Below are 121896 nucleotides of genomic sequence, written 5' to 3'. Positions count from 1 at the left end.
TGGAGGCTGCCACATCGGGGGCGGCTGTGTGCCACATCTGGGTGCTCAGGGGCGGAAAGGGCACCACTGGAGCGGCAATCCTGCAAGAATAAGCCCGTGGACGGTAGTCGTGGTGACGACCGTACACACCAGGTATGTGACCCTGGGAGGAAGGAAGCCGCTCTTTTGCTGAATTGTTGGGTACCGTAGCCACTTGGGCGTGAGGCGAAATCAAACAAAAAGGCAACAAAAGATTTTCCACCCGGCCCTCCACCGGGGGATGGAGTGGTCTTTCTACCAGCTCCACGTGAGTAGGTTCCCTCATCCCTGGGTTGCCCGTCTCAGGGGCGCTTCAAGGACCTCCGTGGGTTCTTCGGTGCCGGCTTTGAGACGGGTGGCATCGGCTTCCTGCGGTGGGCTCCACGCCGGGGCCGGGCCGAAGGGGCGGGCTGCGGTGGAGCCGGTGCAGTCACCGCAGGGGGACGCCCTTGGCAATGAGCAGACGGGGTGCGGGATCTTGAGCCACACCAGGGCAGGATGTGCCGGATTGCCTCTGTCTGCTGCTTCACTGTCAAGAACTACTGGGCAAAGTCTTCAATGGTGTTGCCGAATAGGCCCACCTGGGAAATGGGGACAGCAAGGAACCGTGTCTTATCGGCCTCACCCATCTCGACCAGGTTGAGCCAAAGGTGGCGCTCCTGGACCACTAGTGTGGCCATCGTCCGCCCGAGAGACCGCGCTGTGACCTTCGTCACCCAGAGGGCGAGGTTGGTCACCGAGCGCAGTTCCTGCATCAAATCTGGGGCGGAACTACCCTCGTGCAGTTCTTTCAGCGCCTTGGCTTGGTGGACCTGCAGGAGAGCCATGGCGTGCAGGGCAGAGGCGGCTTGTCCAGCAGCACTTTAGGCCTTAGCCGTCAGGGACGACGTTAGCCGCTTAAGGTGTCCACGCCAGGTGGCGGCGCTCTGTGGGCATAAGTGCACCGCGAGCGCCTTATCCACCGGGGGAATTGCCATATAGCCCTTGGCTGCCCCGCCATCGAGGGTAGTGAGAGCGGGGGAACTGCGGAGTCGGGGCCGGGCAGTGAAAGGTGCCTCCCACGACTTTGTCAGCTCCTCATGCACTTCCGGGAAGAATGGCACTGGAGCGGGGCGCGGCTGCTTTGAGCGGCGCAGCGAGCCTAGAAACCAATCATCAAGCCGCGAGGGTTCAGGTGAGAGTGGAGGGTTCCACTCTAGCCCGACGCTCGCGACCGCCCGGGAAAGCATGTCCGTCATTTCGGCATCGGCCTGTGACTGGGCAATCGTCCCCGAAGGGGGAAGCCCAGCTGAGGCTTCTGCGTCCGACTGGACAAGCCCGCTCTCCGATGCTGCGCTCGAGAGCTCATCATCTTCGCGAGCTCTGAACAAGAAGCCAAACTCGCCGTGCGACGAGCCGGCGAACTCATCCGGAAGCCCGATTGGGGCAGACGAGCGTGCTGGGGAATGGGAGGTCCGCGGGGGGATACCCGGCGGAGACGATCACATTGGGGTCCCCAAATCGCCCCCAGTGATAGCCACGCTGACCTCATACCCGTAGGCAGAAGGACCAAGGTGGGGAGCCGCTTTTGTAAGAAAGCAAGCCACGACCACAACGTTGCCATGGTCATGTTCTCGCAGTGAGAACATGAACCATTCACAAATGCTGCTTCCGTGTGGGTCACGCCCAGACACGAAAGACAGCGATCATGACCATCCGAAGTTGAGAGATAACGACCGCAACCAGGAATAACACACAATCGGAAAGGCATCTTTAGAAAGACGCGTCTTTACAAAGACGTTCCATGTGTGCGCTCTTTTAGACAAATATACTCTTTTAGAGGGGAAAAATGCTTTCAGAAAATATACTGTCTAGTTTGTCTGCCGAAGCGCCCGGGGTGTTCTCTGCAGTGCACCAGTGCAGAGGAGGGAGAAGCCGCTGAAATGCGCCGTCAGATCCAGCAGAGTTGAATGAACAGGGATATTCAGCTCAATGAGCATGACCGTTCGGCTCTGAAGAGAAAATCTGAATGAGTGGGTGCATACCAGCTCCTTTTATATCCGTATGTCCGGGGGAGTGGCATGCAAATACCACTCGCCAATTTTCATTGCCCTTTTATCAAAGACCAGAGGTGTCTCGGGCTCCCAAGAGTGACCCCTAGTGTCACTACATCGACACCAACGTCGAGTGAGTGACAGATAGGGAACTGGTGACTTTGAGATAAGCATTTATTTATTTTCTCGAGTTACATTCATGTAACTATTGGCTAAAGCATTTCTTCCAGTAACCGTTCAGACAGACGCGTTTTCACGCTAAAAAAGCAAAACGCACCACAACGAACAGAGCAGAACGCAAGTGTCTCAAGACACGTTTTTATCAGTTGAAGAAGTTCTTTTTAAATTGACACAACATCTAAAAATGCAGCGCTCCCGTGAGAGATGCTAAAAACACAGTGAAAGGTGACGCAGTTGTCAAAAGACGTCCATTTAGCAAATGTTTACATGGAAAACGATCGTAAAAAACACGTTCATTTTGAACAGCCCCTTGTTCACATGACACCGCACTAGCTGAAGTTTCTCATAGTGACCTCTCAAAAAGACAGCCTTTTGTTTCAGTTGACTGTAGGTAAATTTACACTGTATCCAGCGCTGTTTGTTCTCTGTATTCGTAAATATCCCGATACTGTTTTACTGTGTGAGAACCCGCTCCAAATGATTCAGTGAGAGAGCGCTCTGAACAAATTGTACTGAATCACGAATCGATTCAGACCGTTTTTCAAGCTCGTTTGGACAATTCACTGAAAAGAACCGACTCAAAAGAATTATTCATTCGCAAATTGGGCATTGCTAGTTCTTTTAAACAGCCAACAGACACATTTCATGATTGGTGATATATTCTGAGAGTAAATATTTCTCAGGTTAGTCGGAGCGCTCATGGTACGCACAGTGCGTACGGCCGTACAGCTGCAGGCGCCACTGTCATGCAAGACTAAATGGTCAAATGATAACATTTTCACCTCCAACATAAGATGTTTTGGATTCTAATCAGCCCTAACACAACTTTATTTTAATAAATCAAGATTGCATACGTGCGGCAATGGATGTATATTATTTCAAAGGGTGTGGGTGGATGATGTAATAAAGTGGAGACTGGTTGCTTCATTGATAATTACTCAGAAATTATTTTTTTTTATTAAAGCAACATACAGAACAGTTTTGAAAAATGCAAAATGGGGATCCCCACCCAAATTAAATATTAAACGACACTATGTCACAAAATAATAATTGGGGACACATTTTTTTTTTTATTTTGCTTTGCCATATAGACCTTATTCACAGTAGCAGCATCTTTAATTTTTAACGAGAATGACAATGAGGCTCTGACAGTGCTGGGCAGATTACATATAATCTGAATTATGTAATCCGATTACAAAAATCTAGTACTTGTAATTAGATTAAATTACATTTTAAAATACTCTTAATCAGATTACAGTGACTTTTCTATGGATTACATGATTACATATTAATCAGGCAAAGGCTGTAAATTGCACATACAGACCTGATACTAGACATAAGCCATAATTGCACTGAAGATGGAGCAGTAATCAACACATAAAAGCTGAACCGATTGTATTAGTGCGGTAAAGTTAGTTTTAGTTTTGCGAATTTCGTTTGTGTTCTATGTCAAAAATGAACATGAATGCACTTTTGCATTTGTGACAACTTAAAAAAAAATTTTTTTTTACATTTAATCACAAATATTACAGGTCTGATTTTTTACCACACATGGATGGCATTTGTAATACCAAAACTGCTGGAGTAAGAACATTTTAAGTGCCTTTTTTATCTCACTCAGAAACAGACAAATAGCGAGTAAAACACATACACAAAATCATATTAATTGTTATATTTTGATCCATTGAGTAAGTTTCCAGTAATGCATTTATGTCTAAATGGTACAGTTTACTGTGGTCCTACTCGAATACATATGACATCAAATAAACAAGAATAAAGTCAGAAATAATTAAAAAATAATCCAAAAGAAATCAGATTTTGTTACTTTAAAAATTCAATCTAAGAGGTTACATTACTGACTACAATTTTATCAATGTAATTAGTAATCAGTATCAGATTACAATTCAGAAGTAATCTACCCAGCACTTGGCTCTGAGGGATAGATTTAAAGACTCTTCAATGGGTTTTGGATTATTCCATTTATGAAACATAGAAAGAAAGAAAAAATATTTTCAAGAAATGTCTGTTGACAAAAACAGATTTGTGGAGTTGAGGAAAATTAACTCTGATCTAGGATTTTATACAGCTATATAGAGTGCATGTCATTGATGAGACTGTAAGTCTGTTTGTCATGAGCTCGTTTTCATTCCTGTCAAATATCAAATACAGTGAATAAGGTCTATAGCTGGAAAGAAATTTGAGCTGTGGAAAAACGGAGCAAATACATGTGTGAATATTGCCATTGTCACTCAAAGCCACTGATAAGAGCCGCAACAAACACTCATCATAATATTAAAAATAACACATTCCATCGCCAGATCGGCAATTATTATAACACCCACAAATGAAACAGAAACTCATGCTGAAGTACTAGAGATGTTTACTCTGCGTTAGACACATAGACAAAAAATTATTTTTTGTGGTTGTGATGTGGGATTAGGGGTGGCCAGGCCATGCCTGGCGCTGAGTTGAATAATCAGCGGGAGAGAGATAAGTGGGGCTGGAGATGCCAGTTTGAGAGAGAGCGAGAGACCCACGCAGCAGTCTTGTGTGTGTGTGTTTTGTGGTCTGCTGGAAAGCAGTTTTATGTTGTGTTTTGTTCATTGGTTTATTAAAAGTTTATGTTGACTGCTCAGCTGGTTCCCGCCTCCTCCTTGCCCATCTTAAGAACCTTGTTACGTTGGTGCCGAAACCAGGGAAGGAGGAGGGATACGCTGTCGTGGAGTCCTCTCTGGAGAAGGAGTCACAGCCCTCCGCCAGGGGAGGAGCGGCTGTGATCCGCCAGGGGGTAGAGGAATGGCTGAGGACCAGGCGATAGCATGTCCGGTGACCGGCAAGTCACTTTTTCTCTCTCTGTCTCCTCTCTCTCTCGTTCTGTCTCTCCCGCTCACTCTTTCTCTCTTACCTTGCCCTCCCCTCGTCTCGCCAAATGTCGGCCAGAGGAAGGATGGCTGAAAGGGCAACACCTCCCCTCCAGGAAGGGAGGTGGGAGTAAGTCAGGCCGGAGATCTCCCTAGCCTGTATCTGGTAGTGGAGGAGTGTGACGAGGAGGGGGGCGTGGCCGGGCCGTGATGACATGTGCCTGGTGCTGAGTTGATTAATCAGCGGGAGAGAGATAAGGGGGGCCAGAGATGTCAGTTCGAGAGAGAGAGAGAGATAGAGAGATGCATGCAGCAGTCTTGTGTGTGTGTGTTTTGTGTTCTGCTGGAAAGCAGTTTTATGTTGTGTTTTGCTTTGTTCATTTGTTTATTAAAAGTTTACATTGACTGCTTAGCCGGTTCCCGCCTCCTCCTTGCCCATCTTAAGAAACTTGTTACAGTGGTAATCAACATTATGTTACAAATGCTTAACTTGTATTGAACACAGAACATTCCTTTTAAGGACGCTTAACACATGCCATCTCTGTCTCGCTTGCTATTTACAACTTGTTTCATTGCTTCTAGTTATGCCAGGCCAACAGCTTTAAGACTGGACAATTTTTGTTCATCTTCACAAAAATATAGTTTTCTGAGGCAGCTGTTTTGATGGCCACTTTGCCACCCAATTTGATTCGCATGTGTCTGTTTGGACACCTTACCATGAAAAGTACTGAAGTACTCTTATACAGACATTCAGAGTGAATCATAAAGTAGCAAAGATGACTGTTTAGCCGGATTGTTAGCTGATTTCATGACCTCTTCAAAAGTCGAACCCTTACAGTATCCTTACTCTGCCAAAGTAATATGTAGAGGACCATTTTCTCATACCCCTCTCCTTCTTTTCATCTCTTTCTCCTCTTCCACAAAAATCTGTATGTATGCTATAATCAGGCTTCTTTTTCAGTAGGTGTGTTGGGGATGAGCAAAGAAAAATCATTGAAAAGTTGAAATCACTCAGATAAAAAGAAAAGTTCTTTCATCGTGAGGTGTTAGCTGCTTTGATTGACAGTTATCTGTCCTGCTTGGTTGATCTAAAGGAGGGCTGTCATTAGCTTTCCTATACACTGGTGTGTGGATTTACATGAAGAGAGGGAGAGAGAGGTGACCCAGGAGTGTGCAATCTATTTAATATTTTTTTATATTTTGTGCAGCAGTTTGGTCCAAAGTCATGAAAGTTATGATAAGCAATAAACATCTCTATTTTTTATGATCTCACGCTTGACCACTGCACTCCAAATGCATTGTAGCATTTGATTGGATGTGTCGGTACGTGTAAGGGCAGGGTAGTCTCATGCAGAAATTAACTTTTATATAAAGGGGAAATATTTGCCTCCTGGATTTGAAATGTGTTTGCATTGTAAGATAACTGATTTTAGTCATTAAGGTAGAATGTAATGTATATATTGATTCTAAATGGTCAATTGCAACATCCTGCAGTCAAATATTTTTTTATAATGACCGCTAAATTGTATAACTGACCACTGACCTGTTTACAGTTACGGTTTGGCGGTTATATGGGGCCTCCGATTGGATGGTTGCTTGGGGGCTTCGAAATCGTTACACAGCACCTGCCTGTTTAATAACCGGGATAATATACATTCAGATGGTCATTATCACAAAATAAGCTGGCTGGATGATGGAGTACACAGACCCTAATGCAAAGCTTATGTATAGGCTAAATGCAAATGTATTGTGTAGAGCTGAGGAGGGCGGGGCTGGGATGGAATGAGACACACCCGGACCCCAATCAGCCTGATGGGGCGCGCGAGGGATAAAGGCGGCCGGGGACAACAGTTCGAGAGAGAGAGAGTTGCAGGCAGCTGTACTGTGTGGTTTTGGTTGTGTGTTTAAGTTGTTTATAAAATTATTATTTAAGTTGTCAAGCCGGTTCTCGCCTCCTCCTTTCCACTGAACCCCCTTACACTGGTGCCGAAACCCGGGAAGGAGGAGGGATTCCCACGGCCGCCGTCCGCGAGGCGAGTGGGGATGGGACTCCCCAACCACCTGGAGCGAGGGAGCCGCTGCCGGGGGTGGAGGAGTGCCCTGCCGTCCCCCAGGAACGCGGAGGGGTCGAGAGAAGACCGCCGTCCGCGGGGGGAGGAGGGAAGCGACTCCCCGACCGCCTGGAGTGGTAAGGCCGCTGCCAGGGGCGGAGGAGATTCCCCACGGGACGCCGGGAACGCGGAGGGGCGTTCTGTCCGCTGGGGGTCGGAGGTCTGACTCCGGTCCGCCCGGGGAGGAGCGGCTGCAGTCCGCCTGAGAGGGTGGAGTAGTGATCGTGGACCACGCGACGGCGCATCAGAGAACCGGTGAGTTTCTTTTTCTCTCTCTCCTCTCTCTCTCTCTGTCGCTCCGTGTTGGCCTTTCCCTCGCCATTTTGTGTTGTTGTTTTTTTCCCCTCCTGTCTCCTCCCAGGTCGAGGAAGGCGGGGAGGACCTGCCGGCAGTCGGGGCATAAGGCACGCCCCCCCCTCCCCCCGGAGAGGAAGGGTGGGGGGGATGTACGTCATGCCGGGGGCTCCCCGGCCTGAGGCAACGCCAGGAGGAGTGTAGAGCCGAGGAGGGCGGGGCCGGGCTGGAATGAGACACACCCGGTCCCCAATCAGCCTGATGGGGCACGCGAGGGATAAAGGCGGCCGGGGATGACAGTTCGAGAGAGAGAGAATTGCAGGCAGCTGTACTGTGTGTTTTTAGTTGTGTGTTTTTGGTTGTGTTTTTTGTTTAATAAATTGTTATTTAAGTTGTTAAGCCGGTTCTCGCCTCCTCCTTTCCACTGAACCCCCTTACACTGGTGCCGAAACCTGGGAAGGAGGAGGGATTCCCGTCGCAGAGTCCTCGACACTGCCGTCCACCCAGGGGAGCGCCGCTGCCGTCCGATGGGGGACGGAGTAGCCCGACCACCCGGACGCGGGGAACGGCTGCCGTCCGCGAGGCGAGTGGGGACTGGACTCACCGACCGCCTGGAGCGAGGGAGCTGCTGCCGGGGGCGGAGGAGTGCCCTGCCGTCTCCCGGGAACGTGGAGGGGTCGAGGGAAGACCGCCGTCTGCGGGGGGAGGAGGGAATCGACTCCCCGACCGCGTGGAGTGGTAGGGCCGCTGCCAGGGGCGGAGGAGTGTCCCCACGGGACGCCGGGAACGCTGAGGGGCGTTCTGTCCGCTGGGGGTCGGAGGTCTAACTCCGGTCCGCCCGGGGAGGAGCGGCTGCAGTCCGCCTGAGAGGGTGGAGTAGTGATCGAGGACCACGCGACGGCGCATCAGAGAACCGGTGAGTTTCTTTTTCTCTCTCTCCTCTCTCTCTCTCTGTCACTCTGTGTTGGCCTTTCCCTCGCCATTTTGTTTTGTTGTTTTTCCCCTCCTGTCTCCTCCCAGGTCGAGGAAGGCGGGGATGACCCGCCGGCAGTCGGGGCGTAAGGCACGCCCCCCCCCCCGGAGAGGAAGGGTGGGGGATGTACGTCATGCCGGGGGCTCCCCGGCCTAAGGCAACACCGGGAGGAGTGTAGAGCTGAGGAGGGCGGGGCTGGGATGGAATGAGACACACCCGGTCCCCAATCAGCCTGATGGGGCGCGCGAGGGATAAAGGCGGCCGGAGACGACAGTTCGAGAGAGAGAGAATTGCAGGCAGCTGTACTGTGTGGTTTTGGTTGTATGTTTAAGTTGTTTATAAAATTATTATTTAAGTTGTCAAGCCGGTTCTCGCCTCCTCCTTTCCACTGAACCCCCTTACATATTGCTTAGCATATATTTATATTCTTAGTTGTCACAGTAGCAAAGTATGCTGAGAATTATTTTTCTGTAGCCCAACAAAATAACATAATGAAAGCAGAGTCTTCAATGAGAACTTTTTATTTAGTTAAAAGGAGGGGATTGCTAGTTTTGCTACTGCAAGATCAGGAACTTTGTTTTACATCACCAAACTTTGCAGACTTTCTTCTCACATCTTTGTGAAATTCAGCCAATTAAGCCATCTTTATGTTACTTGTTTCTGTTTTTCTTTCTTTTTTTTTAATAACAAGACATAAACTAGGATATTTTCGTAAATAACTATCACATGATAGCCTGATCCAAGAATAATTTCTCCTCACTGAGTTTCTTGGGACAAATAAACTATGACACCTTCTAAAAGACAGTGTGAAAGAAAAATCCTGCATGGGTTGCAGAGGTAAGGAAAGGCTATTTAAAGATAAACTAACACATATGGTGTTGTTTCACTGATATTTTTTTCACAGTGTTGCTGAGAATGACCAGCATTTTACCAGAGTATGTCAGAGTAGCAAAATAAAAAAAATGTAGTGTAAGAAGCAGACTTTGCATTTGGAATAAACAGTAGTTTTGCTTTGCATAACATTATGAATTTTATTATGTGGACCAAAGTGGGGAGCAGAAAAGCTGTCAGTTACAGATTGAAGTAACATATTGTGCAATTATCTTACATCCATAATCTAAGCATCTGTCATGGGAACGTATACACAATCGTGAGAGTGTATAACAGTACAGTCCATAATTATATTACAGTTTTTCCTCAGTTGATTTTATACATTTCTCCAAACTATAGTCAATGCTCTCCAAACAATTAAAAAAAAAGCCACCGACAATTATTATGTCTATGGAGAGTCCTCATAAGGATAGCCGCACCAACATGTGTGTGTGTGTGTGTGTGTGTGTGTGTGTGTGTGTGTGTGTGTGTGTGTGTGTGTGTGTGTTTGTGTATAAAAGAAAGAAAGAAAGAAAGAAAGAAACAGAAAATGTTTTTAATTTGTTAAAAGTTTGTTCATCCAGTCATGAAAGTATAACATCCTGCAGTTTTGTACAGTATGTACTTAGCAGAGTGAATATTATTTTAGATACAGAAACCTGGTCTAGAAATGAGTTGATGCCAATGAAATAAAACAACAGCTGGGCATATTATGGGACTGTAGAGGTTCTAAACAAGAAGGCTTTACAAAAGTCTGACCAGTGGGAGGAAATTACAGGAACTTGCAACATTTACTGTAATACATTATATCCCTTTGAATAACTTAGTGGTAAATGGCAGTCTACTATGCTCTCAAATACTTATTATAATAATGATAATGGTCAGTGATTTTGAATTTTAATTATTATACATCTGTGAAACCAAAAAGAAGATATGAGTGAAAAGTTCAGGAAAAGATGCTGCAAGGTTGCCACTGTATGAAGACGTGAACTAATGAGGTATGGTCTGGTGGAAAGAAAAGCTTTCAGTTTATACTGAAACTGAAGGTATTATGGAAAGCAACTCAAGGAAAAAGCTTCAGAATGTTAAACTCATAAAAAAATATGTGCCATTTTCCAAGGAATTCATGCAACCCTTAGCATGTGGTGTTTTATTGTAAAAACTGACTTGGCTGGGTAGAGATAAATGCTATAACATGTTCCACACTCATGATCTCTCTCAGTCTCAACATCACCACCTTTTCAAGCCTGAAACACCTGCATAGAGAATAGCAATGTTCCAGTTAGATACAATGCTGGCAGTCCAAGATTAAAACTATAAGAACTATTTGGACCACATACAGTAGGTATATGTCTTCAGTGTACTGTAAATACTAATAGTTATCTCAAATAGTAAAAAAATAAATAAAATAATAATAAAATAAAATAGATAAGTGTTCTTTGAACAGTCTTTCATTTACAAAGGACAAAGAAAAGTCAGCAGTGGGGTTGATTCCTATTCTCAATATTATCTTTTTTACATATCAGAGGTTTTGATATGATTTATATGAAGTTATGATTTTTTGATAGCAGGAGTATCAAATGTTTCTTTTGTGTTATGACTGATATAAAAATAATGATCGCCACCTGAGACGCTAAGTAATTAGACTGACATTTGTTATATCGAAATTCCTCTCAAACATGCTGACACAGTAATTCAGCTGATTTGTTCCCTGTCTCCATTGCTTGTATGCCTTATATTTACATACTTTAACATCTCATGACAGATGTAGTGAGGCTGTCTTGTATTAAACATTTTCCATTAAGCCACTTTTAGACCATTCAAAGTCAAATGTAAATTTTTTAACAGCTTGGGGGAAAACAGAATGTGTGCGTTTCTGAATTAGTTAAGCGGTGGCATGTTACTGCCTCTTCAGAGAGATCGAAGCTAACTGATAAAAATTATGCTGAATCCTCAGAGCTCTACTGAATAGCCAGAGTGCTGTGTGAGAAAGTGTTTTGGCGTTTTGCTTTGCAGGATTGCATTTTATGATGGTTAAACACAATTTTTGCCATACATTTGAAGGATTCACTTCCAGAATTCTTTAATAAATTACATATTTCTCGTTATTAGAGGGTACTATTACCTTAATTTCTGTGAAATGTGGGAATGTTTCAGTAAAGTAAGTATAAGATGTGTCTAAATGGTTAGTTTATTTGGAATTGCAGTCACAGATTGTTTTTTCAGCACCATGGACAGGTCCACAGCTCTGAGCAGATTCAAAATATTCACTCTGATTTTATGGCTGTGGCTTTCGGTACACTAATTTCTTAATTTTAGTGATTAGTAATTTAGCTGATGCATTTTTTTCTAATAGACTTACATATACTTATTATATTATAAGTCCTTAAGAGTTCCCCTTCAGTAACCTGGGGTTTGGGATCTTTATCAAGGGTACAATGATGATAGTTCATCACCCCTTGCAGAGTTTGAACAACCTTTCAGAGACCACCACAGATCTTTAATACCACACAAAGTAAGTAAAAACTGAGAAGATTATCAAGACCCTCTAGGTGGAAGCAGTTTTCACTTGCTGTATTGCATATTTCAATACCATTTATCATAGTAGTACTATACTTCTTTGAAGTAGGCCTACCTTAGGATACAATGTAAATACCATAGTATACTCAAATAGGGTAATCACACAGTACCATGGTACTGTATTACTATCTGATGCCATCACTGAACCATGGTATCCTAATGCTACAGAACTTTTTAAAGGGGCTTTACTCTCAAACTGATAAAACATACAAATGAATTACTATACAGTATAGTGTTTGGACTAGGGTTACAAGTACTTCAAAATAATAATTTATTTAAGAAGACTTAATGTAAATCATTTTTGGCTGATTGTCTCTTTTTCTCTGTAAGGATGAGCTGGAGATGGGTGATAAGTGGGCTAACAGACTTATTTTTGATCTGATCCCAAGAATTATCAAGGCCAATATTGCAATTAATTTAATACTGCACTTGTATTAATTTTACATTCATTTTTGAGGATGAAATGGGTAAGGCCTAACTACAGCCATTTAACATTAGTAAGCCATAAAACATTGAGAGCCATCATTGTTGACATTGTTGATATTAAATAAGCAGCCTCCTGTTTTTGTTTATCCTTTTAAAGGGATTTTCTGGTTTAATACAAGTTAAGCTCCATCGTACTTGGATGCATGTGATGGAGCATTGTCCTGCATAAAGATCATGGGCTTCTTGAATGCTGAGGACTTCTTCCTGTACCACTGCTTGAAGAAAGTACTTTCCAGAAACTGGCAGTAGGTTTGAGAGTTGAGTTTCAGTCCATCTTCAACTCGAAAAGGTCCAACTACCTAATCCTTAATGATAGCAGCCCATACCAGTACCCCTCCTCCACCTTGCTGGCACCTGACTCGAAGTGGTGCCCTGTATCCATTAGTGATCCAGCCACGGGCCCATCTATCTGGTCCATCAAGAGTCACTCTCATTTCATTTGTCCATAAAACCTTTGAAAAATCTGTCTTCATGTATTTCTTTGCTTAATCTTGACACTTCAACTTGTGAATATATTCAGTGGTGGTCGTGTTTCAGCCTTCTTGACCTTGGCCATGTCTCTGAACACTTGAAACCTTGTATTTCTGGACACTCCAGGTAGGTTGCAGTTCTGGAATATGGTAGCATTGAAGGATGATGGGTTCCTGGTAGCTTCACATTTAATTCTTCTCAAGTCTTTTGCAGTTAATTTGTGCCTTTTCTTCTCCATGCGTTTTTTGTGCCCTAGTTGACTATTCGCAACAAAATGATTGATTGTCCGGTGGTCACGCCTCAATAGTTTAGCTATTTCAAGATTGTTGCATCCATCTGAAAGGCATTTTACAATATTTGCCTTTTCAGTGTCAGTTAAATCTCTTTTTTGGCACATTTTACCTGAGGTAATGAAGCTGCCTAATAATTATGCACACCTTGATAATAAGGTGTTAGTCACTTTCGCCACACTCTCCCTCATTACACAAATACATACCATCTGAAAATGATTGAATCCAATAAGCATTCAAGTTTATATGGTTTGGAGTTGGAAAATGTGCATGGAAATAATGATAAGATCAGAATACTCATTTGCCTAATAATTGGGCACGCAGTATATAAAAGCTGTTTTATTCTACATGGAGAGGGTACGCACATGGGGGCTGCCATGTCAGAATCACATAACCAGCCGAATACTACTTGCTTAATCTCAGTAACCGTCGTGTTATTTGACACTTTTCACTCATTGATTGAAGTAATTATGGCTTATTGTGAATACCACATTTCTACATTGGCATCTGAAACTAAAAACTATTGTTTTTAAACTATGCTGCATCCAAGCTGCTAGGTGTCAGTGTAAGTCCAAGATGACACAAAGACAAAAGTTATCCAGTGCACCTTTAAAAAAAGCAAAAATCTGGGTTACATTTACACTTTCATTGGAGGTGAATGGGGGCCAAATGTTAAAATACTCACTGTTTCAAAAGTATAGCCACAAGACGTAAACAACATGCATGTTAACATGATTTTAGTGTGATAACATGGCTTACTAACCTTTCCTGTGTGAAATTATAGCCAATTTTACAAATTCATTGCCATGACGATTGCCCTAAAACCCTAAAATGTCTGTAAAAATGAAATGAAATTATGATATAAACAACTTTATGGTTCAAATAATACTTGAGTTGAACAGAAGAATGAATGTAAGTGCTTTTATAAAATGATAAGCATTTACTTCCATTGTAAGTGCCTCACTATTACCTCGATTTTGGCTTTTTTCTTTTTCTTTTTTTCTTTTTTTTTTTTTTTTTTTTTTAATGAAAAGGAGGGACGAGTCAAAATTATTTTTTGAGGTAATCAACATTATGCCAGAAATGCTGCTTATTGAGCTTAACTTATCTTGAACCCGGAATATTCCTTTAACAATGACAGAAAATGAGCATCGTTTAGCACATTTTTATTTAAACTGACATAAAAATATAGGTATTATACTGTATATATTATAGTAAATGTAACATCGTTCGTCGTTGTTTGGTGGAGCAAGATGACGCTTCTTTTCTCCAGCTAGTACTGTTCTGATGTGATGTGAGAAAACATACTATAACATCATGTGATAAAACGTCAGAAGTAGCCTTTCCATATTTAAAGATCGATCCGCCCATTCCTGAGACATTGCTGTAAGTGACGAGAGTGTAACGTGTACCACTCAATCGCTTGGTCTTACTAACGTTGAGTGCATGAGCAAACATGGCTAAGGGAATCTCTTCATGAAGTACACATGAACACTTTCAAGTTGCTTTTAAGTCAAGTTGTTTTTTGAACGTCAAGGGAGCACCAGTTTATCAAAATACTAGATATGAACGCAATTTTTTAGAGGGGGAAGTTCGTAGAAGAGCCACTTCGTGTGATTGTTTCATAGAAGAGGCGCGCGTCTGCAACAAGAACATAGTTCGATGGGATTCAACGATGTTGTTCACTGAAGATATGAGAAGGTCATGGTCGCTGGGGAATGTGAGGAGATACATAAAGTCTTGAGGGAAGAGTACTGTCTGTTATCTCACCAAAAACATCACCTCAGAAACATGAGAGATTGTTTCATGTGGAACTTAGCTAAAGTGATTCTGCTCTGGACATTAGCTGATGCTCAGGTAAGACGATTTGAGACATGGTCAAAGGAAAAACACAAACTTTTAAAGACTTAGTATTGAATATACATAAATTAAGGCGCGTTAATCTTATTTGATGACCAAAAATGGCAACTGAACTTGACAAATCACCGTACATTTTCGTTGTTTGGAAAAGAGCAGCTTTTGGAAGTTGCATTCATAATCCACTCAAAAAATCTGTTTATCTCTAGCTGAAACCACTTAACCTAAGTATGGGCGTCTTAAGTTTATTTTTTGAAAGATGTTATGTGCATAAAAGCTGTACTGCCATTCCCCTAATTCTAAGACTTTAAATGCAAGAGTGGAGGATTTAATAATAGCTTTGGGTGTTTCACAACACTTACAAAGCTCCATAATTAAATCCTTTTTACACTTTATACTAATTAGACTTAATAGAGTTGCTGCTGCATATTTGGAATACATAGAATATGCATGCATGTCTTTTTAAGCTTTCAGTTATAATTGTGTTGTTGACACATTGTTGACACTTTTGTTCAATGACCAATTAATGCAGTCTCTCTAATAAGCACATCTAGACCTTTGCTGAGCTTTAAATAGACAGTGAATGCACACTTGTTGTCTTCATGAATTCTAATGAACCAAAGAAAGTGTGAGTAGTTTTGCTGGATGATTCACAATTTGTTGTCTTTTATGCTTTCTACAGTGTCATAAGCAATCTGTTACAGTATTATACTGTGTTGACACTGTAGTCAGTCTGAACATGTTGTGTTCCTTACAATGTCATCCACTGTACAGTAAAAGTCATTCAAGAACTGCATGAACTCAAAATCCTATGGGAAATCTGTAGGTTTATTTTTTTATTTTTTTAATGAATGTCTTTTATGAAAAATAAAGTTATACTGCAGCATGACACTGACACAGTGGGCACAAGGGAGGCACACTGAGAATATAGAAGTACAGTTAGTTCTGAGCCTCTGATCTTCATCATTTGCCTTTGCAAGTAGTTTGCTCCTGTTAACTAGCACCAAAAATACCTGGAAATTATTTACACTACATTGCAACTTACTGTAACAAGTAAGTTATGGCTCTGGAAAAAATTAAGAGACCACTGCAAAATTATCAGTTTCTCTGGATTTACTGTATGTGTTTGAGTAAAATGAACATTTTTGTTTTATTCTATAAAGTACTGACAACATTTCTCCAAAATTCCAAATTAAAATATTGTCATTTAGAGCATTTATTTGCAGAAATTGACAACAAAGATGCAGTGTTTTCAGACCTTGAATAATGCAAAGAAACAACTTCATATTCATTTTAAACAACACAATAATAACATTTTAACAGGAAGAGTTCAGAAATCAATATTTGGTGGAATAACCCTGATTTTCAATCAAAGCTACCAGTCTTTCACACTGCTGTTGGGTGACTTATGCCACTCCTGGTGAAAAATTTCAAGCAGCTTGGCTTTGTTTGATGGCTTGTGGCCATCCATCTTCCTCTTGATCACATTCCAGAGGTTTTCAATGGGGTTCATGTCTGGAGATTGGGCTTGCCATGACAGGGTCTTGATCCGGTGGCCCTCCATCCACACCTTGATTGACCTGGCTGTGTGGCATGGAGCATTGTCCTGCTGGAAAAACAATCCTCAGAGTTGGGGAACATTGTCAGAGCAGAAAGAAGCAAGTTTTCTTCCGGGATAACCTTGTACATGGCTTGATTCATGCATACTTCACAAAGATGAATCTGCCCGATTCCAGCCTTGCTGAAGCACCCCCATATCATCACCGATCCATACAGACACAGTGGGTGCGAGACACTGAGGCTTCAGGTCTCCGTCTAACCATTAGATGACCAGGTGGAGGATTGGTGATGATCTGGGTTTGCTTTAGCAAGGCTGGAATCAGGTAGATTCGTCTTTGTGAAGGACGCATGAATCAAGCCACGTACAGGGTTATCCTGGAAGAAAACTATGATTGAAAATCAGGGTTATTCCACCAAATATTGATTTCTGAACTCTTCCTGTTAAAACGTTAGTATTGTGTTGCTTAAAAATGAATATGAACTTGTTTTCTTTGCATTATTTGAGGTCTGAAAACACTGCATCTTTTTTTGCTTGTCATTTTCTGCAAATAAATGATCTAAATGACAAAATCTTTATTTGGAATTTGGGAGAAATGTTGTCAGTACTTTATAGAATAAAACAAAAATGTTCATTTTACTCAAACACATACCTATAAAAAGTAAACCCAGAGAAACTGATAATTTTGCAGTGGTCTGTTAATTTTTTTTCCAGAGCTTTATACAGTATGGATGGATGGATGGATGGATGGATAGATAGACTAAAACGTTTTCTAATTTAATTGGTTTTATTCAAGTAAAATATTGTTTTAAACATCTGATCAACCTGACTACAGTAGGTTTCAGGAATGAAAGTAATTTTTAAGGGTCAGATCAAGTACAAATTGCACATTTACACTTTTACAGTCTACGGTTTACTCTCAAACAAGTCTTGCTATCACATGGAAATCAGCTCTTATGAGAATGTGTGATCCATTGGTTTTGACTGCAATACTGATACAAGTTTTGCCTACATTTGAGCTTTTTAAAGATTAAAAAATAAAATTGATGTCCTAGCAACAATAATTGGGCACCTTATCACTCTAATTTTGGATTGCATGAGAGTTGTATGGTTTATTTTTTGTCACATCTGCTATATACAGACAAGACAAATCTTTCACTTGCCACGATGTCATAATTTTCATACCGGTGTGTATCTGCGTTCAAAACCGGTTATAACGGTAATACCGTTAGTTGGACACTTAGTGGTGCTATGGTGTAATTTTCGTTGCTCATTGGCCTACACAATAATACAAGGCAGCTTGATTTCAAACGTTTAATTTATTATTCATTTTAACTAAATGAAAATGAAACTGCAAAAATAAAGTACAATCAGATAAATTGTGTGTTGTTCAACAAACCTCAACCAACACGACACACAGCAAACATAGGCTACAAAACGAACATGCTAAACAATAAATATGTATAGTAGTAACGGAATTTCTATTTATTTATTTATTTATTTATTTTTGTCAAGAAAGAGCATGTCCACCTTTTCAGGCTTGAGCAGTGATCTATTAATCCACTTAATTCCGCGCCGTTTCAGACGCGGTGCTTGTTGCGCAAATGCACAAATATGTTTTGCCACGTTTGCCAGCAGTGGGTAACGCGGCTCGTTGGCTTTCCACGGGATGTCACTCTTTTATGGGAATCATACATTTGTTCATTCCGATAATGGTCTTCTTGGCGCCGAACGCGCCCTTCAACTAAAACAACGCAAGACGCAACAAGCAGAATGCAGGTGTATGGAGGCGCGTTTTGAAGTTATTTTTAAACTAACAAGCTGTCAGGTGTTAAAAAGGTCCAACTAGAACATAATTACATTGAAAAACAGCACTGACGGATGCAAGTACGCTATCGTTGCGAACAGCCCCAACAAATAGGCCTAATGGAAAAAACTACTACCAGGGAGAGAGAAAAAAAAAATTATATCCACGTTTCCTTCTAATAAACACTACCTTTCACAAAAGAACGAATCAATGGAGCAAGTAGGCTATTTTTTCTGTTAAGGGTTTTCTTCCATGTAATGAATGCCTTTTATATACAGTTGTGCTCAAAAGTTTGCATACCCTTGGAGAATTGGTAATATATGTACCATTTTTAAAGAAAACATGAGTGAGCAGGCAAAACACATTTCTTTTATTTCTTATGGGATTCATATTCAACTGTAGGTTATAACAGAATGGCACAATCATAAAACAAACCATGGCAACAAAGAAAAAATGAAATTACCCCTGTTCAAAATTCTGCATACCCTTAGTTCTTAATACTGTGTATTGCCCCCTTTAGCATCAATGACAGCGTGCAGTCTTTTGTAATAGTTGTCTATGAGGCCCCAAATTCTTGCAGGTGGTATAGCTGCCCATTCGTCTTGGCAAAATGCCTCCAGGTCATGCAAAGTCTTTGGTCGTTTTGCATGAACCGCACGTTTGAGATCTCCCCAGAGTGGCTCGATGATTTTAAGGTCAGGAGACTGTGATGGCCACTACAGAACCTTCACCTTTTTCTGCTGTAACCACTGGAGGGTCAACTTGGCCTTGTGCTTAGGGTCACTGTCATGCTGGAAAGTCCAAGAGCGTCCCATGCGCAGCTTTCATGCAGAAGAATGCAAATTGTCTGCCAGTATTTTCTGATAACATGCTGCATACGTCTTGCCATCAATTCTCACAAGATTCCCCGTGCCTTTAGAGCTCACACATCCCCAAAACATCAGTGAGCCACCACCATGCTTCACAGTGGGGATGGTATTCTTTTCACTATAGGCCTTGTTGACCCCTCTCCAAACATAGAGCTAATGGTTGTGACCATAAAGCTCTATTTTGGTCTCGTCACTCCAAATTACAGTGTGCCAGAAGCTCTGAGGCGTGTCAAGGTGTTATCGGGCATATTGTAACCGGGCTTTTTTGTGGCATTGGCGTAGTAAAGGCTTCTTTCTAGCAACTCGACCATGCAGCTCATTTTTGTTCAAGTATCGTCGTATTGTGCTCCTTGAAACAACCACACTGTCTTTTTCCAGAGCAGCCTGTATTTCTCCTGAAGTTAACTGTGGATTTTTCTTTGTATCCCGAACAATTTTTCTGGCAGTTGTGGCTGAAATCTTTTGTGGTCTACCTGACCTTGGCTTGGTATCGAGAGATACCCGAATTTTCCACTTCTTAATAAGTGATTGAACAGTACTGACTGGCATTTTCAAGGCTTTGGATATCTTTTTATATCTTTTTCCATCTTTATAAAGTTCCATTACCTGTTACGCAGGTCTTTTGACAGTTCTTTTCTGCTCCCCATGGCTCAGTATCTAGCCTGCTCAGTGCATCCACGTGAGAGCTAACAAACTCATTGACTATTTATACACAGACACTAGTTGCAATTTAAAAAGCCACAGGTCTGGGAAATTAACCTTTAATTGCCATTTAAACCTGTGTGTGTCACCTTGTGTGTCTGTAACCAGGCCAAACATTCAAGGGTATGTAAACTTTTGATCAGGGCCATTTGGGTGATTTCTGTTATCATTATGATTTAAAAAGGAGCCAAACAACTATGTGATATTAAATGGCTTCATATGATCACTACCCTTAAATAAAAGACATTTGCATGATCAGTCATATTTTCAAAATCAATGCCAAAATTTCACAATTTCTGCCAGGGTATGCAAACTGTTGAGCACAACTGTATATATATATATATATATATATATATATATATATATATGAGAGAGAGAGAGAGAGAGAGAGAGAGAGAGAGAGAGAGAGAGAGAGAGAGAGAAAAGGCTTTACATGCATGTGGTGTCCCTTGTCAAAAATTCCTAAAGGATTGGAATTGGAATTTCTATCATAATTTGGAACCATTCCTATAAGATCTTAAAGGGACTATTTCTTATAGGATCACACATGAAAAATTTAATAAGAGTCTAATAGAAATTCATGTCCTGTAGGACCAGTTCTATGGGATGTCTTTTTTTCTAAAGGATTTTTAAAATGGAATTGAGTCTAATTGGATTTCTATGCAGAAACTTTTATGGGAATTCAATAAGTCTTTTAAAAATCTTAATGTTGCCCTTTTCCACGTGAAATAGATCTGTCCCTAAAGAAATGTATACTTAAACAGATGAATTATGTTAAAATGATGTACACTTACATGAGATGTAGACTCCAGTCATACCAGTGTTCTAGAAAAGGGTGTTTTATTGTACATTGAACAGATAACCCACTCGTGGTGGCTGCCATTTTGAGATCACAAAACCTGCAGTGTCTTGCAGTTGGAGTAAGTGAAGTCAATGAATACAAACTTAAGACAAACTTAAAAATGGAGGCAGATTACTAAGGGACTGATAATGGATTCTTGAAGTGTAAATGACAAATCAAAAAATGTGTATTGTTCTAATTGTTTCTTTATTGTCATAACTTTATCCTTTCAATTTTCATTACTTTTTAACTTTTATTACTTACTATAAGTTTTACTACTTTATTCATTACAGGCTTTTAACAAAAAGAGAACTATAAAGAGCATGCATAAAGAAATGCACTATATTGCATAACAGTAAATACAATGTTGAACAAATTTTAAAAAGCTCAATTCTGACACATTCATTCTGGTGTCTTTTGAACAGCTTGCATTCATTCACATGGGAGATGGCTTTCTTGATGAGCATCACTTCAACGTTGAATGTATTTTTGATGTTGCCTGTAAGTCAAAAGAATAAAGAGCAAATAACAATCCATAAAGAATGATGAGGGACGGGTAGGCCATCCCCGTGTTCACATCAGAGCCCTATATATTGCAGTGCTGTGCCTATAAAACTAGCTATAAATAACTTGTAACTGCTTAAGTCTTAGGCCTGTTTCACACCACATACATAAGCACCATGTTCAGTGTTGGGAGTAATGCGTTACAAAAGTAACACAATTAATGTATTGCTTTTTGCTGTAACGCAGTAATATAACGCATTACTAATAACATTTTGGTAATAATATACCTGTTACAATCTCAGTAACGTGTGTTACAATGCATTTTAACCCGAAATTAAGTGGTGTTTTGTTTTTTAAGATTCACCATCACTGCGAAACATTTAGGCACCAGAGAAAAAAAATCTGAGTAAAAGAGTAACGTTATTTCCTGTTGCTGGAATTCGATGTTTGAGATGATGACTGCAGAGACTGATTCTACATTTGCGAGATGGACATACTCCCATTATTTTCAGTTCGTCAGAGACAAAGATAAGAACATTATAGTCTATGTAATGATAATGATAATCTATGTGCGACACTGAGGGAACTCTCTACATAGAGAAATAGCACTAGTAACTTAAAGAACCACCTGGACCGTTGCCACGCTAACACTAAGTTAACCGAGAGAGCTGCAGGCGCAGAGAAGAGAAAGAATGCTGAGGATGAGAGCGCAGGCAAGACAAAGCAACAGAAATTAAGTTTCTCTCGGTCTGTCATGCTGCTTGAACCCCGAGAAGTGAAGACTCGTGGCAGAGAATGTTGTTGAAGACATGCTGCCTCTATCAACAGTAGAATCACTGGCTTTTAGAAAGCTTGTCAGCAAAATCCCTGTCAACACCAGCAATGACAAGGTAAGCTAATGTTGCCATTAAGACTGGTTCAGTATTAGGTCACTGGTCCATGCTGATGCTATCTACTGTGTTATTATTACAAACACCAACCTAAACAGCGACATAACATTAATGTATATACCTGTATCCAAATATAATTGTACATTTTTTTAAAAGCAGTCAATGCTCGTGTCTGATTCACTGTTTGTTCAGGGGCGTGCAACGGGACACTGTCGCATGGAGCAAGCGCATGTAAAGAGTTATCACTCCTTTTTCTCTGTTTCATTTGACTGAAAACTGTTTGCAAGAATAATGTCGTCTATGAGAATACTGCAAATGATCTCCGATCATCTCATGAGGTGCTGTGAGTTTAGTTTGCTTTATTTCCACGGAGCAGTTCACTCTTACGCATTGTGAACGCAACTCTGCAGGTTCAGTAATATATACAGGGATCTTTTTATTAAAGAAACAAAGACGAAAGTGATTAAATCATAAAGAAATACAAGACACGTTCACTTTGAACCTAAAATATAGTTTTATTTTCTTTAGGCAGCTTTAAATGTATTACCAAAACACAAACACATTCGATAATAACACACATTTGACAGCATTTTTTGGGAATACAAGGGAATTTGTTAGGCTTATTTATTATGATAATTTTTTATTAAAATAATCTTTACATTTATAATTGTCTTTAGTTCTTAATTTGTATACTGTTAGTCGTTTTTCACCTGTTGCCACATACTGATACTTGCGTGATGGCAAATGGGGCTGTTGGAGACGGTAAATGTTTGGATTTGGGGAGGTGGTTATATATAAGATTTTTTAATGACTTTGTTATTATAATTGCTTTTTTCATTTCGTTTAAAGTGCAATTTGAATTTAGAAATGTCTTTTAAGTTTTTGGTGTTTCAATAAATTAATAAAATTTTTAAGCAAAATCAATAAAGCAAAAATATTCACCGACCTTGGGGGTTGACCATATAATCGGATATCGCGATATTTTAAATGCGATTATCATTAAAATATTTTTTTTTTTACATATCACCCAGCCCAAAAGGGAAGTTAAATATTTCATGAACAATTGTAAAATGAAGTAATTTTATGGAGACCTGCACAAACACGTGTACTCAATTCCATATTGCAACATGTTACCTATTAATTTTTGCATATTTGTTTGTTTTTGTGTTTTTGAGTAGTCTATGGACAATATAAACATTTTATTTTACGTTGTTTTTGAAAATAGTAAATTATTCGTTTCTGCGATGGCTCTTTCATATCTTCGTAGTTCTATTTATTTTACCAGCCTTGTTTGGCTGCATGCTACCTCTGTTGTATATTTGGCAGTAACAGGTTTCCTGTTTAGACTTTATTTTTTATTTTCAATTTTCCTGTGTGTGTGTTTAGCCAAGCTTACATTTTTTTGTGAAGTTGGACTGAAATGACTGAGCTGTATTTCCTATGAGGTGTAATAGGCCCAAGCACTTTTACTTTATTTTTTGTATTCTTGCAAAATGTGGCTAGCCCCACAGAGCCATTAACTATAGGTCTAGCTATAAGTGATTTAAATTTTACCAGCCTTTATTTGGTAGCCTGTATTTTAGCCATTGTTTGGCAAATAGCAGGGCTCCTCTGTTTGGCCTGCGTTTTATTTCTTAGCAATTGTAGGCTATATATTTACAGTATCTCTATCATAATTTACCAGATTTTGATCCTTTGTCTGCTTGTGTGATTCTAACAGTGATTGTTACTTATTGTATTGCACCATGAGCCTTCACTGTGCCTATTATATTAAGTTGTTAATAGCCTTAGAGGCCTACACAGTCATTATGCTATACCACATTGCCCTCCGCTGGATGTATAATGAGCTGCAATAAACTCAATTTTAGCATTTTAGAATGCCAAGTCATACTTTCACGGTTATTTTGGTGAAAGTAACTCAAAGGTAACGCAAAAGTAGTGTAAAACATTACAATTCAGAGACAGTAATATTGTAATATAACTAATTACTCTCAAATGACAGTAACTAGTAATCTATAATGTATTACATTTTGGAAGTAACTTGCCCAACACTGACCATGTTAAGTGGCATTGCAGCGTAACTGCAGCAGCAGGCTTGCATTCTGCTTTCACATTGACAGTGGTTTTGTGGCTCTATTCTCTACTTTCTTGAACAGCCAGTGGCTAGGGCCATAACAGCTGCCTACATTCGCTTGCCTGTTATCCTTTTCTGGTCTCACTGAAAACCATTTTAGACACTGCACACACATCGCGAACCAGAGGTGTTTGAAATGTAAGATAGAGTTAAATATAAGAGCAGGTTCAACATGTGCTGTTGTTGGATTAGCACAAAAAATTTATTTTTCAAGGAAATATTTGTATAGAAGACCCACAAATTACAGAAGAAAGTCTGTGCACAGTGCCCAGTCATGCCTTATTTCATACTTATGCATGAGCTTATTTAGATGCAAGAATTTTAATAAATTATTTCATCACAGGAAAGCAACAACAATACAAAATCTTTTATTTATATTAACAAGAATTTTTGTAGCAGTGTTTAAGTATTTGACACTACACCCTGTCTACTTCGGGCGCATCAGTTGATGTGACGCAACGCACCATAACGGCTTGAGGCTGTTTTTAATGGACGTGTCGAAGTGAACATTCCAAACCGTTTATTTGTCTTGTTGGCAGGAGTAGCGCCAGTGCATGCAGTGCAAAATGGAACAGGACACCCATTTACTGTTGGCGTGACGCAATGTGCAGCAACAGACACTTCCTGTGTAAACAGCATCATTGATTATAATAAAACCTATTTGTTTTTGATGTGATGCGATGCAAGCGACCAGTGTAGACAGGGTGTTAGAGGTTTGTGCAAAACAACAATTTGTAATTTATAGTATACTAGCAAATAAAATGTAAAACAAAGTGAATTCTGCAAACAACAACAGGCTTTCAGGGAACTTCTGCGTTCTGGAAAAAGGTTGCTACAGAAAGTAAAGTGATTTCTGGGTTACTACATTGAGTATTTCCTTTAATAATGATCAGAAATTCTAAAAATAATTCTTGGGAGTGAGTTATTTAGAACTTTTACAAATTTTATCGTTGATAAATCTTATTCTACATGAGGAGGGGGAACCACTGTAACACTCAAATGACAATTAATCTACATTAACAGAACCTAAAACCCTAAAGTGTAGCTATAAACTCCTTAAAGGAATAGTTTATCAGATTTTTGTCCAGTCATTTTTTTTACTCACCCTAATGTTGTTCGTTCCAAACTTGTATGACTTTCTTTCAGGGAACACAAAGGACAGGTAAGAAAAATCTTCACACAGCTTTTCGTCATATAATGAAAGTGAATTGTGACTCCAAGCTCTGGGGGAGTAAATGATTTGGAATGACATGATATAATTTCTATTTATTTCTTTTAATTTAATTACACAATGTTAAACATAATAAGCTAGGGAAAAATGTGTAATACTTTCTTCAAATAAAATACAGTATGTTAAAAAGCTATGCATTAATGAGTATGTTGGAGTTTCATAGTATTTTATAGTATGCATGACATAGTTTTGTTGCAGGAAATGTGTAACTTTCTTTCAAGCACAGTGTAATCATAGAATGAACTTACTTTGTCTTGCCTATGTGGTTGAATATTTGGAAGAATTTGACTCTTATCCTGCTGACCTTATTTGCAGTGACTGGTTTAATGACACACTGTACATAAAAGAGAAAGAACAACAAATATAATCCATATTATCATTGCCACTGCATACATCAACAGCCTAACCTACCTCAATGTCCTCACTGCTCTCTGAACCTGAGAAGGTTCTGGGGTGTTTCTGGCACTGCCCCCTCCCTTATGCACCATCCTTTTTTGGCCTTTTTCCTGTTGGACTGGCTGTTCTATACACTATAAAGCTGTTTCAGCATTTCAGATCTGAAAACACCTCCTGGTGTTATTAAAGAAATTGTTCACCCAAAAATGATAATTCTCTCACCATTTAATCATCCTTATGCTGTCTCAAGCTCGTATGACTTTCTTCCGCGGAACATAACCGATGATATTTTAAAGGAGATCTGTCTGTTTGTCCATACAGTGCAAGTGAATGGTGCCCAGACTCCTCAGCGATCATGATTTCAAGCTTGATTACACTTCCCAGTGCTTGACGCGTGCACAGGGCGCTATATGGCACTGTAGTAAGTGTAATCATCAGCTTGAAATCATGATCGCCAAAGAGACTGCTGAAGTCAAGATTTATAGTGAAATATTCGTTACTTTTTTGTCTGTTCTCACCCAAAATCGATTGGATTGTTTCAAAAGGCATGGATTAAACCACTGGAGTCATATGAATTATTAACTTTATGCTGTATTTATGTGCTTTGTGGAGCTTGAAAGTGTTGGTCACCATTTACTTGCATTGTATGGACAAACAGACATCATATCGGCATTAAAATATCTTCATTTTTGTTCCTCAAAAGAAAGAACGTCATTCAAGTTTGAGAGGGCATAAGGTGAGTAAAAGTTAAGAGAATTACCATTTTTGGGTTCATTTTTCCTTTAAATAATAATTAACATGATATGTACAGTATACAAATTCATAATTAATTTTAACCCTGCATTATGCACACTACACTACATTGCACACTTACCAATGTTTACAATATTTGCTGGGCTGGTTTCCTCTTTGTAAGACACATTGCATATACTCGTTTCATGGTGGCTGTTTAAAATGTTTGTTCAGAGCACATCTCATGTTGAGGGATACTCAATCCACTAGATCAACATGAGCTTCATTTTCTTAATAGGATTTGTAAAAAAGAAAAAAATAATGATGGTAAACAGTAATTTACAATATTAGCCTAATTCTGGGCAATTAATGCATTACTCACTCATACAGAAAAGCGCCCAGGTGACTGAGATGTTCATGAGGTGCATAAGAGAAGGTGTATAGATGAAGTTACTGTTTACAAACAAACGCTCCACCCCACCCCTTCCGGGTTCTTTTGGTAGCCCAGAAAAGAACTGCTGTCTATGGGCGCTTAGCTCAAATTGTGCTGAAACTGCCCAAAAAGTACTGTTTGTGGGGTTGAAAAACCCCATTTCCCACAGATTATTGGAGATTAGGGATTCTTTAAATTTCCACCAGATCGCTGTATCAGGAAGAATACCGGATTTTACATAAATTATGATAATTCACGGGTGTGTTAAACGTGTATTCATCTACATGTTACATGTCTGACATAATCATACAGGCTCATTGAACCAAGTTTAAACTTGTTTTGCTTATAATTCAGAAAAGAACCCACATACTTTCTTCACTGTAAACCATAGATATTCCTTTATATTAACTTTTATTAACATTAAAATATTTTTTTACATTCTATATAGCTTAAAAGATTATTAAAACTGCAGCGCTGTCTATTTCCACCATTGAAATCTGCAGCTCGAAAGAACCAGGAAGCGGGGTTTCCTGCGATGTGACAGAGTAATTTCAAACATCTAGTCAGAGGAGTTATGTTGATATGACAGTTATTTCAGCAGTCGACACAATAATGTTTAGAACATGGCAATGAACCCTTTTCTGTTTGTGTTGTAAGTGTCTGACAAAGTTTAACCTATAAACAGTATATCTGTAATTACTAAATACAAAAAACAAACATGATTATTGACGTGATAAAGATGTTACAGTTCAAACAGACAAGCTGTTTACTGAAAATAAATGATATTTTACACACATTTACACATAAATGTTAAGATTGTGTGAAATGAGTTGATACTTACATATTGTTTGTTTTGTTTGCCACTTATCTTCGGAGTCTCTTCCAGTCTCGTCTCCATCGACAGTTACAAGTGAGAAGAACACACGCGCGAGTCAAATGATCCCGTCTACAGTGTGTGGTGCACGCGCTCCTATTATAGCAATTCATTTCCAAATTATTAATTTTATTTTTATTGTTTGTTGTTGTGGAAATAATAATAATAATCATGTAAGATCCTTGCACATATACTGGTGGCCAAAAGTTTGGAATAATGTACAGATTTTGCTCTTATGGAAAGAAATTGGTACTTTTATTCACCAAAGTGGCATTCAACTGATCACAATGTATAGTCAGGACATTAATAACATGAAAAATTACTATTACGATTTGAAAAAAAACTTAAACTACTTCAAAAAGTTCTCATCAAAAAATCCTCCACATGCAACAATGACAGCTTTGCAGATCCTTGGCATTCTAGCTGTCAGTTTGTCCAGATACTCAGGTGACATTTCACCCCACACTTCCTGTAGCACTTGCCATAGATGTGACTGTCTTGTCGGACACTTCTCATGCACCTTACAGTCTAGCTGATCCCACAAATGCTCATTGGGGTTAAGATCCATAACATTCTTTTCCAATTATCTGTTGTCCAACATCTGTGTTTCTTTGCCCACTCTAACCTTTTCTTTTTGTTTTTCTGTTTCAAAAGTGGATTTTTCAGCTGTGTTTGATATAATGGCAAGTGATTTTCTTGTACCAAATTAGCAATTTAGCATGATTACTCAAGGATAAGGTGTTGGAGTGATGGCTGCTGGAAATGGGGCCTGTCTAGATTTGATCAAAAATGACTTTTTTCAAATAGTGATGGTGCTGTTTTTCACATCAGTAATGTCCTGACTATACTTTGTGATCAGTTGAATGCCACCTTTGTAAATTAAAGTACCAATTTCCTTCCGAAACAGCAAAATCTGTACATTATTCCAAACTTTTGGCTGCCAGTGAACATTTAATTGCACATTCCGTAATCCATCCTTTGAGATTAATTTAGGAAAAAGTTAATGTTACAATACAATGGCTTGGTAGGGTAGAGCTGTTAGCAAATTGACGTGGTATTGTCAGGACAGTGTTGCAATGACAAAGTTTCATGTCAATGCGATCCCTTTTGGTTTCTTGCAAATTCAAAAGGCTGGCAACCAAAATGTCCTCCATAGTAACATTGTATATCACTTAATTCTGTGTGCCACAAGGATAAATAATTGGTTTTGTAATAAACAAAATTTTGTATATAACAAATTATAAATAATTTATAGCATCCCGACAATTATAGATCGGTGATTCCAACCTAAATCTTATTGATCACATACTGCAGTTCCCAATAGGAATTTTTAATGATTGCCAATAGGATAAAATGCCCCTATAGCACTCAATAAGAACTGAAAGAAAATCCTTTATGATTTTAAAACTCCCATAGCTCCCTTTGCAATTTCCTATAAATGTCCATTAGCATGACATTATTCCAATTCAATACAAGTACGGTTCCATTAAAAATTTCACACTGTCCAATAGGATTCTAAAAATCAAACAAGATCCTACAGGATAAACCAATATTCTAATAGGATATTTTGATTAGGGGTAATATACAGTTTGCAGTTTTTCCTCACAGTCCTCATTTGAGTCTCTCTCCATCTTCCATCATGAATATGTTTTTACTGGTGTTTTGGAATCACAGTGATGGGAAACAATTATAATGCACTATTTTTGACTAAATATTTGACGAAATTCTCCTGCTTTTGATGGAAACGTGACAGTAGACATGCACAGAGTGGCGTTGATCTCACTTGATCCAACCCCCCCGCCCCCCCCACAGCCGCTTCGGTCATGTAGCGTCCGTGTTATCCCACACAACTCACCAATAGTTGAACCTGATGCGAGTATGCAGCTGGATGCATCTCCAACTCACGCTGAACTTGTTCTCTCAATTGAAAATAGCCTTTGGCCTTCACTAAGTACAATTGAAAGAGAAAATTCTGTCATAAAGGAATAGTTCACCCAAAAATGAAAAATGTTCCCCAGATGTGTGTCTTTACTTCTTCAGTAGAACCAAAATGAAGATTTTTATTATCACATTTCAGCTCTGTATGTCCATACAATGCAAGTGAATGGGTGCCACCAGGCTGCTGGCTATTTAATGGTCCAAAAGTCATATTTAGGCAGCATAAAATTAATCCACATGACTCCAGTCGATCAATTAATGTCTTCTGAAGCAAATCGATAGGTTTGTGAAAGAAAGGTGGATCAATCATGAGAACATTTTCAATTTTGGTTGAACTATTCCCTGTAATGTGAATATGAAGGATCAGGGGCAGACTGGGAAGAAAATTCGGCCCGGGATTTTACATAGAAACTGGCCCAAAAGTTTGCTGTCATTTCTGCACATCACCGCCCCCTCCACATATAGCAGCACTGTTTTGTGGCGCGTTCTGCATAACGCGGCGGCCCATGCGGCCCCATTTCGCGGCCGGCCCACCGGGAAAAGTCCTGGTTCTCATAATGGCCAGTCTGCCACTGTGAAGGATGCAGTGTTGTATTAAGTATCCATTTGTCATGCTTGAGTAAAAGTAAAGATACCTTCATGGAAATTGACTCAAGTAAAAGTTAAAGTAGCTCATGAGAAAATGACTTAAGTAAAAGTATTAAAGTAACTGATATTAAATTTACTTAAGTATCAAAAGTACAGGTAAATTACATAAATTACGGAACAGTTCATTAAACCCATGGCAACTTATTTGATTGGTGGTGCTCATCATTTACTCGCCCTCATGCCATCCCAGATGTGTATGACTTTCTATCTTCTGCAGAACACAAACAAAGATTTTAGATGAATATTTCAGCTCTAGAAGTTAATTCAATGCAAGCGAATGGTGGCCAGACATTTCAAGCTACAAAAAGCACATTAAAGGAGTATAAAGTTATCCATAATACTATAGTGGTTAAATCCATGTCTTCTGAAGCGATTCAGTTAGTTTTGGGTGAAAACAAACCAAACTGTAACTCATTTTCACTGTATATCTTGCTATTGCAATCTCTAGGCACGATCATGATTTTAAGCTTGATTTCACTTTCTAGTGCTTGATGCATGCGCAGAGCCCTAGATGGCGATATAGGAAGTGTAATCGATCTTGAAATCCTGATCGCCAAGAAGACTGCTATTGTCAAAATTTATAGTCGAAAAAGGAGTTATATTTTGGTCTATTCTCACCCAAAAAACTATTTGATCCATTCAGAAAACATTGATGAAACCACTGGAGTCTTATGGATTACTCTTATGCTGCATTTATGTGCTTTTTGGAGCTTTAAAGCTCTGGCCAATATTCACTTACATTGAACAGACCTACATAACAGCAATATTCTTCTGAAAATCTTTTTTTGTTTGTGTTCTGCGGAAAAAAAAGTAAAGTCATACACATCTTAAATCGAATGAGGGTGAGAAACTTATGAGACAATTTTCATTTTTAAACGAACCATCCCTTTAATGGCGCATTCAAGTCACATCAGAATGATCATATTTATGGGATTATGGGGCCAATAAGCAACCACCCAGAACACCCTGGCAACTGAATAGCAATGTGCTGAAACACAGTTAAAACAACTTAACAGCATAGCAACAACCTGACAACCACCTAGAACACCCTGTCAACTGCAAATCAATGTGCAAAAAACACAGAAAACAACTTAGCAACAGCATAGTAACAACCTGGCAACCACATACTGTAGCAATGCGCCAAAACACACAGCAGAGATCACCTTGATAACTGCATAGCATGCCCTAGCAACCATCCAGAAAACCCTAGTTATCACATACTGTAGCATAAATGTGCTACAAAGCAAACACTTTAGCAACCACCAGAAAACTAATTTTGCTTCAGCAAAGACCATTCACATCTTAAAATATAAAAATAAATATTGTTGGACATTTTCATGAATGCTGGTAATTATTCATACACATCATATCTTGTTTAAATGTCAAATGTAAATGCATGTGATTGACTTTTATATTAACAGGTCTCCGGAAAGGCAGGAGACTGATCGCACATAACTTCATTTTTTCACAAATTTCATAATGTTTAAGCCTAAACGTATCAATTTAATTAGTCGAAAAAAATAAATAAAAATAAACCCACATGAGCGGTTTCTTGTCTTCCCCAGAGGAGACAGACGACGGAACACGTAATATGGCGCGCGCTTCGCTTGTGATTTTGATTCAGATTCGTGATTCGCAAAACAATCATTCAGACCGCTTTTTTAATCTTTTTGTTCAGTTCAAAAGAATCAAATTTAAAAGATTTGTCTCAAATGATTCAACGAATCACACATCACTATCGCCGATCTGCATGCATTTTTGCACGTACTGCTGTTATTTATTTTAATTTTTGTAGGTGTTCAGTCGCAAAAGTAAAGAAAGTGTCTGGAGAAATTTATCAGAGTAAAAGTATCAATTTTCTCTTCAAAATGTAGTATTGTGAAAGTCTAAAGGAATATTTATACTGTAATATATATTAAAAAACTGTACTTATGTACAGTAACGTAGTATTTGTACTTCGTTACTATAAACCTCTGGAAGGATGAACTTACTTGTTAACCAAATCATGCTTTACTGAAGAATGTCACAATAGCAGATTTTCAACAGTACAGTTTTCAACCATAAACTGTGCTTGAAGATATTCTGAGCAGCCTGAAATCATGGATTGTAAAAATTAGACGTAACCTTAAGGCCTGTTCACACCAAGTCTGTTGGTCATTCCGAATGAGCTTTTGAATGGGAACAATGCATTTATATGGCTCAATTCACATTGGGACCAACACATTTTTCTTTGGACTGCGATGAAAACTGACTGAAAAATGGACAAGCTTTTTATAATTTTTTCAGAGTCGCTGCAGCTGCTGAATCCAGCGTGTTGGTGGCACTAATCAATGGGCAAACACCGGCACTGGACGTGCAACTGATACACACCCCTGAAAATTATATACTTTAAAAGAAATAGTTGCAGTTCATGAACACTTTGTACTGCAAACATAAAACCGGTCTCTTTTTGACAGTCTGCTTATGGTGTTTTGTCTTAATGTATATTATTTAATATGTTGCCTATATCATTGTGCCTGTTATTGTTACGAGCGTACCGGTCTCTCCCTCACCATCAGTCACCCGCTCTCACCCACCCGAGTTTTAATCACGCGCACCTGCAGCTTATCATCACCTCATTAAGACTTGCACTTAAACCTCACTTTCACACTCTGGCTGTCTCTCGTTTGGAAGGCTGCGTCCTCCGGAGGTCGCATTTATCGGCCGCATACGTCATCGAGGCTGTCTCGTTTCAGAAAAGCAGTAGGACACTTCGAATGCAGCCTTCGAATGCGACCTCCTTTCATGGGAATTCGGAGGATGCATGAGGTGTATCTGTCGTGGGCACTCATAATCCACAATTCTTTTGCTTCAACGGAAATGTCTAAAAAACAATTACGGCAATTTGCCCTTAAATATGATGTTCAACTACAAGGAATGATTATTCCCAAGTTGAAGTACCTCAGTAGATGGGTGCAGAGTATATAATATGTATAATTATATTAATATATAATTAAAATAAAGTATTAGACACTTGGTATACTGCAGCCTTCAAAGGACACGTCCTACCTAGCATGCAGCCTTCGAAATGAGACACAGCTGTTGTCAGTGTTTAGCCTTGTTGTAAGGTACCTTGGACTTCCCTCTTGCTCATCCACAGTAGAAAACTGCTTCTCTGTTCATTACTTTGTCAGTGACCTGTTCTGGAGATATAAGATAAGTTACTTGGAGAATTCTGTGATTACGGCATATCTACTCACCTGAGTTAACCTCACCTGTTTGTCAACGAACTTTTCTGGATATACACAACAAGTGACTCTGAGAATATGGCGTTTCTACTCATCTGTGCTAATCTCACCTGTTTGTCTATGATCTGCTCCAGACGCGCAAGATAAGTGACTTTGTGAAATCCGAGTTTACTGCGTATCTACTTACCTGTTTGAAACTTACCTGTTATACCACGAGTCTCTCTGAATGCTCAGGAAACGTGACTTTGAGAACTCTGAAAATACTTTGTGTTTTGATATACTAACCTGCTCCTCTGTTTATGTACGTGACTCACCTGTGATCCTGTCTGATGTTGAAGTTACCTGTTTGGGCACATGTTGATTTGGAAATTACCACTTATGGATTTGTGCCTTCTGCCTTGGTTCCCTATTTGATCAAAGACTGTCTCCAAAGACTGTGTACCATACCTGAATACATACCTTGCTTGCTTATCTGCTTTTCCAGTGTCCTGTGTAATAAACTCCCACATCTGGGTTCATCTCAAGCTTCTGAGTCAGCGTCTCATTACAATTATATTGTAACTCATGGCATTAAAAATAGCAGCGGATGTTTGTTTACACTAAGCTCATTGTAAAATCTACCATAAAAATCTTTACATACAATATTTTAATGTAGACAAACTAATTGCAGAACCACACTACTATTTTTATTGCAAGAACAATATAACAAACTATTGTGTTTTCTTTTATATTATTTTTAATATTATGCATCATATTTCATAATATTCCTGTTATTCTTAATGTACATTATTCCATGTGTACCTTGTACCTTTTGTTATTATCCAGGCATTAATCCAGGCATTATAAAAAGAGAAGTTGTCTTCGGGAGTCCGTTTGGAATATATTCGTAGCAAAATACATGTGCAAAAAACTATCCAACAGGTCTCCGTCTTTACTCATCTCACTCACATAAAAATCACACATTATATACTCCTCAAAATGCATCAACACCATGGAAAGAACATAATGAAACAGTTATGGTAAATTAAGTAAATAAATGCTTTAACAGCGTTAAATACAGTATATGAATCTCTACCACTGACAGCTGAAGGATGCTGGTCAAGGAGCTCTGTAAAATACTGCGCAGCCAGGAGCCTGCTATAATGTTTGTAGAACAGCAATATTGCCGCCTACTGTACAGGGGTGAAATAATTTTTTGTTTCATTTTTTACAGACTCTGTGTGAATAGACCTTCCGTTGGAAGTTTGAATCGCAAAAGATTTAGTGTGAACAGGCCTAAGACAGTACTTATGACATTACAATCTATTGAACAGACAGCACTTCCATCTATCACAGCCTTGTTTTCTTTCGTATAAATTTACTAAATATGGCATGTACCCTGACCCTGAAGGTCCATTCAGATAAAATAAAAAATTAAGTAAAAATACATATGGCACTACATTACTGGATTCTTCTCCATTCAGCTTAAGTCCTGAACAATGCTCAATTTTTGGACAAAACTATATATTTCTCTGACTGGCTTAGAAAACAACTTTAAATAAGACAGATAGAAACTACCACTCAGATAACCTATTATACGTTTACATTAATTTTAAACTTTTTTTTTTTCATCTTTACAGAAAGTGAATCTTCTAATTTCTTTAACTTCACACTCCCCCTCAGATTTACTGTAATAACCAACCAGAAATGAGACAGAGAGAGAGAGAGAGTCACCACCAACCCTTTGATAACCACATCAACACACAATCTAAGTTTTAATTAACGACCTCTACTTTTGAACCCTAAAGAGAATTAAACTGTCATGTCTGTTTTGATTTTAAGACTTTTTCATCACAACACATGCTTCTCTCATTTACTCACCCTTATGTCCCTTCAAACCCGTATGACGTTTTTTCTGTAGTGGAACACAAAAGAGGTTTTGCTGAATCCCAAGCTGCTCTCTTCCAAGCAATAAATGTGAATGGCGACAGACATTACACCATAAAAGTAGTCCATGTCTGACACATGCTCTGTGATCCAAGTCTTCTGAAGCTTTTCAAAGGCTGTGAGAGGAATAGACCAAAATGTAAGTTGTTATTCGCTGAAAATTATTCTCCCCACCACAGCTCTCAAATCTAATTCATGCACATATTCCAACTAGGAACATTACATTATGAGACATGTGAGAACCAATGGCATTTATTTTCATTGATGTCAAACCTAGTGTGTCAAGATTTAAGATGAGAATGTGATATGAGAGATACAGTGGAGGCTGATATATTATACAAATAATTACTTCGCTAAAAATCATTAGCTATCAGAGATTTTTCAAAATATCTTATTTTGTGTTACACTGAAGTATGAAAGTCACACAAGTTTGAAACTGATGGAAATTTTCATTTTTGGGTAAACTATTCATTAAAAATGTTGGTCTGTTCCTCACATAAAGCTACCATATAGCTTCAGAAGATGTTGAATGAAGGGCACAAGTTGATGCAGAAATTAAATGAGATATGGCTTTTTTGATAGGCGGGTGAAGATGGAGAGATTACAGCTGAAGAACAAGTACAGATGCTACTTGATGCAAAGTTTCAGTGTCTACAGAAGGTCTCCATGGATGGCCCTGCAGGTATGCTTTATCACTGAACATTTCTCTAACATAGTTTAAATATAGGGGCCTTGTCAATTTGTGTATTTGTACACAACCTAAAGTTTTCACCAGGAAAAAGTAACACTCTATTCAGCAAGAGTGTGACATGTTAATATGTAGGACATTATCACCTCTGTCAAAACATGTTTTTCACAATGCTTAAATGAGTCAGCTCACTAATACAAATGAGGCTTGCAGAGATAAATAAAATAAACTGAAACAGACAGCTGATCAGACTTCAAGACCTTTGTAAGGCACAACTCTCTTTGCAGTTTGTTGATTAATTTTGCTGTTAGATAATAAAGCAGAACATGTTCTCCTGGGGAAAAAATGCAGCAGGCTCTGCAGGAGATGACTCATTGTAAAATGGCCTTCCTAGCCATTTTATCAGTAGTGACCAGGCAACTAAAAAATATTAATTTGGCTCACTCCTTACTCCCTTTTATCTTAAAGGTATGGGTTATAAGATTACACCTAATTCAGTGAGATACAAATAATTATGTTCTATGAAAAGGAAATGGTGTACAAAGGACATGTGAGCAGTGATGCATGAATGATCAACTGTGTATACAACATGTTTAGTTTTCAACCTGGCACACATAAACAATTTGCACTAGGAGAGATGCTTAGCATAATTCCACTAATCTTACGTGTCTTATGTACTGTACATGTGTAGAGCTGGTTACTAAATTAGTCCTAAATTTGGCATCATATTAGGAGTGAATGGGATATGTACTGAATTCAACATAAAATCAAAAATGTTTATTTTATTTTATATACATTCTTGGCCTGATTGTGCACGATTTACATTATGTGCAGTTCATGTTATTCCAAAGAAAAAAAATATTGAAAATGTAGCAATATCTGCCGCCTCTGAAACAACTTTCCTTTTTAGCTGATATCATCTATGGCACATTGATTACTTTTAATTAGGGCTAGGCAAAAAATATTGTTCCCTGTCTGTCACTCACTCGACGTTGTGTCGATGTAGTGACACTAGGGGTAACTCTTGGGAGCCCGAGACACCACTGGTCTTTGATAAAAGGCCAATGAAAATTGGCGAGTGGTATTTGCATGCCACTCCCCCGGACATACGGGTATAAAAGGAGCTGTTATGCAACCACTCATTCAGATTTTCTCTTCGGAGCCGAACAGTCATGCTCACTGAGCTGAATTCACACGACTGTTCATTCACTTCTTCTGGATCTAACGGCGCATTTCAGCGGCTTCTCCCTCCTCTGCACTGGTGCACTGCAGAGAATGCCCCTGAGCGCTTTGGCAGAAATAAGAGTATATTTCTCTAAAAGAGTATATTTCTCTAAAAGAGCGGCACACACGGAACGTCTTTTTAAAGACGCGTCTTTTTAAAGATGCCTTTCCTTTGTGTGTTATTCCTGGTTGCGCTCGTTATCTCTCGCCTTCTGACGGTCAGGATCACTGTCTTTCGTGTCTGGGCACTGCTCATGCAGAGACAGCGTTCGTGGATGGTCATGTACTCATTGCGAGGACATGTCCATGGCAACGATGCAGTCGCGGCTCGCCTTCGTAAGAAAGCAAGCCACCCCAGAGGCTCCCCGCCCTGGTCCTTTTACCCACGGTTATGAGGCCAGCGTGGCTAGCACTGGGGGCAATTTGGGGATCCCAATGGGACCGCCTCTGCCGGGTATCCCCCCGCGGACCTCCCATTCCTCAGCACGCTCGTCTGCACTGATCGGGCTTCCGGATGAGTCCGCCGGCTCGTCTCACGGCGAGTTCAACCTCTTATTTGGAGCCCGCGGAAGTGATGAGCTCATCCAGTCGGACGCGGAAGCCTCAGCTGGACTCCTCCCTTCGGGGACGATTGCCCAGTCACAGGCTGACGTGGAGATGACGACATGCTTTCCTGGGCAGCCGTGAGCATCAGCTAGAGTGGAACCCTCCGCTCTTCCCTGAACCCTCGCGGCTCGATGATTGGTTCCTGGGCTCGCAGCGCCGCCCAAAGCCATGCTCCGCCCCTGTTCCTTTCTTCCCGGAAGTGCATGAAAAGCTGACAAGGTGGGAGGCACTTTTTTACTGCCCGGTCCAGATCTTTTCAGCTTCCCCGCCCTCACTACCCTCGATGGTGGTGCGGCCAAAGGCTATTAGGCAGTCCCTCGGTGGATAAAGGCGCTCGCGGTTCACCTATGCCCGCAGAGTGCCGCCACCTGGTGCGGGTGCCCAAAGCCCCCGTCCAAGGCCTGTAGGTTTTCGTCGTCTCTGACGGCCAAGGCCTATGGTGCTGCTGGACAAGCCGCCTCCGCCCTGCATGCCATGGCTCTCCTGCAAGTCCGCCAAGGCGCTAAAGGAACTCCGCCCTGGGATTGATGCAGGAACTGTGCTCGGTGGCCGACCTCGCTCTCCGAGCGACGGAGGTCACGGCGTGGTCTCTCGGGCGGACGATGTCCACATTAGTGGTCCAGGAGCCCCACCTTTGGCTCAACCTGGTCGAGATGGGTGAGGCCGACAGGACACGGTTCCTTGCTGCACTCATCTCCCAGGCTGGCCTATTTGGCGACACCGTCAAGGACTTTGCCCAGCAGTTCTCAACAGTGGAGCAGCAGACGGAGGCTATCCGGCATATCCTGCCCCGGCACGGCTCAAGATCCCGCACCCTGTCTGCTCGTCGCCAAGGGCGTCCCCCTGCGGTGACTGCACTGGCTCCACCGCAGCCCGCCCCTTCGGCCCGGCCCCGGCGTGGAGCCCACTGCAGGAAGCAGACGCCACCCGTCTCGCGGCCGCCAAGAACCCGTGAAAGGCTTCAAAGCGCCCTTGAGACGGGCGACCCAGGGATGACGAAACCTGCTGCTCTGGAGCTGGTAAGCAGACCTCTCCATCCCCCGGTCGAAGGCCAAATCCGCCCCCGATGTGACGGTCTCCAGGGGTCACGAGGACAGCCCTCTTCCTCCCCCGTCCCAGGCTGTTCCGGGGGTGGTCACAAGGAGCCAGGTAAGTGCTTCGATGTCCCTAGACTCAGCACGGCCATGACATGGTGTGGCACCTCAAGCTCCGCCCCGCCGCGAGGCCCCACCTGCCGGTACATCCGACAACGTTGTCCCTTTGGTCCCCCTTGCGCGGAACTTGGATGCGTGGCTTGCGCTTTCCAATCCGTCGCGATGGCTGGTCCGGACCGTCCGACTCAGCTACGCGATTCAGTTCGCCAGGCGTCCGCCCAGGTTCAGTGGTATCCACTTCACCTTGGTGAAGGACGAAAACGCTGCTATCTTGCACGCGGAGATCGCTACCCTCCTACGGAAGGGTGCGATAGAACCTGTCCCTCCGGCCGAGATGAAGAAGGGGTTTTACAGCTCCTACTTCATCGTACCGAGAAAAGGCGGTGGGTTGTGGCCAATCTTGGACCTGCGAGTACTGAACTGGGCTTTACACAGACTCCCGTTCAAGATGCTGATACAAAAACGCATTCTGGCGAGCGTCCGGCATCAAGATTGGTTTGTGGCGGTAGACCTGAAGGATGCATACTTCCACGTCCCGATTCAACCTCGACACAGACCCTTCCTGCGGTTTGCATTCGAGGGTCAGGCGTATCAGTACAAGGTCCTCCCTTTCGGCCTGTCCTTGTCTCCTCGCGTCTTCACGAAAGTCGCAGAGGCAGCCCTTGCCCCGTTAAGGGAAATGGGCATTCGCGTTCTCAACTATCTCGACGATTGGCTAATCCTAGCTCACTCTCGGGACATGTTGTGTGCACACAGGGACTTGGTGCTCTCACACCTTAGCCGACTAGGGCTTCGGGTCAACTGGGAAAAGAGCAAGCTCCTCCCGGTTCAGAGCATCTCTTTCCTCGGTTTGGAGTTGGACTCAGTCTCTTTGACAGCGCGCCTCACGAACGAGCGCGCACAGTCAGTGCTGGCCTGTTTGAAGGCGTTCAAACAGAAAACAGCGGTTCCACTGAAAATCTTTCAGAGGCTCCTGGGGCATATGGCATCCTCAGCGGTGGCCACCCCGCTCGGGTTGATGCATATGAGACCGCTTCAGCACTGGCTTCAGTCCCGAGATGGGCATGGCGCTGCGGGACACATCGTGTGGTCATCACGCAGGTCTGTCACCGTCTTTTCAGCCCTTGGACCGACCTGTCGTTTCTATGGGCAGGTGTTCCCCTAGAACTGGTCTCCAGGCGTGTCGTGGTCACGACGGACACCTCCAAAATGTGCTCGGGCGCTGTTTGCAATGGGCACGCAGCCGCCGGCTTGTGGCTTGTGGACTCAGTCCACAAGCCGAGTTTTCGGAGAGACTCGCTGCCGGCCCAGTACACGTGCTAACTAAGAGTTCTGGTGCTCAGTCCTGTTCTGGGGTAGGTGCTCCGCATGTGGTGGTTCCCTGTAAGGCTAACCCCATGCAATATATATCTTCCACTAATTCGTTTCCCTGTTGGCAAACTGTGTCTTCCTTGGGCAGAGCCCCTCTGCCCCAGTCTCCATGTTTGTAGTAACTCCTCCCCGCGTTGGGTAGGATCTACCTTGAAGACCTGGTGTGCTGGCTACGAGGCACACAGTGGTCTGCCCACCACACACCGCCAGTTCACGTAACACAGTTCAGCCAGTTGTGGCGTTTCATATAGGGACCCCTAGTGTCACTACATCGACACAACGTCGCGTGAGTGACAGATAGGGAACGTCATGGTTACTTGCGTAACCTCCGTTCCCTGATGGAGGGAACGAGACGTTGTGTCCCTCCTGCCACAACGCTGAACTACCCGCTGAAATGGCCAGACCTTGTCTCGGCTCCTCAGCATAAAACCTGAATGAGTGGTTGCATACTAGCTCCTTTTATACCTGTATGTCCGGGGGAGTGGCATGCAAATACCACTCGCCAATTTTCATTGGCCTTTTATTAAAGACCAGAGGTGTCTCGGGGTCCCAAGAGTGACCCCTAGTGTCACTACATCGACACAACTTCTTGTTCCCTCCATCAGGGAACGGAGGTTACGCAAGTAACCATGACGATTTTCCAATTAATCACAGTCTTTATTTTAAAGATCTGATCTTTTCTTAAAATCCCAAGGTTCATCTTTTAATCTGTGCCTTTTAATTGAATGAATCACAATAATAGTGTGTAAAACACGCCCCTAAACTAAAGAAACACCATAAAAATAGTCCATATGACTATGCAATATATTACAAGTCTTCTGATGTTATACAATAGCTTTGTGTGAGGAACAGACTGATATTGAAGTTTGTGTCAAGATTTAAAAATGATGTAGAGAAAATAACAGCATATGGGTATGGAAAAAAATCGAGGGTCAGTAAAAAAAAAGGGTGAAATATTATTTTTTAATAAAAAGTATAATGTTTAAAAAAAACAATGCAAAAACAAATAGAGAGCACAACTAAGGCTACAAAAAAAGTTTCAATGGAGTCTACGTTTAGCGGTTAGGGCTGAATTATTGCAGAATATTAATAATAAGGGTATAGAATACATTCAAACTTTCTATGAATCATTCAAAATGACCAGTTTGAAAGGATTTCATACTGTAATGCTTACATGCGCTCTTCATGATGTCATTAAATGCACTTCAGGTCAGAGCTGTGGTGCAGTTGTCTGTGCACATGCTAGGGGACAACGCTTAATTACTTCTGGCCTGGGGGCTGATGTTGGCATAAATCTGTGGTGTTGGTGACTGGTCTCACTCTGTTGAAATCACTGCTAATAACTGAGTGCCTACAGATGAATTTGTCTGTGTTCTGGACTGATCTGCCTCTCTTACTAGTTCTGCGTTGTTTGTGTTTGCCGCTCGGGTTATCAGCACGCCGGCTCATTTGTCTGATTGTTGTCACTCGTTACTCATTTGTGTCTGTTTGTGTCTTCCCATTCCCTCGCCCTGTTGGACTTCCCTGAGTCTACAGTAAAGACACTGAACTCAGAAAGGTGTTTGACCATTCAGCACATGGCAGAGAGGCAGCCCTCCTCATTTCCCACGGAAATGTCCAGGATGGCATATGTCATCACCCTCCTTGCCGGATTCACACATGACTGGGGAATGGTGGCATGGGAGAATAAGCTGCCTTGCTGTTCATCATTCCAGGCCTCCTCTGATGAAGGTGTTTGACCATTCAGCACATGGGAGAGAGGCAGCCTGCTGTCTCGCAGAGCTTTGTCAAGGAAGAGGTTCAGTTTGCGAGTTCTCCATCAACTTTCAGACTCTTTGGCTACATTCACAGGGTGGAACAAGAGGGCTCAGTGGGACATGTTCCTTGGGGGGTTGTCGGAGGAGGTCAAGGACGAGATTTATTCCTTGGACTTGCCATTAAGCATCGACGACCTTATCAGCCTGGCATAGAGTCGACCATCGCCTCGCTCGTCACCGACAGATGTGCCGTTTCCAGTGAGACTCTCCCAGGAACCAGCACTTCCGCCTTCATTCTCAGCCAAGTCCGAGCCCATGCAACTGGGTTGCACTTCTCTGCCGCACAAGGAGAGAGACTGTGATGTCGCCTGGGTTTATGCGCTTATTGTGGCGGTGAGAGGTACACACACACTGACTGTCCAGTAAAAGCGAAGTGCTCCCCGGAACCAGGGGACTGCGGGTGGGCGCCACGCTTCCTGATCGGTCCCCTTTGCTCCGCACACTTTTGCCAGCTGTCATCGTCTGGAGATGAGCTCGTCACCAGGTTTCTGTTCTGATTGACTCTGGGGCAGAAAGTAACTTCCTCGACACTGATCTGGTAACCAGATGGGGCTTACCTGTTGTTCCTGTTAACCTTCCCATCCCAATCTGCGTGCTCGGGGGCACCTCGCTGGGCCAGATCAATAAAGCCACCAGCCCGGTGAATCTGAAAATTTCTGGTAATCGCGAGGAGGTGGTTGTGTTTTACCTGCTACGGACTCCATCCACCCCTGTGGTGCTGGGTCATCCATAGCCTCAGACGGCACACCCAAAGTCTGTGCCCTAACCACCTGACGCTTATAGCACACAAAATTAGAAATGCTTTCTCAGTCCAGTCAGACCAAATCTGATTGTCTGACTTCTATAGGATTTCCGAGAGCTTTGTTTGTGCTGGTCCAGGTGGAAGCACGTGTTGAGTTCACAAGGTTCCGTGTTGAGACAATGAGTGCTTTTGAGGACTAAATAATCACAGAATTTGCCCAAGTTTGCCAGGTTAGTCACATCAACTCTTTTAAAGATGTTCAGCATTTGGTTTGAGGCACGTAGCAGAAAGAAAAGTGGATATCCATGAGCAGAGCTGTATATTTTTCTTTGTTTACTTAGTTATGTTTGTGAAATACTCTATAACGAGGTTCTGTGCTGTACTTACACTCACTACACATTTTCCAATTTTTTTCCAGTGTGTTTTCTGTGCAGTCGCTCACAGAGACTCACGCGACATTATATAAATTGTTTATTTTCCCATGGCAGTCTTTTATTATGGGATGAGCCGTCTCCAATAACCCCATCCCTAAACATCACGTAATTACAAACGGCTGTGACTGGTGCTTTACATGTCAGTTAGATGGCTTTTCCTGCCTAAGTGGGCGGTACTTTGCCAGTGCTAGCTGAAAATAGCGTCCCCCAGTGGGACTTTTAAGACCGTTGTCAGTGCCCTCAAGACCCTGGTCACACATCGCATTCAACTTCATCACAGGACTTCCTCCGTCCCATGGCAACATGGCCGTTTTGACGGTGGTGGACAGGTTGTCGAGGGCTGCCCATTTTATTCCACTCCCAAAGCTCCCTTTTGCATGTGAGACGGCGGCCGCTGTCGTGGATCACGTTTTCCAGATTCATGGTATCCTGTGGATGTGGTCTCCGTCAGAGGTCCCAGTTTGTGTCCAATTTCTGGAGGGAGTTTTGTCAGCAGCTGGGGGTATCGGTTAGTCTGTTGTCTAGGTTCCATCCCCAGACCAATGGCCAGATGGAGCAAGCCAACCAGAGTCTAGAGGGGATCTTGTGTGGCTGTTAAGAACCCCTCATCCTGGAGCAAACAGCTCACATGGGTGGAGTACGCCTTCAACTCCCAACCGGCGTTGTCTACGGGTCTATCCCCATTTCAATGCTGCCTCAGGTTCCAGCCGCCGTTGTTTCCGGATCAGGAAACCAATGTAGCCGTGCCCTCAGCTTATATGTTTATTTCTTATTGCTGGGTTGACGGGCTCTTCTCAAGGCTGGGAGACGCATTAAAGCTCAGGCAGATCATCACTGCACCTCCCCGGTACACTCTCGGTCAAAGTGTCTGGCTGTATGCCAAAGCCCCTTAAAGTATCCTCCAGCAAACTCGCTCCCAAATTTATTGGACCACTCCCCATTTCCAAGGTGCTCAGTCCGGTGTCTGTCCATCTGAAGATTCCTCACACCCTGAGACGCATTCATCCAGTTTTTCATGAGACCAAAATCAAGCCCGTCTTCTGGTCTCCCCTCCAGAATGCCAACGTGCTGAGGTCCGCACGTCTTGGAGTGCCAGGGGAAGCTTCTTCGGGGGCACAACAACTGTCAGGGTTCTGGGCTGATCTGTCTCTCTTCCTAGTTCTGCGGTGTTTGACAGTTCGCCACATGCTGTTTGACAGTTATCATGTGTCAGAGCGCAAGTGTCGCTGCTCTTGTTATCAGCGCACCGGCACGTTTGTCTGATTGATGTCACCTGTTACTGATTTGTGTTTGTGTATTTATTTCCTCTCTCTTCCTCACCACTTCACTGGTTTGTCTCTCTCTGTTGGTTTTACTAGTCTAATCTCCGCACTCTCTAGTGCTTCTCTAATGAGCTATAGTTTGGAGCGATTTCTCCACTCACATAGTTCTAGCTCAGCTGCTATTTTCAGCAGTTGCTTAGCTTTTCTGGCGCCAATCTCCAACTCCCCGTGGAATGTAGCCAATGGATTGGGAATTATCCATACTCACTTCTCGTGTGTGTTTGTGTGTGTGTGTGTGTGTGTGTGTGTGTGTAATCCTCCTCCGTCTTTAGTCCCCTGTTGGACTTTCCTGAGTCTACAATAAAGACACTGTTACTTTGCATCTGCAATTGGGTTCAGTTTCTTCACCTGTTTTGTCAGAATATGTTAAATAAATTATATACAGTCTTCATCATCAGCATCTTTTGCAGTTCAACAGAAATCATAACTTAATATTCTAAAGAAGATGGAACTGGATATTTGTTACCTCATAACAGATACCAGTGTCATTAGATGAATGTCAACATTCATCTTCTTAAATGTGCTTGAGTGATTAGCTGGTATATTTTCCTCTTTAAAACAAGGGCCTCAATTGAGTTCGATAGAGAATGACAGCTGCCAACCGTGGCTGTCCAGTCAATGCGAAGAATAAAGTTTAATTGCAGAATAAGCTGAATTTTAAATTGTTCTGTTGTTTTAGCACAAAATAGAAGTAGCTAAATGTATCGAGTTATGCATAATGTCACTATACCCACGCACTTAGGCTCACCTGTTTCACATTTACTTACACTAGGCACACTTGTTGTTGCCCCCAAATGATATGCCAGTGTGGGTTACCCCTGGATGCATGCACGGTAGACCACAAGAGTTGGAAAATATCCACACAACATAAAGACCATGCATATATGATATGTCATGCAAGTTTACCTTTACATTTATTCATTTAGCAGATGCTTTTATCCACAGTGACAAATAATAAACAAATAAGCAATTCATTTTTGGGAGACAGTGAAGATACAGCATATAGCAGTGTTCTACTGGGCTATTAGCTTATTTTCTGTTTATTGTGCTACACTTTACTGATATGGTCAGGAGGTATTGAAAATGTATGTGACTTGCATGTTGTGTTGTCATGTGATGCTGCAGGATTGGATAATATCCTCTGAATTTGCTATATTATGACTTTGGGTGAATTGACGCCACTGCTTTGACATTTTTCTACTCTCAGTTGGTGTGTGCACACCTGAGTGGGATGGTCTGATATGTTGGCCGCAAAGCTTCCCTGGAACTCTGACCAAGACACCCTGCCCCATATACATCTATGACTTCAACCATGCAGGTTTGGATCATTTCTTCTCTCTGTATCAACCTTTAACTTTATGTGTCTCTTCTTTTTATTTTTAACATTTATCAATGTAGATCAAACTGTGCCTTGCACAGAAAGTATTTCAAAAGATTTCATTTCAACTTACCTGTAAGAATGGTAGAGACTGAGGAATAATAAAGAGTTGTGAAGTTCCCTTCTCCCATCCCAGAACAAATATTTCCAAAGTAAAATAATGTTAAAAATATCAGATAAAAAAAAAAAGAAAAAACTATGAAGCAATGAAACGGCAGGAGTTAGAAGCAACAAATAATTACTTAAGGAGTATGTATTTCATTCTGAATATAGCCTTTCAATAAAGTCATTGTCAATCTTGCAGGCCACGCCTACAGGAAATGTGACTCCAATGGTTCCTGGGTGCTGGCAGAGAGCTCAAACAAAACCTGGGTCAACTACACAGAATGCATCAAATCCCCAGAGCCCAATAAAAAAAGAGTAAGCCAAGGTCAATAGCTGTATTAAGCGGACAGAGATCACTTTTTATATTTCATGACATGCCTCCTCTTTGTCTCATCAGCAGGTCTTTTTTGAACGATTGCATGTCATGTACACAGTAGGCTATGCAGTTTCCTTCAGCTCTCTTCTAGTGGCCATCTTCATTATTGGATATTTTAGGTGAGTAACTGACTAAGTGTATGTGCGTGTGTGTGTGTGTGTGTGTGTGGGTGGGTTTTGGGTTGTTTATGAGGACATTTGTTTAGGTTACAAACTGGTAATTACAAGGGTATTATGCTAGGGGGCAGTGATAGCTCAGCAGGAGGCAGTGGTAGCTCAGCGGTTAAGGCTCTGGGTTACTGATCAGAAGGTCGGGGGTTCAAGCCCCAGCACTGCCAAGATGCCACTGTTGGGCCCTTGAGCAAGGCCCTTGACCCTATCTGCTCCAGGGGCGCTGTATCATAGCTGACCCTGCACTCTGACCCCAGCCTAGCTGGGATATGTGAAAAAGAAGAATTTCACCATATATGTGCAAAATGTATAATGTGTGATAAATAAAGAAAATTAATTAAATTATAAATGTGGTTTATGATGACATTTCTAGTGTCCCCATAATTCAAATCACATAAAAAATCATACTAAACAATATTTTTTTGAAAATGTAAAAATGCAGAAAGTTTTTTGTGAGGGTTAGGTTTAGGAGTAGGGTTATGGGATAGAATCTATAGTTTGTACAATATAAAAATCATTATGTCTATGGAGAGTCCTCATAAGAACTCTCCATAGTGTAAATTCTACACTATGAGCAAATCAAATAATCAATTTTGTCTTTCATTCACACTGTAATTCCACAATCAGTGCATTAAGTCTAGAAATAGTAAATTTTGAAAAAGATTTAAACAAATAAAACTATGACATAAATTGAAGAAGAAATAGTTATGGTGCACTATTTCCTGGTCACTTATCAAGTAAGCAAACATTGTATCCTTTGAACACTTCCAAGTTCTGATAATTGCATTGTGTGATATTGTGTGATTCTTTATCATTGAATAAATAATCTAAAGAGCCTTTTGCTTAACAACGTCTTTTTTAAGATGCCGCTAAACAAATGTTTCCCATTGTGTGAGCTATTTATCCCTGTGTCTGATGGGCACGAGCGCTGCGTTGTTTGCCTGGGCCAAGCCCACACGGAAGCAGAGCTCGGTCAGACTGATTTCTTTCACTCTGAACACATGAAACTCATGACGCTTTGCTCTCGGCTTGCTTTCTTTCAAAAAGCAGATGCCGCTTCCCTCTTCTCCCTCTATACTCCTTCAGCGGCTCTCGAGGGACTGCACAACAGAGACGCACAAGGCCGGGCTGCAGAGCACAGAGATTTTGTGGAAGATTTGTTGCCGGCGCAAGCTTGCATGCCTCCTCTTCTACATATCAAGCGTCTTTGCCTGTTCAGTTCGCCCTGCGGGTCGAAAAACCATGCTAGTCTGGTGCAGTGGCCTTTACACTGCTTGATGTGCTGCAAGTGCAGCTGCCGCCCATGCTCTTTCCAAGAAGGTGGAAACTGAGCTAGGCCCCAGCAGCCTTGACCTAAAATCAAGTTTGAGCTCTCGGATACTAAATCCCATGGACCATTTTGCTCCAGCTCCAAAGAAGTTCCCCGCGATGTCACTCTCCCAGCTGTTCCATGCCAGGATGTCTGTTGACTCCATGCCAAATGTTTGTCACTTTCCAATAAAGTTGTCCAACCTTGTTGCAATTGCACGAGGTTTCTAACTTACTGTTTTTTCTGGGTTATTCTAAGGTTTTCAGACCCCTGTGGCCACAGATGAGCCTCTGTGTCTTCTGGCCCACTACTTATAAACGTAGCATGGTCTCCCAGGTGTCTCCAGATTGGTGCTGGGCACTAATGAAAACGGCTATGTGCTGCAGTTTGCAAAGCGGACACCTTGCTTCCACTGCGTCCTTTCCTTCACTGTGTGGGTGTAGAATGATCCTATCTTGCGCTCAGAGATACAGTGTCTCCTCGCCAAAAATGTGATAGAGAGTATACCAGTGTGCGATGCACAGAATTGCTTTAGTTGAAGAGGTTTTAGTTGAACCACTCTATGCTAGTCTGCTGTAGAATAAAATTCTCCACCATTAAACTCGTAATACGTCTCGTTGTATCCGCTCACAATTTATATTGTAAGGAATTAGCTTTAATAAGGGAATTATGTTTAATTCACTTATTGGAGTAATATTATTCTCATGGCTTTTTGAAAATAATATCACAAATATTTTAGGTATAGCTTAAGGGCCGTATCTTTGAAAAATCAAGTGACGAGATTATTTATCAAAATATACCACAGTCAAGTTAACTTTAAATACAAACAAGACCTTATTGCTAATCTAAACATAAAAACTAATCTAACACATACAAACATGAAACAGGTTGGTGAGTAAAGTGAACAAAGTAGCTTGAATGGAAATGATCTTTACAGAGAAAATGAACTTTTTGGAGTCTGTAGACAATGCCTTAAGAACCATTGATACTTCTTTGAGTCTAACTCCATTTGCAGTCAGATTACTCAAAGTATTTAAATAATACACCAGCACTTTCAGCAAAAGTCTGGAGATGTACTTGTGTGTCGTTGCGTTTCCTTGCGTTGCTTGGTTCTTTGGCTCTTTGTAGAAAGTTCTGGTTGTTCCATCGATGTTTTGGACCTCTTAAGATGGATATCTGTTGCTGGGATGATGAGGTGGGGATTTGAAGCGAGGCCTTCCGCAAGGGAGACTCGTGACTCCCGTCACGTGTGTGTCGTAGCGCAGACAAGAGAAGGGCTTCCTCGGAGCTTTACTCCAAGCCTTCCAGGACGTCTACATTGCATGGAGCTTGAGGGATGCTGGGGCAAGGCTGCAAGCCACGAGGGTGAAGAGCTGAAGAGGAAGTGAAGAAGCAAGAGAAGAGCGGACGTAGAGAACGTTCTTCCTTGGTACCAGAGTCTTGAGTGAAGACTGGCCGCACCCCAAAGTTGTCCTGAACCAATCAGAAGTGCCTTTCCAGAGTCACATGGTCAACTCTTTCCTTCCTTTTCAAAGCTGATTAACTTTCATTTGTGTAAAGGATTCTTAAAAATTCCCACTCGAAAAAGTGCACATTTAAACCATACATTTTATATCTTGGATACAACTGAATATATAAAAAATTAATTAACATAAACATTCCTGAAATGCCAAAAGAATATCAACGATAGTAAACATGAGAATAATAATAATAATTGAAATGGTAATAACATTCATGACAAGTGATTACAAGAATAATAAAAATAAATCATATGGTTAAAGCAAGGACAACCTTACATGAGGTAGTATGACGAACTCTAAGGTAGATATACATATGAGAAAGACAAGAACAATGTTAGTTCCATGTATTTAAGAGGGTAAAATGTTAGTAAATCCAGCCTTGGAATTTCACAGCTTCATATCTCACTCTCTTGAGTGTAACTTCAAGAAGAAGGGGGTGGGACCTCCCTTCCTTTGTTCTTAAACTGAGAGCTCCAAATAGGATGCCAGATTAAAAGTTATAATGGTTAATTCATTGGTTTTACAACATGGATAATACATTACACATTATGAGAAAAATGATTGTCAAGGTATAGTGTCAGGTTCAGCCTGGGATATAAAATTATCTTGTACGCTTTGTCCAACATGCTTAGAGTCAAAAATTCGGTGCCTTTGTGGATGTTCAGAAGGTCTTGCTGAGTCTGCCCCATGTCACTGTCCCATGGGTTGCAGGGGACTTTCTCTGACCAATGGCCCTTTTGTTTTAAATCATGCTGTTTTAACAGAATGGTTAGTCTCCTTGACCAGCCATTTGGTACTCATTAATTATCTCAAATCAACAACCTAAAGGGAGCTTCAGTCTCCCAAGAGGGGATTCCCTGAGGGGAGTGTGATAAAACCTGAGTCTCCTTTGTTCACTTTATTGGCCAGATGTGGTTCATCTCATTTAGCTGGGCCATGCCAGACTTTAGGGTGCCATTTTGGCAGTCTCTTAGTTTTATGGCTTTGAGGAATAATAATAACACTGTTAAGCATAATAACTCTCACTTTCTTCACACCATACTATGGTGTAAAAAGTGTCCCTTTGCACCACCTGGCAATGTTTTTCTAACGGGTCTCACATGTGAGAATTCACAGTAGAGGTTCGGCGGTACTACTTGCAGTAAAGAGGATAATTTTGGTTGACTACCTACTGTATCTATATAATAATAATAGTAGTAGTAAAATGTTTATTTTATATAGCGCCTTTCTACAAACTCAAGGTTGCTTTACAAATAGCAAAAGAGCAGATCAATTAAGAGTCAGAATAACATGTTTTCAGGTGGGTTTTGAAATCATGTATGGTTTTGAGGTCACAGAGGGATTGTGGGATAGAATTCCATAATGTTGGAGCAGTAGTGCTTAAAGCCCTGCCACCCAGTGATGTTAGCTTATAACATGGGATGAGTAGTAAACTGGAGTCAGAAGACCTGAGTATACACAGTATGCGGTGCATGCCCCTGGTCACCTGAATTGTGGAGCGGACCTGCACTTGTGTTAAGGTACCAGGCCAGGTGAATGGAACTCCATTCTCAAACAGTTCAGAGGATTTGGGAGATATTCAAGGAAGCTAAGCAGGACATGTTTGCCTACCCGGAGACCATGCACTGTCACTTCTGGGACTCCACAACACAGGCTCCGCTAGGCTTGGATGCCCTAGATCACAAATTGCCAGCAAAATGCAAATATGTGTTTCCTCCTGTCCACTTGCTACACCAAGTGCTGTGCTACTAGTCATGCTGAAATTACCAGCCTTGGTTTATGAAGCTTGTAGAGTTGTTGGATGCTCCTTCGTGGGAAATTCCCTTGAGGAGGGATCTGCTCTCAAAAGCTCAGTGCCAGAGCTGTGGAGGCTTCATGTTTGGCCCCTAAACGGGGCTTGTCTGACACACTAGGGTTGTCGCAACCAGTGCTCAACACCATAATGCAGACCAAGGCCCTCACGACAAGGTGGCTGTATTCCTTAAAATGGTGACTATTTGCTGACTGGTATTCCTCCCATAGTGAGGACCCAGCACATTTCCCTGTGCAGACGATATTGTGCTTCTTGCAAGAGCCTTTGGATGCAGGACTTCATCCATGCTTAAAGTGTACGTCATGGCTATAGTGACCGGTCATGACCCATTGGATGTTTTGTCTGTGGGCAAACACCCTCTGGTCAGTAAATTTCTGCATGGTGTGAGACGGCTGAGTCCCTCTCGCGCTGCTACCATCCTGTTTTGTGACTACGTGTGCTTACGGATTCCCTGTTTAAGCTAATGGAGGCGATAAGCTTACCTTCAGACCTTGTCGATCAACAACTCTTGCTTAAAGTTTGGACTGGGCTTGCCAAAAGCCGTTCTCTATCCCAGAGAGGGTTATGTGCCCAAAGTTCTGGCTACCCCATTTAGGGATCAGGTTGTTACCTTGCAATCATTCTATCCTCTTCCCTTTGAGTTGGACAGGGCTAAGAGGCTGCACATGCTTTGCCCTGTGAGGGCATTACACCTGTAAATAGGCAGAACGAGTCTGAACAGCTTTTTGTATGCTTTGGAGGCCATTCAGTTGGAGTATGGCCTCCTCCTGGGCGTGGGTGAAGGGTGTGTCCTTGAAGGACATCTGTCTGGCTACAGGCTGTGCTTCCCCTGACACCTTTGCCAGGCTTTATAATTTGGATGTCTCCTCCTTTTGTTCAAGTTTTCACTGCGAAGGAGGGTTGATATGTCAATGTTCGCTACCCTGCTTAGCTAGTGTCATTACTTATGTCATTGAAATGGTCTTTTGACCATGTTTCTCCTTCTTCGATCCAAACATTCAGGAATGAAGCATTATGGGGGCTGTGTTTTATTTTCAAATGTAAAAATATTGTACAGTGATGATATTTTAAAGGGGATTTATCCGTTTAATTTGTTATTTTTAATGTATTTTATATTTATTTATTTTTATATAATAATGTGCATCTGCCTGCTAGCCAATACTAATTTTAAATGACAAATAATACATTAAAAATATTAAAATATAGTACCTATGCTATTTTCTTGCAACATTACAAATAATGTGGCTTTGAAGTTTGCATGAGCTAATAAGTCATTCCGTGACATTAGATCCTCTATTGGTCAAATGTTTTTTTTTTTTTTTTTTTTTTTTGCTATACAAATTCACAGGTCAGAGTTCACAAAACTTACATTTTAATATGCAGCGGAATACAGAATGTCTTCAAATATTCTTGTGTTTCTTTTCTCGCACATTCTCGCAACAGCCATATTGAATGAAAGACTGGACCTTAACAGCCATATTGATCACATTTATTATTGAATTTTGAGGATGAATTTTCAATAAATCTTTAGGTTCAGAGTTTAACTGATGTAATTGTTGACAGGTAATGAACTTCATTTGCACTGTGTTTGGAATAATGCAAACAATAAACATGTCCATCTAAGATGATATACATTTTTTATTATCAAAAACTGTAATCCAGGGTTAAACAATAAATGTTTTCTGATGCTTTTATTTGTCAAATTTTAAAGAAAGTTCTGTGAGGATGACATAGAACCTCACACTTTATGAAATCTTTTGCTTAAAAAGAATCCAGATTTTTACATGAGAATTTTAATATTCCTTGCAGTCTGCCTGCCAGTTTTTTCTATTTACAAGTCATTTTTATAAAGTGCTAAATATTAAAGAACATACATCAGACCTTCGTGACTTTTGTGAACAAAAGGACGTAGGGTGTTGTGGTATTGCATTTATCCTGTCTGTGTCCTTGATGAAGACGATAACCAATATTGAACAGTCAGAGCGAAACTTGAGATTGACTGAAATCTGTATAATTAGATGTAGTCTAATGTGTAAATGTAGCAACAACCTAACAGTATGTCTAGAAACTATTAACCACAGTATTCAATTAAACATATTTCCAAGAAGGCACATTACCTCTGAGACCTACCACTTTTTCCATTCTCATTCCTTAAAGGTCTCCAATATATATCTGTATGTTTACAGGCGTCTCCACTGCACCAGGAACTACATTCACATGCACCTATTTGTGTCCTTCATGCTGCGTGCCGTCAGCATCTTTGTGAAGGATCATGTGGTGCACTCCAATGCTGGGCTGCAGGAGTTTGATGCTGTGCTCATGAATAACTTCACTAATGCAGTGGATGTAGCACCAGTGGACACCTCACAGTATGTGAGTCAAGCAGTATCTCATGCACCTCAGGAGTATTACATCAAATATTAATTATTTATCTCATGTGGATATATTTTGACATTTTATAATTTATATTAATTTGATATTATGTCTGGGCTCTTGCCTGCTGCTGCTTTCTTTAGGAGGATGTTAGTTCTAGTTAGTTTTATATCACCTGCGAAATAATATATAATATATTGAATATATATATACACTGCGTGCCCAATTATTAGGCAAGTGAGTATTCTGATCTTGTCATTATTTCCATGCACATTTTCCAACTCCAAACCATATAAACTTGAATGCTTATTGGATTCAATCATTTTCAGGTGGTATGTATTTGTGTAAAGTGACTAACACCATTTATAAGGGAAATGTGTGCAGGTTCTGCTGTACGTACAGTTTTATAAATCTGAAAACTGTTGTGCGTACGCAAAATCTGACATTTGTACTTTTAGGATGAAATCTATGCAGAGTTTTATACATGAGACCCCTGTTGTTTGTTTCAGACACACATTGTGCTGTATGCAAAATATGCCATTTGAATTCATAACCAGAAGCACAAATCACTTTAAAATGTCATCCTTAGCAACCTCAATATTGCAGAGAGGCACCACGGGCTGTTAAACAACCCCAGAAGAGCAGAAATTGAAAGGGGTCAAGTTGAGTCTGGAAGAAATGACGTGAGGTTTGACCCCAATTCTAATTATGGTGGAAAATAAATTTTTCTATGTTAATGCAGAGTTGTGCCCCATCTTGACTTTGTGAGGAGGGCTGAAATTGTTGGAGTAAATGCCAAAGCTACTGTATAGGTCAAAGGTCATTATTGCAAGGATCTGTGTGTCAGGCACGAGTAATAAAGGACCCAGAAGTGGAACTGAAGGGAAGTGTTTTTAATTAAAATTTAGGAATAAAAAGGAAAAAACAAGTAACAAAAGTCCAGGGCAATAATCCACTAGGGGCAACCAAGGTAGAGGGTTAGGTGAGCTCAGAGATGGGAGATCAGGCAGGAAGTTGAGAACCAAGCAGAGAGGATCATGGGGCGAGATAGGAGCGGGCAAAACAGGCAAGACTGGAGAGCTAGAGTTGACAAGGCAACAGCACAAGACAATCTGACAAAGGACGACAGACAGAGAGAGGATAAATAGGGGATAAAATCAAGAGGGTGAGGATAAACAGGTGCGAGCGCAAAAATAGAGGAGAAAGCGATAGGAAAACGGGAATCAAACCGGAGTCCTGACACTGTGCTCACAGTTTCATTCTGTGCAGTGTCTCATAAGATTACCAGAGTGCTTTTGTTCCATCTCCCCAAAGCTCATACACAGAATTTGTGTTGATTTATACTCTCCACCCACCACATCGCCTGCCTCAGCAATCCTGCAAAGAGGCTAAAATACTTGGTTGTCCCCATTTGGTGTCTGTTGGATGGGAAATTATCCATTCCCACCTACGCTTGGACTCAAACTGTATCCGTGCCCAATGGCGGCCAGTGCTTGAGATGGACTGACTGCACTCTCAGCTTATTTACCTTCAAACAGCTGCATTGCAGAAGATAAGTGCTATGGAGCTGACATATGAGGGAGGATTTTGGGACCAGTTGTTTTGGATCTGTAGCTGCAGTGCTTATGCTAGGTGCAAACAATGAGCACATTTACATGCACTAAAGAAAACAGTTTATTACAGGGTTTTTGCAGTAAGCAGCATTCTGAAACGTCATTGTGGCAGCGGGGGCGTGGTCGAGCGTCCACCCAGAGAGAGAGAAAGCGGTAAGGGTGCATACACCTGAGCCAGATTATGATTAACACCTTTTTCTAGTTGCAGTGAGCTTGGGGAGAGCGGTATAAAAGGACCCATACCACCGACAAGAAAGGGAGAGAGAGCCAGAGATCTAGAGTCCCGCTGAGTAGTTGATGTGTTAATGTGAAGCTAAAGAGTTAATGTGAAGCTAATGAGTTATTGTGAAGCTATTGAGTTATTGTGAAGCTGTAAGCTCAGAAGAGTTGACAATTAAAAAGCCTTACCTGAGACTGAAGAAACCCGGTTCCCTGTGTCCTTCCTTCCTTGTGCGAAGTTTTGTTAAGGTCATATAAACAAGAACGCCGATTTCCTTAAGCCGTTTAAGGGATTAAGAGAAAGTGGTTTAACACATCGAGGTTTCTCCTGGAGAGCACAACTTCTGTGGCCATGTACATTCATAAGCAGTGTTTATACAGGTTTTTGAAGAGTGCTAAGGTGCATGAACAGACCGGATAACAAACATCATAGGATGGAGCCCAACAACAAGTCAACAAAGAGGAAATAGTTCATAATTTCTCTGAGTACAGTGGGAAAAGCACGTACACTATAAACTATACCCATTTATAAACACCAATGTAAAATATTGACTGTCCCTCATGTTCCGTATATGCGCTTGTACATTGGGGAAATCCCAGAATTTTACATAAAAGGGAAACCCCACTATTGTAGCGCAATTCCGCTGCAGGTTGCGATGCAAAGTTAAGAAAACAAACACAGCAACATCTCTGGAATATCTGGAAATAAGTGAAGCAACGGGGATTAACAATAGTGCAATCTTTCTTGGATGTTTGTTATTTACAGAAGCGTTGCAGGGAAATTACGTTGCAGTGGAGAATGCTGCTTACTGGCCGAGCCGCATGTATAGGGGAATAAAGAGAAAGCCGCTTATACAGTGCATGTAAACGGGAACACTACTTTCTCGCAATACTGTACGCTGCTTTCTAGCAAAAAGCCACTTTCTGGTGTCCATGTAAACGTAGTCACTAGTTTCTCCATACATCTTATGAGGTCAAAGGCACGACTGCTACTGTAAGCTTAGATCTGTTTGTCTTTATCTAACAATAATATGTAGCAACAAAATACTGTTAGTTGTGTTTTGACAGTCATACGAAACACTCACATCAATACATGGCTAGTGCATAGGCAAATTTCACATTTCAAGAAATATGACATTTCCTGTTCTTTCTTTTTTGTTAATGGAATAGTATGATAGCAGAAGCAATTTGTGGTAAATCTTTGCTCTCTGTGCTTTCAATGTCTGGGTCTTTGTGAGCACTATGCTTTTCAGAGAAGCCACCAACTTCAGATGTTAAAAGCAAAAGCTCTCACAATTAGACTATGCATTTTCTTCTTTTTAAGGCCTGGTTGTGTACAGTATAATGTCTATGATACAAAGGAGACTGAACAGATGCATTTTTTACTATTTCATTGAATGCACTGAATTTGAAGTCATTGCATTCACCATTAATTTATATTAGAGACTAACAAAATCCTTCTAGCAACCACTTTTTGTTTCCAGTACTCCATATGGACTAATTTTGATGTCAAGGAAAAAAGATATAGTTCACTGAACAGGATGACCTTTTTTGACAAATTACAGTAGCGAGGGCAATATGGGGTAAGTTGTCACAATCTAACCTTTTGTTTCATGTAACCACCAAAGCAAACATACTCTTCTCTTTAATCTACTCCTGCTTAAATAGCCTATTATAGACTTTTTAGCTAAATCTAAAAAGTAAAACAGTTATGAGGCACAAAACGATTCACAAAAATAGAAAAGGTAACATACACAAATATGTTTTGCCCAACAAATATTATTATTGATAAAGTGTACACATTTATTACACTTAAAATACATGTGATAAACCTGCCCAGATTCAAATGTGACAACATGCCCCAAACTGACTTTCATAAAAAAATACCTTTATCCTAAGAAAACATTTCAAATTTACAGTACAAATCTACCTTCATGATATAGTTGACCCTTACCTTGATTTGTCATTCATTAAAAATATCGTAACTTAAGAGGGTTTTGATCTAGGGGTTTGAAACCAACATGCAAAACGACTGCTAGAAACAATTTGTACTGTCTGACTTTTGACTCCAAATCTTATTGTTACTGAGATATAGCCCTAGTGACAACTTCTCTATGTTGCAACTAACCCCGGTCTTCCCTATTATTATTTCACTTTTTCAGTCAGTTTCATCATTTCCTAACCTTGAATCATTAACTTTTGTGAAAAGGGGTCCCTGATACAAAAAATTGCTTTATTTTCAACCCATTATTCTGCCATCAGAATTGTTTAAAAAAACAAGGTAGGCTTGCTTCACTTTGATCATTTTGTCATGCAGTGTTTGTCATTATATATAATAAGTGGGATCTGCATCATGCAACAGAAATAGGAACTTGTCCAAATTGTATAAGGAGTGAATGTACAGTGTGTTTTTTTTTTTTTTTTTTTGTGATGTGAAGAGAATGGAATTAAGAGACCTCAAGAGACCTCACTGTTAATAATGCTGGATTTTTTGGTCCTTTTTTGCCAGTAGAATGCACTGTATAGTGTATGTACGGCAGGTGTTTCTATTTCTGCAAAAGCATCACTACTGCTTCCACAGCTTGGTCAAAAGCACCTCTTCTGCTTGACAGAGCTACAGCTCTTCACAGAAATGATTTTCTTATGAATAAATTAGAAAATGGTTATTGTGAATCGGTCATTTTGAACTTAAATAAACGTAATGGTCATGAAATCTAATTACATGTAGAGGAGGATTACATTTACATCCAAATGGTAGAACCTCAAATTGTAGTATATGACTACCTAACCAGCTCTAACCTCGACACCAAAATTAACATGAACCGCTTACACCTTGCTGACAGTGTAGGTGTGAAAAAGGCTTAAGAGATTTTTCATCAGCAGAGGGGCAGAGAAAAGATAGAACAAAAAGTTTCAGGTGGAGCTGTTCAGATCCTCCAGGTGTATTGACAACATAATCCGTACCTTGCTATCCTCTGGCACCTCTTTGATCATCTGTCAGAAACACTGAAGCTCACACAGTTACAACTGGTAGCTGACACTTCAGAACGGCGGGCAATTTTACTGGGCTGCAGATGCAGTCACTATCCAATTTCTATCCAATGGCCTTCCTAGAGGAAATGTAAGAGAAGAAGAGTATATTTAAAGAATAGATCACCAGAAAATGGAAATTCTTTCATCATTTTCTCACCCTCATGTTGTACCAAACCCCTATGACTTTCTTTCTTCCCTGGAACACACAAATAGATGTTTAGCAGTGTATTCACACTGCTCTTTTCAATACAATGAAAGCATATAGTGACCAGGAATATAGCATCATATGGGTTTGGAATGAAATTGAAATATTCTTTTAAAAAGTGTGATGCTGTTTAAAACCAACAGCATCTCATTTCCACTCATATGGTACAATGTTTACCACTCTCTCTATGTGCTAAACTTAAAATAGAGCTGTAATTTTGAATGGATGGGAATATTATAGGCACTAATTGTGGTTTATTCAAATCCCTTATGACAGATAATTTACTTGATGAGTCAAGAAATTTTCCACCGTGGTTGGACCTCATGAGCGCCAGTCCATATGAGGGCTTATCTTGTGGCTTTCCAGGTGCTGAATGAACGCGTGGGTGGACGGGACGTGAACGTCAGGCTCTTGTGCGGAGAACAGAGGGGGCTGATAACCGAGGCTGCACTGGAAGCGTGATAACCCCATAGACGATGACTGCAAGGAGTTGTGGGCATACACAACCCAGACTAAATGATCGCTATAAGAAGACGGGTTACGGGAGGCCAGACAGCGCAGGGATTTTCAAGCTCCTGATTCACCCGCTCCGCTTGCCCATTTGTCTGGGGATGGAACCCAGAGGACAAACTCACCGTAGCCCCCAGCTTTCAACGAATTCTGCCCAAAAATGAGACACAAATTGGGGGCCTCTGTCAGAAACCACATCGACCGGGAGGCCACGAATGCGGAAGATGTGGTTGTATGACTGCCACCTCTGTCTCCCTTGCTGTGGGTAATTTGGGGAGGGAAATTAAATGAGCCACCTTCGAGAACTGGTCCACGACAGTCAAAACATCTGTGTTGCCATGGGAGTGGGGGGGGGGGAGACCAGTTGCAAAATCCATGGATATGTGTGACCAGGGTCTAAAAGGGCAGGTGTTTCATTGCGCCGCACAGACTTTAGGCTCCACCTCCCAGGATACCATGCCTACCACTTGAGTGGCGGGTAGAATGGTATTCGGTGGGACGGTGGAGGTCTTGACCTCAAAACATCGAGACAATGAGTCAGGCTTGATGTTTTTAGAGCCTGGGCGATACGAGAGAATGAAACTAAAACAGGTGAAAAATAATGCCCAGCGAGCCTGTCTAGATTTAAAACGTTTGGTGCTACAAATGTACTCTAGGTTCTTATGCTCAGTCCAGACCACGAAAGGTACCTCCGAACCCTCTATCCAATGACGCCACTTGCCCAAAGCCTGCCAGACAGCCAGCAATTCTCTCTTACCAACTTCATAGTTCCGTTCTGCTGCTGTTAAGTGATGCGAAAAAAGGCACACAGATGCATCTTTCCGTCCGAGGAAGAGCGCTGCGACAGGACTGGTCCAACACCAACCTCAGAAGCATCCACCTCCACCACAAACTGACATGCAGGGTCGGAAGTTACTAGGATAGGTGCCGTAGAGATCCGTCTGGGTCATGGCGTGTAATTCCGAATAAACCTCCGACAGAAATTAGCAAACCCCAGAAACCTCTGCAAAGCCTTGCGAGAATCTGGGGTTGGCCAGTCGGAGACAGCTCTGAACTTGGCAGGGTCCATGCACACTCCCTCGGATGAAACTATGTACCCCAGGAATGGAACCGACTGTGCAAGCGCACTTCTCTGCCTTGACAAACAGCCGATTCTCTAGCAGCCACTGAAGCACCTGCCTGACATGCTGAACATGGTCCTGGATATTCTGGGAGAAGATCAGAATATCATCAAGATAGACAAACTCAAAACGATCAACCATGTCCTGAGCACTTCATTTACGAGCCCCTGGAAGATGACGGGGGCATTGACCAATCTGAAAGGCATGACCAAATATTAAATGTGCCCTCTATGGGTGTTAAAAGCCATCTTCCACTCATCCCCCTTCCTGATCCAAACAAGGTGGTCCAACTTCGTAAAGACGGACACTCCCTGCAAGAGTTCGAAAGCTGAGGACATCTACGAAAAGGATAACGTGATGTCATTCAGCCCCCAATAATCTATACAGGGTTTAAATGAGCCATCCTTCTTCTCCATAAAGAAGAACCCCGCCCCTGCTGGCGATGAGAAAGGACGGATGAGACCGGCTGCCAGAGAAACATTGATATACCTGTTCATGGCCTCCCTCTCGGGAGCCGAGAGCAAATACAGCCATCCCCGAGGAGGCGAAATGCCAGGAAGCAATTCAATTGCACATTCATACGGGCAATGAGGAGGAAGGGTCATGGCACGGGACCGGCTGAACACCGCCCTCAATTCATGGTATGTCGACGGTACTCCGGATAAATCCGCCGGTTAATCCTGCAACGAAACACAAGACTGGACAGGGGAGACAGCAGAGTTAAGACTCCAAGCAAGAACAGTGTTAGTTGACCAGTCTATGTGTGGGTTGTGCGTTACTAACCAAGGATGCCCCAACACTACCGGTGCAGATGGAGATTGGATCAGGTAAAAGGACAACTGCTCCGTAAGATTTCCAGATACGAAGGTGACTGGCTTGGTGGACTGGGTGATGACGGACAGGGGCATGCCACTGAGGGTGTGGGCGGTGATAGGTTCATCCAACTGGACCAAAAGAACCCGCCATTTGGAAGCCAAGTTGATGTCCATAAAGTTCCCTTTGGCTCCGGAATCCACCAGGGTTGAGACCATGAGACTGGTAGATCCATACTGCAGCTGGGAGAAGTGTGTGTAATCTGGGTTCTTTGTCCAAGTTTGTTGCACTCACCAGTAACCCCCTTCCTACTGATGAGCGGTGTCTTTTAACTGGACAGGAAGCGGAGAAATTACCAGACCATGCACAATGAAAGCATAATCCTTGAACAAGGCATCGCTACTTCTCCTTATGCGAGATCCGAGTTCTCCCGACTTGCATGGGTTCTGCGTCGGGCCGTGATTCTGGTGACCTGGCCGAAGTGGTGGACTGGGTTGGATACTCTCCCACTTTAATCAATTTGATATCATGGAGTTTTTAATAAATGTTATACCATTACAATTTACATAGAAAAACTTGTGCAAAAACATTAACTAAATCTTACTAGTGTGTAGACATCGATTTGTGCTCAGTGCTCTGAGATTAAATGGAGAGCAAATCAAAATTTTGCTTAAGTCTCATGCTTCTCAATTTTTCTCTTAACAAAGAGACGATCTCTGATGATATTTCTCCTGTGTATCCTCTTGACTTTCAAAAGAGACCAGTGCAAACTGTTTTCAGATTTGCCAAGATACCAATGTCTGCAATCAAATGTCAGAATCAAATTTCGAATCAAATTTCAAATATTTCTCAAGCAAATCCCATTAACAACCAAATTATCTGAGCTTTGGTGTCCAAATTTATTTCATAGCTCTATACCCTTACCATCTGTCAACATTTGTCTAAATTATTGGATTTTTATTTCTCATAAGGAAATTTAAGACAAAAATCTGAAACAGTATTTAACCTTAAAAGGAACACAATTGAAAACTTTAGGTTACACACGTAACCTCAGTTATCTGATAACAGGAGAGAGGTATCTCACTATGGGTAAATGCCTCTGGCATGGCCAATCCTGGAATTACAATAACACCCCGTCTGTCAGTTGACAGACCAGTCACAGCAGTGATGAGGGAGTCCCACTTCCCTAATATAAACCACTGTCATATGTGCCTACTTCATACTCCGCATATATTTTCTCTGTGCAACTGCAAGGAGGAAAGTGTGGTGAGATACATCACTCCTGTTATCAGAGAACCGGGGTTACGTGAGTAACTTAAAGTTCTCTTTCTAACATTCATTCGGTATTTCACTATGGGATATAGCCAACTCCCATATAGCAGATATGTTGTCCGAAGCACAGCAGTCAACCGACGATGTGTCCATAATATAAGAACCCCACAAATTCTTAAAGAATGGATGGGGTAAACAAAAAGCACACTTGTGCTTTTAACTGTTGTTTTTTTGTTTGTTTGTTTTTTACACAGCAAACTGCGCACCCAGATGTGCACACACACCAAGGTCAGAATGAGCCAATGATGGCTCTGTAACATCCAATCTATAAAATCAGATAAAAGTGTGAAGCGACGTCCTACATGCAGCCGCAAAAATGTCCTGGACTGAAATGCCCCTAAGCAGTGCCAACGAGGTAGCCATGCCTCTGGTAGAATGAGCTCTCAATCCATCAGGAGATCGCAACCCCAGACTATTATAACTTAATTTAATAGCCTCTACTACTCAGTGAGACAGGCGCAGTCGTGATATAGGTCTGCCCTTATGAGAATCAGCCCAAGAAACAAAAAGCTGATTACTATTCCTCAATGACTTCATTCTTTCCACGTAAAACATAGTGAAGCCACTCATCCTACGGTGAAGAAAAAGGCGGCAGGTGAAATGTTAGCAAATCCACCAGCTTACAGCAGAGCACGGAGTCACTCACCTTAGGCACAAAGGCTGTATTCATTTTAAGAAACACTCTCGATAAATTCACAGCAAAATGCATACAAGAGTGATGAACTGACAACGCATGTAGTTCACTAACCCACTTTGCAGATTTTAAGGCCAATAATAAAGCTGCCTTTAGCGAAAGAGCTTTAATTCTGCACTTTCAACTAGCTCAAAGGGAGGCTGAGAAAGCTTGTTCAGGACCACGGACAGATCCCATTGTGGAACCAGTGGTTTTGACACCCTGTTCAAATGTATTGCACCCCTCATAAACCTGCAAACAAGCGGCTATTGACCTCCTCCTATTAGACTTCGAATCAATCCGATGCGTTCCTCTGACAGAAATGATCAATTTCAAAAAGGAGTTCAATCTGAGACCCAGGTAGATTATTTCCTGTGAGGTCATCAAACTTTATTTTGAATCCCAAACTCACCAAATGAGAAACCAGTGTTCTCGTATCTATCTCCGCTTGCTGCCGCGACGGCGCGCAGGGCAGTAGATTGTCTTGATAAGCAGACACTCTGAGACCTGTTTTTCTCAGCAGTGTAATCCACACACTTGCTGAAGACTCTCTGTGCTAATGAAAGTCCGAAAGGCACCGTCAAAAATTCTTAAACTACTCCCTGATAGGCAAATCTTAGGAATTTCCTGTATGACGGGTAGATGACTACATGAAAGTACATGTCCTTCAGATCAACTGACATCAAACAGTCTCTGGAACGAATAATCTGAGAGAATGTTTTGAGCATTAGCATTTTGAACTTGTACCTTCTGAGGTGTTTGTTGATATCCACAAATCCAGAATGGGTCAGAGACCTCCTCCTCTCTTGGGGATGATGAAATACCTGAAGTAAAAACCTTGATAGCTGACCTCCAGCGGCACAACCCTTATTGCTCTTTTGCCCATCAAACTGGCTATTTCCTCCCCTCCGCTGTTGACATTAACCCACTGTTGAACAGAGGTGGTTTTACAGTGAATTGCAGCTGATAACCCAGTTTTATTGTAGACAAAACCCAGGAGTGAACTGCGCATGCGCGGCAACTAGCAGCGGAGCTAGGGATTGCAGCTCTCAGGCCAGACAGATCGAGCCAAATAGTCCGTTAACCCACAAAGGCGAGACTCATGCTGCGTCCACAGCTCTGTACGGTTCCTCTTGATGTACATAGGTTGAGATCCTCAATAATGCAGATCTCATTCCACAATGCTGCATCCACCGGCCCCACATCAATTTGTCGGCCAATTTCCTCCATCAACTCAGTCTGATAAGCTGTGAGGAGCGAGGTGGCATTAAGAGTCCTTATGGCGAGGGCTGAAGATTGGTAGATCTTCTGGTAAATGGAGGCTGATAATTTCTCTGTCCATCCTGGCAATGAAGGGGGAGCAGACAAAAAGGCTGCTCGGAGATCGGGGTGAAGGTGATTTGCCACCTATGCCTCGACTGGAGGGGGGCTGGACAACCTCAGCTCCTCCTTTTCTGCACATCCAGTCTAGAGAAAGCTTTTACAGGCACTCTGTGCTAAAAAAGTTTTGTCCCAAAAACAATGGATCTCTGCGACACATGCTGAGACAGCTGGAATTAATTGTTTGACCAGGGCAACACGAGACAATAGCCATTTGCCGTCATACAGATCCCTCTCTGTACCTTGGCCAGTCTGCTGTGACTGCCAGTGGATGGATAGTTTGGCTGCCTTCCTCCTACATATCTCAATAAGGTTCAGCTCTCCCTAGACAGGAAAGGGGGAAGAGCCATCACGCTGCCAGGAGGTGAGGAGGAAGAGTGGGGAGAATGGCATCATCTTCATTCTCCTCGCCACCATCCTCATAAAGAAAATCATCAACGTCATCCCTCTTCTCTTCCCTTTCTACCTTGAAAAGTGCTGAGTCAATGAGGAGAGGAAGATCGGGGTAGACTTCGTCCCTGTGATCGCCCCAGCTGTGCTGTCCCTGCAGCTGGGTGGGGGGTCTTTCTCCGCTGGTGGCAGAGAAAAGTAGCGATCTTCATTATTCAATGCCATGACCTGCACCCTCCTTACCAAAACTCTCCGTACAAAATGGGAACAATGCGGACAACATTCTGGATTATTGAGTGCAGCCTGTGCATGCCTGACCCCCAGACAGGTGAAACATATCTGGTGGAAATCCTTAGGCGAGATCATAGGTCCACAAGCGCACGGACGGGAGGGATACTTTACATAAGCTCTGCCGCTTGGTGAGCTCGCAGTTGCCATGACAGAACCCAAGCTCAAGAACACAGAAGCAGTTCACCACAGCGTGCCACTTGATTCTGTATTAATCCCCTTAATCTGACAAGACGGGCCGATCTGCCACACCACCACAATGTGCCAGAGAGGTAGAAGCTATAAAAGTTCAAATTTCTGCAGAAAAAACAAACGCGTCGCAATGCATTGGTTCACGCCACCCAGAGAAAAACAATCTAAATACAGAAGAAAATACATTCACTTTGACAGTGAACTTACTCGGAAAAAGAACAGCCTTATTCTGCGACGTACCTGAACGGCTCACCTGATAAACTGTTAAGTGACCACTTCATATGAGTCCTGCCGAGGATAGCTTCCAATGATCTTCACGGGGAAGAGAACGAGAATGAAGTAGGCACCTTTAACAGGTTTATATTAGGGAGGTGGGACTCCCTCATCACTGCTGTGATTGGTCTGTCAACTGACAGATGGGTTGTTATTGGTGCTTCCAGGATTGGCCATGCCTGAGGCATTTACCCATAATGAGATACCAAACGAATGTTAGAAAGACTACTCCATTAAGTCTCCTTAACTATGGAAGAGAAAGCTCTGTTAAATTTCTTTTACAACCTGTGCAACATGTTTTACCCAATGTTTTAGCCAAAAAGGGTCAACATACATTGTTGGTCCTGGAACAACATTCCTGTCAAATCATCATAGTCATAACCATGGTTAACATAGCCATAACCAACCATAAAATTGAAGAAAAACTATAAGTTGATAAGAATGTTTTTAAAACCCCAAATCAAAGCCCTGTGCCTATCCCTTAAGTCCAGTGGGTTGATAAGAATGTAGGTCTAGGACCAACAACGAGGTAGATACAGGAACATGCCATATTTTAAATCACATTAAAGTTTCATATATCAGTGATTTGAAGTCACGACCCTCAAAGTGAAGAGTGTAATACTAGTGATATCAAATCAAGCTTGCTTATATAATACCTTTCTTGCAAATAGTCCAATACAAAGTGCATTAAAACATTTAACCTGGGTTGAGTAATACAGGTTATAATGTTTTGGTTGAGGATTTGGGGCTGACAACCTCAAAGGGACGTGATCAGAAGTGTTATATTTTTTAATGTCCGATTTGCTTTGTGCAGATAATCTTAACATAGTGGATAGTTTGGTTGAGGAGGACATTTACTGTAATAGTAAATTTGTTTAGACAGCACAGAGACTGTTATAACTGATACTATCAAAGGTTGAATCTAAAAGTGAATAGCAAGTGTTAAGTCATCTGTGTTACTATCAATCACTGCGTTATTCTCATACTGCCATTTATTCTGCATATTAGGAAGAGAAAAATCCAGCTTTGATAGTATTCTTTGATAATGTTTTGATTCCTACAGATTCAGTTCATTGGTCTGGATATACCGTACTTTATGGTCATTAACCACACGGAGCTGTCATGGCTGTGAGCTAATAGCTCATTAAATTGTGCAGCTCTCCACCTATAGCCTATAGTCAGCTGAATGTAATGAAAGGTTGTCAGTTTGTCACAGTTCTGCTGTCCTCAAGAGTATTTATGTCACTGGCTCTGACATTGTGCCATCGTAAATTAAGTTAGTGAGCCAATTATTCTAACACAAAATCCATGATGATGTGAACTTTTATGTCATTTCAAAGAGAGGATTTAAAGGGATATAGTTCACCCAAAAATTAAAAGTCTGTCATCATTTACTCACTCTTCTATCCTTTCAAACTGTATGACTTTCTTTATTCTGTGGAAAACAAAAAGAGAGGTTAGGCAGTATATATAAGTCAGTGGTGACGGAGGCTAACAGACTCCCTAACATTTCCTTTTGTGTTCCACGGAAGAAAGTAAGTTGTACAGATTTGGAATTTCATGATGAGGCTAAGTAAATAATTTTTTGAGTGAACTAACCCTTTAAGTTTGATCAAAATTTTTCTGCTTTGTTCCTCCTTTCAGATGGGTTGTAAAATGACTGTCTTGCTATTTATCTATTTCCTGGCTACAAACTACTACTGGATTCTGGTGGAAGGCTTGTATCTGCATAGCCTCATCTTTATGGCCTTTTTGTCTGACTCTAAGTACTTGTGGGGCTTCACTTTGATCGGATGGGGTGAGTATATTATGTAGTGACTTTCCTAGAAGAAGCAACTTATGTATATTTCCACCTCTGCTGGGTTTATAGCATTTCTTGCAGAACGAAATTCTGCCGCAGTACATTTAGTTCTGCTAGATATCTAGCTTAATTTATGCATTTAGATATCAAGCAAAATAGCAGACATAGAGTTAAATCTCTCAAGATTAAGTTAATTAAAATTTGCAATTACATGTTGAACTTTTGCTAAAAAAAAACAAACAAACAAACAAGAAATTATCAATGCAAATTTTGTTTGTGTTATGAGAAGTTTGATAAGCTCTTTTAGCAGCTATTTAACACATATCTGAGTCTAATCTGGTATAATGACTTTATTATTACATTTTCTTTGATTTCCATTTCTTTTCACATTTCAGCCAGCTAAACCTTGACAGTAAGGTAATAACTTGTGGGAATGTTTGCAAACTAAATATTAACAAGGTCTCATTACTTGACTTCTTGTCACCCTTCCTGTTTGAACACAGGACCGTTGTGACTAATCCTATTAAAAACCCAGAACAGCAAACTGACCTAGCAGAGCCTTACTGTAGATTCACTTCAATGTATTGGACAAAGTGGCAGATAACAATTGAATAGGATCTATTATGTAATAGAAAAATCAAAAATTTACGAAGCAATAGGACTGTAAACAGGTTTGAGAAACTAAATGTAAATTTTTACCTTAAATATTACCAAAATTCAAATAAAATTCGAATTTTAAAGTCAGCAGATTTTTAAATTGAAGTTGTTCTCTTAGTCCAAAAGGACTAGTGACAGGGTGCAATGAATACATAGAAACCATACAGCACTGTGTTATATTATTTGAAAGCACATTCCTGGCTATTAAAAAAACAACATTCCATTTTATTGACACATTTCCAAATTGAACTACTTTCCTGGTAAAGCGCTTTAAAAACCCATTGCTTAATCTGAGAAACGCTGATAAGATAGCAAGATGCAACGGCCAAAGACCCCCACCTAAGCGGCTGTTCACACCAAACACTTTTGCAACCATTTAGATTACCATTTGTTTTTCTATATAAATATGCACTAGACTAAGGTTCGTTTTGCCGCAGTTTCGTTATTTAGCCTATTTAGTGTCTCGTGCAGGAGCGCTGTGTTTTTTAAATCCCATGTAAAAAAGATAATAAAAGTTTAAAAATGCGTCTCGAGACATCTGCGTTCTGTTTAATTGTATTCGTTGCATTGCGCTAGCCTTTTTTAGCGCAAGAATGCGATTGTTCTTCAAGTCATCATCAGTGCTTGGCACACATCCAGAATTCTAATGAACAGTTTTAGCATTTGAATGTGCATTTTTTTTCTTACATTTAACAGATATTTGAATTTCAAATTTGAATTTAACAGCCTTATTTTCGATCTACTGTATACACAAGAAAACTCATTACTATTTTATTCCTTTTGCTATCATTTAACTAGGTATGTAAATTTAGCTAATTTCTTTTAACCTATCACCGACCATTATTAATCAAGCCTTAAATCAATCACTCATACATTCGTACAGAGGGTCCGAAATTAACACCCCCCAAGCGCCAAATACCAATACATTTTCTATTTGGCTGGTGCATTTCATGGTGTCATATGCCACTGTGGCAGATGCTTTTTTGTCAGTTTGTATCAGCTTGTAAAATAATGTAACATGTTCCAGTGTTGTCATCAAGGGGGCTCTGTAGGTCTTCAGTCAGTAAGGTTGCAGATGTTTACATGGAACGGCTCTAATTAGCTAGTCCCGCTGCTCACTGAAAGTCTCAGTTAGTAGTAGGGAGACCGTGCTCATGTACTTGTACTCATGATCGTAAAAATGCTCCAATACCATCTGACATACGGATGTCATTACGTAAACATTCAGCGCACAAATTAAAATCCTGTTATCTCCTAGTGTGATTATTAAACTACAAAGACTGATATTTAATTATATATATATATATATATATATATATATATATATATATATATATATATATATATATATATATATATATATACACACACATGCACTGATCAGCCACAACATTAAAGCCACCTGCCTAATATTGTGTAGGTCCCTCAGAATGTACTCAGAATGGTGCCAAAAACAAAAACAAACATCCAGTGAGGGGCAGTTCTGTGGATGGAAATGCCTTGTTGTTGAGAGATGTCAACAGAGAATGGCCAGACAGGTTCGAACTGACAAAGTGTATGGTAACTCAGATGACCGCTCTGTACAATTGTGGTGAGAAGAATATCATCTATAGGCAGTAGTTTTAATGTTGTGGCTGATTGGTGTGTGTGTGTGTGTATATATATATATATATATATATATATATATATATATATATATATATATATATATATATATATATATATAAACTTTGCACATGCTGTGTGCTCTTCAAATGTGAGAACCTGCGAATGTGTGGAGCCTGTGTTGTGCCGATGCCGGCTGCTCTTACGAGTTCCTTGGCTCACACTCGTGCTCTCTGTTTGTAACAGATTACTGCGAGCAGAGCACTAACTCACAGAGCAGAACACTAATTCACTGCATACAGACTACTTATTCATTTAATCAAATAGCAGCTGTTTGCAATTTAATAATCACGTTGCGACTGGCTTTTCCGGAGGTGAAAACTTCCGTTAAAACACACAAAAACGCAAAGGGCTTCAAAATAAAAGCTCAATTTAAATGGAAAAAAGTATGTCAGAAATAAATCACTATTGTATAGTTAATTTTCACTGTAATACTACTACTACTAGTACTAATAATAGATCAGTAGTAATTGTATAATATTTAAGCAATATCTTACACCTGTGATGCTCTGTTATGCAGCACTTTATTTGACAAAAATAATTCCAATGTTGTATTTTGGATTGTGCTGTGAGGTTCTGAATAAAACCACCTCATTTGATACAAATAGTACAATATTATGTTGAAAATTAATTGTTCTATTTTCATTTGATTAAAGTTTTAATTATATTCATTTATTCAGACACAATTTTGATGATAAAATAAAAATAAACTGTTGATATGGATTTCAGAAAAAAACAGGTATCAGTATCGACGAGCACTGAAAAGGAAATATTGGTACTCGTTCTCAAAAAAATAGTATGATGACATCCCTAGTTAGCAGTAAATCTATGACATGGCTCTTTTTATGAATCAGTTGGAGCTGACTGAATTAATTGACTCATTCCAAATAAACCAAGAATTGTTACTGTGTTATGTGTGCTGTACTTAAGGCTCATGAAAGTTACTTACCGGTCATTCATATGGCAACATGTAGTTTAAAATACAAATGTAGTTTTGTTGTAATAAGTGAATAATCTGAAAAATTATTCTAAATGGACTATCTGGCAATTACTGTAAATATTTAATAAATAATAAATCAATACAATTCTTTAAAAAAGCAGTTCACTTTAAAACATGCTTACAGTATTGTTTATTTGTCTCTCGTGTCTGTAAACTCCACTTGAAAAATGCAATAAATAATAAAATAAAAAAAAGGCTGGTAAGACATATTACTGGCTGGTAAATTTTTTCATCTAACAGCCACCTTGGTTGTTGGGCTAAAAAGTTAATTTCGGACTTCCTTGAAGGAATTTGATAATTCAGTTCAAAGTATTTCAGTAGATCTCGAAAGCCATCACCGTCCACCACGCAAATGGGCAACATGTCAGTCACAGTCTGTCTCCCTCATGTTCTTCAAGGACTCTTATTTTGATGTGGTTTTTGTGTCATCCTTAGTTTCCCCTGGACTACACTTCCCATAATGCACTGCCCTCATCACTGCCATCTGTTCCCAAACTTCCTCACCTCTCCTCCATTTCCTCATCAGCACCTGTGTATAAATACCCTCCAGTTTTATTCATTCCTTTTCAGTTCTTGTATTGTTACATTGTGTTGTTAAAGTGTGATTTAGTTGGTTAGGAATTGCTATATTGTTATGTTTTGATGTTCCAATCCAGCGTCCACTCCAGCATATTTCCTTATTAAAGACTTAAAGTTAATCTACTCCTGCGTCTCCTGTCTTCCTCTCCATGAACCCAACGTTACAGAAGGACTGACCTAACAAAATGGATATACCGGCAGTAGCAATCCTCCTCCTCGAACAAGAAGACCGTCCAGTTGAGGATCACGTGCATGAGTTTCACCATCTCGTGAATTTGGTGCACTATGATGACCACGCTCTGGTGAGTTTCTTCAGGGCCTGAATAGTACATTGAAGGAGCTGATGCCTCCGTCGTGTCATCACTGGACGATCGCTGACTACGTGGAGGTGGCTCTGCAGCTCACCTTTCACTGTGGGTATGGGGGATGAGGACTTTGTATCTCCTCCCACAGTGGATGCCCTTCAGCCTTCCACGGCTCCTCCTCCAAAGCCTACCATGGTCAACGAGCCAGCGCCCACGCCTGCCACGGTCAACAAGCCCACGCCTGCCATGGTCTACGAGCCAGCGCCCACGCCTGTAGCCTCGACCGTCCCAGAGCTTGTAGCCTCGACCGTCCCAGAGCCAGTACCTATAGCCCCATCTGTCCCAGAGCCTGCTTTCATGGAGCTTATTGACTTTGATTCCATTCCCACCCATATGCCCACCCAGTATACTCCTCCTCCACTGGCCCTGCCCAACATCATGGACACCACAGTTCCGTCCAGTACCCTGGTCCTTCCTCCTCCACTGGCTTCACTCAGGACACTTCCTCCTCCTCCTCCTCCTGGTCAGCCGGCTCCTCCCATGTCACCGGCTCGACCTTCACTCCCTGTGAAGCCATGGTCAAGGGGAACCTCAAATCCTCCGACTCCGCCTTGACCCTTTGTTCCCTCAATCCCACCTCGGTTCTATGTCCTTTCGGCTCCACCCTGGCCCATCAAGCTGTCGGATACTCTCCAGGCACCAAGTTCCCTGGCTCTGCTCCTCGGGTCTCTCATGGCTCCGCTTTCCATGGATCCACCCTTAGAGCCTCCCACGGCTCCGCCCATAGAGCCTTCCATGGCTCCGCCTGCCTTTGAGCCTCTCCTAGCTCCACCCTCAGACTCTTCCACGGCTCCACCCTCAGTGTCTTCCATGGCTCTGCCCGCTTCCCCAGAGTCTCCTCCTTCAGCGGTTCTGCCTCCTGACCCAGTCCCTGCCCTGTGGCCGCCTCCCAGGCCTCCTGACCCAGTCCCTGCCCTGTGGCCGCGTCCCAGGCCTCCTGACCCAGTCCCTGCCCCGTGGCCGCGTCCCAGGCCTCCTGACCCAGTCCCTGCCCCGTGGCCGCGTCCCAGGCCTCCTGACCCAGTCCCTGCCCCGTGGCCGCCTCCCAGGCCTCCTGACCCAGTCCCTGCCCCGTGGCCGCCTCCCAGGCCTCCTGACCCAGTCCCTGCCCCGTGGCCGCCTCCCAGGCCTCCTGGCCCAGTTTTATTCATTCCTTGTCAGTTCTCGTATTGTTACGTTGTGTTGTTAAAGTGTGATTTAGTTGGTTATGAATTGCTACATTATGTTTTGATGTTCCACTCCAGTGTACACTCAGCGTATTTCCTTATTAAAGACTTAAAGTTAATCTACTCCTGCGTCTCCTGTCTTCCTCTCCATTACCCCACGTTACAATGTCCTTCGTAATCATCCTTCATACCCGTTGTGTGATCACCTTTACAATCAGTCTCACTTTAAATATGGACAAAATGCTGGACTGTAGGCCGATGTTCTTAGCCTTGTCGATGTTTGATGTTGATATGGTATTGCATTGTGTTTATGCTACTGCTGAACGTCATTGTTGTACCGCACAATTTGCATCAGGCCATGTCGTCTTCACAGATGCAATAGTCCTGCACAGCACTGTGCTTGGTAATGTACATCATATTTTTCTGATTTCTCTTAAAAAGACTGAGAGGAAGACTGTTGTTTACATGTTATAGTGCCCTCAGTGTGTACATAACTTGGCAAACATGGAAAACCCATCAGCTTTGCTCTCTTTAGTTGTTTGTACATTATTTTATTGTACAACAGTAATATTTTTAACCAGTAGCATTAGTCGAACAAATTGTTAATTGTTAAATGTATGATGCATCCTTACATTTAACATTTTAAAGCATACAGATGCCCAGCTCAGAGATGGCAGCCTTTAAATATGTATCTCATGTATTTATTTGAGAAATCTCCACATTGGAACTCAGCCATTATTCACTAGTGATATTTATCCCCTCCCTCTGCTCTGCTCCTACACTGTGAAACAGCGCAGCGAACGCTCACCACAGTTTGTTTTGAGAGGTTGCTTCCTTTTCAAGTGATTTCAAGTTGAAGTGTTCTTTATTTATTTGTCATTCCCTTTTGATGTTTTTCTCCTGCAAGGGCAGAGATACAGGCCCCTTTTGATATGTAGATTTGCTGCTCCAGGAGCTGCTGTTCACTACATTCTCGCAAATGTGTTTGGCATGACTTATTAATGACCTCTTGGTAAAGTCTGTGAAAGTACTACACAACAATGTCACGCTGATGGTCCAACCAGCCTTATAATTATAGTCTTAATGGAGGAATCATCGCTGTTCAAAGTATATGTGACACAATTATCAACTATTCATTTTGCGGGTATGATTGCTGTACAATTATTTTTATTTGCTTATAAGGGCACAATGCAGATGTGTGACATAAATTATTTACATTTATTTCATAATCTGAAGTGAATTTTTAAACCACGCACTGTGCGAGCCAATAATCAATATAGCAAAGGACCTTTTTTTTTTTTTTTTTTTTTTTTAAGTTATTTAAAGGGATGCTGTAAATGAAAAAATGAAAATTCTGTCATAACTTACTCATGTAAATGTGATTTGATTTGATTTGATTTAAACCCATGAGATTTTCTTTATGTCAAACACAACAGAAGTGTTTGACATACAGTGAAAGTGAATGAAAGATGCTTAATGGCAAGTTTTATGTCAGTGACACTAAGGGGGTATTTACACTTGGTTACTTCATGTGTATTTATCTGATTGCTATCTGTTTGAAAAAGCACTTTCGGTTTACACTTGGACACATATTGTGTCTCTGTCAAACGGATATAAATTCGATCTTCAATTCTCACATTATATATAAATTAATAAAACAGAGTTCACTCCTGTGATTTTGCTAATGCCGGGCAACAAATTTAAAAGATGTGTTTTATTATTTGATTCCAAGTGACTGCCCAGTGCACAATGTGTATTTTTCCCCTCAGGGCTTATCATAGGTAAGATGTGTCTTGCTCGACAGCTGCGCTCATTGTCAGTGTTTAGTTTCAGTTTTGCCAGCCATCTGCATCAAATAAATGAAGAAAAAAGTTCTGTCTCTCCCACAACGTGCATCTGTTCTTAATTTGTTGTTATGTATTGCGTGACATGAGTCCTCTGCAAATACGTGGTAGCAGGTGTAATGTATCACTTACTGTAGGTGACATTGCATGGTTTGTGCTGAGTAAAGTTTACATATGTGGCTTGAAGAGCCAGATGCCTTTACACTTGACTGAGCTTTGTTTGGAATGTGTCTGAAACCACCTCTGGAGGTGAGTAATCAGATTTATATCCATCTCGTATCCATCCATCAATCTGATCAGTAAAAATGCATGAAGTGACCAAGTGTAAATACCCTCTAAAGAGCATTGGTTCTAACTTGTCTTGTAATCGATTGTAATGCACCAAGTCTGAATATGCAAAAGCGCAAATAAGATTTGAGAGCTACGGTGAAGGGCAAGATTTTCAGAGAATAAAAGCTGAATTTTTTGTCTTTTCCACACACAGAGCTATTGTATGGTTTCAGAAGACCTGAAAAAGTCATGTAGACTGCTGTTGTGGTGCTTTATTGTCCTTTTTGAGCTTGAAAGCCCCTGATCACTGTATGTTTTCATTGCATGGAGAAAAGCTGCATGAACATTCTTCAAAACACTTCTGTGTTCCACAGAAGAAAGAAAGTTATATAGGTTTCAAATGATAAGTAAATGAATGTAAATGATGACATAATTTTTATTAGAGGGTAAAACTGTTCCTTTTAGAATGTATGCGTTACAGTGAAATATTAAAATGCTTAAAAAGGAAGAAGTTTCATTCTATTGAATGACATTTTCCTACTAAGAAGTAGGTTGTTATGCTAGTATGCCAGCAGATTCAACTAAGCATGTGTGCCTGTTTAAGCACATAAAAAAGCTCCACTTTCTCAAAGCTGTCACCAAGAAAATGTAGTTTAAGTCAAGGCACACATTATTTCCGCGAGATAATCCCTGACACCCACAGGTACCCCACAATCACCATGGGAACTACTGATTGAGAGAAGAAGACCCTTGGTTGACACACTTACCCTGAGATGCAGCCAGTTTTGCATCTTGGTATGCATGAAATGATGCCGGTATCTCTAAGGTTTAAACCGTGCATCACGTCAAAGGGAAGCAGCGTTTGTATAGTTGCTGAGCTACCCACCATTAAACATGCCTGCTAAAATAAATTTAGAATAAAAACCTTTTGAAATAATGTTATCACATTGACTTCTGCAGATGGTGCTCTCATTTGGATAGCAGTGAAATATTTCATAGTCAAATATTATTATGATGATTTTGCTTTTCCACATTTGCGTACATCAATCATGAATTCATGGCCTCCTAAAACTCCCCTTGTATGAATTGCCTATACATTTCTGCTTTCCGCTACATCACTCTGATTTTCCTATATATATGAAATAAACAAATATACAAATGTAAAAGCTGTATTTACATTAATATTTAACTTTAACGTTTCTTGAATCACTGCACAATATATCAAAGATTGCAAAGATTATTACTGGTAATAGTCCTGTAGTTACTGAGGAATTTTGATTTTGCTTACTTGGATGTTTACCAGCACTTTTAGTTCAAAAGCTGATTGCCTGACTGATTGTGAATTCAAGCAAACCAGTTATTTCAGTTATTAAGACATTTTGCCTGAACGGAAATATTCAGTGTATTTTAATCATCTTTTTTTTTTTTCAATTCCTACCAGACATAAAAATAAGTTATTTTATGTTCTTCCTGTCCAGTGTCCTGTTATAAAAATAAAAAAATAAATAAAATAAAAACATGCTACAGAAAAGGAGGAAACAAGCTCCCCTTTTCGGGGGCTCACAAACACCTGGAGAGGCATTGCAGGTTAAAATCAGAGTTATGCTTTAGTACTTCCTTAAAAACTCAAAAAATAAAAGAGAAGTTCATATGGATGTTAACTTTTGTTCACACCATATTTATAGCAGTTTGCAGCACAATGCAGAGCATACTAAATTATAAGAAATAAAATCCCACAGCATTCTTATTAGGTATGTCCACATATGGGGGTCTATTTTAAGAGTGCTAAGTGCTAAGCGCAGCACTATGCGATACGTCATATTTGCAAAGTCAAGTCAGTGGTCATGTAGTTTTGGCATTAGGCTCAAATGGGTTTGACAAAATTGCATGTGCAAAGCGCTGATGGGCTGGGTTACTTGCAGTTTAATTTTGAGGTTCTTCTCCGGTTATTGAACATCTGTGTCCTATTATATAGTCCATTCCTTGTCAAGAACCAGCGATATAAAGAAAAAGAGCATATTCATAAGAAGTTGGTAGTGTAAACGGGCTGACTGTATGCATTGAATTAGAAGAATAGAAATATGGACTTACATTCTTTTGTGCAACTGATTCAAATTACACTTCAAATTAAACAAAAATATAATAAAAATAAGGAAGTGGTAAAATAAAGTCTTATATAACCACCTCCCCAAATCCAAACATTTTACCCTCTCCAACTTCTTTCACTAGTCTCTTTTGCAGTGTCGTAAATAGCAGTCTATGGCAACAGGTGGGAAAATACCAATACAATTATATCATCAATACATTTCTTTTTGGGGGGGGGGGATTTTCTCCACTTTTTCTCCCCAATTTGGAATGCTCAATTACCAGTGCGCTCTAGGTCATCATGGTGGCATAGTGGCTCGCCTCAATCCAGGTGGCAGAGGACGAATCTCAGTTGCCTCAGTTGCGGATTGAAACCGTCAATCCGTGCATCTTATCAAGTGGCTTGTTGAGCACGTTACCGTGGAGGCTTCATGCTATTCTCCGCGGCATCCACGCACAACTCACCACGTGCCCCACCGAGAGCGAGAACCACAAGTCGAACTTGTGACTCCAGGTGTGGTAGTCAGCGTCTTTACTTGCTGAGCTACCCAGGCCCCCCATAAATGCAATTCTAAATATAAACAGCGCTCTCAGGATAATTAGATAAGCTGTTGCGCGCGGTGTATGCACGTTCCACTGCACCTAGCGTGGTCACGAAAATGTAATTAAAGTATTCTCATGAGATTATTTGTCAAGCTAAATGCTGGCAAATGACCTCACAAATACAGTACAGTTGACACTCTTTAGTTGCATAATGGCAACATAGAGACAGATAATAAAAATATATTGTTGTGTTTTTGTGACATTAGTGTCCTGTAATATTGCCACTCCCTTAACCATAACTTACATTGTTTACAAACAGATCACTGAACACCACTTTCTTTGTTTGTTTGTTTTTTTGTTTGTGTTTTTTCATTTTAGGTGTTCCTGCTCTCTTTGTTGCAGCTTGGGCAGTTGTCAGGGCAATGCTGGCAGATGCAAGGTGACATCTCTACATAAGTTAATGTGTTCATCATCACAGACTTGACCTCATGTCCTAATGATCTTGCTTGAAGTGATGGTAGACAAAAAAAAAATTATATATATATATATATATATACATACACTACCGGTCAAAAGTTTTGAAACACTTGACTGAAATGTTTCTCATGATCTTAAAAATCTTTTGATCTGAAGGCATATGCTTAAATGCTTGAAATTAGTTTTGTAGACAAAAATATAATTGTGCCACCATATTAATTTATTTCATTATAAAAAGTTTTTGAAATTGATGACTTGGACCAAATAATAAAGAAAAGCAGCCAATAAGTGTCCAACATAGATGGGAACTCCTTTAATACTGTTTAAAAAGCATCCCAGGGTGATACCTCAAGAATTTGGTTGAGAAAATGTCAAGAGTACATGTCTGCAAATTCTAGGCAAAGGGTGACTACTTTGAAGATGCTAAAATATAACACAGTTTTGATTTATTTTGGATTTTGTTTAGTCACAACATAATTCCCATAGTTCCATTTATGTTATTCCATAGTTTTGATGACTTTACTATTATTCTAAATGTAAAAAAAATATATATATAATAAAGAATGAGTAAGTGTTTCAAAACTTTTGACCGGTAGTGTATATATATTGTATATATATATATATATATATATATATATATATATATATACACACACACCCATCAGCCACAACATTAAAACCACCTGCCTAATATTGTGTTACAGAAATACTCAAGCCAACCCGTCTGGCACCAACAATAATGCCACGGTCCAAAATCACTGAAATAATTTTTTTCCCTATTCTGATGGTTGATGTGAACATTAATTGAAGCTCCTGACCCGTATCTGTATGATTTTATGCACTGCACTGCTGCCACACAATTGGCTGATTAGATAATTGCATGGATGATTGTTGGTGACAGACAGGCTGGTTTGAGTATTTTTGTAACTGCTGATCTCCTGGGATTTTCACACACAACAGTCTCTAGAATTTACTCAGAATGGTGCCAAAAACAAAAAACATCCAGAGAACGGCAGTTATGTGGATGGAAATGCCTTGTTGATGAGAGAGGTCAGCAGAGAATGGCCAGACAGGTTCGAACTGACGAAGTCTACGGTAACTCAGATAACCGCTCTGTACAATTGTGGTGAGAAGAATAGCATCTCAGAATGCTATTCTGAGGTGTGGGTTGGCGCTGTTTTGGCGGCATGAGGGGGACCTACACAATATTAGGCAGGTGGTTTTAATGTTGTGGCTGATTGGTGTGTGTATGTATATATATATATATATATATATAAATATTAAATATATCCCTCATTCAGATCTTGATGTGGCAACCCAGAGCTTCTAGCTCACTAGCAAGTGAGTTAGTGTTGGTCTTGGAAATGTTTGTGTTCTTGTGTTATTTGAAACACCACTACATCATCTGTGATGTTCAAGGTTATCACCAGATCTAGAGTTTAAGTATCTTTAAAAGTGATGTTATGATCTCTGAATGGTGTTAGATCATGTCTGAGGCGTTAACTTTTAATTGTGTTCTTTTCAAACACTTGCTGAATGCCATTGCCTTAATCCCCTTGAGAATACAATTTGTATGCATGCAGCTTACAGGCTGTTAGTGATCATACAAAAGCAAATGTCTTGAAGCAACAGCTCACTGTGTCTCAGGGGACTCTACACATTTGTTATCAACATAAAGCTTTGTTTTTAGATGTAGGGGCTTTTTAACTTGTGTTAAGGTGGCTTAGTTAAGTATATCACAGATTGTATCTTTAAAACACTCTTTACCAGTCATGCTGCCTACTGATTTAAGACTTTTAACATTTAAAGAGTTCATATCATGATAAATCTTATATTACATGATCTTTTGATGTAAGACTTTTATGTGCTATCTAGACATATGTTTCAGAACTGAAAAACATCCTCAGCAGTACTAAAATATTATGTATTGGAAAAAAAGAAGCAAAAGCGTCTCGTTCTTAAATCTTGTACATTGTCATACCTCTACTTCTACTGAATAGTCAGTTGATACTATTACTCCTAAACACCACAAGAAGATAATATTATTCTAGATGGTATAGCACTGTTACCAAGGAGGTCTATAATACTTGTAGAAAGTTATCTGTTAGCATTCCCACTTTATCCTTCTGGCTGATCGGCTGCTTATGTGCTGAAGTACACAACCTGCTTGCTGCCATCTTTGCTCATTGGTGCTCTGTTCTTTTTGGAGCCAATCACCAGAGCTATAAATGGCATGTGACCAATTATTCTGGAGCCACATGCGTGATGTCCTGACATTCTGACTATGCTGATTGGTTGATTGCACCACAAGAACATACTCAGTCCCAATCCCTTTACTTGCAACTATGCTGAGCTTTGATATCTTTGACACAGAATGCTTTTGTGAGCCCTCCAAAAAGTTGGTCCTTGGAAAACATCTATAATCGAATGAAATAGTTGTGATTTATATGTTTCTTGCAAATAAATAAATAAATAAATAAAGCAGAATACATTACTACTTTTGAATGACCACCAATGGAGAAAGATGCTTTTTGGCTACAGAATGGTGTAGTTACAGCATCTACCAACAGGGTTTTACTGGTCTATGCTAAACATGTTGAATGTAAACTATGCTAAATGTTGTGGATGTTTGTTGCTACATAGAATTGTAACAAAATATTAGCACTCTTGGAACGATGCTTATTCCAATTAAATAAGTTGAGTGGATCTTTATGTTGTAGAATCTATAATTAAGCTGTTCAGCCATGACATCAATTTGTAGGTGAACTCAGAAGGCTAATTCTCCATGGGTTCCCTCGGGATTTTCCTATGGGTTTTTATCATGTTTTTTTTTTTTTGTTTTTTTAATTAATGAGAAAAATAAGGTCTGTTGTAAACGTGTTTTAAAAAATGTATGTTGCTAAAACACGGAAGCTTCAAAATTCACATTTGAGGTGTGACTGTGTAATTTAAGTTGTAAAAGAAATGTCAAAATATCTTCAAATAATGTTAACCACAGACCTTATTTTAGTCATAAATCCAAAACTGCCATTATAGAAACCCATAGGTAAATCCCAAGGGAACCCATGGCTCGAAAATGCTAATTATCTTCACAGTTTTTGGACTACAGCCTAAACAGCTCTATTTAATCTAACTGAGCTATGAAAACATTCAATATTTTGATACTGGTTCTTTTTGGTCACATGCACTTGCAGAACAATTACTCTGTAATTTCCATACTAAACATAACCTAATTACATAATAGCCTGATTGACTAAGTACAGTCAATAAAGATTAATGTGATAAAAACACAAAAAAGAATAATCATTTCTTTTAAATATATTGAATAATTTATGAAAATGAATTAGACATAATAAACTGTGGAACTCCATTAATTCACAATTTTCTTGTTGATTCGAGAAAAAGCCAATGCACATCACTTAAATTCAAGAATTGTTAAATCTCTGTGAAGTTGTTTTGACTTCTATAAATAAACTCTTTCTATATTGTAGATTATTAAATCTGCACAAAATCCCAAGAAATGCCTAAGCATTTGGGGGAAATGAAACCATTTGATTAGACCACAGCTTTCCTTTTATGTTTGTTTTATCTTCTACTCAACTAGAGGAAAATGCAAATGAAAGGCTTAGATTAAGGAAGGCACAAAGTGAGAATTCAAGCTTGTTAAATTTCAGTGCTTAGTCAAGTATCCAGACATTTGTCAGTTCTGAGTGATGGGGTCATGCCATCATGCAAGACCATAAAATCTAAATATTCCACTCTGAAAATGTGCTGAAAAGATGACAGGTATTGCCATGCTCTCCTGGCCTGCATTCTTGTTGATCATTTACATTCCAACCTGTAGAATGTGATACTAACAATGCCAAGGTCAGAGGTTCAATTCCCAGAAAACTCATATACCAATTATCTTAAAGACACTATAAGTCACATAAAGTGGCTGCCAAATGAATAATACAAATGTTATGTGGTTGTTAGATATTCCATATGCATCTCTAAAAGGATGTATTTGCTTTGAAATGGCTTGACAACAGCTATTGTTGCCAAGCAGATTGAAAATGTTTCTACATTTGCAAAAAGTAAAATGTAAGTCCATATACAGTAAGTAATGTAGCTAGAACATAGACGTTTTTATCATATTGCTCTTGCAGCTGTTATATAAAAGCAATAAGCCTCATAGCATTTCATGGAGTACCTCACTATCTTCATATGGGTTTTGCCCCATTGTCAGACAAGTTTACCTACACCCAGCTAAGCAGCAAGTTTATTTACTGTTGCCTTGTTGTTGTCTCTCTACTGTGCAGCTAATTTTATTTTACTATGGTTATATAAAAGGCAATCACTCAGTCTTATTTTAATGAGTCCTTTTCAGAATGCACGTATCAGCAGCAACAGCACTCAGGAAAGTGGAATGCCTTCCTTTGTTCCTTTATCAGAATCAGAATCAGAATGAGCTTCATTGCCAAGTATGCTTACACACACAAGGAATTTGTCATGGTGTCAGAAGCTTCCTGTGCAAGAGAATGCAATGTATATACATGCATACACACATACATTTAAACATATATACATATAGTGACATAAAAAAATAATACAAAAATCAGATAAAAAAAGAGAAATATACAATAGCGCAATAATGTTGTTAGAATATTTTATATACAGATATACAGTTATGTGCAGGTGATGTAATGTATTGTAGAAGAGGTAGGATATGTTAAAGAATATAAATGAAATATGGATATAAGTAGGAATGGATGGATTGAATTTTGCACATGGTTGTACTGACCAAAGGAAAGTATTTGAGGGCAGTTTTAACTGTTCATGAGGTGGATGGCCTGAGGGAAATAAACTGTTCCTGTGCCTGACTTTTCTGATGCTCTGTAGTGCCAGCCAGAGGGCAACAGCTTAAAGAGGAAGTGTGCTGGATGAATGGGGACCTTTTCGTCACTCTGGATGTGTACAGTTCTAGCAGGGTGGGTAGGGGAGCACCAATAATCCTCTCAGCAATCCGAACTAAACTTCTGATGTCTGACTAGGTAGCTGAACCAAATCAGATAGTTATAGAAGTGCAAAGGACAGACTCAATGTCTTCTGAGTAGAACTGTATCAGCAGCGCCTGTGGCAGGTTGAACTTCCTCAACTGGCGAAGGAAGCATAACCTCTGCTGGGCCTTTTTCAAAATGGAGTCAATGTGGGTCTCCCACTTCAGGTCCTGTGAGATGGTAGTGCCCATGAACCTGAATGAATCCACTGCTGCCACAGTTCTGTTCAGAATGGTGAGCGGGGTTAATGTTGGGGTGTTCCTCCTATAGTCCACTATCATCTCCACTGTTTTAAGCATGTTCAGCACCAGATGGCCAGCTGTTCAACCTCCCTTCTGTATGCAGACTCATTGTCATCTTGGATGAGGTCGATGACTGTAGTGTCGTCTGCAAACTTCAGGAGCTTAACAGAGGGGTCCTTGGCAGTGCAGTCATTTGTGTAGAGGGAGAAGAGTAGTGGGGAGAGCACACATCCCTGGGGGGCACCAGTGCTGATTGTGTATGTGCTGGAGGTGAATTTCCCTATTCTCACTAGCTGCTGCCTGTCTGTCAGAAAGCTGGTGATCCACTGACAGATAGAGCCAGGAACAGAGAGCTGGGTTAATTTAGTCCATAGGAGAGCAGGGATGATTGTGTTAAAAGCTGAACTGAAGTCAACTAATAGTATCCTTGCATAAGTCCCTGGTCTGTCTAGATGTTGAAATATCTAATGCAGCCCCATATTGACTGCATCATCCACAGACCTGTTTGCTCTATAAGCAAATTGAAGGGGATCCAGAAGGGGTTCAGTGATGTCCTTCAGGTGGGCCAACACCAGTCTCTCAAATGACTTCATGACCACAGACGTCAGAGCGACAGGTCTGTAGTCATTAAATCCTTTGATCTTGGGTTTCTTTAGGATGGGGATGATTGTGAAGCATTTGAAGCAGCAGGGAACCTCACACTGCTCCAGTGATCTGCTGAAGATCTGTGTGAAGATGGGGGCCAGCTGGTCAGCACAAGATTTTAGACAAGTGGGTGAAACACCATCTGGACCCTGTGCTTTTCTTGTCTTCTGTTTCCGGAAGACCCGGTACATATCATTTTCATAGATCTTAAGTGCATGTTGAGTAGCAGGAGAGGGGAGGAGGTTAGTGGCAGGAGGTGTAAATGGTTGTGTGCTGTGAAGGTCGGAGCGGGTGTGGGGTGTGAGACTGGGCTTTTCAAATCTACAGTAAAACACATTCAGGTCATTAGCCAGTTGTTGATTCCCTACAGTGTTGGGGGATGGTGTCTTGTAGTTGGTTAAGTCTTTCAGGCCTCTCCGCACTGATGCAGGGTCGATAGCTGAAAACTGTTTTTTCAGCTTTTCAGAATAGCTTCTTTTAGCCACTCTAATCTCCTTTGTTAGACTGTATTTGGCCTGATTGTACAAGATTTTATCCCCACTTCTATAAGCATCCTCTTTGGCCTGAATTTTGCTGTAAACCATGGTTTGTCATTGTTGTATGATAAATAAGTCCTAGTAGGAATGCACATGTGCTCACAGAAACTTATATATGATGTCACAGTATCTGTGAGCTCGTCCAGGTCAGTGCAGTCAAAGCAGGCTTGTAGTTCCAGCTCTGCTTCATTGGTCTATATTTATACAGTCTTTACTACAGGTTTAACTGATTTTAGTTTCTGCCTGTAGGTCAAAAGATGATGAACCAGACAGTGATCAGAGAGTCTTAAAGCAGCACGTGGGACAGAGCAATATGCATCCTTTATTGTTGTGTAGCAATGATCTAGTGTATTTCTGTCTCTGGTGGGGCATGTAATGTGCTGTCTGTATTTGGGCAGTTCGCGTGTGAGATTTGCCTTGTTATAATCTCCAAGAATAATAATGAGTGAGTCTGGGTGTTGTTGCTGCATGTCTGATCTGATCAGCCAAGCTGTTGCAGTGCTGCAACAGCTGGCAAGTAGAAAAGGTTACAGTTTAAGAAGAGCGCCTCTAAATTAGGACAGCATTGGTACAACTGTACACCAACATTCGTTGACGTAAAAACACGTTCCACCGCCTCTCGTTTTCCCTGTTAACTCTTCGGTGTGATCCGTTCAGCTGGAAGCCTGGTACATGTAATGCACTGTCTGGAATGGCTTCACTCACCCAGGCTTCCATGAAGCACAATGCAGCAGAATTTACAAAGTCCTTATTTTTGCGGGTGAGAAGAAGTAATTCGTCCATTTTGTTAGGAAGAGAGCGGAGATTCACTAGATGAATGCTTGGCAGCACGGTTCGAAAGGAGGTATGGAGGTGTGTACTCTCAAATGATACACTTTTTGATATCCTGACTGACTGCAGTTCCCACATTTAATCATGAGATATTAAAACCCCTTAATGAGGATAATCAAAATCAATTCATCATTCTATGGTAATTGATGTATAAAATTATCATTTTGACTCCTTAGTTTTGCTTCAGTCTGGCCAAGTGCTCAATATCTCTTTTGAGTGCCTATACTATATCCTATTTATGGGTGATATACTCTGCACGATAGAATATCTATTTAGCTACACTGATAGGATTATGAATGGCAAAACAAATTGGAGGCAAACAAATGGAAATGAGCTTCATAAGCATGCTCATAGTGAAAGAAAGAGAGAAGGAGTGAGTTCAGTGTTTCAGAGAGACTAAACTGTCCATACTGCATACAGTATGAATTGTGAAATAAAGTATACTGTATGATTACTGTGTTTGCACTGCCTCTCGGAATGAAAACTTCTCTATCTCTTTCTATCAGTCTCTCCCACTCTCTTTTTCTCTATCCTTTTATAAATATCCCCTCTATCATGTGTCTTGTGTGCCAAATAATTTACCTTCCTCCTATTATCTCCTCCTCTGCTCTCTCATTTTTTACCGTCTCTCTCTGTCTTTATTTCTGCAGATGCTGGGAGCTAAGTGCAGGAAACATCAAATGGATCTACCAGGTCCCTATTCTGACAGCCATTGGAGTGAGTAAGAACGATGTGAAAACGACGTGAAAAACTGTCAGAGCCTTAAACCGCCTTATTGTCTTAAGAAATGGCACCCTCATTTTTGAGCCGTTTTGAAAACTATTCAAAATGCATAAATTCTCTAAAATTCGATTTGAATATTTTTGTATTTTTTTTATTGTGGACCCAAAGTGTATAATGATAGGGGGAAAAATATATATTGAATATTAATGGAGTGACATAATTTTGTGCGTTTTTTTTTTTTTTTTCTTTTTGTAAACATTGGCAAACATTGGCCATATCTCAACTATATTGCAAAATATTTTTTATTTATTCTGCTTTTAAAAGATCAACAGTGTACATTTTAGTTACAATTTTAGAACATGTCTACTGTATTTCACAAATAAATCTCTATTGCCATTTACAGCAGTCAAAATGGACCCACTTTACACGTCCATTGCAGCAAATCCATTCTTTCCCACTAATGTCAAACAACTGCTTAAAGGGGTTTAGGAAGGTGCAGTAATAGTTCTTTCTGCCATCTAATGTTTTAGGAGAAAATAAGTCCCATAGGTCTTTTACTATTGGGGGCATTTAGCCCCATTGTTCCCTATTTTTCTTTTTTATTATTATTATTATTATTATTTTTTTTTTGTGTGGAATTTTTCTCCCAATTTGGAATGCCCAATTTCCAATGTGCTTTTTAAGTCCTCGTGGTCGCGTAGTGACTCGCCTCAGTCCGGGTGGCGGAGGACGAATCCCAGTTGCCTCCATGCCTGAGACTGTCAACCCGCGCATCTTATCATGTGACTTGTTGAGCGCGCTGCCACGGAGACATAGTACGTGTGGAGGCTTCATGCCATGCACTGCGGCAATCACGCTCATGTCACAACGCGCCCCACCAAGAACGAACCACATTATAGCGACCACGAGGAGGTTACCACATGTGACTCTTCCCTCCCTAGCAACCAGGCCAATTCGGTTGCTTAGGAGACCTGGCTGGAGTCACTCAGCATGCCCTGGGCCCATTGTTCCCTATTATAAAAATCATTTTAGTAAACTTATTTACATATAACCTGTTTAAAACTAATAAAAAAAGTGTGTTTGTGTGTGTGGACATGTGCATGTAGGCACAAACCCCGTTTGAGAGGAAAGTATGCAATTTGTGGGAAAAATGCAGTACACAGTGAAGCAGGTGGGGAAAATAGAGAGCAGTATGAGGCTTGGGGCTAAATTTGAAATGTTTTACAACATTTTTAGGTAAAATTTGATTTATTGATATACAAAAACTATTTAAAGCTGTAAAACATCCATAAAATTTTAAGGTGAAAGGTTACAACTGGTTATTCCCATACGTGTCAAATGTGACCCATTTAGTTTGTTTTGTTTTAAATTGTTATTTGACTTAAAAAATTATATACAAAAATGTATTTCATTTTTTGTTGTTCATTTTGATGGTCTTGACAAAGTCATAAAGTTTGAGTTCAATACCAAAAACTATGTGGTATTTATAACATCTTATTTACATGTCCCGGGTCAAAAATTAGGGTAGTAGGGTTATTACAGTGTGAGAACCAAGTGCAAGTCTGAGAAACAGTTGAAAGACTAAGGACATTTTCGCAGACAAGAGGGAAATCGTCTAACTTCACCTAAACTTTTCTCTTTTCCATTATGCAACAGTGCAAAATGAAAAGAGTTTTTTGCAAAGTCAAATGTCCAAAACTCACATAACTCACATAAACGCAGCATAAAAGTAATCCATACAACTCCAGTGGATAAATCCATATCTTCTGAAGCAATGCTATGACTTTAGGTGAAAAACAGATACATTTTTAAGTCCTGTGAAAGTGAAAGTGGTGATTTATAATAAAAAATTATTGAAATATTGATCTGTATTTAACCCAAAACGATTGCATCTCTTCAGAAGACATATTTTAAACCACTGGAGTTTCAGTGGTCATTGGCCTTTTTATGATTTTTGGAGCTTGCATTTTAAGGACCTACAGTGCTGAGATATTCTTTTAAAAATCTTTGTTTGTGTTTGGCAAAAGAAAGAAAGTCACACACATCTGGGATGGCATGAAACTGAGTAAATGATGAGAGAATTTAAATTTTTGGGTGAACTATCCCTTTAAAAGTACAATAAATTAGTCAATATAACTTGTGCACTTTATTGTAAGTCTTCTGGAGCCATACAATACAATTGTGTGATGATCAGAAATTTTTTTTCATTTGCTGAAAATCTTTTCTTCCACCGCAGCTCTTAAATTAATTGACATTTGCCTATATTAAATTATGGCACAGAATTTTTTTTAATAATACAGGTTTGGAACAACTTATAGGTGAATAAACGGCAGCATTTAAATTTTTGGATGAACTAAACCTTTAAAAGTGGATAAGCTCATTGATGCTTAGACAAAATGTTTGTTTTATTAATTTTATTAAACAATGTTGAAGTTTGTATAGCAGTTAGTGTACTAATGATTCAACCTGTGATGCTTGTTTGGGAGACACAAGTTTGAGTCCAGCTGGATATTTCCCAATCCTGTTACTATATCATTTTCTGTCATAACTTAATTCTTTATAAAAATGTTGGCCACAATGTAGTAGAAAACAGCCTTTACCAGGTGTACAGCACTGACAGTATTGGATGCTTCCTTGCTGCCAGCATGAGGTTTTTTTGTAACCTTTCAAAGACTGGCAGATCTTTTGCAACCACAGCCTAGATGATGTCATCATGACACTCTGTGAGCTGAGGTGAACACCTGCTCAGACTCCAGATGGTACTGAAAGTACTCTGCTTGACTGGACAAACAAATAATTTTGTTGAATTACAGACATTCTAGGACTTTGATTCAACTGGTAGCAAATGACAGTATGTCATCTGTGTATCTCACAGGCATGCTGGTCTACTCACTCAGGCTGGCTCTTGGAAGCTGATTTTTTTCACACTTTGTCACTCAGGCTCACACAATTACACACACTGAAATACTAACCGTTCAAAATGGATAATTTGAATCATTTTGTAGATGCCTCACACAGGGTTGGGAGAGTTACTTTTGAAATGTATTCCACTACAGATTACAGAATACATGCTGTAAAATGACATTTGTAACGTATTTCGTTAGATTACTCAAGGTCAGTAACATATTCTAAATACTTTGGGTTACTTCTTCAGAACTGGTAGATTTTTTCACTTGTTTTGACTATAAAAACTCAGTACAGTAAGACAAAATACACATGTTAAAAATGCATTCTCTGAAAAACCTAAATATCTTATGCAGTGTTGTTTCTATAACAAGATCAATCAAATGTATCTTATTTTAAGGATTTTTAGATATTTTTACAGGAAAACAATACAAAAATTATTATCAAGAATATGATTTCTGCCCTAATATCAAAGGTCTTACTAGAAAAAAAGAAATTATGATCCATAGTGAATTTTCTTGATAAAAAAATATGATCGTGGCAGGTAACGTGCATGTAAAATGGCTAGAAATAGCATTTTAGCTTAGCATAAAGCTGACAATTTACACAAGGTTTATTTCTATTTCTTCTGCTCCAAACTTACTTCAAACTTACTTCTCTGTCTGCTCGTATGAATGTAACACATCATAAGAAAGTGTTTCACCGCTGTTCAAATGCACTTTAGATCGCATAATTTATATGTATAAATGTTTGAATCTCTTCAGTAATCAAAATACTTTTTGAATGTAACTGTATTCTAATTACCAATGATTTAAATTGTAACTGTAGTGGAATACAGTTACTTATATTTTGTATTTTAAATACGTAATCCCGTTACATGTATTTCGTTACTCCCCAACCATGGCCTCACATCGTATTTTGATGCTTATTTTAAAATTAGTTTTATACTAAATGTGAGACAGAGATCAAGCGTTCCATTTAAAATATGCAGTGAATTTATACAGTATTTCCTTTCTACTTCCCTTCATCTTATGAAATGGCTGTAGTTGTATATAATTAGAGGGCAGAGGAGGACAGTGAAACAATTTTTGTGTTGTGATCTGTCCTCATTGCTAATGTACAGTAAAAAAAAAAGTACTCAAGTATTTGGCAACTCAAAGCTATAGCCTGTTTGTTTGCAAATGTGCTTTATACTGTTTATAAAAGTGGCAAATAGGCCAACAATAATGATGGATGGATGGATAGATGGTATTAATAGAAAAGTCAGGTGTACAGTATAATGAGAGTAAAAGCTAGCCCATGATGATTCATATGTCGTGAACTGGAAAAGCACATTTCCATTTCTTCCATACTCCCACTGAACAGATGGGTGGATATGGGGGCAGTATTCTGCAGAAGGGGTCATTTAAATGCATGATTGCAGTGAATGGAAATTCCATAATGATATTGCTGTTACATGTCAGAGAAAAGCTCTGGAAATCCTGTGTGGTGAAGGATGTGGTTGGTCAATAATAGGATGTATTTAGCAAAATGTCAAAATGGGCACATACTGTAGTCTTTTTGTCTGTCTTTTCACTACCTTTAATGTCCTCTTTGTTCTTTTTGAGACATAGAAGTATACTGTATGTGTACCCAAGCTTTTTAAGAGAATGTTGTGTGCTCTGTGCTCATTCTGTGACAAAGAGGTCATTATTGTGCAAATTATACAATTATGCTTAGGGGAGTCAACTTTTTAATGTTAATTTCTGTAGGTAATTTTTGGGGTGCAATCTATTGAGGTTTTTTCGCACAAATCCTCATTTGGCGCTCCTGCCCCCTTCTTATAGACTTTTTAAACAAGACACTAACATTTTTTTTCTTATACTTGTGATATGTAAATCTATAATTAAGTGAGAAATAATAACAATAGTTATGTTTTGTTGATGTATCACCCAAAACTTGTCCTAATGGGAAGCTCAACCAGCTAACTATTGCAGTAAGACTTATATTCTCTAGTGTAATTAACATACAGTACTAATTTGCAACTTAAAGGTGCTGGAAGCAATTTAAATAATTATAATTTCCGCCAGACTTAGTCAATGAAAAAGACACGCTAAAAAGATACGCGAATACATTCAGAGACCCTTGGAGACAACTTTTATCAGAAATGGAGCAGGAGAGCATATTCTAGCATATATTCTATTCACAGAATAGAAAAGTAATCATGCAATTTGATGTTTGCAAGCCAGAACAATTACACTGACCTTGTATAGGTACTGCGATGTTAGTTGTGAAAAGCAACGGTAGCACCATAGTTTTCTCACACTGATCAGACTGATCTCACAGTGAAATTGGAAACAGTTGGTTGACTTAAAGAGGAATTTTATAAACTGATCCCCCAAATGTTGTTATGTTAGAGGGGAAAATGCAACCTCCGCATCGTGCTCGTCATTGATTATGCAAATGCCATAACTTCCTGGTTTTAATACAGGATCCAAACCCGGGTCTCCCACACTGATAGCGCAATGCGCTTTTGGTTGCACCACTGGGAAGGTAAACACACTGGAGTGGATGCAAAAATGTCTAATAAGAGATGGCGTTTGTCAGTGAGTTGGCATAATGCTAAGGCATAATGCATAATGCTGATCCTAGGATACTGGAAAAAACATGCAGACTTCCCGTGTAATCATGTTGCACTGACAACTGTCCAACTGCATATATATATATATATATATATATATATATATATATATATATATATATATATATATATATATATATATATATATATATATATATATATATATGCATTTACAGAGACGGGGAATGGGGACATTTTCTGTTTGTCATTTATAAAATAATCGCTTACAGCACCTTAAATTCAACCATGTATGCATCCTACATTCAGTGTCTGTTGGTAAATAAACCCATACTTGCATGGCAGCTAGATACTCATGTTGCTTCTTTAATTATTCATTCTCATGAATGATTTGCTTTCAAAGCACTATTTTTAGCTAATCAGTAAATACACAAAATGTAGTAAAGGAATTTATTGTAATATCTGAATTTATTTGCACACCAAGTATGCATGTAAAGCTGATTCTTTCTGTATGTGAAATACTGAATGACAAATACCATACCATAACTGAATGTAATCTGTGGGAACCATGACCCTTGAAAATATTCCCTGCTCCCAGAAAACACTGTTGTTTGTAGTTATTCCAAATTGAGCTCAAATGCCTGAAAGGTCGAGTTTTGCTCTGACCTCATTATATATCTCATGCGCTGACATCCCACTGTTTATGATTAAGCACATTTGCATTTTTCAAATTACTTACCTTCACATTTGACAGAAGCCAGCCTTCCACATCACTTAGCCAGTCATCTGCCAGAGACAACCTGTGATGGGCTTTATTGTCCAGCTATCCATAATGGATCAAATGACATAATTATTCATTTATTTATTCATTTATAATAAATAAATGAATAAATAAATAAAATTAAAAAGATTTTTTCTATATTTCTGACTTCAAACCTATGTAATTTTTGTTATATTTTATATAACCTGATTTGTTTCATCACCAACAAGCTAAGACATTATAACATTTATTTGTGACACACACTATACAATGTAAACTGTATAATAAGCATTTTCAGGAGATAAGATAATGGCATATTCAGAAGATGAGCTTTGAAGTGACACAAATTGGGTGTATAGGAGGGAGGATAAATTTGATTAGCTATCAGACTATTTTGCCCGCAATTTATCAACTCATTGCTTCCTTACTGCTCTCTCTTTTACAGCTGAACTTCATCTTGTTTGTGAATATCGTAAGGGTGCTTGCGACCAAGATCCGCGAGACCAACGCTGGCAGATATGACACGAGGAAACAGTACAGGTTTGTGAACTGGTTTGTCCACATCCACTTTATCTGAGCTGCTCCCTCATCACCAGTTGCCGTGTTTGTAAAATTTTAATACACAATCAAGTGCCTTAAAATTGTGAGTTCAACATGAACCAGACAAAACTGTCTGTTTCATTATAATGGTTAAAGCAGAAGCCCCTCCCATTAGAATCCTGAGAGTGGAAGCCATGCATAGAGCAACTGTTTATTTCCTTATGTAAGGCCAAAACCTTTCATCTGACATCTTGGAGGCAGAATTGCCAGTGGCTAAAAGATTCAATAATAAGCTTCCTTTCCTAGGTGTAGTCACTGTGAAGTTCACAGAATGGGGGCAGCAGGGGCGCAAGCCACAGATCTAAAGGTGCCCTTCTGATCATCCAGGAAAAAAAGTGGAAATTGTAATAATTAAATTAAATTGGTAAATAAAACTAAATTAAAATCTCGTAATAATCTCACAATAACAGTAATAATGAGTTATTATGAGGTTTCTTTGTAAATCGTGGGAGTATTAAAGAAAATTAAGCGGAAGTGCCTTTAACAGCGCGCGCTAAAGCAGATTGGGGCAGATTCTAATCACAAGTGATCCTGCCTATGCCCTACTCTCTCCAAAGTGCAGAGCCCTTGAAGTGGGTACTCTGGAGGGAACACAGAATTACTGTAATTATGTGCCCTTCTTCTTGTGGAAGGGCCCATTCATTTTCTCACTTTCATTTGGAACAAGCTTTCAAGTGGTGTCCCCTCCCACAGCAGTGCCCTTTGAGGGAGCAAAATGTCATTTTGAATTCGCCCCTGAGTATCGAAGTCGCGTCATGGAGCATTAGCTGTTTTTTTTAATTCTGTTTGTGTTTCTTGAAGTTACTAGTGACGAAGATATCGTCCTGGTTACTTTCGTAACCTCCGTTCCCTGATGGAAGGAACGAGATGTTGTGTCGATGTAGTGACACTAGGGGTCACCCTTGGGAGCCCCAAACACCTCTGATCTTTGAGAAAAGGCCAATGGGAATTGGCGAGTAGAATTGGCATGCCACTCCCCTGGACATACAGGTATAAAAGGAGCTGGCTCGCAACCACTCATTCAGGTTTTGTGCTGAAGAGCCGAGACAGGGTCCCGGCCATTTCAGCGGGTAGTTCAGAGTTGTGGCAGGAGGGACACAACGTCTCGTTCCCTTCATCAGGGAACGAAGGTTACGAAAGTAACCAGGACATTCCCTATCTGTCACTCACTCGACGTTGTGTCGATGTAGTGACACTAGGGGTCCCTATACGGAACACCACAACTAGCTGAACTGTGTTACGTGGACTGGCGGTGCGAGACGGGCAAACCATTGCGTGCCTCGTAGCCAGCGCATCTGGCCATCACGTAACCTCTCCCAACGCTCCTATGAGCGTCGTACGGTCCCCCGCACCTCAGGGACAGGCCGACTGCCTAAAATGGAGACAGGCCGCCCCAGCTGTGGCCTCTTCTCTTCTTTTTTATCCCCAAAAATGAATGGAAATCGTTCAGCTGGGGGCCGTAAATATCCACGTCGGGGGGTGTCCATTCCCAAGGGGAAGACACCGCAAAGACCACATCCTGCCTGAAGGGGAGGCAATTGTGTGGAAATATGTCACATGGTCTTACCGAGTCTTGTCGGCAGTGTCGCATGTGGAGAAGTCCCCGTGGTAGGTCCTACCCAGAGGGGACGGAGCTCTACAGACATGGCAACCGGTGGCAGAGGTCGTGCTTCCCTAAATACTTACTACAATGCATTTGACATGCCAACGCAGTCGCAGCCCTGTCCCGGAGCCCTGTCCTCGGAGGCGTCTGTCGTATCCACGACACGCCTGGGGTACTTGCACTAAGGGGACTCCTGCCCACAGGAATGCAAGGCCCTTCCAAGGGCTGAACAGGTAGCGGGAGATCGGCGTGATGACCACGCGATGTGTGTCGCGGCACCATGCCCACCTCGTGACTCAAGTCTGACGCCAGTACTGAAGCGGTCTCATATGCATCAACCCGAGTGGCGTGACTGCCATCGAGGAAGCCATATGCCCCAGGAGCCTCTGAAAATGCTTCAGTGGGACTGCCGTGCTCCGCCTGAACAACTTCAGGCTGTTCAGCACTGACTGTGTGCGCTCGCTCATGAGGTGCATCATAGAGACTGAGTCTAACTCCAACCCGAGAAAAGAGATGCTCTGTACTGGGGAGAGCTGCTCTTTCCCCAGTTGACCCAAAGCCCCAACCGGCTGAGGTGCCTGAACACCAGGTCCCTGTGCACACACAACAAGTCTCGAGAGTGAGCTAGAGCCAGCTGAAGTACGCATCCTTCAGGTCTACCGCCGCGAACCAATCCTGATGCTGGATGCTCACTAAAATGCATTTCTGCATCAGCATCTTGAACGGGAGTCTGTGCAAGGCCCGGTTCAGAACTCATAGGTCCGGTATCGCCCGCAACCCACCACCTTTCCTTGGTACGATGAAGTAGGGGCTGTAGAACCCCTTCTTCATCTCAGCTGGAGGGACAGGTGGAAGGACGCGATCTCTGCAGGCAGGGCAGCGGCATTCTCGCCCTGCACTTGAGGTAAAACGGACTCCGCTGAACCCGGGCGTGTGCCTTGTGGACTGAATCGCATAGCCGAGTCGGACGGTCCCGGTCAGCCATCATGACGGGTTGGGGAGCGCAAGCCATGCCCCCAAGCTCCAGGTGAGGGGGACCAAGGAGACAATCACGTCGGACGTACCGGCGGGTGGGGCCTCACGGCGGAGCGGAGACGGAGGCACCATGTTGAGGGGGCTCTGACCCCGAACTCGTGGCCATGCTTAGTCTGGGGACATTGAAGCACTTACCCGGCTCCGGGTACCCACCATAGGACCAGTCAGCAAAGGGGAGGAGGGAACCGTCCTCATAATCCGTCACAACCACCCCCGCAGCTGGGTGCGCAGGGGCAGGGGGCGGTGTGGCGTCTGGTGATCACAATAACGATGGCCGTAAACACCGGGTGTGTGACTCAGGAAATGAGGAAACCGCTCCTTTTCTGAACATGTGAATCAAACAAAAAAGGCAACAAAGGATTCTCCTCCCGGCCCTCCACCGGGGGATGGAGTAGTCTACTTACCATCTCTAGGCCTGCAGCAGGTCTCCACGTGCCTGCGTCGCCCGTCTCAGGGGCGGCTAGAAGACTTCCTTGGGTTCTTGGCGGCGGGCCGTGAGACGGGGGGCATCTGCTTCCTGCGGGTGGCTCTACGCCAGGGATGACATAAACCTACAGGCGCTGGACGGGAGTCTCGGGCGGTTCTGCCAGGTGGCGGCATTTTGCGGGCATAGGTGCACCGCAACCACCTTATCCACCTGGGGAATCGCCAAGTACCCCCTCACAGCTGCCTGGGCAAGCATGGCCGCCAGCTCTGCATCGGCCTGCGACTGGGCGACCGCACCCAAAGTTGGGAGCCCAATTGAGTCCTCAGCATCAGACTGGACCAGCCCGCTCTCCGATGCTGCAAACGAGAGCTCATCCACTTCGCGAGCGCCAAATGAGATCGCGAACTCACCCTGAGACGAGCCGGCGCTCTCATCCCAGTACTCGACTGGGGAAAACGAGCGTACTGGGGAATGGGAGGTCCGTGGGGAGTTACCCGGCAGAGAGGCTCCCATTGGGGTCCCAAAATCACCCCCAGTGCTAACCGACGCAGCCTCAAACCCGTAGGTAGAAGGACCGAGGCGGGGAGCTGCTGGGGTGGCTTTCCCTCTAACGAAGGAAAGCCGCAACCGCAAACGTTGCCATGGTCATGTTCTCACAGTGTCTCTGCGTGAGCAGCGCCCAAGCACATAAGACAGCGATCGTGCCCACCGGAAGCGGAGAGGTAACGACCGCAACCAGGAAATAAACACAGACGGAAAGGCATTTTTAAAAAGATGCTCTCTATCAGTGCCACTCTTTTAGTAGGGAAAATATACTCTTTTATTGCAAGAATATATACTCTTATATACTCTCTGCACGCCACCGGTGCACTGGTGGGAGAAGCCTCTGTAATGCAGCATAAATCCAACAGTTTTTTAGAGGTGAATGGAATGGCAGAGGATTCAGCTCATAGAACACAACCGCTCAGCTCCGAAGAAAAAATCTGAATGAGTGGTTGCGAGCCAGCTCCTTTTATACCCGTATGTCCGGGGGAGTGGCATGCAAATTCCACTCGCCAATTCCCATTGGCCTTTTCTCAAAGATCAGAAGTGTTTAGGGCTCCCAAGGGCGACCCCTAGTGTCACTACATCGATACAACGTCGAGTGAGTGACAGATAGGGAACTGTTTACAGCATAAACACTCTAAAAGCTTTTTTCTCCAGGCCATTACTTGATATTAATTTAATATGTGAGTGAAATAATGTGTTATTTTCTATTTGCGAACTTTCCAATAGGCACAATGATTTGACTATATGTTTGATAGTTTGTGTAGAGTAAATAATCATATTTCATAAGTTATGGAAACAGAACACTTCTAATTTGTCAGCAAATTAAAAAGCACCTGGTAAGAGTTGGTTATATTACCTGTATTCATTGTAAAGTCGACACCGATTTTGTGTTGTGAGGCGAGTAGTTATTAATTATTTTGATGATTTCTTTATCAGCACAGAACGTCAAAAGTATGCCAAAACATGTTTATGTATTATTATTTAAGCAACTCAAGAGCATGCATACAGTAATTTCCTCATTTATTTTCTGCCTGCAATGCAGGTAGCATGTATAATAAATAATGTGTAGCCTACATTTCAACATGTTCACACACTTTGAACAAATTTTTTATGCTTCAATAATTTAATAAATACTTTAGAATCCAGAAATTACAACGCTTGCATTGCCTTTGTTTATTTATGAAACATATAGTTAGCATTTTGGCTGTGTACTTACAGAACAATGCAGACACACCAATGCATAACTATAAATGCAAACCAACACAGGTCAGATAAAATGTCCACTCTATGTATTGTGTTGTAAGTTCATCAGTAGATTAATATTCAATTGCTACCGCATTTCTGACATCACATGGCACACCTGCAGTGTAGACAGCTTTATTCATTATGATGAGAGCGGTTGCATCTTTTTCAATTATAGAAATTTAATATGTCTTTATAGAATACTGCCATTAACTTAAGGAGCTTTCTGATTCAGGCAAACACAGTTTGGTTTTTGTTTAAACTAATAGACTAATCACTATCAGAAAAATGCCATGGTATTATTGACTGAATGATTAAATTCATGTTTCATGATACTGTCATAGTACTCAAAGATACTTAAAAATATACCACGGTTTTACAATGACACATGTCAGAAACATGGGATTATCAAAGACCATGTCTGAAAAAAAAGTGAAATAAAATGGGGGATTTGTTTATAATGCAAGAAAAATGCTTAAATACTCAAAAAGCAAAGAATTAGTTAAGTATATATAAGTGCTACTCTATAAAATAAATAAATAAAATAACATAATATTTTTTATCCTTTCACCCCTGTCCCTGCTGAGGTCTGTGCACGCCACTGTGTAGTCATAGTACACTTTGACTATGATTGTGATTTCTATCACTGCATCTTTTATTAAAATTAGCATTTCATTTTAGGGATGCTGTGTATGAGAGGTTTGAGCTTGTTACATGCTGAAAGAAACTTCCATTTTGATCTGGCTTTGGGGGGGAAAATGCTTTCAGGCTCAATAAATGTATAGTTGGGCTTTGGCATGTCAAAATGTTATTCTGGATGTTTCCTAAAAGAATCCAATTGGGAGCAAACACAATCCCAAGGGATGTAATTCTGCGGCACTAATAACTGTAATCAGTATGGTCATTGCCGCCTCCCCGCTAATTTGCAATATGCGGAGCCCCAGGTGTCAGCACAGCTGGCAGGACAGACAGGAAGCCACAAACAGTCATGTATGCAAACACATCAGTCAGTGTGGAGTCACAGCAGATCAAAAGACCATTTGCTCAGCCCATGAGAGCCCCAGCTGATTCTTCATCAGGTTTTGAATAGAAACAAATCTGTAATCTGTAACCTTGCGCACTTGCATCATTTGAGTCTAAGGATGCTCCTTTTACAAAAACACTTTGATCAGACCTAGCTAAACTGCAATTAAAAGAGAATTTACGCCTTATGATCGTCCAGCATTACTCTTTCTAATTATTTTTCCACGGTTCTTTTCATGAATAATTTGCAAGACATTTTAACCTGTCTGCAAGGCAAGACATATCCATTAAGAGGATGTTGCGCATTTTTTTATTTTCATTAAAACTGTGCAGAGATGTGTGGGATGTCATTCATCAAATGAGGATTAAAGACAAACTTTTAGAGCCCATAATATCACAACTATGTCGCATTCTGTACTTCATCTGCCTACATAAAATATCACTGAAACCCCTGTGGTACCTGACTTATAATATTAGAGACTTTCAATACTACAACTTTTGTTATGTGGTAATAAATATTTTGTGCTATTCTAAATAGTATGAACTGTACATTCACATCACTTAAAGGATTAGTTCACCCAAAAATGAAAATTAATCTTTAACTCACCCTCATGCCGTTCCAAACATGTATGATATTCTTTCTTCTGTGGAACACAAAAGGAAAAAATTTAAAGAATGTCTACGCTGCTCTTTCCAATACAACAAAAGCTTAAAGTGACCAAGGGTTGTCAAGCTCCAAAAATGTCAAATGAAAGCGGCATAAAAGTGTACCTTTCAGATGCTATATTCCAAGTCTTCTGAAGCCATACGCAAGCTTTGTGTGAGCAACAGACTGAAATATGAGTATATGGAAAAGAGCAGTGTTAACATTCTGCCTAATATCTCCTTTTGCCACGGAAGACAGAAAGTCATATGAGTTTGGAACAACATGAGGGTGAGTAAATGATGAAAGAATTTTCATTTTTAGGTGAACTAACACTTTAACATTTTCATTTCTTTCTCTGTCCAGGAAGCTCGCCAAATCCACGCTTGTGTTGGTGCTTGTGTTTGGGGTGCACTACGTTGTGTTTGTTGGAATGCCGCACACCTTTAAGGGGCCGGGCTGGGAGGTGCGCATGTATTGTGAACTGTTCTTCAACTCTTTCCAGGTACTTGGAAATGATGTCTTTTAATGCATGCATACCTAATGTAATCAGTGATCTCTGCAAGTCAAGATGCAAATGTATTTCTTTTGATATTCCAAAAATCATAAATTCAAATTTTTATGTTAGCATAGCGTCACTTATAATGAACACTGTGCATCTATTTTAAATGATTTAATATTGATTTAGTGGAAAGACTAAAAACTGAGAAGCTGTTGGAGCAAAGGTTTTCTGACTTCGCTGTATCTTTGTTTACAAGCCATTGATGACCCAGTATGCTTTAAAACTGATCTGTTAATCAGTTTTTTTTTAGTGAAAATATACCATTATCACAGAGCAAAACTGAGAAAACTTAGGAGGACTGAACACAAACAAAAAATGTTGTGCTTTTTTGGTACTATTTTGGAGCTCAACAGCATCTGTTCATTCACTTTCATTGTACAGACAAGAGCTGTACAAGATGTCTTTTATACAACATTATCCAACATTTTATGGTTATAATTGATTTTGGCTGCTACAACTCCAGTTGATATTTTCTGGGATTAATGAAAATGTGACACCAATGTTTCTGGAGCTACTTAGTGTGAAACAAACCATACAATTAGGCTAATTTAATAATTTTCTGGAAAAGTTTATTGGATGCTTGTGCGCTATGTTGAATAATCATGTAGACCAATGCCTGTTTCACAAACTGCAAGTAATAAAAGGTTTAAATAATGTGCAAGAATAATGTGAGAGAAATAGAAAATGTTAAAAGTTCCATCCAATTCAGAGGACTCAAATGGGCTTGACATGTACTGGCCCATCACATTGATTTCTGTCTGTGATATGCAGCTGTCTTAAATGACAAGTACTAGATGATGTTGGCAGCATGCAGTTACATCTCCGCTTCAAGAACAGATCATTCCCACATCCACTTACCTACCTAAACACTGGCACACACACGCACAAAACAGAATTTCCACAGAACTGTGGAATACTGAGTTTTCAATGTGCAATGCATAACCAAATGAACTGATAATGTGCAGAAGCATTTAATTTGTTTTTGCACTGACACTAATGTCCAAATACAATATAACTAAATTTAAAGTGGTTGCACATCAAACTAATTAGACATCTAATATGAATAATGACTCTAAATCACTGAAAACAAACAGTGACCAAGAAAAAACATGACTCAAGGGATTAATTAATCGTGCAGCACTGTACATATGGCTGAAATGTTCCGGAGATGATGAATTTTTATTTTTTAACCTCAGAATCACAACCAAATAAAGCTTGGGTCTCAAATTAAGGTCTTTATAGAGAAAGTGTAGAGAATGTAGAAAGTGGAGTAGAGACAATCAATACGTGGTGTCAGTGTTCCCACGTGTCCTGGAAAACCTGGAATTTTGCAATGCAGTTTTCTAGTCATGGAAAAGTCATGGAAAATGAGAAAAATACCTAAATGTCCTGAAAAATAATTATTTGTCCTCTAAAAAATGTTAGTATAAAAAAACAGTTTGCTAATAAGGTTTTTGTTACAAGTACAAAACATGGTTCCTCCTCATTTGCTGTCATCTCTGCTTTGCTCCAACAAAATAGTTTAACTAAGTATTTATATATAGTGCAAAATAGGATTTTCGTTCTAAAATTGCTGATGTTTTTGAAAATAAGTTCACACCCTGAGGTGGTAGTGTGGTGAAGTGGCCTTTACACTTTGAGTCCGCTTCTATTGCGGTTACAACATTTATGGCGCTATTTTTCTGCGATGTGGACGGAATCAATGAAAATGAATGTTTGAATGTACAATTAATCAAATTAAAATTGTGATATGTCCTAGTGTGATCGCAGCCTTTTGCAGTTTAATTAAATGTGTGTGTGTGTGTGTGTGTGTGTGTATATATATATATATTATCTGCATGTGCTGCATGCTTCAAAATGAATGTGTGGAGCCACTGGATTTACTGGCAACACAGATTCATGAGCATCATGCGCTGTGTGTGTGTGTGTGTGTGTGTGTAGTAGACGACAGAGAGCAGAGCACTCTGAAGCACACAGCACATACAGACTATTCATTTAAATAAATAAATCACAGCTTTTTGGGGTTTAATAATCAAAATGGGCCACAGAGCAAACTGCTAATCCAGAGGTGAGGAACTACCATCAAAAACACACAAACGGCAAAATAAAAGCTTGTAAATGGGGGAAAAAGATAACAATATATTACTACTGTTTAGTAATGAAATGTTTACTGTAATTAAATAATAATAATAATAATAATGTAGTAAAGCAATATATCACATCTTTGATGTTCTGTTGTGCAGCATTTGACAAAAATATCTCCAGTATTGTTTCAGACTGTGCTGTGAGTATTTTGTTTTAAAGCACTTAACAGATAACTGTTAACAAATAACAGATAACAGATTTATATTAGATTTGTGCTATGTATGTGTATGTGTATAATTACTTTTTATTTTTTATTATTATCTATGACTTGCTGCTGTTTTTGTATTGTTTTTGTGTTGTTGTACACTGGAAGCTCCTGTCACCAAGACAAATTCCTTGTATGTGTAAGCATACTTGGCAATAAAGCTGATTCTGATTCTGATTAATTTGATAAAAAATAATGCAATTGGTAAATATATATATATATATATATATATATATATATATATATATATATATATATATATATATATATATATATATATATTCATTTTATTAAAGTTTTAATTAATTCATTTGATTAGACAACATTTTGATGTCGAAAACTGTAGAATACAGAATTCAGAAAAAATAACCATCCAATTACCACAATATACAGGTACATCATGACCTCTTGTGTGTTTTTGCTTTAATATTACACCCGTTGGGCACAGAAAATGTCCTGGAAAAATGTGCCTTGAAAAGAGTGGGAACCTGGGTGTAAATGCATATTTGAACAAACCCCTAACCCTAAGTATTAAACTTTGTCAATAACTCGTCCTGCATCTATGCTATGGACATTAATGATATCTCAAATCATGCGGTTTGTCGAGGAGAAGTGTGCTATTACTCTTATAAGCAATTGGTCTTGTGATTTTTTACCTGCTGAACAATAAAACAGGTGAAAAATATCCCATAAACTTACCTTGAATGCAAGGGCATAGGTTTGGTTTGAAAGTTGGTAGGGACATACAGGTGCATCTCAATAAATTAGAATGTCGTGGAAAAGTTCATTTATTTCAGTAATTCAACTCAAATTGTGAAACTCGTGTATTAAATAAATTCAATGCACACAGACTGAAGTAGTTTAAGTCTTTGGTTCTTTTAATTGTGATGATTTTGGCTCACATTTAATAAAAACCCACCAATTCACCATCTCAAAAAATTAGAATACATCATAAGACCAATAAAAAAAACATTTTTAGTGAATTGTTGGCCTTCTGGAAAGTATGTTCATTTACTGTATATGTACTCAATACTTGGTAGGGGCTCCTTTTGCTTTAATTACTGCCTCAATTCGGCGTGGCATGGAGGTGATCAGTTTGTGGCATTGCTGAGGTGGTATGGAAGCCCAGGTTTCTTTGACAGTGGCCTTCAGCTCATCTGCATTTTTTGGTCTCATGTTTCTCATTTTCCTCTTGACAATACCCCATAGATTCTCTATGGGGTTCAGGTCTGGTGAGTTTGCTGGCCAGTCAAGCACACCAACACCATGGTCATTTAACCAACTTTTGGTGCTTTTGGCAGTGTGGGCAGGTGCCAAATCCTGCTGGAAAATGAAATCAGCATCTTTAAAAAGCTGGTCAGCAGAAGGAAGCATGAAGTGCTCCAAAATTTCTTGGTAAACGGGTGCAGTGACTTTGGTTTTCAAAAAACACAATGGACCAACACCAGCAGATGACATTGCACCCCAAATCATCACAGACTGTGGAAACTTAACACTGGACTTCAAGCAACTTGGGCTATGAGCTTCTCCACCCTTCCTCCAGACTCTAGGACATTGGTTTCCAAATGAAATACAAAACTTGCTCTCATCTGAAAAGAGGACTTTGGACCACTGGGCAACAGTCCAGTTCTTCTTCTCCTTAGCCCAGGTAAGACACCTCTGACGTTGTCTGTGGTTCAGGAGTGGCTTAACAAGAGGAATATGACAACTGTAGCCAAATTCCTTGACACGTCTGTGTGTGGTGGCTCTTGATGCCTTGACCCCAGCCTCAGTCCATTCCTTGTGAAGTTCACCCAAATTCTTGAATCGATTTTGCTTGACAGTCCTCATAAGGCTGCGGTTCTCTTGGTTGGTTGTGCATCTTTTTCTTCCACACTTTTTCCTTCCACTCAACTTTCTGTTAACATGCTTGGATACAGCACTCTGTGAACAGCCAGCTTCTTTGGCAATGAATGTTTGTGGCTTACCCTCCTTGTGAAGGGTGTCAGTGATTGTCTTCTGGACAACTGTCAGATCAGCAGTCTTCCCCATGATTGTGTAGCCTAGTGAACCAAACTGAGAGACCATTTTGAAGGCTCAGGAAACCTTTGCAGGTGTTTTGAGTTGATTAGCTGATTGGCATGTCACCATATTCTAATTTTTTGAGATAGTGAATTGGTGGGTTTTTATTAAATGTGAGCCAAAATCATCACAATTAAAAGAACCAAAGACTTAAACTACTTCAGTCTGTGTGCATTGAATTTATTTAATACACGAGTTTCACAATTTGAGTTGAATTACTGAAATAAATGAACTTTTCCATGACATTCTAATTTATTGAGATGCACCTGTATAGCAAGGATCATATTCAAATGTTGGTATTAAGAAAATGTGTGTAAGTCAGTCTGGTAATATAGGCAAAATAATATTATATATAACAAGTATAATTTCTTACAGTATTTCTCTGCCCCTCCATATTAAATATCAGTCGTTTGTTTTAAGAATTTCTGAAGAATAAACAAATTAAGAACTGACCACTGCACAGTTAGGAGGAAAAAAGTGATAATGGGTCAAAATCTTTTTCAAGAAGATTTGCTTAGAGAAAATAATATCCAAGGGACATCAAGTGACATTCTGTAAAAGGTATTATCCAGCATAAAAAAAAAAAAAAAAAAAAAGGGAAATCTAAACAAAGGGTATAGCTAAATTAGAAATGAACATGTGCAAAATTACATCACAAGATGAACAAATTTTGGGGAGTTTGGAACATTGGAACATTGACATTTTCCCCCACTTTCTGCTTTCCAACTCCCCTCACCCCCACATAATCTTTTCTCATATTGCTTATTTTTATGTACTCACATTTTTATCTGAAAAAGTAGGCCTTATTTTATTGACAAAACATTATTTTCTAATCCTGATGCTCTTCTCCAATGTGCAAAATAAAACATTTATTGGGTGTTTCACCAGGATCTTAAAATCCTGCACCTCTGATACAATCGTTACATTTTTAAGCTGTCTTCCTGAAGAGCGTGCTTGCTGGCCGAAAAAGCAGAATCATTCACTGGGCCGCAAATATTTTTTTTAACTTTTTGACTGGAAATATTTTGCACACGAAAAGTATGCTTGTTTAAATCTACTAATTTCAAGGATTGAACGTAAAATACCAATGGAAATCTCCAGATATTTTTTTATTTTTTATCCCCTTTTCTCCCGATTTGGAATACCCGATTCCCACTACTTAGTACGTCCTCATGGTGGCGCGGTTACTCACCTCAATCAGGGTGGCGGAGGACGAGTCCCAGTTGCCTCCACTTCTGAGACCATCAATCTTATCACGTGGCTCGCTGTGCATGACACCACGGAGACTCCCAGCATGTGGAGGCTCATGCTACTCTCCACGATACATGCACAACTTACCACACACCCCATTGAGAGCGAGAACCTCTAATTGCGACCACGAGGAGGTTACCCCATGTGACTCTACCCTCCCTAGTAACCGGGCCAATTTGGTTGCTTAGGAGACTTGGCTGGAGTCACTCAGCACACCCTGGATTCGAACTCACGACTCCAGGGGTGGTAGTCAGCGTCAATATTCGCTGAGCTACCCAGGCCCCCGAAATGTTATTTTTTAAAATCTTACAAACAACTGTGATTGGTGCATCCTGAACAGTGCTTAGAAAAATATCAGGTGCCATGTGAAAACACCATTTATATGTGCCGCTTTAGAAGAGGTAGGACAATCATTTACTCATTAATATTTATAATAAGGACATTTAATAGAAAATAAAAACAGTATAAAGTTAAAGTATTTTCTGTGTGGTAAAATTGTCCAAATCTAGGTTGCGACATTTCCAATTTTCTGAAAGTTGATCGGGACATGTCCCTATCCTCCCTACCTAAAATTACACCTCTGCTTGAATGAGAGACCCGAGCTATATCTGTAGACACGAATATCACAGAGACTTGGGGGTGGGCTTTTTTTGACTTGGGCCAGTAAGCAACCACTTACAAACCTATGCAAACAGTGCTCTGGTAAGCATCTAAAACAGCACAAGCAACACTCACATTTTATTCAGAATATGTAAAAATTAAATTATTTCTTAGATTAATTTGTCACATTTTTATAAACAGTAAGCTGTTTGTCTGTAGACAGTGAGACATTAGTACTTTGTCACATGTTGTCCTTTTAACAAAAATAAATATATACCCTTTATATTTCCTCTAGGGCTTCTTTGTGTCTATCATCTACTGCTACTGTAATGGAGAGGTAAGCATCTGCAATCTAGGTGTGCTAATCAGGTTTTGCTTAAACTATTTATTACCTTTCCCAGATAAAACATCATTAATGGTGTTTGCATGACCTTATATAGTTGCAATCGAAATTATTCAACCCCCCCAAGACAGTAAGGATTTACAAAGGTAAGCTTTTCTGATGACCCAGAATTTTTAAACTTTACATCTATATCAGTTGAGTGATACATTCAAAGTCATAGTGTGAATATATAACCTAATATTTGTAAATAGCAGGATTTTTTTAAAAATACAGCCATGTCATAATTATTCAACCCCTATTGCATGTAGCTGTTTCTTAAATATGTAAGGCTACACAAGTCATTGTTTTAAAACAAAATTAAGTCATAAATCTGCAATGGCACTTATTTAAGTTTTAAAATTTAAGTTTAGCGTTGTAAGCAAAAATGTATTTCTATGCAAAAAATGCAATTAAAAATAAGCTGTCTCAGAAGCTAATAGAGGAGATTATTTCATTACACAAGAAAGGTCATGGCTAAAAGTACATTTCCAAGGCACTTCAATTTCCAATAGACAAAGTTGGCAGCACCATTCATACATTTTTTAAATATGGTACAACAGCAACCTTCTTGGGGTGTGGAAGAAAGCAGAATTCACCAAGGGAAATGTTGACTTGAATATTCAAGAAGTAATTAGGAAAGACCCGTGGAGTCCTGGAAGAAGGTTTTATAGACGTATGACACCAAACTGAAAATGAGTTTTAGACCCATGGGTCAGCAGTAAGTCTAGAGTAAGATAACAAGGTGATGACAAGATCTACACCATCCCCACAGTCAAGCATGGAGGTGGGTCAGTCCTGTTATGGGGGTGTTTTGCGGCTGCAGGAAACAGCTATCCTAACTATGTGACTGACACCATGGATTATTTCAGGTATCAGGCCATTTTGGCATGAAAAATGTGATGCCTTCAGTGTGTAAATTGAAGCTCGGTGATCACTGGACTTTCCAGCAAGACAATAACACCAAGGATACATCCAAGTTGTCCAAAATCTGGTTCAGGGATAGGTCGTGGAATGTCCTTAAATGGCCCTTTCAGTCCATCATTAAAATCCCATTGCAAACCTTTGTTGGGATTTCAAGGAAGCAGTGGCAGCACACAAACCAAAGAATGTCAATGAGCTGGAAGCTTTTGCTCATGAGAAATGTGTAAAAATTCTAATAGAGAGGTGTCCGATGCCTGAGAACACTTACCTGATTGCAACTATACATATCGGCTTATTAAACATAATCAGTGTAAGATTGCACATGTTAACACACTTCATTCTGTTGTGCTCCCTTGTTTTTGAATGCATGCCAGCATCCTGCATGTACACTTCTAAATCTTCTGAATCAAAAGCTATGCAACATTGCTAGACATAGATACAAACTAATGATCCTTGGTCGTGATGTTTGAGATCACTGTGCAATCCGACATTTGCTGTTTTTTAGCATCTAACTCTAATCCTCAGGTCCAGACTGAGATAAAGAAGACATGGACGCGGTGGAACCTAGCCTTTGATTGGAAAGGCACGGTGGTGTGCGGGAGCTATCGCTACGGCTCTGTTTTGACTGGCCTCAACAACAGCACCAGCAGTCAGTTCCAGCTGGCTATAGGAGGCCCAGACACACGTTCCACCATGCTCTTCTCCAGCCAAGTGTACCGTAGTAGCGGGGGCCCCACCATCAGCACCCATGCCACCCTGCCAGGCTATGTGCTCAATTCAGATGCTGACAGCTTGCCACCTTCTATACCTGAAGAGCCAGAGGACAGTGCAAAGCAGGTAGATGACATCCTGCTGAAGGAATCACTGCCCACGAGGCCCAGCAGCGGCCTGGAGGATGATGAAGAGACTCTGTAGATAATGGTACAGTAATAGTCAGCTAAACTGGGTATAATAGGTTTAAGAACACAAAATGACAGCTGCAATGCACACTTCTGTGAATGGCATCAGCACTGTCCAAGCTGTGACATATAGGTTCGTTTTTGACACAATGGCATTAGCAGACAGACTGATATGTTCATGGCAAGATAACTCCTCCCCTCACTGTATTGGGAGTGCTAATGGTAGGTTAAACTTTAAAATGATTGCTTCACATAAATCTGAAACTGTCAACTGGAGAAGGTGAATGCTGGAGTTTAATTGGTTTTGATTTGCAATATTTTTGAATACTGGTTTCATTTACTAAGAATCATGAGAGTCAAGTGATATTTTTATGTGGTGAAAGGCATGACTTTTGAATTTCCACGCATTTGTGAACACTCAGGATAACTGGTTGTTTTAAAGACTATTGAATTTTGGAGGGGAGGATCTCCATTGTACTTCAAAAATGTAATTAAATTTATTTCAGATGCATCTGTCATGTGGAAAAATCTGACCATGTCTGTTTGGTTCTTGAATTCAAGAATTACATTCCAGTTTATGATATCAGCACACACATATTAAAGATCCAAAAGTTTTACACTGAATCTTCACTGGAAGCGACCTATGTCACGTTGCATTGTGACAGCACTATACAGGCAGATTTGACTGCTACTGCTCGTGTTATTAATCTCAGTTTGTTCAGTGGTGGATACCAAGTTATCCACACTACATCACTATCAGTAAAAGTATGTGTAATTCTTCTGAAAACTGTTATGATAAAAAGTCAGTTTCCTGGAAAGTGTGAATCACCTCCTTAAATGATAAACCTATTAGCAATGTTTTAGTTGCATGATAAATTTAACAAACAGATTTAATTAACCATCTCTTACATAACTAAACCAATTACATTAGTTGCACGGATAAGTTGACCCACCCTGTGTATCTAGGCAACTGTACATATTTTTTTGTTAAGTGACCTTTCAAGCAGGAAGTATCTGTTACACCTACAGCATCTGCTATCTCGCCAGAGGTCTCCATCTCTGGAATTCTAGCTTTCCACTCACAAACTACATTTCCCATAATCCCCCACTCAGACTGATTACTCACTCACCTGTTTCATATTATCCCAGACTATTTAAGTTCTCTGTTTACCTGCATTCAGTGCAAAGTCTTGTTCTGTCTAGTCTGCAATTCTGAGTGTTATTACCATTCCTGTTCTTCCTGTGTTTTTGACTCCTGCCTGCTTGTGAGTTTTCGGATCTTTTGCCTGTTTATTGGATTACCCTTCTGTCTCTTGGATTTACTTGGTTTGCATTTCTTGAACTGTCTCCTGTGTACTGGATCCTTGCCTGTTTTGTTGTTTATCCTTTTATTTGCTACTTTGTTGTACTGTTCATACGTTTATTAAACTGCACATGGATCTTAACATAACTGCCCCGGCGTCTTCGCTACAGTCTCCATGTCTATCTTGCTGTGAAGACAACCACATGGGAAAAGAGGTAAGTATGGTTTTTATGCAAAAAGGTGTTTTTTGCTGGTCGGAGGATTTTTTTTTTTTTTTTTTTTTACATTTTGTACAATCTGTAACACTCAAAAGCAAGTTTATTCAGGTACAAAAGGACAAATCATGCATAATGGTGTATTGCCAGTGTATGAATAGCCATCATTTTATTGGCACAATATTAGCGCTGAAGCACTAAGCTAGGTTTAGTTTTTTTGGTTTAGGTATTTACCATGGGTTATGCTAAATGATTGATCCAAATAACAAGCCTCCGTGTTAAAGGAAACACTGAAAAATTAGATTATAATAAATAGATTTTAGTTCAGAAATTATACAAATTATTTGCAGAATTTTATTGTGTTTCACTGGAAAACTGACCCCCAGATGGCTTATCTTACCCACTAACTAGGAGAAACCCCCCAATAATAGTCCATTTTTGCTAGAAATTCTTCTGCCCTGTAGGGGGCATATGCATGAAGAATGTGTATCACCAAAAATGAGGAAGAATGACTGACTGAGCAGGGATGAGAATTTATGGTAAAAAAATGATTTAAATATTGATCTGTTTCTCACCCACACCTATCATATTACTTCTGAAGATATTGATTTAACCACTGGAGTCAAAATTGGTTACGTGTGTGTAATACAACTTTTTTTTTTTTTTTTTTTTTTTTTGGAGATTCAAATTTGTGACACCCATTCACTTGCCTTGTAAGACCAAAAGAGCTGAGATATTCTTCTAAAAATCTTCACTTGTGTTCAGCTGAAAAAAGGATGTCATATACATCAGGGATGGCAAAAGGGTGAGTAAATGATGACAAATTTTCATCTTTAAATTTAGATTCTACATCAATTAAGAGGTTAACCTGGAGAATGTCAGACTTGACGTGAAAAGATCATTTTGAAATTGTAGCTTACACCTTTGCATAAGGATCACTCTGGATCGTCACTTTCATGATGATCAAATGCATTAAAGAAATATCTGAAGGATGGAACCAATACATTATTTATTAGAAGGCATAATTTTATTTCCATGATGCAACATTATATCAAGAACTGCATTAGACATTTTCAGAAAAGTTGAGTTTCTTCAGGAAATCTGACTGCTTGTCAGGATTTTCTAACCTGGTCCAATTGAGAGATCAGGCATGTTTCCTCTATTCTCCAAGGACTTTGTCCTGTCCACTGACTACCTTGAACCTGTCTCCATAAATGTGGAGACGAATGCTTCCTGTACCCCTCATTGCCACAACAACAGGATCATATTATTGGACTGTATGCTAGAGTGTGCTGACATATGTATAAAAGTCAGTTAGTAAGCAAGCAAAGCAAAAAAAACATGAAGACTGGGGTAGCCACTCCTGCAAGGTTGTAAACAAACTGGAGAAAGCAAAATGAAAAGACTGTGAAAGTGACTTGACTGTTATGAATCAGTTTTCAAACTACTTTATTTTTGTTAAAAATATATGTAGGCTATACTGCATCGCTAACTTATGCAATAGTTCACAGTTTGAAATGTGTGTTCATCATCTTTGACATGGGGAGGCAGCATTTTAAGGCATCATAGGTGAGCTCCTGAGGTAGGTGGTTTCAAAAGGTAGGTATCTTAATTTTGCTGTCTCCTAAAATACCTCATTCTGGCCAAATTCTAAGGTAGCATTGTATGTATCCTTCCCCGGGTAGGCAATTCCAGAATGTACTGTGAAAAAATAAATTCAAGATGGCGGATGAAACGAGAGAAATTCTGATTATAAATACTCTATACTTATCTATTCAGAACTGGAAATTGCAATCTTTTTTAAATAATAGAAAACTGACTATTTTACTTAAAACGTGTGTGTGCCATTTATGCTGATCAGAGTATCATGTCATTCATGTCTCGTCTCCCATGTGCTGCGTGTGAGGAGCGTTATTTGAATTATGCGCTGGGTTGCTGCCTGTAGAGCATTAAAAATCGCTCTCTTATGAGGCTCCATTTCAGTTAGGATTCTGCCATAGAAGACAGCTGCCTATGGAGGCAGGAGACAGCAAGTCAGTGCACTACGCTTGGGAACAGACCCATGCTGTCAACTCCCTGTTTCTCTACATTCTGTTGCTCCATTGGGCTTCTAACTCTGCGGCTGGACAAAAGAGAAATGGTTAATGCTGTACTTGGAGTTTCTTCCTTGAGAGTTTTGGTAAAGATTCTTTTAATCAAAAGTTTCTGTGGTCTGGGACCAATATTGGTGGGGGGGGAGATAAAAATATGATCTGCCCTGGAGAATTTTTACTCAAGATTCTGTTTGATATTTGGATCCCATCAAATCAATACAAGGGGGCTGAGCTTTGGAGTTTGTTGGCAGTTCACTTGACCTTCTGACGGGAACAGAACCCACTTCACACATACTGTAAACCAACAGTAGCTGGAGCCGATGACATCTGTTGCTTATTATAATGAGATGAATAAATAGATTTGTAAAAGTTTATTATACACTATAATTAAACTGCAAGAGACTGTTAAGGCTGAATATACATTTTAAAATGTAACATCTAAGAACCATACTTGGCTACATGCAGAAAGGAACACAAGCCAACTCTGGGATGATTCAGGCCGGATCTGGGGAGTGAGTACTCGGGCATCTGTCCGGAGTACAGCAGATGGAAGCGGGTCGAGGGGTAAGTCTCCGGCAGGTGAGGATCCAACCAGAGCTGGCCTGAGTGTACTTTGCTAACTGGATTGTGATCCTAACTGGACAGGAGACGATAAAGTAGGCATTTGCAACCGGGGTCTTTAAAGGGCATGACTCATTTTCTTACAACCCCCATTGCAAAAACTTTGGGACAGTATGGAAAATGGTAATTTTTTTTTTTAAATTACTATTCTCCCTTTTGTTACATTTGAAAGCACTACAACTAAACATTATATGATGTTTTACCTTGAATTTCATTGTTTTGTTTTTAATGTACAATAATTTCAAATCAGACGATTGCAACACGCTCCAAAAAAGTTGGGACAGTCGAGTGTTTACCACTGAAACATCACCATTTCTAAGTATTTAGGCACTGAAAACATAAGTTTGAAAAGTGGAATTTTCCCCATTCATCCATTTATGCAGGCTGCACAATTGTATGGGGTCTTCGTTGCCGTATTGTGTGCTTAATAATGCACCACACATTCTCAATTGGAGATGGTCTTCTGGACAGGGCTGTGACTGCATTGGCATATCAACTTCGAGTTGCTGGCGGTATTGCTGGCCCTGCAGAGGCTTTGGCCATTGATCCAGGGCAAGCACGTGTTGGTCCAGACGGACAACATGGCGATGGTAGCGTATATAAACCGCCAAGGTGGCTTATGTTCGCGTTGCATGTCACTTACCCACCGTCTCCTCCTCTGGAGTCAGCAGCGACTTAAGTTGTTGCTGGCCACTCGTGTCCCGGGCGACCCCAACCGCGCAGCGGACACTCGGTCATGGCAGGTCATGCTCTGGGGAGAGTAGAGACTCCACCCCCAGATGGTCCAGCTGATTTGAGTCGATTCGGCGACGCACAGGTAGACCTGTTTGCTTCCGGAGATCCTCCCACTGCCCGCTCTGGTTCTCCCTGGCCGAGGCTCCTCTTGGCACAGACGCGCTGGCCCCAGGGGCTGCGCAAGTATGCTTTTTCCCCCCGTAAGCCTGCATGCACAGACTTTGTGCAAGGTCAGGGAGGATGAGGAACAGGTTGTCCTGGTGGTGCCCTACTGGCCCACCCGGACTTGGTTCTCGGAGCTCACGTTCCTTGCAACAGCCCCTTCCTGGTAAGTTCCCCTGAGGGAGGATCTCCTCTTTCAGGGACAGGGCTCCATCTGGCACCCATGACCAGACCTCTGGAATCTCCATGTCTGGCCCCTGGATGGGATGCGGAAGACCCAAGTTGCCTACCACCGGTGGTGATGGACATGATCACTCAGGCCAGGGCTCCCTCTACAAAGTGTCTGTATGCTTTGAAGTGGCGTTTGTTCGTGAATTGATGTTCTTCCTGAGGTGAAGACCCCCAGAGATGCGCAGGCAGGTTGGTGCTTTCCTTTCTGCAGGAGAGGTTGGAGGGTTGGCTGTCCCCCTCCACCTTGAAGGTGTGTGGATACAATAGTGGTGCACCATGACATGGTGGACGGTAAGTCCCTCGAAGCACTACCTGATCATCAGGTTCCTTAGAGGTGCGAAGAGGTTGAATCCTCCTAGGCCGCACCTCATTCCCTCGTGGGATTTCACCATGGTCCTGCTGGGCCTGCGGAGAGCCCCATTTGAGCCCCTAGAGTTAGTTGAGCTAAAGGCTCTCTCATTGAAGACTGCCCTCACATCCAACAAGAGGGTTGGGGACCTGCAGGCGTTCTGTCAGTGACACCTGCCTGGAGTTCGGTCTAGCATACTCTCACGTGATCTTGAGGCCCTGACCGGGCTATGTGCCCAAGGTTCCCACAACTCCTTTTTAGGGATCAGATGGTGAGCCAGCAATCTCCGCCCCAGGAGGCGGCAGACCCCAGCCTTGTCGACGCTGTGTCCGGTGCGCGCTTTGCGCATCTACTTGGACCACATGCTATGTTTTAGACTCTCTGAGCAGCTCTTTGTCTGCTTTGGAGGACAGCAGAAAGGGAGGGCTGTCTCCAAACAGAGGATCGGCCACTGGATCGTGGATGCCATCACTTTGGCATACCAGGCCCAGGACGTGCCGCCCCCTTCGGGACTACGAGCACACTCCATTAGGAGTGTGGCGGCCTCGTGGGCCTTGACCAACGGCACCTCTCTGGCAGACATCTGTAGAGCAGCAGGCTGGGCAACACCCAATACTTTCGAGATTTTATAATCTCCAGGTTGAGCCGGTTTCGTCCCATGTGTTGTCAGGTACGAACAAGTAAGCGGGGCAGCTGGCCGGGTGTACCGCTTGCATACAGCACCTTTTTCCCAACCGGAGTGGAAGATGTGCACTTTTCATGCAAGTTCATGAGACGGTGAACCCTGGGTGTCCTTCCTCCTCAGCCCTGTGGCAGGCGAATTCGGTGGAGAAATTCAATGCCGGCTCAGTATGTGCGCTGGTATGCCCTGTACTGGGGTAGGTGCTCCCGTGGGTAACCCCGTGTGCTGTATTTTCCACAGTATGGTTTTCCTATTGGTAAATCCACGTCTTCCTTGGGCAGAGCTCCCTCTGCCTCCAGTTGCTGTGTTTGTAGAGCTCCTCCCCTCTGGGTAGAACCTACTGCGGATTTCCACATGCGTGGGTTTTTTTTTTTTTCTCCTTTTTACTGCCGGTCGGTAATTCCATGTGACATTCTCCACACGTTACCTCCCCTTGTGGTCTCCGGTGTCTTTCCCCTTGAGAAAGGACACGCCCCACCCCGACAGATGCATATGGCCCCAGTTGAATGAAGAATTTTATTTATTTATTTTTTTTGTGGGAGGAAAAATAAGAGGCCATGGCTGGTGCGGCCTGTGCCCACTATGAGTTTGTCTTGTCCCCGGGGTGCGAGGGGCCGTATGACACTCGTGGGGTGTTGGGGAAGGTTACTTGGGGGCTGGGTGCACTTGCTATGAGGCACACAGTGGTCTGTCTGCACCTGCACTGCCAGTCCACGTAACACAGTTCAGCTGGTTGTGGCATTTCATGTAGGGACCCCTAGTGTCACTACATCGACACAACGTCGAGTGAGTGACAGACAGGGAATGGAGGTTACGACAGGAACCAAGAGGATAATGTTTAGTTGTAGTGGTTTCAATATAGCAAAGGGTGAATAATTTACAAATCACTTTTTTTTTTTTTTTTTTTTTTTTTGTTAGCATTTTTTCATACTGTCCCAACTTTTTCGGAATTGGGGTTGTATATTAAAGGAATACAGAAGTTTACCAAAATTAGTCATTATAATGGTCATTGTGAACATTTGCTATGATGCCAAAGATAGTGGTGGTTTTTTTTTTTTTTTTGGAGATTCAAAATTGTGACACCCATTCACTTGCATTGTATGGAACAAAAGAGCTGAGATTATCCTTCTAAAAATCTTCACTTGTGTTCAGCTGAAAAAAGGATGTCATACACATCAGGGATGGCAAAAGGGTGAGTAAATGATGACAATTTTCATTTTTGGGTAAATGTAGATTCTTTAAATATCATTTAAGTGGTTAAAAACCTGGAGAATATCAGACTTGAAAAGATCATTTTTTGACGTGAAGAAATCATAGCTTACACCTTCGCATAAGTATCACTCTGGATCGTCACTTTCATGATGATGATGATCAAATGCATTAAAATGAAATATCTGAAGGACAGAACCAATACATTATTATTTATTAGAAAGCATAATTTATTGCCATGATGCAACATATCAAGAACTGCATTGGACATTTTCAGAAAAGTTGTGAGTTTTCCTATCAGGAAATCTGACAGTTTGTCAGCATTTTCTCCCCTGGGTCCAACTGAGAGATCAGGCATGTTTCCTCTATTCTCCAAGGACTTTGTCCTGCCCACAGACTACCTTGAACCTGTCTCCATAAATGTGGAGACAAATGCTTCCTGTACCCCTCATTGCCACAAGAACAGGATCATATTATTGGACTGTATGCTAGAGTGTGCTGACATATGTATAAAAGTCAGTTAGTAAGCAAGCAAAGCAAAAAACATGAAGACCGGGGTAGCCACTCCTGCAAGGTTGTAAATCAACTGGAGAAAGCAAACTGAAAAGATTGTTTGTGAAAGTGACTTGAATGTTATGAAAGTCAGTTTTCAAACTGCAGTGATCTGTTTTGTTTATATATGCTATACTGCATCACCAACTTATGCAATGGTTCACAGATTGAAATACGTGTTCATCTTTGATATGGGGTCTTTTCCTAAACCTAATGAGCTGTTTCGGGAGGCAGCATTTTAAGGCATCATAGGTGAGCTCCCGAGGTAGGTGGTTTCAAAAGGTAGGTCTCTTAATTTTGCTGTCTCCTAAAATACCTCATTCTGGCCAAATTCTAAGGTAGCATTGTATGTATCCTTCCCCGGGTAGGCAATTCCAGAATGTACTATGAAAAAATAAATTCAAGATGTCGGACGAAACGAGAAATTCTGATTTATAAATGCACTATACTTATCCATTCAAAACTGGAAATTTGCAATAAAATTTTTAAAATAGAAAACTGACTATTTTACTTCAAACGTGTGTGTGCGCCATTTATGCTGATTAGAGTATTGTGTCATTCATGTCTCGTCACCCATGTGCTGCGTGTGAGGAGCGCTAATTGAATGATGCGCTGGGTTGCTGCCTATGTAGTGCATTCCAAATCGCTCTCTTGAGGCTCCATTTCAGTTAGGATTCTGCCATAGAAGACAGCTGCCTATGGAGGCAGGAGACAGCAAGTCAGTACACTACGTTTTGGAACAGACCCATGCTGTCAACTCCCTATTTCTCTACTTTCTGATGCTCCATTGGACTTCTAAATCTGCGGTTGGAGAAAAGAGAAATGGTTAATGCTGTACTTGGAGTTTCTTCCTTGAGAGTTTTAGTAAAGATTCTTTAATATTCCAAAAGTTTCTGTGGTCTGGGACCAATATGGGGAAAAAAAAAAAAATATGATTGACCCTGGAGAATTTTTACTCAAGATTCTGTTTGATATTTGGAGCCCATCAAATCAATACAAGGGGGCTGAGCTTTTGAGTTTTTGTTGGTGGTTCACTTAACCTTCTGACCGGAACAGAACCCATCTCACGCATATTGTAAAGCAACAGTAGCTGGAGGCGATGACCTCTGTTGCTTATTTATTATAATGAGATGATTAGATTTGTAAAAGTGTATTATTTATCTATTATAAACTATAATTAAAATGCAAGAAACCGTTAAGGCTGAATATCAATTTTAAAATGTAACATTTAAGAACCATACGTGGCTACATGCAGAAAGGAACAAAAGCCAACTCTGGGGCAATTCAGGCCGGATCCAGGGAGTGAGTACTCGGGCATCCGTCCCAAGTACAGCAGATGGAAGCGGGCCGAGGGGTAAGTCTCCGGCAGGTGAGGATCCAACCAGAGCTGGCCTGAGTGTATTTTGCTAACTGGATTGTGTTATTACAGGAGATGATCTAGTAGGCATTTGTAACCGGGGTCTTATAAGAAAATGAGTCATGCTCTTTAACCCCAAATGCGAAAACGTTGGGACAATATGGAAAATGCTAATAAAAACAAAAAGGAGTGATTTTTAAATTATATTCACCCTTTTGCTACATTTGAAAGCACTACAACTAAACATTAAATTGTTTTACCTTGTGAATTTCATTTAAAAAAAAAAAAAAAAACATTTTGTACAATAATTTCAAATCAGATGATTGCAACATGCTCCAAAAAAGTTGGGACAGTCAAGTGTTTACTACTGTCAAACATAATTTCTTCTAATAACATTTAATATGCATTTAGGCACTGAAGACAAGTTTGAAAAGTGGAATTTTTCCTCCATTATGCAGGTCTTCAGCTGCACAATTGTACGGGGTCTTTGTTGCCGTATTGTGTACTTCATAATGCATCACACATTCTCAATTGGAGATGGTCAGGACTGCAGGCAGGCCAATCTAGCACCTGCACTCTCTGATTATTCGGCCAGTATGTGGTTTGAAGTTGTCCTGCTGAAAATTCTGGGACATCCCTGGAAAAGACTGTGCTGGATGGCAGTATATGCTGCTCCAAAATTTTTACATATCTGTCTGCATTAATGGTGCCCTCACAGATGTGCGAGTTACCCATGCCATGGGCACTGACACACTCCTGGCCCGTATGAACGCTGGCTTTTGGACATGGCGCTGATAACAGCTTGGATTTCAAAAACTATTTGAAATGTGGACTCATCAGACATAAAAACATGGTTCCACTGCTCTACTTTCCATCTAAGATGAGTCTGAGCCCAGAGAAGTCGTCAGCGCTTCTGGACAGTGTTGATGTAGGGCTTCTGCTTTGCATAGTAACTGTGGATGCAGTGGCGAATTGTGTTGACTAAAAGATTTACTAAAGTAATCCCAAGCCCATGTTCATGATATCCATTACAGATGATTGCTGTTTTAAGACAGTGATGTCTGAGGGATCAGAGATCACGCGCATTCAGAAGTGGTTTTCGTCTTGCCCTTTACGCACCGAGATTTTGCCATATTCATTGAAACTTTTAGCTATATTGTGCACTGTAGAGGGTGAATTGCCCAAAATCCTTCCAATTTGTCTTTAGGGAACATTGTTCTCAATGTGATGGATTATTTGCTGAAGCATCTGTTGGCAAATTGACAAGTCTCGAATGATCCTTGCTCTTGAAGAACTAGGCTGTTTTAGATGCTCCTTCTATTCTATGACACGATTGCCTCTCCTGTTTCACATTGCCTTGTTGTTTTAACTCGTCAAATTCTTATTAGTCTTAAATTGCCCCTGTCAACTTTTTTGGACCATGCTGCAATAATCTGATTTGAAATTACTGTACATTTAAAAATAATAATTTAATTCACAAGGTAAAACATCATAATGTTTAGTTGTAGTGCTTTCAATATAGCAAAGGGTGAATATAATTTACAAATCACACTTTTTGTTTTTATTAGCATTTTTCATAGTCCCAACTTTTTCGGAATTGGGGTTGTACATTAAAGGAATACAGTAGTATACCCAAGTTTACCCAAAATGAGTCGTTATAATAGCAAAAGTTCACAACGATCATGATGGCAAAGATGGTTAAAAAAAGAAAAATCATCTTAATCGAACAATAAAACTGTTGTCCATATCACTTGTCTGCTGTATTTCAAGTCTTATGGTTTGCGTAAGGAACCAGACAAAATATAAGTCGTTATTCACTATTAATCTTCTCCATGCCGAAGCTGGCATCTAGCCCTGCATATCTCTGCTTTTGTGCTTAACATTTAATAATAGCATACAGGTTTGGTTTGACATGAGGGTGAGTAAATAGTGACTGAAGGGGGCAGTCGAAGCTTCAGCTGTACGGTGTAACTGGTATGAAAGTATAATTTACATGCGTGTTTTTCATATGTAGACTTGCACAAAATGGTCAGTGTGAATACCTCAGCTCTGTAGGTTCATAGAGTGCAAGTGAATGGTGACAAACTTTTAAGCTCAAAGTTTTGAGCTTGAAATAATGATCATGCCTATAGACTGCAATGACAAGATGTACAGTGAAAAAGGGTGGGAACAGACCAAAATGTAACTCCTAAGTTTATTCGATCACATTAAGAACACATGGATTAAACCACTGGAGACTTATAGATTACTTTTATGCTTCCTTTTATGTGTGTTTTGGAGCTTCAAAGTTTTGGTCACCTTTCACTTGCATTGAATGGACCTACAGAACTGAGATATTCTTCTAAAAATCTTTGTTCTGCACAAAGTCATAAACATCTGCAATGGCATGAGGGTGAGTAAATGATGAGAACTGTAATTTTTCGATTAACTATTTCTTTAACTTCATCTAACACACAGCGCAGACTACACCAGTTTCACTTGCAACATATCTCATCAAACCAATGAGAGCAGGCAGGAAAGGCTTGCACAGATGATTGCACTCAAAGGCATTTAAATGGAGCATAACAAATTCAGGGATCTCGAGACATGTTTTTCAAAGTTTCAGTCTACGTTTAACTTGACACAGCATACTAAAAATCGCAGCTTGTGTGACCATTGAGATGCAAAGCAACCAAAGTGAGATGCTCCAAAAACATCAGTCTGACGCATGAGTACATGGACCAATATTTAAAAAAAAAGAGAAGAGGAATTAGGCCAATAATAGGTTTATGTTCAATTTTATGTAAGTAAAACAAACAATATTCTGACTTTTAAAACCACTTTTTGTACAGTGTCTAAATCCTTTACTTGTCTGCTGCCACAATACATGTACTGTATACAGGGTTGGGAGAGTTACTTTTGAAATGTATTCCACTACAGATTACAGAATACATGCTGTAAAATGTAACTTGTAACGTATTCTGTTAGATTACTCAAGGTCAGTAACGTATTCTAAATACTTTGGATTACTTCTTCAGCACTGGTAGATTTTATTTATTTTTTTTCCACATGTTTTGACTATTAAAAACTCTGTCAGTGCAGTAAGACAAAATATACATTAAAAATACATTCTCTGAAAAACCTAAATATCTTATGCAGTGTTGTTTCTAAAATGAGTTAAATCAAATTGATCTTGTTTTAAGGATTTTTAGATGTTTTCATGTAAAAATAAAAAAAATAATCAAGAATACCATTTTTGCCCTAATATCAAAGGTCTTACTAGGAAAAAAAAAAAAACTATGATCTAACATGAATTTTCTTGATAAAAAAATATGATTGTGCTTGGTAACGCGGATGTAGAATGGCTAGAAA

At 40.6% G+C, this 121896-nt stretch overlaps 1 protein-coding gene and 1 long non-coding RNA gene across 2 annotated transcripts; one reads left to right on the top strand and one right to left on the bottom strand.

The window, feature by feature from the left end:
- The first annotated feature begins 14565 nt into the window (after positions 1-14565).
- Positions 14566-110464, top strand: pth2ra (parathyroid hormone 2 receptor a). Its single transcript, XM_051708728.1, has 13 exons — positions 14566-15024; positions 36317-36416; positions 46300-46410; positions 46775-46890; positions 46973-47070; positions 53950-54136; positions 67823-67976; positions 78532-78592; positions 86574-86640; positions 93334-93428; positions 100377-100515; positions 107130-107171; positions 108663-110464. Exons 1-13 carry the CDS (start codon positions 14872-14874, stop codon positions 109050-109052), a joined length of 1713 nt encoding a protein of 570 aa, XP_051564688.1. The 5' UTR covers positions 14566-14871; the 3' UTR covers positions 109053-110464.
- LOC127447158 (uncharacterized) lies at positions 20805-26004 on the bottom strand. Its single transcript, XR_007898342.1, has 4 exons — positions 25972-26004; positions 25809-25894; positions 25435-25552; positions 20805-21300 (listed from the first exon to the last, which is right to left on the bottom strand). It is a non-coding gene; the product is annotated as an uncharacterized LOC127447158 (long non-coding RNA).
- Positions 110465-121896: the final 11432 nt, after the last annotated feature.

Source organism: Myxocyprinus asiaticus, chromosome 10 (assembly GCF_019703515.2).
Source record: "Myxocyprinus asiaticus isolate MX2 ecotype Aquarium Trade chromosome 10, UBuf_Myxa_2, whole genome shotgun sequence".
In the NCBI taxonomy this organism is placed as follows: Eukaryota; Metazoa; Chordata; class Actinopteri; order Cypriniformes; family Catostomidae; genus Myxocyprinus; species Myxocyprinus asiaticus.
This window is presented reverse-complemented; position numbering and strand designations above follow the sequence as displayed.

What these genes read in the sequence shown, in the direction of transcription:
- pth2ra (XM_051708728.1), top strand. Translation starts at nt 14,872, where the DNA reads ATGGTCGCTGGGGAATGTGAGGAGATACATAAAGTCTTGAGGGAAGAG. An exon ending in CTATGACTTCAACCATGCAG is followed by an intron (nt 46,411 to 46,774) that starts GTTTGGATCATT and finishes TCAATCTTGCAG; the next exon opens with GCCACGCCTACAGGAAATGT. An exon ending in TTCATTATTGGATATTTTAG is followed by an intron (nt 47,071 to 53,949) that starts GTGAGTAACTGA and finishes GTATGTTTACAG; the next exon opens with GCGTCTCCACTGCACCAGGA.